The sequence below is a fragment of the Bicyclus anynana genome, chromosome 14 (genome assembly GCF_947172395.1).
Source record: "Bicyclus anynana chromosome 14, ilBicAnyn1.1, whole genome shotgun sequence".
In the NCBI taxonomy this organism is placed as follows: domain Eukaryota; kingdom Metazoa; phylum Arthropoda; class Insecta; order Lepidoptera; family Nymphalidae; genus Bicyclus; species Bicyclus anynana.
Genome location: NC_069096.1, coordinates 2964651 through 3108829, shown reverse-complemented (window position 1 = coordinate 3108829; position 144179 = coordinate 2964651). Strand labels below are relative to the sequence as shown.

Genomic DNA, 144179 nt, shown 5'->3' with positions numbered 1-144179 from the left:
TATATCTATCAATACTAATATGTAAGTTTCAATCAAAAATATGAGAATATATTAAAATAAATACACAGGTACTTACTTCAATAACTGCCTTTTTTCATTATTGATCTGATTACGATAAACAAAATTATGTTGTCTTTTTAAATCACTGAAAATATTTATTTATACCTAGTTATTTAACTGTAAAACACATAAATACCGAAATTTTTCTTATATACTCGTATGTTCTTTAATTAATTGTAAAATGATGATTATTTTAATTTTATTTATACGGACGCCGAAACGCAAAATCCGTCGAAGGTTCGTGGAACGACTGCGGAGTGCCGCGTCCCCAGAAAGCTGCACTAGCTCAAAGGGGCGTGCTCTAGCCGGGAAAATGCCAACTTTCTGCCAATAATGACACAGTGTGCGACTGTGCGCGCGTTTATTGTGGAAACGCTTTGTGACCAATTCTAATTCATTTATTTGTTTACAAATAAAAGGCGGTCGCGCGTCCAGTAAAGTTCTAGCTGTAAACTGCAAAACGATTATGTAAAGCTATAGTGCTGTAACGTGGGTTCGTATTCACGGCAATTAGAGTTTGTTCAACGTTTGATGCCACCGCCCTTTCATCATAATTCTTGCCAGCACAGCGGTAGTTGCTAGAGGATTATTTGATTATAAAGGTATGAAAATAATGTTTAATTTATTTTAACGTATTTGTATACTATATATTTACTAGGTAATATTATAAAGCTGAAGAGTTTGTTTGTTTGTTTGAACTCTCAAATCTCAGGTCCGATTTGAAAAATTATTTCAGTGTTAGATAGCCCATTTATCGAAGAAGGCTGTATATAGGGTATATTATATTTTCAAAAAAAATAGCGATCCTTTCTGAAACTCTAAAAATGTAACCCAAGGTGTACGAAAATTACCTAAAATATTGTTTACATCGCGTGCGATGCAAAAACTATTGATGTTAGAATAAAATAATGTAGGTACAACTTTTCACAACAAGTTATTTTCTACAATAAATGTTGCAACAGCATATGCCTAACTATTATAGTCACGAAACAATAAGTGTTCTTTTATTTTTTTTAAATAATAGAAATTAGAAATGGCTCTTTTTTGTATCTTGGTATTATTTCTTATCAAAATAAACTACTTTTTCATTCAATTCAATACTTTTTCATTCGATTCAAGACTGCTTCAATACCTTTATTTAACTTTCAAATTATTCAATTCGGTCATTTCATTCAAAAGATATCAAAAGTTTAAAAATGTAAACATTAGAAAAAGTTGTATAGTCACCGCTCAACTCAAGAACGGCTGTACCGATATGGCTGAAAATTGGTAGGGAGGTAGCTTAAAACCTGGAGACGGAAATAGGATACTCAGGGTAGGACCATTGTCCTTCCCTAGCCCTACCTTACCATACCCCTATCCTACCCCAACCATACGCCTGCCCTACGCCTACCCCACCCCCACTATACCCCTACCCTACCCTACCCATTTAAACATTGACTCTTAAACGTTTGTATGGGAAATGGAAAAGGGTTGTTTTTATTGTATTCCCGGCATTTATTCTACCTTTTCTCACCTTTTAAACCTTCCCTATACCTCCACGAACATTTCAAGACCACAATAAAATAAATCCGTTCAGCCACTCTCAAGTTTTAATGAAACTAACGAACAGCAATTCATTTATATATTTATACTAGCTAATGCCGCGCGGTTTCACTCGCGTGGTTCCCGTTTCCGTAGGAATGCGGGGATAATATATAGCCTGTAGCCTTCCTCGATAAATAGGCTATCAAACACTGAAAGAATTTTGCAAATCGGACTAGTAGTTCCTGAGATTAGCGCTTTCAATCAAACAAACAAACTCTTTAGCTTTATAATATTAGTATAGATATCTAGATAACTGGACTAAAAGAAGTAGGTAGGTACTACTTTTAAAATGAACTTAGTTTCTTACGTACGAAAAAAATTACCACTAACCATGTGGAAGTTTCGGTTTCGGCCGTAACTGCGACTGAAGCAGGAATTCGGTTTCAGTTTCGGTTTCTGCAGTGCAATCGTGATAACTGTGACTTCACGCTACTTATAGTAGGGGAGCCCGGGATGCTAAATTTGCAGTTACTCGAGCGTCATTGAGACCGATTACATTTGGTAGATTAAATTATAGGAAGAATAAATGGCTATTTACTTTTTCCGCTTTTAGCGGTGGAAAAAAAAACTACAGACTTTAAAAACAATTTTTATTACTTTGGCTTACTGAAATTGTAAGTAAATTTTAGCGATTAATTAGGAGATTATTTCTTTAAAAATAAGTAAAAAATTAATCGCACTCGTACCTCGAGCATTAAAATATAAGGGTTTAATTTTGTAACTTTGAAACCCTCCCATTCCATTACGTTACGCTCAAATCGTCAGATTTTCGAAATGTGCAGTTTTTAGTTTTATAACTCACCTACCTTATCTTAATCTGACGTGCTGGTTGAGTATTTATGAAGTTAGTTTTTTTTTGGTTGCCCTAAACGTACCCACCAATATTAAGGGCTCATACTCGGTGGAGGTACTCGACAAAGTGTAAGGTATAGTCCCTTATGTTTATCTGCCGCGCTCGAGTAACTGCAAAAATCCGCTCTTCGGCTCCTCTATTATTCGCTATATCTATTAGCGCCCTCGCGAGGGGGAAACGGGATGAGTGTCGAATTTCGAGCGAAGAGTCAGCTTTACGCTCACGCCAATTATTATTATCGGAGGCTTTACGCATCCGACTAATAGATACATTATGCATGTGTATCTGTCCATTTACTCATTCCGTAGAATTCTGACATTTCTATTTCCGTTTCCGGTGTTTCTATATGTAAAACAGTTCCAATAAAAAAAGATGACAAGTTCAACTAAAACGAAACTTATTCTTTCGATTCTAAAACTGAAATTTATACAGACTTAAGTTTCAATTTAATTATAAATCAATATAATATTATCTTAATTTTAAGTAATACAATTTGTAAAATATCAAATTCGATAGAAATGACGTAGGGAAAAAATATCATCAACTAACCAGACCAGGGAAGACAGCAGATTTCAGAAACCTTTTTAACAAAATGAAGCATTATTTGCATTCGACTATTTATAATTTCATATTAATTGAATTTAAGTCAAAATGCTATGGAAATTCCATAGCTTTATAAACACCATTAACAGTTGTCTGAGTGGCTATTTGTTGACTGATTTCCTATAGCTATTTATTATTTTAAAAAAATACAACTGACTTCCAAACATTAACGTACCTATAAAATTAAAAAGGGAAAAATAACGTTGTAATATTTTCTACTTAATAATATAATTATTAATATTTCTTTTAAGTTTGGGTTAGCAGAGTTAAAAGAAATATTAATATAATTATTAATATTTCTTTTAAGTTTGGGTAAAATAAATTATGAACCACTAATATACTCATAATATTTCTTTTAAGTTTGGGTAAAATAAATTATTCAAATACCTCTCCATTAATTTCAGTATCCTCGTTTTTTCTTTGCTTTCAAACAACAACAAACTCCCTTTGAGAAATCTTTTTGGACATTGGAAATTAAATTGAATTAAAATTGAAATAATTCAATTGAAATGAAATTATATATATAGTCGAAATGACACCGCAATTAATGCTCCATTTTATAATAAAGGTTTGTGAATCAGAATCTGCTGTCTTCCCAGGTCTGGGTAATTGATGATATTTTTTCCTTTCGTCATTTTCACAGAATTTGATATTTTGTAAATTGTATTACTTAAATTTAATTAAATTGAAACGTACCTAAGCCTGTAACTGAATCGAAAGAATAAGTTTCGTTTTAGTTGAATTTGTCATCTTTATCATATTTTATAAAGGTTGAATAAAAATAAAGAACTGTTTTTCTCATAGAAACACCGCAAGCGGAAATAGAAATGTCAGTATTCCACCGAATTAGTAAATGGACTATATATAATCACTTGATGCTTATTTCTTTTCCTTACTATAAGCAAAATAAATTTATTAATTTATTTTGCTTTAAAGTGTGCATTAATTGGATTTTGCTTATTTAAATTACTTTTCCGTAATAAATTTAGGTAAAATAAATTTTCATACTATGAATGATTTTCAGCTTGGTTTGATGAAAAAAAACACGCAGAAAATAGGTTTGTGACAACTGAAAATTCAAAAGTGACTGACAAATGGAACCGGGAATAGGACTGTCAGAATTCTACGGAATTAAAAGACAGACTATACTTATTATTATCTATAAAAGAACGCAAAATGACATTTACAGACAGTTTATTAAAATGGAACTGCGATTTGGATTTTATTTCTGTTCATAATATTCAGTACATTCATAATATTCAGTCTAGACTCTAGGGGTTTAAATGAATGGTAAAGAATTCTCACTTAATTCTCAATAATAAAACAATAAAAATACATGCTTAAAATAAAAATTTAACAGTGATCTAACTTAGGTATGCAGGATGTTTCCAATTTTTGGGAGCACGCTGAACCCGGGAAAAAGAGTAGTTTTTTTTTTACTTTTTGTCATTTCTGAAGTGAAAATCATAGACATCTTTTTTAGTTTGTTTTTTTTGTGGATTAGGTACATTTTTACTTTCACACGTAAGGGGGCCCAGTACCTACCTATATCTATAGGTACTAATATTATAAAGCTGAAGAGCTTGTTTGTTTGTTTGTTTGATTGAACGCGCTAATCTCAGGAACTACTGGGCCGATTTGAAAAATTCTTTCAGTGTTAGATAGCCCATTTATCGAGGAAGGCTATAGGCTATATTTCATCCCCGTATTCCTACGGGAACAGGAACCACGCGGGTGAAACCGCGCCGCGTCTACTAGTAATATTATAAAGCTTAAGAGTTTGTTTGTTTGAACGTGCTAATCTCAGGAACTAAAGATCCGATTTAAAAAATTTTTCAGTGTTAGATAACCCATTTATCGAGGAAGGTTATAGGCTATATTTTTGTTATCCCCGTACTCTTACGGGAACGGGAACCACGCGGTTGAAACCGCGCGGCGTCAGCTAGTCATTGATACGACTGATACGGCGGTAGCTACGCCCCTAATAATTACAATATTATGTAAACTATAATAGGACTGTTTTGCATTCCAACAAAACAGGTATTATGTGTTATATATAAAACACACAGCGTTAGATGAAGAAAGCTGATGTAAATTTGCTTTAATTTAGGTTGTCTATGGTTAAAAACTTACCGAATTGTTTGCCATTGTATACCTTTCTCTTTCTTTCACCAGCAGGCATCCTCTTCTAACATATAAGGATGCTTGAAACCTTTAGTGTCAATGTCATAGTATTTAAATCTCCAGCAAGAGGATTGCTGCAACGCTGTGTGTTTTATTCAACACATAATACCTGTTTTGTTGGAATGCAAAACAGTCCTATTATGTGTTTTCTAAAACACACAGCGTTAGATGAAGACCTGTTTGTTATCTGCTGGTGATAGATATCAAATGCTATGATGAAAAATAAAAAATAAAATAATTTGTTTCTTATTATTACATATTATAACCCAAAACTAAAATCAAACAAAAACAAAATATCAAAACACAATTAACTATATGTATGTATAACATTCTAACTATTATAAGAAAAAATCATGAGTAACAAATTAACTTTAGAATAGTTAAGTTTGCTTACTGGCTTACAGTAAAATTTCTAGAAAGTTTTAATACTCCTCCAGTTTCCCCTATTCTAGAGGCTATTGCCAAGCAAATGCTACCTGGTGGAGCATCAATATTAGCTTATTTAAAAATGCTTCTTAACCATCATTGTTATGGAAACAGGTATCAATTTCTCTGTTAAAGAGATAAATAGACTTGTGACAGTTGTATCAGTGTCACATCTATGTTCAGATCTTGTAGTAAAGTGAATAATGTGATGAACAGGGCAGACCCGTCGGTCTGGATGTCTCCGCAACATCTAATCTGACTTCCTGTGGGACTCTAAATTAGTCCTTGAACCAAACCTTGGCCGGAGAATAATCCCTTCCTCAGAAAGACTGAGTTACTCCAGACTGTTGTCCATTAAAGTGATCATGGATTCTATGACTTAAGGCTAGGAAGAGTATTAAAATTGTTCTCCAAGCTATTTCAGATGGAGAATCAGAGTTATTTGAAACCTTTAAACACTCAAATAAAATTGCAGTATCCCCTATTGGTAGTGTTTTAACACTGGACTAGTAAGTGAAATGGTTTTTAGAACTTGATGAATAAGAAAAAATGAAAAAGAAAATAATAATAATGATATTAAAAATGTTTAGAGATACCTGCCTCTGGATGCAATTTTTACATAAAAGTAGATTATAAACTGGAATAACATATACCTACCTCGCTTACTTTTATCTCGAATAAGAATAGTAACTGCGCGGGATATATAAGAAATCTTCATCATGTAGTGACTAGTGTAAATAAAACTACAGTTGTATTAAAAACAAAATATATTTTTCATTTTATAAATATAATATCACATACCTATAAATCACCAATTTACATTAGAAATTAATTGTCCACCCAATCCCAAACTCCCAGAAACCTATCTGTATCGGTCACAACCATTATAGCTTACACTCGTGCCTCGTACATCGTCTCGTACTCGACGCGTCCTCGCCTCGCATGCCTAGTAGCAACCGCTTAAACGCGAGCGCCGCGAGTGACGAGACGAGGAACGAGACGAACTACGAGCGCACTGTTTACACACTCGCCCCGAACCGCCTCGCAGCTCGTCTCGCCGCTCGCGCGAGAGTGTAAATGAGGTATTACCATTTGACATGACAGTGATCACAGTGATCGTTACCGCGTCAATACATATTATTAGCCTAATAGCTTAGTTACACTCGCGCCTCGTACATCGTCTCGTACCTCGACGCGTCGATCGCGAGCGCCGCGAGTGACGAGACGAACTACGAGCGCGCTGTTTACACATTGGCCTCGTACTTCGCCTCACGGCTCGTCTCGCCGCTCGCGCGAGAATGTAACTGAGATATTACCATATGACATGACAGTGATCACAGTGGTCGTTACCGCGTCAAAACATTTTATTAGCCTAATAGCTCAGTTACACTCGCGCCTCGTACCTCGACGTGTCGATCGCAAGCGCCGCGAGTGGGGAGACGAACTACGAGCGCGCTGTTTAAACATTGGCCTCGCGTAGGTACTTCGCCTCGCGGCTCGTCTCGCCGCTCGCGTGTGAGTGTAAATGAGGTATAAGCTCACTAACCCACATTGGTGTAGCGTGGTCTAAGCTCTGTTCATAAAGGAGAGCGGAAGCCTGTACCCTGTAGCCATTAATAGAGTCATGATGATGATGATTTATGAAGATTAATATTATTACAACTTGGCAGCTAATTTATTCTTTTCAGCAACTTTTTTAATAATAACATGTGCTTCGTTGTAGTAAGGACTGAAATACTCTTGAACCGCCTTCCACCAGGATGACATGCCTTCGAAACTATCCGCTGGGTCATAGCCTGCCGCCCCTGGATGAATAATTGTAATTATTATTATTTTATTATATACATACGTGCACATAAATACCTATATTTAAAACCATTTTTATTAGGAAATAAACGAAAAAAAATCTCTATACATCACACAACAAAAATAAATAAATTAAACTAAATAAACATGACATTTGGTTTAATTAAGTTTAAATAAATATACGGTAAAATTGCAAGAGGCATTCCAGCAGAATGTTTCTCTAACCTGCTTATACCTAGTTTTGGCTAGAAATGCAGCAAGTATTAACTGCATCGTGTGATACCTACATCAAAATATATTATTTATCATTATTCATATTTATTAATAAATTATGCTTGGATAAGAAGATCACAAATATATTTTTCTGTATTTTTTTAAATTCATGGTTTTTATAACATTGTTTGGACGGCCTCCGTGGCGCAGTGGTATGCGCGGTGGATTTACAAGACTGAGGTCCTGGGTTCGATCCCCGGCTGGGCAGATTGAGATTTTCTTAATTTGTCCAGGTCTGGCTGGCGGCCGTGGCTAGTTACCACCCTACCGGCAAAGACGTACCGCCAAGCGATTTAGCGTTCCGGTACGATGCCGTGTAGAAACCGAAAGGGGTGTGGATTTTCATCCTCCTCCTAACAAGTTAGTCCGCTTCCATCTTAGACTGCATCATCACTTACCATCAGGTGAGATTGTAGTCAAGGGCTAACTTGTAAAGAATATAAAAAAAAAACCCTCTTCACGCGAGTTCAACTCGTACTTGTCTGGTTTTTCTTTTATATTATTAAAATTGATATATATTTCGGGATCCTTCTTTCAAGTCCTGGGTATACGAAATTAATATTGTTTATATTAATTAGGATGAGTTTAATTCCTAACCACTTTATTGTTTCTTACGCTTCGTTACAATATTTTATGTAACCATTTTAGGATAAAATGGGTATAGCAAGTTGTCTTTGATTAATTTGATATGTATACCAAGGCATCTTTTCTGCACATTGATAAGAGCGGAACATCCCACCATGCATGTTTTTGTTATTCTCATAGACTATCAAGGGATTACTTAATCAGTGTTTACGAGATTGAAGCTCTCAGGCGGCTACACTTTTTCCGATACTTCTTCTAACAATTATTTTTATCGTTCCAACGATTACTATTGTAATAACTATTATTACAATTATATCTATTTAAATAAAGGAGATAGTCCATTTCAGATCCACTCTTGTACCCCGTATCATTAAAATTTAAAAAATTCAAGGATTTATTAAAATTTATTAAAGTGAATAAATCTAACTAAATAAAAAGAAAAAAATAAAATAAAAAACACAAGATTTTGAGTTATATCAAGATGGCGCCCATAGAGCCACTATGACAAGACAATTGACAGCAAACGTCAAATCGATTACTGCATTGAAAACGTCATCTATCCGCCATTATTACCCTTATTAATGTTGCAATTCTTGGGAGATAATAAATATTATTTCGAAAGAATTAAAGTAAATTCGTAGATTTGTATAATCAAAAATAGTTAAAAAAAAACTTTTCTTTATTTCTGCTAGGGTACAAGGGCTGATCCTGGACTCCATACAGTTTTGGACCATCGCCTTTACACAAAATCTTATATTTTTTATTAAATATAAATATCCTCCTCATGATTCACTACATTATATATACATATATCATCACACATCTTTTAACATAAAAATGGAACCGACTTTTGGTTTTCACACAAAATTACTAAACCGATTTTCATAAAAAATAAAAAGCCGGGTATCGAACCCAGGATCTCCGTCTTTGTAAATCCAACGCGCTCACCTCTGCGCCACGGAGGCCGTCAAAACATTAAATAATTATTCGTTATAAACATTACATTAATTAATAGGGCTGAGACCTTCTTTGTACATACCTGTCAGAAGGTCTCGTAATTAGTGTGATAATACTAACTTGGTTGTTCCAATTCACAAGCTGCCAGCAGATCGGCCACAGTAATGTTGTCCCCAGCAATGAACTTGGTACCCTTTTGAAGCCAATGATTTTCAAATGTTTCCAAGGCAGATATCATCCTGTTCTCATAACCGGATAGGGTTTTTGCATTTGGTGCAACGCCAGTGATGGTTGGATCCAGTACCTTAATATGTACAGAAAAAAAATTATTACTTTTAGAACTTTTTTATTATCTCCTAATTCTTCCATAGCTCCTAATTCAATACAGAAAATATATTAATATGTCAAGCAAAATCTTTTTACACCTTTTCAAGGTTCCCTAGTCCACAAGGAACCTCCGTTTTGTCTGTCTGTGGAGTATTGTTGTATAGGTCTTTAAAAGACATTGTGGGTCTGAAACACTATTTTTAGATTTAGTGGTAAATGTAAAATGTTAACGTTTTAAGTGCTAATTTTTCTTCTCAAGTGTTCCCTAGGGGTACCAGCTAAATGGTTCTTTGTGGATATGTAAAAAATTTCAGGGAGGTAGGATATAGAGTATGTCCCATAATTAATGGATAAAACGCAAATGGTAGATTCACCTCCTAATTATCTAAAATCATTTTGAATAGTTTTGATAAAATCCTTTGATACACCAGCATACTTTTGGATAAAGAAAAAATATTGTTTTCTTCACGAAACATACTTTTATTAAACCAATTATTTAACCAGATCTTTATGTATACATCTCATATCCATATACCTGGCTTCCTGGGGCTTATGTTATATATGTATAGTCCGGTTAAATTTTATATGGAGAAGAAATGCTAAAAAGCTTTATATCCTAAAAATAAACATAATATGAATAATGTCTTACATTAGTCATATTATGTTTATTTTACCTTGACACAATTTAATCTTTGACAATAGAACCTTCATAAAAGTATAAAATTTAGGTCCAAAAGTATAAAATTTTAATCCCTTGTGGACCACCAGGATGTAGTTAGTTATGTATAATTTACATACCAGTACCTCAAGTTATAACAGTATTGCAGTAATGAGTTTACCTTTACTCTGAAGAACATAGCGCAGTGTAATCTCAATCCAATATGTTGCCATTCCAAAAACTCATCAACCCTTGCCTGCAGCTTACTATCTCTTGGGTACAAGCTTTCTGGTATTAAATTCTCACGTGAAAGATACTTTATTATTGCAACACTGAAAATAATCTGTATTTTTATAATAAAGCTGGAGATTTGGTAATCTTTTGTTTGTATCTTGTATTTGCATTTGACAGTTCAATTGTTACATGTTCTGAGGCAAATTCTCTATATTCATAAGCTCTCTGGCACCTGTACATTGTACATGTTGAGAAAAGGTCTTAGGTTCCCAGTTCTGATCATTTGATAAAATTATATTTTTGTCCCAAGTGATTTAGTGTTTTGGTATGATGACACACAGACATTATGTAGAAGTTAAACTACATTGTCACTAATCTTCAGGTGTAATAATGGTATTTTATTTTTTCTTTGCCTTCTAAAATGTTTTAGAAGGTTCAAAAGGCTAATATGATGCTGGAAAGCAAGTTGGACCAAAGAGGCCATATATTGGCACCCCAGATTTGGGGAAGAGATAAAGAAGACATCTGTAAAATAAATAGAAGGATGCGAGACACTGTGCATAGTGGCATCCTTTTCTTGTCTATATCCAGTTGACTCGTACAAAATGTTACACATCTATGTTTCTAATAAGAACAGCGAAGATGTGGAATGCCCTTCCAGCTTCTGTGTTTCCTAACATTTATGATTTGTGCACATTCAAAACAAGAGTGATTATGCATTATTATAGACCTCATCATTGCTACCATGCATGATTGTAGTCAAGCCCAAGTCTATTATGAATAAAAAAAAATGAAAAAATTGACCTGTTAAGCGAATGGAGCACTAAAGACTACTAAACACTAGCACTAGCACTAAGGACTAGCTAAAGACAAATCACAATGAAGAATTCTAGAGGATGTCTATGTGCAGGGACAATTATTCTTTATGTTGTTTTATTGTCTTATGTGCAACAAAGCATTCTTCTCTAGTTCTACACAACAGAAAGATACTGAAATGTATTTGCAATACAAATACCTACCTTTCAGTTAAAATAAATCCATCATGGTCTATGACTGGCACTTTCTGAAATCTATTTATAGCTGCAAACTCATCTGAATAATGTGCACCTACAAGGATCAAATATTAATAACTTTATTATATACAAGCAAACGCCGCAACGTTTCACCTGTGTGGTTTCTGTTCCCGGAATACAGTGATAAAATATAGCCTATTGCACTTGGAGATAGTGGGGCTTCTCAACCAACAATATTTTATACTAGAGATAGGGCACTAGCAAATCAAAACTGAGGCAGACAAATGTGTATAATTGTTTTAATTTCATTTAGTTGCTTATTAAACAACAAAAGTTATTTGCATACCTAAATATTTATATTGTCTACAATGTCGAGTTGTGTGTTTAGGAAGTGTAAAAACTATAAATCACTATCAACCCATATTCGGCTCACTGCTGAGCTCAAGTCTCCTCTCAGAATGAGAGGGGTTAGGCCAATAGTCCACCACACTGGCCCTATGCGGATTGGCAGACTTCACACACATAAAGAATTGAGAAAATCTTCTATGCAGGTTTCCTATGATGTTTTCCTTCACCGTTTGAGGAGACACGTAATATTTAATTTCTTAAATGCACATAACTGAAAAGTTGGAGGTGCATGCATGAATATGATTTTGTAGGCATGTAACTTATCTGTAGTATAAAATAATCATTGCTTCTCAATAGTGAAATATTTTTTCAAATTGGTTTACTTTCAAAGCCTATTCAATACAAACAAACAAACAATTTCCTCTCAATAATATTAATATAGATGTTCTTGTCTACTTCTTTTTTTCTATTCCGCTACCTACGCCTAGCATGCGACCAACGACATACTTATCTCATTAAAATAAATAGACAAAGTTTATTAAGTACCTAGGTAAGTTACTTAATTCTGTGATTATAAGCCTATTATCATATAAATAATATGATAAATAATGATATTTTCAATAAATACTACAAGTTTTAAACTGTACCTTGTCTCAAATCGACCAACTTTTTCTCAAAATCGCACTTAGCATATTTCAACAAAATGTACAAAGCTCTTGATGGCTGTGACATCAAATCTATATACAACTTTATGACCATTTTAAGTTGTCAATATTCTTTTTAAGTACCTAGATTTTATTTTAAATTAAGTATAAATTTCAACTTTGATCTTACGATTACGATTTACGAATTTTCGTTTCGATCTCTCAATGACATTAATGACATTGTCTTGACTGTCTTGTCAGTTGTCATGTCATGTTTGACGTTTGCGAAATAGATAGTTATAAAAGTAATAGACGAATAGACAGCATCCTTTGCATTCCCTCAATAAATAAAACTTATTAGTATAATATTTTAATGTATTAGGTATTATTATTATAGCCCGGTCAATTTAAACTTTATAATTAATCTCCATACAGCTAAAATTTGTAGTATAATTTTTCAAGATGCTAATTGCCTGCTGTACAAAACTGAGAAGATTTTTTGCATATTAATGCAATTTAGGCACATTTTTATTTGTGAAAATAATCTCGTAATTGTAATATTTTTATAAAACAAAATTGTATTTTTATCACGTCACCGCAAACGCCAATCATAAACTGAGACGTCATTCGCTACAAAGCATCGGTTTGTGATTGGCCCTAGCGGTGACGTAATATATCACGTCACTGCAAACGCCTATCACACTGTTATCTATCTGCGTTCCACTTGGTTCCTAATGATATCGCTCACTTTCATTTTTAGTTATTCTTAATAAAAAAAATAAAGATTTACAATTAAAGGAATCGGTATTTTTAAATTCTACAAAAGAACCAGTTAAATTACAACTGGTTCTTTTTTAGAATTTAAGATTTCTTTCAACAACCAAGCGTTCTTGATACAGACATCCAAGAACTGAGAGAATATGTGCCGTCTTTGAGAGTTGTATCCTGTAGGTACAGTTTAGTTGTATCTTAGCATTTCTGCTAAATTACAGTTCGTGCGCTGTAGCACGGTGCGGGTGACAGTTGTCTGTTTGACGTTAATAATACGTGTCATTCTCGTATATCGCGGCAAACTTTCAAGAGTTAAATAAACTATAACCCGTACCATGCTACAGTAACACAAGTACGGCTATTATAACCAATGATAATTTTATACTATAGATCGCTTACGTCTCTACAAAATCACCGCAAAAAGTGATCCGAATAATAGGTTACAACACTGAGCGCACATATGCACAATTTTGTCTTTAATTTCATTATATATTTATGTATATTATATAGATTTTACACTTCCTGAACACACAACTCGACATTGTAGACGATATTTAAGTATTATTTGTTTAAATGACGTGCATTGTTGACCACAACTAACAAGGAGCTTACTATAAATTTCCTCTTTTGAGCGCCTCATTTTTCATGCGCTAGTAACACATCTAATAATATTTAATATCATTGATTATAACGTCTTACAATCAAACTTTTTATTTAGAGCGAAAAGTGTAAAACCATCTTCATACTGTTGATATAAACATTTCGCATTTTGAACAAAATTATTATGCATAGGTATCTACATAAGAAATACAATTTTCTGTGGCAAAAAGCCCTAAGTGAAACGTAGCCTTTATGAATGACGTCTCATGCTAATGTGTTGTGTTTCGGCGGCAAAAAATTTACGTAGATATTTTTTCATTAATTTTACAATTTTTACTGGTTTATTGACGGAACAAAAAAAAATACAACCGACTTCAAAACCTAAAAACGTACCCACTAGTACTAGTAACGTACCAAAGTGAAAAATAACATCATAATATGTTCTACCTGCTGATCAGTATGAAGGCGGTGCTAAGCCGGTGATGTATTAATTCAGATAAATATTTTTGATCTGGAAACTATTTTTTGATTCATGGATCCGTTTGTTAAATATTAACGTTAAAGTGCTAATTTTTGTTAGAGTCTAGAGAGTCCCTCTACCAGCTAAATGGTTGTTTAAGGATAGGTACGTGAATAAATGCACAGAAGTAGGATACATAATGAAATTACAAGCAATAGCTAGCATTTCCTACTCGTATTAGTTATAGATAATCGTCCGACTTGAAAAACGTATGTACGATTTTTTTACGAATGAAAAATCTTTAGGGTTCCCTTATACGTCAAAAAGAAAAAACGGTGTACCAGCCCTCATGCCAACTTAGCATTATTTCCGACGCACGTCAGCTATTGCATTCTAACGATATTATTACTACGTTACGTTAGTCAATAGTCATTCGCTGGTTTTTTAACAGAACGGTTCGGTTCCGAAGTCCGCCTAGCACGTAATTAACTTACTAATCTAATATAAAAGAAAGTGTTAAACTATTAATAACTTATGAACGGCTGGACCGATTTGGCTGAAAATTGGTGGAGAGGTAGCTTAGAACCAGGAAACAATCATAAGATAAGTACTTAGGGTATTGGTATTATTTCCATGACGAAGTTGCTCGCGTCCGCTAGTAATAAATAAAGAGGGACTTGACTTCAAGACTTTATTTCATCAAATCCTTGGCAATGGCATATGATATCGTTCTTAACTTTTGAATTTGAAACACTGTAAGTAGTCAACCTTTATTAACTAAACAGTACGTACTATATATGTATTTATAAAATAGTAGTTTTATTCTCAGCAGGAAAATTGAAGATTCTGAGATACAGGATTTCAAACTTAATTCGGGGTCCTCACCGGACACCATTGTAAAGAGACTAGTTTAGCAATAAATACCATTTCATTACATTTTTAGGTAAATTAGGTATGTATAGCTTCTCTCTAAAATAATATACAAATATATATAAAATAATATATAGTAAGCTAAAGTTCATTATTTGCTATAATTGGTGACCCTCGACTGCCAAGAGCTATTTCATTATTTCGCAATTAATTAAGTCGCGTAACATCTAAAAGCGGTGGACTAGCGCTTACACCAGTCCATTCTGTTGCGTTGAACAATCACGGATGACTCACGGTCTTACTTCTTAGTTAAGCTGGTATTTTTTATAGTGTGCCTTTGTTTTACTCTTTATTACAATAACTTCCTTTAAAGACTCAGTGTTCAACTTCAAGTGACATGTTGACACAGCTGCAGGGCCAACGCCAGCAGACAAAAACATAGCTAGAAAAAGATCACAGGAGCTTGCTGAAGGCAGGTCAAATTAAGTATAATATAATAAAGTCAAGCTCCTTGCATCGATGACTAACTTAGCCGTAACAAATATGAGACACACGACTTTAAGGTTCAGCGTTTCATTAAGGATCCGCGCATTAAAGTCGTGGAGAGAGCACATCAGCAGTTAACCCTAGGACAGGAGGCACTGAATACTTCTTCGAAGCTTTAACTAATAACACTCAGGCAATGTAACGCAAGTCACGGCAGTGTTTTTTCAAGTTACAATTGGGCAAACTTTCGATCATGCCACGAGATGCAAAGCGTGGGCACCACTGCATCAACGCAGAGATGAAGACTCGATTACCAATATTGAGTCGAACACACTGTACAGCGACAACCTTCCTGGGAGAAGATACAACCTTACCTACGGGCGAGAGCCATTCTTCTCAGAGGAAAAGGTGTATACTCGTATGATGCCATCATTCACTTATCGGAACGCAGTGACAAAAATTGTATTACAATTTACAATAAAGGTAAAGAACACAGGCCAGCAAGAAACGCATAATCGGCAATTAAAACAATTGCATGCCCGTCACTGAAAAAAGTAGCACAAGCAAGCACAACATAGTCAAAAAGTCAACGTCGATAATGACGCTATCAGGTACAATATTGTAAAATAAATCTGGTCCATCAAATTTATTTTTTCTCTTACGCAGTAATATTTATTGTCTAGTACATTTGAAGATATTTTGAAAATTTTTGTTGGAGGGCATTATATAATCGATACTAAGCCTAAAATTTTAATTTTTGTATCTGTCTGTACGTGTTTTTGTTGATCGGGTATCACGCTGAAACTACTGATGAATTCAAATGAAACTTGGCATGATTTGAAACCATACTACGAAACCATTTATAGGATACTATTTAAATTGCGTAAAAAAACAGAAGGGGTAGAAAGTTTGTATAGAAAGTCCTTCACTTGTACACAGTCACAGTTATAAAAATTTGCTCATAAAAAATATGAAATGTTATGTGATCCAATAGATATTTAAGGCAGAAAGAGGTTAAAATTGGTTTGAAAATAAAAATCATATATTTTTCAAGTTATAGTTGTAAAAAGCGGTCTACAAACGATTGATTTAACATAAAAAAAAAGAATGGTGTTTTGAAGTATTTTATGAAAGTCTGTCATTTTACAAGTTATGCTCACAGTAATAAGTAAGTTAATTTTATTTATACATATAGACCTTTTGTCGTAGGGGTTGAAAGTTTATATGGAAAGTCTTTTATTATTCAAGTTACATTTGTAAAGGTTGGTAGGTGTACCACTACCAGAAAAATACAAAAAAAAATAAAGTGATTCGAGATTTTTTCAAAATTCTATCCCAAAACCGTTAAACGCGGGTTGAAGTTTTTTAAATACAAATCGTTCACGTTTTGAGTTATATTTTTGTAAAATGATTAGTGCACTATTTATTACATATTATAAAACATGCGAAAATATTAATAGATGGGGTGAAATTAGGGTGAATTAGGGTAGGGGTAGTTGAAAGTTTACATCGAGTTTCACGCGGACGAAGTAAGTACACTAGTAAGTAATAATCGCAGCGCGTTGTTTTTATTACGCAATGTGACCAGGGTCATTCACCCAATTGTTCATTCATTTTTGTCTCGCATTTAAAAATTGTAGTTCAAGTAATATAGGAAACAACCGTCGACAATAAATAGCACCCCGCTCTTGTACTATATGGTTTATTCAAATTGTAAACAAGTGTCAAGTTTCAGCAGCCACTAGTCGACGGCGAACTTTCCTACGTCAGCATTTTGCCGATACGATAAGCTCGACGTTAGCTAACTCAACAAGTAGCGGATTGCCGTTAGGCTTAAAAATAGTAAAACCTCGGAATCCACGACAAAATATTTAAAAAAAATTGGCCGATCTCGTTTACAATTTTTTTTAATAATTTATATACAAAAAAGCAACTTTGTAAATGTATGAATACGTAATAAATTCTAACTGAGCAGGCGGATTTTGATAATTCTTTTTTTATTGGAGAGGGTAATATTTTTTAATTGGTCTTATATAATCTTCGAAAAACAATTTTAACCTTAAGGGTAGTAAAACAGGGGATGATTGATTGACCCATTAATTGTAATGTAAAATCCAAGCATAACTTTTTACTGAGTGGTCCGATTTAATTTTTTTTTATTAGAAAAGTTTAAGTTCAATAATGGTCCCATATAAATTTAGAAAAACAATTCCAACCCTAAGAGTAGGAAAAAAGGGGACGTTGATTGTTTACCCGTACAAAGCTCACGGCACTCCACTAAAGAGAGATTTTGGCTTTGGCGGTGTACATACCTAATGTTTGTATTGTACCTAAATTGTAATGTTGTATTAATTTTTATTAATATTTTGCGGTGGCGTGATGTAGGCGTAGCAGCCGTTACATCATGTCAATTAGGCGTTATTTCCGACGCGCGTCGGCCATCATCATCAATAAAACATATGGATATTTATACAGTAATATATTATTAAAAAGTATCAAAATACGTTCAACTATTATTGTTCTGATAGTCGTTTCAATCACATAAATTTAATAGTATTATATTTTGTATTGTATTAACGTTGTTTAAATGTATAAAAAGAAAAGGGCAAATTAATAAATGAGAAAAAAGGAAGTTTAATTTTTGATTTTCAGAATGTATGTACCTAGATTGCTACCTAAAAGTATAGAAAAGGCAAAACAGTTTGAATAAACTTAATTAAATTCATAAAATAAATAAACATCAATGTACTTACATACATACTCATACATAACTTACATACATAATCATATGTATCTGCCGGCGGAGGATTCACCCAGCGGGTAACCAAAGGGCGACAGGACAGTAAGACCGCTTTTTTGCATCTTGATCTGCCAAGAAATTGGAATGGAATAATTTCTATCTATTATTTATGAAAATTTCATCATTATAAAGATTGATTTTTCATGTTTCGACTTAGATAAAATAGGAATACAAATAAAAGCAATAAATTAGACTTCGCGCACATCCCACTCTCTCATTGGTGGAAGTATTATTTCAGTAAAACTGAAGCACCGCCCTCAAATAGCAGAATCAAAATCAGGTACGGCAGTCGTATAGCAGTCCTTTGACGGATAGTGCGTCTCTTAATGCGCAGTTGAAAAAAAATAAGATTCTCATTTCAAGATTTTCTTGGACATAAATTTATACTAACACTGAAAGTTGTTTATTTTACAAAGTATTTCAAATTAAAAAAAACAACTAAATAGACTATTTCATCTTCTACTTACATTAGAAAATAATTCGTTCGAGTTTCAAAGTTGGGAGCCGTGGAAAAAGTTGCGATGTAAGTATTCTTTTTAAATGTTAGCCATGTTTTTAACTATTTGTCATTGCGATGAGGCCGGTCAATATTTTCCAAACCGTGTTAAATATAAACTCGAATCGAATACATTTGATAGCTTATTTGACTCGTTGTGACGTAAGCAATTTTAAAAGTCATAAACAACTTTAGACTAAGTTCATGTAAAATTTTTGTTTTAAGAAATCCCTCGGGAACCATAATTATCTCGACACAAAATCCAGGGTATTTTCTATCTCTATTCGAAATTTCAGCCAAATCGATTCAGTAATTGCGAAGCGATAAAGTAACAAACATACACATTTACACTTGAACGTTCGCCTTTAAAAGCGTAATAAAAGATTTTTTTTAATCCAAGTGCGTGTCAGGGCACACGCAGTAAAGAGCTTTTTCAAGTCAATTAGCTTTTAACCTTAATAATGCACAAATGGATTCCTGCATTAAAAAAATCAGTCAGACACATAATAACTTTGATGACATCAAGGACACTCCACTCTATGTACACGGAAAATAATTATTCCTCATCCGCAATAATTTTTTTTACTAATTTGTAGGCTTCATTAATATTTATTAGCCACGCCAAATTGCAGTTTTCTAGTTATAAGAAACTCTGAGTTAAGCCCGTCACAGACTTACATATAATATATATTTATATGCCGTAATTTAATATATATTACAGCAAGCTATCACACACTGAGAAATATTATAATTATTTTGCCTTCAGTTTTATGACGATCGTCCTAGTGTTTGCACGCATTTTGTAATAAAGGGTGTTCTTATTTCAAAATACCAACTGTAATTATGAATACAACAAGTAGGTACATTGTTAATGGACTTAATAGACAGTTCCTTATGAAGGATCCAAGACGATTCCGACGCTGCTTTCGAAGTTAGTTGCCCTGCCAGCTTTACACAACTATTGTATATACAATACCATTGGTTATTTCAACATTCAAAATCATAGTGTCCGAATTAACTGCGAGCATCAGTTGCTCACCTTACTTGACAATATATATAACGTTACACGCAATCTTTATAATACTCGTATAGTCTTTATAACCTCGGTGGTTGATATACGCAAATATCCAAAAACTACGGAACTACCCTCTGTGGGCGATCTGTGGTCTGAAAATGCCATACGAAAAATATTTTTGAAGATATATTTTTTTTATATTGATAATTAACAAAATACATGATGATGTATTCCCACCTTAATAGAAATGTACATATAAGTTAACTGTCTTAAAAATGTAGAGCACATTTTGTATTTATGCTTTAAAAGATCGTGTCAAAACATGAATACCTATTTGTTTATTATTTCGTGACTTATTTTTAATGTTAAATAAAATCGAATAATCAAGTCTTTAAAATATGTTCTATACCCTATCCCTGGTTGCATCTTTATTCAAAGCATAAACTATCATCATTAATTAACCTTTTGTTAAAATATTGTTTACATCAAAAATAAGGTAGATGTGATATTTTTGAAAAATATTTGTTTATTAGTTATAATTTTTTTAAGTACCTTCTTAAATCTTTAAATTTGTTTTGTTTGAAATTGATTTTTTTATTATTATTGCAACAAAAATTTTGCATAACTCCAAAAAAGGAAAGTTTTTTTAATATGTTTGTGTTACTTTAATTTTTTAAACGTTAGATAAAAATATGACATAATTTGTATATAATTTACTACAATAAAATTATATAAATTTATAAATATACTCAGTAATATAAAAAGTTATTTTAGGTACATTTCATTTTTAGCTGGCTAATAATACTAATTAAAACAAAAGAAAAATTGCTTAAGTTATCAAAGCAAAAAAGGAGTAATTGAGACCGGGCAAAACTCAACCTAATAACTTAAAACCTCGTCAAAACTCAAAACGATGGATCAAAAAAGTCACTTCGATTTACTTACCGACGAATCAGAACAAATGCCTCCATCTGCACAACTATCTCAAGATACGGGGGGCAAATGTACTCATGGAAAACCAACGACCAATAATGTGAATAGTTACACCGCATTACCAATAATTAACACCTTGAGAAACAAGCAGGCGGATTCTGTAACACGTGCGACGTGCACAAAATGTTTCGTTCAAAATAAAAATGACACAACTGAGCAATCTGAAAATAAAGGAGATAATCCGCTTTCTACTAATGAAAATTTTGAAATAAAGCCAGAAATTTACGATAGAACTGCAGAGTCTATCACGTATTCAATTCCAGAACAATATTTTAAAAACGAAAATGAACTATGTCAAGATACCAGTACAGATTCTAACAACATTGCAAAACAAGATTATAAACTATGGCCTAATTGTCCACAAACTGAAGTTTCTCCAGTCGAAGGGTTTTGCTTATCTCGTCCATATGAGGACACTGCCATTAATACAGTTCCGCTGCATAATATTGCGCAAAACTATCCTCAGAATTATGAAATGAATCAACAGCAACATGAAATGTGTTCACATCCTAAATCAGAAACTTATCAGCAGAATTATTCGTATAGTTCGGAGTTGAACCCATCTGTTCAGTATAAACAAGGAGTTGCCACGCCTGGATATGCACAGTTCAAGTCATCTGGCCAACAGAGATTTGTTCCATTTGTGCAGATAAATCAACAAAATCAAGGGAATCCGCATCCTCATGCAAGTCGTCAACAGACTCCATCTTATGCTGATGCAAGGATCAACTACGCACGACCCATCCAGGGATGTAGGTGAGTGTCTGTAGGTTCTGAGCTCCAGAACAGGTTTGAAATTGGAGAGGGACCTCGTACAAAATCTATCCCTTCTAAACAACAAACAATCATGGGTTGCAGTCTAAATTAACTACCAGAAGGCAAGAACTTAATTATCTATTATAATTAACTAAAAATGCTGAAACGCACGTTGTCAACAAATACATAAAGTAAACAAAACAGGATACAAATATATATAAAGAATAATAAAATTTAAAATTAAGGTTTTGAAGCAATAAAAAGTTAAAAACAGTTTATTGCTGATAATAAGAAATTTGCCATTTTGAAGTTCCATTATATCCGTTTAATTTTTAATTAAAGTTTATTACATTTTAACGCAAGAGAAAAAGTAAAAAACATATTATTCTTTACTTTTATTTTTAACTTTTTATTTTTCCCAAGCACCACTTGTTATCATTGCTTTTATCCTGTCGCGTTAATTTCTTCTTTTATAAAACGTCATTTTCTTTGTGTAGTAGTTTCTTATTAATGTTGTTGATACTACACCCACCCACTAGTACAGGACATAAATCGCTGAACCCCCTAGAGGTCCTAGGCCGATAAAGGCTTCAGTATAACAGGGAGCGCTCTGATACCCTGAGGCGCAACGTTAAATCATTAGTTATATCATTCAGCCTTCAGCACGAACTCACCTAGCATTGGGTCATCCATCAAATGAAATGGAATTTACAATCATTTTCCATGGAACGAACAAATTTTATTATAGTTTTGTTTTTCAAGTTATATTTATTACTAGCGGACGCCCGCGACTTCGTCCGCGTGAAAGTCGTTGTAAACTTTCAACTACCCCTATCCTACCCTATCCCAACCCTACCCCTATCCTACCACTACCCTACCATACCCTACCCCTACCCCACTCATTAAGGCTGCACTTCTTTATTTATTCCCCCCCCCCCCCCCCCGCGAGTCGCGTCGAGCATGAATTAGTATTCACGCGCGATGGCTTAGCGTATTTCTTATATAACTTTGGTGTTTCTTTACCCTTTGGTGATTTTTATGATTCTTTTTTTATTGAATAGGTAATAATGTTAACTTTTTTAGTTAGGGATGAGTGATGAGTGTTATAAACATAAGAGTTGACAAATATAATTAGAAAGCTCCGAACTGCTAAGCTATCGGGAGTTACACGTGTTATTGTGAGTCAACCATAAAAGATAGACATATATATGCTGTTGTGTTTTTATAGATAATTTTAAGGAGAACATTTCCATCATACATGATTTCTATGTAGCTTTAACCATTAAGGCTGTACACGCGACGGAAGCTTAAAAAATTGAGTAACTTCTCCCGTTTTCTCAACATTTCTCTTCACTGCTCTGCTCCTATTGATCGTAGCGTAATGAAAAGTATACTATAACCTGCCCAGGAGTATGTAGAATAATTGTACCAAGTTTCGTTAAAATCCATCCAGTAGTTTTTGTTTCTATAAAGAACATACAGACAGACAGACAGACAGACAGACAGACAGACAGACAAAAATTTTACTAATTGCATTTTTGGCATCAGTATCGATCACTAATCACCCCCTGATAGTTATTTTGGAAATATATTTCATGTACAGAATTGACCTCTCTACAGATTTATTATAAGTATAGATTTCATTATTGATACATTTAAACGGTTAAACGCTATTTATTACTATTTGTTCCTACTCTAGGTACTTCCATAATGCCGGTTACACAGAAACAAACTAACATTCGCATTAGTAATTATTATTATTTTTGCAGGTCTCGAAGACAATTGCCGCCATCGCTACGCAATAATGTGGCACCATCAACTTTCCGGGGACCCCTACCGCATCATTCCCACTTCGCTCAACGTCATCCGCCATACCAACCACGTCAACCACTTCATACTGGCTCTCAATATCCGCAAGGCCATGGTCTACCGCTATATCAATTATTGCCTGTATCTGGCAACCAAGTACAACAACAATATGTTCACTATTATTTTCACGTTAACTACTACAGTTATTATAACACTGCGTTAGCTATCTATACAAATAATCGGAATCAGCGACAACTTTTATACAACCAAATAACTGCGCAACAACAATTTTATCAGAATTATGACCAACAAAACGTAAACAGCAATGCGATGCTATGGTACAGGACATACCATAATCTTACCCCAGAACAGCATCTGCGTCTGATGCAACAAATAGACACGTACGATCAGATCGTTCTAAATCAGTTATTTAATTTGACATTAACGGATTTTTAAAATAAACATTTACTTACAACACTTACAAATATGTTTCCTACATACCAAGTTGCAGGCTTAACTAAGTTCATAACTGTTTCTGTTACTGTAGATTTCATGTTAATGTAATTTTTTTTTTAAATATTTAGTTTTGAAACATAAAAATGGTCTCATTATTTACGAGTAGCTTGAGATAGTCAACCTGATGTTGACTTTGCCATGAACCCTTTCAACGTCTCCGTGGCGCAATGGTATGCGCGGTGGATTTTCAAGACGGAGGTCCTGGGTTTTATCCTCTAAAAAATATGTAAACATCGATCTTAAAAAATCTTATGACGTAATTGATGTACTTGAGTTATTTTGTTCAGATATTATATTCCTATTTATGACGTTATGATAAAATTATTGTTGTGTTTTAATTTTTTATTATTTTTATTTGACGGCCTCCGTGGCGCAGTGGTATGCGCGGTGGATTTACAAGACGGAGGTCCTGGGTTTGATCCCCGGCTGGGCCGATTTAGGTTTTCTTAATTGGTCCAGGTCTGGCTGGTGGGAGGCTTCAGCCGTAGCTAGTTACCACCCTACCGACAAGACGTACCGCCAAGCGATTTAGTGTTCCGGTACGATGTCGTGTAGAAACCGAAAGGAGTGTGCATTTTCATCGTCCTCCTAACAATTTAGCCCACTTCCATCTTAGACTGCATCATCACTTACCATCAGGTGAGATTGTAGTCAAGGGCTAACTTGTAAAAAATAAAAAAAAAAAAAAAATTAAATGTGTTGGTGTATTCTATTGTAAACTTTTATTATGAGTAAAATTAGAGTTGACAACTCTCCCCCATTCGCACGAGAGTTTTTTTAACGAACGTTAAAATAGTGTTCATATATATGAATTGAATTTCATATATATAATATGAATAAAAATAGTATGAAAATAGTATGAAGTTAAATGAACTTGAGAATGCATTTGTTGTATTTGAACGCTTTTTTTAATGCCCGTTAAAAAACTCTCGTGCGTATGGGGGCTTAGAGTCTAGAGTAGTAGAGTAACATACTCTTAAATTTATAAATTAAATGTTGCTATCATAGCGAGTAAGACTTGCTTATTTACTTAGCCCTCATTCGCTCGAAAGTTCATTTAACGGACGTTAAAATGTAGTATGAAGTTAAAGGAAGGTCTATTTTCCAACGCCCAAAATTGAAAATGCAACACTGCTCCAAAAAAAAACGTCATGTTTTAAAAACGCTGTCGTGTGAACATGTACTTGGGAATGTTGTATTTGAACGCTTTTTTGACATCCGTTAAAAAAACTCCCGTGCTAATGGCAAAAGCCCTCATTCGCACGGGACCTTCATTTAACTTCATACTATAATTGAACGCTTTTTAACGTCCGTTAAAAAAACTTTTGTGCGAATGAGGGCTTGTGTTAACTTAATTGTCGTCGTTCGTCGTGTGTCAATATAGCTGTCGTGTCGATGTCGTTAATATAGTCGTGATCAAGAAGATCTTATTTTAAGATAAATCTATGTAAACTAATATAATGAAAAATAGACGAGAGTGACGAGTGACGAAAATATATCTTCGATCTCTCTCTCTTGTCTCTGTAAGCGCCTGCACACGCAGTGTAGCTCTCATAAAGTGCGACACCCTGTAGATGAGTGACTACCCGGTCTAGGGTGGCCAATATTAATATACTAGCGGACGCCCGCGACTTCGTCCGCCGTTGGTCCTCTTTAATCCAGTTCTATCGCTAAATCCGTTATTAGCGGATATCTTCTAACTATAGACTACCTCCCTGCCAAATTTCATCTTTGTACGTCAAGCGGTTTTCGAGTTTTCGTGATGAATGATGATAAGACCTTTCGTATTTATATAATAAGACTAGCGGACCCGCTCAAGCTTCACTTTGACTTATGATGCACTTCTATCCTATCCCTGCCCTACCCTGCTTCTACCCTACTCCTACCCTACCCCTACATTACCTCTACCGTACCTCAACCCTACCCCTACCCTAGTCATACCCTACTTTTACCCTACCCCTAGGATTTAGGGGTTTGAAAAATACATGTTGGCCTATTCTCATAGATACCGGATAAGCACAAAAAATTTCATCAAAATCGGTCGAGCCGTTTCGGAGGAGTATGGCAACGAAAACTGTGACACGAAAATTTTATATATTATATAATATTGTACTACATTTTGGGTATGTGTTGTCTGTATTGTACTTAACTGTTCAAAATACTCGTAGGTAGTAGTTTGTATGTATATTTTAAATACCAAAATTTAACAAACAAGAAATCATCTTTTTTTTTGAAATTTGGCGCATTGTTTAATAGACTGATGCGTAGCGTAAATAGCGTGTAGCGTATCTGACGTATTGTGGTCCACCTTCGAACTTTAAACTTTAGTAATAAAAATATAGCCCAGAATTCCATTAATTTGAAAATTATATCCAAAAATAATTCCATTAATTTTGGCAAAAATATAGTTAAAAATTAAAATGGAGCTGGAAATGGAGGCCAGCTGATTTGATAAATGAACCGTTACAATTATATATTCCTCGTCATTTATAATAATATGATAATCTAATGTTTCTTTTAGTCATAAAGGTATATGTGTAATTGTTTGTCTGTCAATAAATGTAATAAAAAAAATGTTTTTTATTATTTTAATAATATTACCGCCGTTACTGTATATTCATTTGAACAAAATAAAAGAGAACTAACATCAAAAATAAAAAAGCGAAACGCCAACGAAGGTTGCCAAGAAGAGATGAAGCATTGTTATTCATGGAGTTATAAGTAAGTTATTTGAAAAAATATAGTTCTCCAGGATAAAGATCGTGTAAGGCGATCCAGAGTATATTTAGAACATGTAAAAGTTCTTGATTAAATCCAAGGACGGAATCGACCCTAAGACCTTTTGGTTGTACCAGATAGATCGTTAAATGGCACCACTATCAAAATCCTCCGCTATATACAGACGCAATCAGTCGCGATGAACAAAAAAATACTGAACAGAATTTATGCAGTTTTCACCAAATATGCAATTTATAAGAAAAGTGTAAATATATAATGTTATCGTTTTCTGTTAACTGTTTGAAATATAACGGTAATTGTAGAAAGTGTCTGAAAGAGACACCTCCCTGGGAGCTTTCATCAAAAACGCCTCTGAGAAATAACAAGAACAAAATAATAGGACCGAAATTCCTCAGTGCATGAAGACGAAAGTCTTCGAACAGTGCGTGTTGCCAGTGATGACCTACGGATCCGAGACTTGGTGGCATACTATGGGCCGTATTAGAAGGCTCAAGGTCACTGGAGTGGGCGATGGAGCGAGCTATGCTTGGGTTTTTACTACACACTAAGTGGGCCGAAGATATTAAGCGGGTTGCAGGGAGCCGCTGGATGCTGGCTGTTCGAGACCGTTGTGCTTGGAGGTTTATGCAAGAGGCCAATGTCCAGCAGTGGACGTCTATCGGCTGATAAGGTAAGGTAAGGTAATCGAAGTTAAGGAGGTAAGCAGCATTTTGCACCCAATAATCAGATAGATCAAAACAACAATACTTTCCGAGTATGAGAAACGAAAAGAGTTTATATTGTATTCGTCTATATAGTATTTACAATTACCGCATTGTACGTGACCTTTAGAAAATAGAACAGCAAAAGCGGGCTATTCACAAAAGAAATAAGTTATCAACTTATCTTCTATGTTAGTTAGTTATGAGATATTACTTACGAGAGTCACTGCTCTTAAATTCCATGTGAAACTGTATCCCAACATTCATATTCATAAAAATTTATAAAACTAACGTACGTTTTTAAGACGATCACTTTCTACTGCGGCTCTTATTTAAAATTAGCAGCATTCACAAATCTCGCGGGAAACATGACTTTTTTGGCATAAAAAGTAATATATACTCGTATTAAGTTGCTTCATAACCACCAGTAACTTAATACGTAATCCCGCTAAAATCGGTTCAGCCGTTCCAATGACTAAATCGGATAAACTGAAAGACAGACAAATAAACAAATTTATAGACAAAAAATTTTAAAAAAGCTTGTTTGTAGTTTGGTTTCGTGTAAATAAACTATAAATACTTGAACACAGAACAAACGGAAAGACAAATTGACAAAAATTTTAAAAAGCCATGTTTTTTTAAGTGCAAAAACACAGTATTTAGAAATCACAATCGGACACTTCAATTTAATTTATAGATTTATATTGGTTAATTCGTTGCACAACCCAGTCAAGAATCATGATTGCGAAACGTCGCACGTTGCCTTTTCCCCCTTGTCGTTACACGAGGAAACAGAAGACTTACAAAAAAAAATTAAAAACCAAAATTAACAACGTACTTTCAAATTGAAAGGGCCTTTTGTAAATTTGTTTCAAAAGAAGTTTCGTACCAGCATTGCACGGTTTTCTTCAGGTTCAATAACAATAGCTGAAAATCGTAACGTGACGATGAGAAGGCGATGTAGAGCTGCGTAGCATTGACGTAGAGGGTCTACGAATATAGACGTAAATCGCTATGTATCATAAAAAAAAAAAATCTATTAATTTATTATGAAACACGGCCAAAACTACAGCTAATACAACGTCGGAATACTCCGACCTTATATCGAGCCCATAGAAGGCCCTTAGTCATGAGCTGGTTCTTGCAACGCGGCACGATCCGCGATCACGCGATATTAAAATTAATTTTTCGTTTGTAGATATTTTAATTATTATAAAAGTTTTAGAAATCTTTTTAATTAATATTCACAGGCGGACACTTCAATTTTATTTATAGATTTGTATTGATTAATTCGTCGCAAAACCCAGTCACGAGTCATGATTGCGAAACGTCGCACTTCGCCTTTTCCCCCTTTCTGTTCCCTCGTTACACGAGGAAACAGAAGTCTTACATAAAAACCAAAATTAGTAACATATTTTCAAATTGAAAGAGCCTTTTGTAAATTTGTTTCAAAAGAAGTTTCGTACCAGCATTGCACGTGTTTTCTTCAGGTTCAATAACAATAGCTGAAAATCGTAACGTGACGATGAGAAGGCGATGTAGAGCTGCGTAGCATTGACGTAGAGGGTCTACGAATATAGACGTAAATCGCTATGTATCATAAAAATAATAAATTTTTCTATTAATTTATTATGAAACACGGCCAAAACTACAACTAATACAACGTCGGAATACTCCGACCTTATATCGAACCCGTACAAGGCTCTTAGTCATGAGCTGGTTCTTGCAACGCGGCACGAACCGCGATCATGCGATATTAAAAATTATTGTTTATAAATATTTTAATTATTATAACATTTCAGAAATCTGAATCTCCATTTCAGAAAATGGAGCTTAGACCCAACACGCAGCTCGAATGCGGGTTGGCGGGTGATAATCTGTGATTCTTTGACTCTATCGTTATCAGATATTGATGACGCGCTCTTCCACGCACGGTGGTGTTACCACAAGAGCCTCAATAGCTCAACGGTAAAGCGGTCGTACTCTTCACCGAGGGGTGGTGGTTCGATCCCCGCCCCGATGGACTATTGTTGTACCCACTCATTATACAATACAGTCTTTCTCGACTACTTGGAGGGGCATGGGAATATTGGTCAAATTAAAAAAAAGATATGGCAAATATTATTTTAAAATAAACTGACATTTTTTTTGGAAGAAATTAAGGCTCAATATTTCAGAGTGTATTAGATGTTTATTTTCTTTCCCTTTTCATTTTCTCTTGCTATTTTGTGATAAATATTTTCGACGAATATATTTCTCCACCAATTTTCTGGCGTCTTGTGATGTTGAAAAGGGATTATAGCAATTAGGGTAGTTTCTATGACAACAAAATATATTTATATATTTCTTCTGGTACTTATTCGTATAACAATCTTTCGATTGTGATCGTGGGATGTAAAGCACATTGTTATGAAACATAATAACTGTTTGTATGCGGCACCCAACGACATTTTATTGTACTCACGAGCGGCATCCCACTGAAGACCTTTTCACGAACCCGTAGGCTTTAGTAGTTAGAAATGTCTCACTTTAGAGCAAATACACATTAAGCGTCTGGTGTTCCGATCAGCGAGCGTTGATAGCGTATATACACCGCGCTCAGCACGGCGTTTTAGGAGGTGTATCTACAAAGTATTATTCTAAAAACGCGCGTTATTAAAGCGCGCGCTTCGAAACGCCTAATATGTACTCGCTCTTACCATGACATCTAATATCGGCTCACACAAGCGTATATCACTGACGATCAGTGGTGTGATTCCGCTACTTTATAACCGTCGAAGTACATAACATTCGCCTGTGATAAGTTTTATTAGAATTAGAACTTTAATTCTTTGGGATGCCAAAAATAAAATGTCACTAACAACGAAGTTACCATGGAAACCAACGAATTCACAGGGCTGTAACTTTATAGAATGCGGGGCTCCTCGATTGCATTAATGCTAGCGGAGTATTAGTAAGCCACCTTAAATTCGCAACTGACCTAACAATATGCGAAGATCCTAGGGCCGTACAGATATGCCCGCACTTCTTTTGAATCCTTTACTGAAGCACACTGCACAGGTCGAAACAATTTAATTTTAACGTTATCTAGTATTATTTCCTAGGGTGGGCCTGGCCCTCGACATCAAATGTATTATTGGTATCATAATAGAATTCCATATCGGTAGCCCAGAATCCTAGGGTGGGTACGGACCACCTGCCCCCCTATACGTCTATGCACTGAAATATTATATGGTACAAAGTTCACCGGATCAGCGCATAAGTATGATATATAAAAGTTCGTGTAAAGCAACCTTACAATGTGAATTTCAATAATCTTCTCTCAATATTATTATCATAGCATCTATCTTTCTCAAGCTTATTAGTACGAGATCCGGCGTAAAGATTATCTATATACTCTCATCAGTTATTTATTTGGGATAAGAAATTATCTCAGACCAATTATTGTATAGGACCTGCCTCGCTAGACGTTACTTTTCTGTCAAAGTATATGATCAACGATCTAATGCGATTATAAAAATTATTCCTATAGAATCGATGTTAAAAAGTTGTAATCGTGTTCGTCGGTTAAAGAGCTCCGTAAAAATGCCTTTTTGTGTAATTGAATTGTGTAAAAAACGGGCAAACTTCTAGTTTAGTATAAGATATATACCAAATCTAAGCTTGTTTTCCTCAGAAAATGACAGACAATTTTGTTCGTGATAATGAGTGCGATACAGGTCCTTCTATAATTGGTCTGAGGAAATTATACATATTCACATTGACACATTGCAAATAGGTTGCCTAGTAAAGTTGCGCCCGGTGGATATTAAATAATTATTTTTTTAAATAAATTTGTTAAATCAACTTCCTTCTTTGCTTAATTAATAAAAATCGTACACTAGATAAAATACTATACCAGACAAAATTGGAACGGTATATCTGGCAACCGTGGGGTTGCCAGATATAAACAGTTTATTAATGTTATATAAATACTCTCATAGTTATTTAGTGGTCCAATATGTCAAATAAAAGATAATTTATGCTTAACTTAGCTGTATTAAGTTGCCTTTGATCTAGCTCATGGTTTTCTAGATTTTGTATAAAAAATGTGTTTGGTTGCAATTTGACTAGACAACCTATTTGTAATGTGTCATTGTGAATATTATCTATCATTTATTTCTTATTCAAAAAAAATAACAGATGAGGGTATATATTTCTAATACCGGATCTTAAACCATATAAACCAACGTAATATAATATGTAACGAATGTATGCGGCGTGGCTCATTTCATTTTGCATCTTGAAAAGTCCACTACGACTGATACGAGAATGGTTTATAATAATTTATATCAGGATTTTCTACGAATAATATTATACTCGTCAGAGATCCATTCACGAATGAATGATACGAGGTAATATTACTTTTTAACTTTAATCTCTGGGTTTCCCGTGGACATTTTTATAAGAGACGTTCACCAAAAGACCTGAATGAGTTCAGTACAATATATTTGTATCGGACCGAATATTGGAAAATATCTCCAAGGCTGTAAACGCGAATACTGACCAAAATTTTCATTTATTGTAAATAGAATGGGCAACCTAGAAACAAAAATAAATCAACAGCAAAAAAATATTTATTATAAAGACAAGATAGAAAGAAAAATCTAACATTCTATGGAGTCGAAGAAACTGAGCAAGGGTATGAGGATTTTCAAAACATATTATTGCGTTACGTTAAAAAAAATATGAATTTCCATCGAACAATTTGAAATAAATTCTATGAGGAGACGAGACTAAAAAGAGAACAAGGCAAGACCTTTATTAATAACATTTACCACATTACGACGAAAAATTGAAATATTAAAGAAGAAGAAGAAGACAAATAGTATTACTTCCTACATATACAATGAAACACGGGAAAAAGGGTCGAAGTCAAGCCCAGCTGAGAAACACTTACCACAAAAAAAGGAGATGTAAGCAACACGATTGTTTTAGAACTAAATACTGCCAAAACTAAGGTCATGACAAATCACGATACCATACCAATAACGGTCAATTACAACCCATTAGAATAATTATGTTCTAAATATCATTCTCGAAAACCAGACGTAGACGTAGACGTAGACAATTTTAACGTAGACAATTTTAATTTTAATTTTAATTTTGACGGCCTCCGTGGCGCAGTGGTATGCGCGGTGGATTTACAAGACGGAGGTCCTGGGTTCGATCCCCGGCTGGGCAGATTGAGATTTTCTTAATTTGTCCAGGTCTGGCTGGTGGGAGGCTTCGGCCGTGGCTAGTTACCACCCTACCGGCAAAGACGTACCGCCAAGCGATTTAGCGTTCCGGTACGATGCCGTGTAGAAACCGAAAGGGGTGTGGATTTTCATCCTCCTCCTAACAAGTTAGCCCGATTCCATCTTAGACTGCATCATCACTTACCATCAGGTAGGAGATTGTAGTCAAGGGCTAACTTGTAAAGAATAAAAAAAAAAAAAAAGACAAGGTAAAAAGGCGCGTTAACATAACCTGGAATAAATTCTGGAGTAATAAAGAAACTCTTAAATCAAAACTCCCTATAAATCTCTAAAAATATAATAGACTCCTGCCTGCTGCCCTGTCTTACCTATGACTGCCAAACATGGATATGCAATAATAAAACCAAAAAAATAATAAAAATATGCCAAACAGCGATGGAAAGAAGTATATTAAACATACGCAGAATACGGGTACACATATCAATTCTAGTGACCCAGAGATGTATAATAACCATGAAAATGGGTCCTGCAGATCTCGAGTTATAAGTGTTGTAACAAACCCGACTTTCTTTTATATATATAGATTATGGTAAGATGAAATTCTAAAATGATATGTACGTACCAATCGAATACACAAATGCAATAAAAAGATCAAACCAAAATTAGAAACGTCAAATTAATTAAATGACGAACGATGACGAGCTTCGTTAGAAGAAGGAAAAATAAAAAAGTTTTTATTGAGAAAGCTCTGGAATCCTTACAAGAACCAATTCAGTTCCTTCAAAAAGTATAATTAAAAGGCTGAATGAAACATTTTAGTAAAAGTAATATTTCAAGGTGAATATTGATTATGGTACGCATTAATCAGATCTGGGCCTGGCCATAACTGGGCCTGTAGCCATGGTACGTCGAGTACGTACGAGTGGGAGAGTTATATTGCTGTTTTAGTGGTGTTCTTCTTGATTCATGCTTTGCTTATACAATAACGTTGTTTATTAAGAATTAATGGCATAATAAAGCTAATATTATAACGAACATTTTATGAGATTATTTATCAGAAATTATATAAGACAGCAAAAATAAGGAGCCATCGAAAGGAAATACAATTTCCTTTCGATGATACGATTATCGCTAATTAGAAATTACCAACGGCGAATTTCCCGTAAACATCCGGCAAGGATTTTCTTTCCAATTATGAAGCAAAAAGACTAACGAGAGATCAGGAGCCAATTATGCCGTCAATAGCTCTACAGTTAAGAGCTCAGACTTATAAATATATAAACAACGCTGCTTTATCTATTTATTTAATGTTATCGGTAAAACGGTATTTTAGAAACTGAAAGGATTTTTATTTTTAACCGACTTCCAAAAAGGAGGAGGTTCTACGTTCAGCTGTATGTATGTTTTTTTTTTTTTAATTTTTATTTATTTTTTAATATCACATTAATATTATAAAAGCGAAAGTTTGTATGTGTATGTGTGTGTGTGTGTTTTTTTTTTCTTTCCTCAGAGGTTTCATGTGTGTTTGTGTGTGTGTGTGTGTGTGTGTGTGTGTAAGTGTGTATATATGTTCCTCCTTTGCGCTGCTGCTACTGATGCGATTTGGCTGAAATTAGGAATGGAAATAGATTTTACTTTGGATTAACACATTGGCTACTTTTCATCCTGGAAAAATCCATGATTCCCTCGTGATTTGTGAAAAACTGAAATCTGACTAAGTCACGGGCGTCCGCTAATAAATTATTTGACATAATCTTTTTGAATTGTTTTCGTCATAGTCAGAATATTCCTGTTACCCTCTCTATGGAAAACACTGTTAGGAATGATAACGACATTAATACAGTGGGCGGGATCGAATCACGACCTTCCGGTGATCAGGTCGGTGTCGGGCAGTTTTTTAAGGTTTTTAGTTTGTTCTGCATCTGCAATATATTTTGTCATGGGGAATTTTCAATTCTCATGGATACTATCACACCATGGAGAAAAACGGAGGTCTCCTAATGACTAAAATCCCATAAAGTACCATTTCACCACTTGAGTTACGTTCACGTACTACATAAAACTAATACATGACCTATCCCAGAACTCTGATGACTGGATATGTAAAAAAGCTGGCTCTGCTCGTACCTCTTATTTTCGTGGTCATGCCGCTCTGAAGTAACCATTACCGATACTATATAGATCTAGTGGTCACCTGCGTGTAACTGCGTTTGACAGCCTTCATGGCGCAGTGGTATGCGCGGTGGATTTACAAGACGAAGGTCCTGGGTTCGATCCCCGGCTGGACCGATTGAGGTTTTCTTAATTGGTTCAGGTCTGGCTGGTGGGAAGCTTCGGCTGTGGCTAGTTACCACCCTAACGACAAAGACGTACGTCTACGGAACGCTGAACGGCCTCCGTGGCGCGGTGGAATTACAAGACGGACGACCTAGGTTCGATCCTCGCCTGGGTCGATTTCTTAATTAGTACAGGTCTGGCTGGTGGGAGGCTTTTGACCGTGGTTAGTAGTACCACCCTACCACGTCTTAATCGTTACTAAAACGCACCGCCAAGCGATTTAGCGTTCCGGTACGATGTCGTGTAGAATCCGAAAGGGATGTGGATTTTCTTCCTCCTCCAATAAGTTGCTCCGCTTCCAACTTAGATTGCATCATCACTTACCATCAGGTGAGATTGTAGTCAAGGGCTAACAAACTTGTAAAAAAAAAAGATTTTTTTTTAAATCCTGCGATAACCATGGTCTTTTACGTACCTAACATACAAGCAGCATGTTCTCCCAAGAGCTAATTTATTTCTATACCAAATTGCACCTAAATCTCCAGTGGTTTAACCGTGAAAAGGTCAGTAACAGACAGTCTTACTTTCGTTTATAATATTAGTATGGATATGGATGGATATTTAACTGTTGAAATTTCAATGTTTCATATTTAACTGTATTTTTCGAAGTTGCCACGAAGTTAAGTGAAAAGCAACTGTGATATCAGGGCTCCCACGAGCTATTAGTTCTATTATAATTTATTATATTCTCCATAGTTATCTACCGTACTTACCTTCCTACTTATGATTTTTTTTTTGATTTTATAAAAGTACGAAGGTTAAGAATAGGTACCGTTAGATTTTTAGCAAACGGTAAAATGTGAATTAGTTACAAATGGTTAAAATAATCTATTTTAACTTGGGTAAAACAAAACAAGGGTTGCTATTAACGATTATTTTGCTCCTTCTATACTTTGATGGAATAGATGTAGGCGTTGAATTATAAGGTAACTTCATTTTCACAAAATATACCCACGCTCCCACCCAAACAGTTTCTTTAATAAAGTAGCTTAATAAACAGAATCATCTTCATTCTATATACAAAATGAAAGGATATTTATCTCAAGTATAATTATTTACACTAACTAAAACAATAATATTTAACTAAATTAACTAAGTACCTAAACTTATTATAAAAAAAAGGAAATATAAAATTATATCTACGACACCTTTATTAAAGTAAAGTAAAGTAAAGTTCGGTAAATTGCCCAGAAAGCTGGCAATATTGCCACGTTGTTTGGCAATACTGATTCTCTAACCTTAATATAATGGACTACGGTACCCTAAAAAGGTAAGTCCATTTACTGTAACTGGATTCCGATGAACCAGAATTTATGAAAATGTTATTTGGTACATAGTATGATAGGGTGATTGCACTTCAACAGATTTGCTTTCTATTTTATTTTAGCGTTTTGCATCTAATCACTGATTAAGTAGTCATGAAAGTTGTAACTTGAACCAACCTTTTCACACCATAGTGGACACAACGATTATTTTATACTAGTATAAAAACTAAAATATAAAAGTATAAAATCTAATACTTACGAACGCCCGCGTGGAATTAAATTTTTCGCAAATCCCGCGGGAACTATGGATTTTTCCGGGATAAATAGTAGCCTATGTTTTAATCCAGAGTAAAATCTAAGTATTTCCATTCCAACTTTCAGCTAAAGCGCTTCAGTAGTAGCGGCGTTAAAGAGTAACAAACATCCAAACAAACATACGAGTAGGTACATCTATAGTATAGATGATTAAAAACGCGAAAGTTTGTATAGATTCTGTACAAACTTTCGCATTTTTAATATTAGTAGGATAATGTAAACAAAATTAATACACCTTGAACTTTTTTATTGCCTTAGTCTAATTTTCTTTTTGTTATATTAATATTAAAATAAAATTATAAATTATCGACGAAGTACTTAACACTTATCAAAATATTAGTGAAAGACGGCCTCCGTGGCGCGGTGGAATTACAAGACGGAGGTCCTAGGTTCGATCACCGCCTGGGTCGATTTCTTAATTGGTACAGGTCTGGCTGGTGGGAGGCTTTTGACCGTGGCTAGTAGTACCACCCTACCACGTCTTAATCGGTACTAAATCGTACCGCCAAGCAATTTAGCGTTCCGGTACGATGTCGTGTAGAAACCGAAAGGGGGTGCGGATTTTCATCCTCCTCCTAACAAGTTAGCCCGCTTCCATCTTAGATTGCATTGCATCATCACTCACCTGTAGTCAAGGGCTTACTTGTAAAAATAAAAAAAAAAATGACCAGAAGGCTGGCCTATATTTAGGCCAAAGAATTAGTATTGCCATACAACGTGCCAATACTGCCAGCCTTCTGGGCACTTTACCAATGATCGTCGATTCGGACGAAATCTACGACGCCTGAGTCTTTAGATATAATTTAAATTTAGTATATTTCCTTTTTAATTTTTATATGTAGCTATAGATAGGTACGTAGTTTTAATATTATTTTAAATTTTATAAAATTTAAATACACCAATAAAGTTATTCGAAGTCCAAAAAAAATTATTAAAAAAATGTATTATTTTTTTCAAAATATACGTGAATGTGTTCCATTACATGCTTGTAAGTTTTCAGTATAGCTATTGAATTATCCATAATTATATTTATTTATGAATGTGGCAAAAAAAACACGGACATTGACTACATACAAGCAAAGATTACAATGTATTATTGGAAACATACAAGTTAAATGAATCAGCCAACAAAATACGAGTAATGCCCTCTATTATCACATAGTGATAATAGAGGGCATCAACAAATCAACTGGCAGGCGGGTAAAAATAGAGTTTAGTCAGTTACTATCACCGTTTAACGCCATCTATTGCGCGGTGTACAACCTACATCCACATAAAAATGTGCCTTTTTAGAAGTTGGTTTGAAATACACTCTTTCATCTGTATGCGTCGTCAGTGGTTGTAAAAACTAATCGTAATTAAAGATTATTAAATTAATTTATAACACATTTGCTCATAAAGTATTTGTTATTTCAACAATTTTAATATTGTAATCTTAGACCATTAATAAGAACTCCACTCGAGGAGTAGATACTCTTTGAGGACATCGCATTCGTGAACGTAATTCAAGTGGTGAAATGGTGCATTATGGGATTTTAGTCATTAGGAAACCTCCGTTCTTCTCCATGGTGCGATAGTATCCATGAGAATTAAAATTTCCCCATGACAAAAAACAGCAGCAAGATAGATTGCGGATGCAGAACATACTAAAAACCTTAAGAAATTGCCCGACACTGACCTGATCACTGGGAGGTCGTGATTCGATCCCACCCACTATATTATAGTCGTAACCATTCCTAACAGTGTTTTCCATAGAGTTGGAGGGTAACAGGAATATTATGACTGTGACGAAAATAATTGGTCACATTCAAAAAGATTATGTCAAATAATTTACTAGCGGACGCCCGCGACTTAGTCAGAATTCAGTTTTTCACAAATCCCGAGGGAATCATGGATTTTTTCGGGATGAATTTTTTATCGTCTATCCCATGGTGTGGGGTATCGTGATATTTTTGTGCATCACATTAAGGATCAAAGTGCAAAACAATCTACGGAACCCTACACTGCGCGTGGCCCGACACGCACTAAGCCGATATTTTATTTTTATATGTATAAGTAAGGGTGTATCAAAGAAAGATTTAATTTGATAAGTATCGCGCTAATTCTCTTAAATTTCCCGCCATAAAACGCCTCAGACAATAGTTATAAAGGAACCAACACTTATTCACACCAAGTGATATACAAGTCCAAATGTAATTAGTCTAAGAATGCCTTTGCCCATAGCGCAGAGTAAAGTAGTTTATTGCCTTTGCCTTTTCTCTACCGGAGAAAACAAAGTTAAAATTAAAAAGAATTAAAAGGACAAGAAGAAGAACTAACTAATTAGTCCAGGGTTCCCAACTTAGGGGTTTTCCCCCCAGATTTAGGGGGCAAATAAGTGAAATGGGATTTTTTTAGGGGTCTGAAATTTTTAGGGGTATTTTCAGGGATTTTTTGACTCTTTAATATTTTTAAATTGATGATAATTTTAATTTCTTTCTTCACCTAGCGACTTATAACGACATATAATACGTCATTCTACAACCACTCTGAGGCAACTGGCGACAATTTTTATCAAATAAAAAAAATTGTTAAATTTATTCATTGTCAACATGTATGATTTCAAAAAATCTGAATCTTCAGATAGAGACGTAATATTTTGTCTGTATTAAATATAGACTTTTGAAACATATTACAGCATATTATTTCTAAATTATTATGAATTTATATTTTTTAGGGGGACAACTCAATAATTAAGGCGATTTTAGGGGTTTTTGACACAAACTTTAGGGATAAATATTTTGGAGAGTTGGTAACACTGAATTAGTCTATGGTTTTGCCTAATGAATTGAAGTTTTTAAATTTTAGACAGAAATATTATTTAAATAAAAATAATACAATCATCACAGAAATGGCATCGTTAGATATTATGACACCGCATTTGTCTAAAATTAAAATACCAGCGCCCCAGCAGCTGATTTACAAGGATGAGTGTGTTTATTCCTTTGACAATCCGGTGAGTTGCATTTTGGTAATAACCTAATTTTATTTTTTCAATCTCTTCGTTAGAGAACAGGCTTATGTTGTACTGACTTGCAGATTTAATTATGCTTGTTGAAATATAGGCTTTTAATACCTATGTCTTTTTATGAACTTAGATTGAGTACATACTTCAAAGTACATCTTACTTTCATACTCATCATACTTTTTTTTAAATCAAACTTTAATAAAGTGACAAATATCTTGGTATTTCATGAATTCATCATGTGAGTGCCGGGTTCATCGTGTGCCAGAGAGAAGACCAAGTAGATGCCGGGTCTTGTAACACTGATAGGTTTGATAGGCTCCTATTAAGATGAACATAAACACTTACCTTCACTGCTCAAGTTGTTCTCCCTGCCCTCCTAAGTTTGATAGCTTAGGATACCCATTCTAATATACAACTTGCTGCAGATTAGTTACTCCAAGGTCTTACAGCTAGATAAATCTAGCATACCTCTCGCACATACTTCTAACTGGTCTGGTTATAATGTAACATACACCATTTTTAGTTAAGTTAATTTGTTAGGTCATAATATTTATTGAGTGTTTTGTGGTCTTTTGAGATGTTTGTTTCCCACACGACAATAAGCTCTACAAGTACTTTGTAATTTTTTTTTATTATTTACAAGTCATCCCTTGACTACAATCTCACCTGATGGTAAGTGGTGATGCAATCTAAGATGGAAGAGGGCTTGTTAGGAGGAGGGTGAAAATCCACGCCCCTTTTGTTTCCTACGCTACGGCTGAAGCCTCCCAAGGATATCTCAATTGGCCCAACTGGGGACTAAATCCAGACTCTCTATCTTGTAAATCCACTGCACATTCCACTGAGCCTTTGAGGCCATGAAGAAACTTTTAATTTCATTTATTGTATAAGCAAATATTTTACAATAATACTAGTCAAACAGTTATTAAATTATGCAAAACATGGATGCCTAATTTGGACATAGCCTTATTTCTCAGGTGAGTGGTAGGAAGGCTGATTGAAATTTTTATTATCCTTATCATGCGTATATAGTGATAATTTGTTTGGAAAGAGAAATATGTCCAGTCTAGATCTCAAAATATTCTCTGGGATCTTAAAGACTTTTCATAAATGTGTCATGTCAGACACTTTATGTATTTACTAACACATTAATTTGATTGAAATATGGCTTTATTGTGTCTATCAGAGATCCATCTCTGATAGAAAAAGAAAAGAAAAATAAATAATGATAACAAAAACAATTAGTTGAGGTTGTGGTGCTTTAGTTTGAAGCTAACTAATTTACTTAAAACTGTCACCTTACAATAATCTATCTATACTAATATTATAAAGAGGTAAAGTTTGTAAGTTTGTAACAATTTTTTGAAATGGGGTAATCTTCGGAACTACTGGACCGATTTTAAAAATTCTTTCACCAGTAGAATGCTACGTTATCGGGGAGTGCTATAGGCTATATTTTATATTTCTATCATATATAACTACTGAGATATCGCGGGTTTTCTCTTACAGGTCAGACCGAAAAACTTACTTATTCGCATGCGCTGCCTCAACCATTGCGTATAACTGAAATAAATGTATGGAGGCTTTTTGAACCTTTAAAAGTTCTACAAAAAAGTCCGCGACACCATACATCTATCTTTTATATTTTAGCAGATATAGTACCTTTAGTACTTTAATTAATTATTTAAATTTTACAACACAACTAAACTTAAATCCTTATCAAAATAAATTATTTAATAATCACAAGGATATTATAGAGATAAGATTTGCCCTTTACAGTATGTTAATTAGTTATATAGTTTCGGAGATAATACAAAATTTCTAAAAGTCGCAGAAATGCCGCTATATGACGCCCCGCGGTTTCAATTACGTGGTTCCCGTTCTCGTGTGAATATGAGGACCAAACATAGCCTATGACACTCGCAAATAATGTAGCTTTCTATTGGTAAAAGAATTTTCCAAATCGGTCCAGTAGATCCAGAGATTACCCCCGACAACCACACAAACTTTACCTCTTTATAGTATTAGCATAGAAGTCGCTTGGGAAATTATAGACCAATTTTGCTGAGGGTAGGGATAGGATAGGGGTAGGGAAGGGGTAGGATAGAGGTAGGATAGGGGTAATTTAGGGAAAGTGTAGGGTAGGGTACGGATAAGGTAGGGGTAGTGTAAGGTAGGGGCAAGGTAGAGGTAGCGGAAGGATAGCGGAGGGCGTATAGGGTAGGGGAGGAGTAGGATAGGGGTAGGGTAAGGGTAGGGTACGGGTAGGGTAGGGTTAGGGTAGGGGTAAGGTAGGGGTAGGGTAGGGGTAGATTAGGGGTAGGGTAGGATAGGGTATGGATAGGTTACGGGTAGGGTTAGGGTAGGGGTAAGGTGGGGGGAGGGTAGGGTTAGCGTTAGCGGTAGGGTAGGAGTAAGGTAGGGATAGGGTAGGGTAGGGTTGGGTAGGTTTACGAGCAGGGTAAGGTAGAGGTAGAGAAGTTTACATCAATTTTTACGCGGACGAAGTCGCGGGCGTCCGCTAGTACTTATAATAAATCTTTAGAGAGGTCAATTCTGTACATGAAATATATTTCCAAAATAACTATCAGGGGATGATTAGTGGTCGATACTGATGCCAAAAATGCAATCAGTAAAATTTTTGTCTGTCTGTCTGTCTGTCTGTATGTTCTTTATAGAAACAAAAACTACTCGACGGATTTTAACGAAACTTGGCACAATTATTCTTCATACTCCTGGGCAGGTTAAAGTGTACTTTACATTACACTACCGTCAATAGGAGCAGAGCAGTGAAGGGAAATGTTGAGAAAACGGGAGAAGTTACTTCATTTTTTAAGCTTCCGTCGCCGTCGCATGGCCCCTATCATAGGGGTAGTAGGATAGGGGTAGGCGTAGTAGTTGGGTTTCACGCAGACGAAGTCGCGGGCGTCCGCTAGTATTAAAAAAAATAAGTGATATTTATTTTATACAAGCAGAAGTCTTCATTCTTCATTCTACCTTGCCTAACCTACGCCTGCCAAACATGGGTCTACAACACAAGTTCGAGGCATAAACTCATCACCACACAACGTGCAATGGAAAGGAGCATCTTGAAACTAAAAAAAGCTGACAAAATAAACAGTATGATTATTAGGAAAAAAACTAATCTCACAGATGCTCTGGACCATGCACAAAGACTTAAGTGGAGATGGGCAGGCCACCTTGGCAGGCTAAAGGACAAACGGTGGACTAAGAAAATTACCTACTGGAAAGGTCCACTTGGTAAAAGGAAGGTAGGAAGGCCTATAGGAAGGTGGGTAGATGACATTACCGCAGTGGCTGGCCAAGGTTGGATGGAACTCACAAAAGAAAGGGACAATTGGAAAAAGATGGAGGAGGCTTATACCCGAAGGGGCCCATTATTAACTAGTACATAAATTAACTATTTAGATAAATATATAGATTAGTTAGAATAGTTTTAAGATATTGTTAAGTATTGTTAAGTTAAATGGGAAAATAAAGCTTATTATTATTATTATTATTATTATAGAAGTCTTCATCCCTGTAACATAAATTTTTGTACAAATCCCACAGAAACCATGGATTTCTTTTCTAAATAAAAGGCAGCCTATATGTTGTTCAATAAACTTCCTCGATGTACCAGTCAAAGAAAGTGTTTAGCTGTTCCAGAGATTAGTCCAGACCAATAAATATTTTAAATTTTAAAAACCTTGTTTGTGTTTCACCGTTTGAGACACATAAGATTTAATTTCTTAAAAGCACACAACTGAAAAGTTGGAGGTGCATGCCCCAGACCAGATTCGAAGAAAAGAAAAGAAATTCGCACCCTCCGGAATCGAAGGCAGAAGTCATATCCACTGGGCTATCATGGCTATAATAGTATGTAGTAAATACAAATTACAATTATTGCCTAAATACAAATTGTAGAAAATGAAAAAAAAACAAATGTTAATTTAATATCATAATGTATTTGATTTCATATGTCTAAAATAAAAGTACTATAATATGAAAAAATATTGGAACAACTATACAGGGATAACTGCATTTTCTTTGTAATACCTTGTTTGCATGAAATTCCTAATAGCTTGATATACATTGGCAACAACATTTAATAAAGAAGTCCTCATACCATGCATTGTGAAAGAACACATAATTAATGATAAAAATGTATCAAACATGACAGGAGTCCAAAACAGTACATTGTAGAGCAACTCTCTTGTGACATATGTTTTAGCACTAGGTTTTTTGATATCCATGACATGTATTTTGGTCAGAACTACAGTAGAAATTGTTATGGGGACAAAATAACTGACAATAGCTAACACAAACATATAAACTAACATGTTTTTGTTGTCAGTGAAACACATTTTCATACATTCATCGTAAATTTTAGGTTGACGCAGAGATTTAGTCAAATTTGTATAATGAAAATCAGTTTGATTGTTGAAATTTTTTACAATATTAAAAATGTTGCTCAAAACTGAATCTATTTCTGTTGACGCATTATCTTGGTGCTGTGTGTTTCCAATGGCTTCTAAATAATTTGCTGGGGACAATAAATTTTTACGTAGTTCAACTGTAATATTATCAAGATAGGTAAAATTGTTATAATAGATATCACAACTTCCCCTCAAATTTAAGGCAGCCATACAAGAATCGTCTATGTTTCTCACTTCATGCACTGACATCTCTTTAATTTCCATCGGATACATGAATAGGGCAACCATTATTGGAACAATCCATTGAATTATAATAGTTAAATATGAGAAGTATCTCTTCCAAAACACGCTAAGCTTATCCAACTTAATGTCCTTCAAGCTTCTGGAACTTTCTCCAAATTCGTGCACAGTGTCTTCTGTTTCTTTTCTCTTAATATCCTGTAGCATTCGATAATGTATGTAATTATCTATTACGAGTCCCAGAAAACTGTTAACCAGTGTAACAACAAATGGTCCGAAGCTCAAGAATAGAGTTGAGAATCCACAATGTAAAGCATCCTCGTCGGACTTGAATCCAGCCATCTTTAGTTCCATGTCAGCCATGTTAATATTAACGGTATCTAGGAAGTAAATCGCGCGACATATAAAAGTGATTCCAATACACGCGAGAAGCAAATTCTCCGATAGCAAGATGTACGATGTTTTACTGCCTTTCACGATGTTATTCAAATTCAGCAAACTAATACCAAACCCACATAATATTAGGAACACGCCTAAATAAAAATCGACGTTATTAAACATTGTTGAAACGCGCGCGGGCGTACCAAACTTTGTCACAACTGTGGTGGTGAGCCCCCATGATTTCGCAGACTTCCGCACAAGTAGATACCTTTATCGGTATGCAAATTATAGGGGCTTGTAAAGTTTCCAATTACATTTAAACTTTTCACGTGTATGTTTAAAAAAAATCACGCCTATGAATAACAAAACAGGCCGTAATGACCAAATTGATCTACAATATCTATTTTCTCATCATCATCATTTACAACCCATATTTGGCTCACTGTTGCGCACGAGTCTCCTCTCAGAATGCGTGGGGTTAGGCCTTAGTCCACCATGCTAGCCATATGCAGATTGGCAAACATCAGACACATAGAAAATTAAAATTTCTCAAGTATGCTGGTTCCCGCACGATGTTTTTCCTTCACCGCCCGACACACGTGATATTTAATTTCTTAAAATGCATATAATCGAAAAGTTGGAGGTGCATGCCCCTCCGAATCGAAGGCAAAGGTTATATCCACTAGGCTATCTCGTCTCTTATTATATTATATTAATAGGTATTATTATATAAATGTTTATAATTACAGGAATCTGCGACCGGTTTGTACGTGTCACTGACATCGTTCCTCGGCTTCGGTCGGAATTACGTCGAACAGTATTTTCAAAAGACTGGCAACGCGGTTTTTCTACACATACACAGAGAGAAGAAACCTGTAAGTTGGACATCTCTCATGGTCTAAGAGTAAGAACCTGAAGTGGCCCGACCTTCGTTATTTTATAAAAACTGATAGTTTTTTCGATTTAGGGCCTGAATACATTGACTCTACTAAATTCACCATTGTACACACTCCATAGATTCTATACCATAGGTAGCAGCGGCGAAGAGTGCATGCAAGCTAATTTCCGCCGGGTTACCTTTAAAAATCCATGCATATTCATTGTTGTACTGTATCTAGAGAAACCGGAGTTTGTATCACGCTGTATGAATTTCGTTTTCTTTGGGACGGCTTACCTTCATCTAAATTACATCCTTCGCTACTGGCACTAGTACAACAAACAAATAATCAAATCTTTCCTCTTTATAGTACATGACGCCGCCCGGTTTTACCCGCGTGGTTACCGTTCCCGTTCGAAAACGGGGATAACAGTGAAAGAATTTTTCAAATCGAACCAGTAGTTCCTGAAATTAGCGCGTTCAAGCAAACAAACAAACAAACTCTTAAGCTTTATATAATAGTATAGATATAGATGTGTAAATGAGTACATAAAGTGCAAGCGCTATAGAAACGTCAAGTTTGTCTGTGTGCAGTAAAATTTTACCTCTAAAGGGGTTGAAGTTTTTTTTATACAAATTGTTCATGTTTTAAGTTATATTTTTGGCAAATGAGTAGTGAATATTTATTATATATAAAATCTTTTTATCAAAACAATTAAAATAACTTTGATCAAAGACGTATTTTACTTATTTTCATTTTAAAACAAAATTACTTAACCTATTTTCATAAAAATCAATTGGGACCAATCCGGAAGTTTGATTGATCAATTGGGATCAATTCAAACGAAAAAAGAATTTTCTCAATTAGTTAATAAATGACGAAGTCATGAGGAAACAAACATACGCGTTGAATTATTGAGAACCCCCTCCTTTTTTTGAAGTCGGTTAAAAACATGCGAAAATGTAAATAAAATAGGTGTTGAAAGTTGCGTCCATAATCTATATCTATACTTATAATAAATCTGTAGAGAGGTCAATTCTGTACATGAAATATATTTCCAAAATAACTATCAGGGGGTGATTAGTGATCGATACTGATGCCAAAAATGCAATCAGTAAAATTTTTGTCTGTCTGTCTGTCTGTCTGTCTGTCTGTCTGTATGTTCTTTATAGAAACAAAAACTACTGGACGGATTTTAACGAAACTTGGTACAATTATTTAACATACTCCTGGGCAGGTTATAGTATACTTTTCATTACGCTAACATCAATAGGAGCAGAGCAGTGAAGAGAAATGTTGAGAAAACGGGAGAAGTTACTCAATTTTTTAAGATTCCGTCGCGTGTACAGCCTTAATCGTTAAAGCTACATAGAAATCATGTATGAAGAAAATGTTCTCCTTAAAATTATCTATAAAAACACAACAGCATATATATGTCTATCTTTTATGGTTGCCTCACAATAACACGTGTAACTCCCGATAGCTTAGCAGTTCGGAGCTTTCTAATTATATTTGTCTACTATTATGTTTATAACACTCATCAGTCATCCCTAATAACATCATTATTACCTATTCAATAAAAAAAGAATCATAAAAATCGGTAAAGAAACACCAAAGTTATAAATGAAATACGCTAAGCCATCGCGCGTAAATACTAATTCATGCTGTAAGGATTATTTTTGTGTAACGGTTGCCGCGCTCGACGCGACTCGCGGTGGGAGGAATAAATAAAGAAGTGCAGCCTTAATGAGTAGGGTTGGGGTAGGGTAGGGTAGGGTAGGGGTAGGGGTAGGGTAGGGGTAGGGCAGGGGTAGAGTAGGGTAGGGGTAAGGTAGGGGTGGGGTAGGGACAGGGTTGGGATAGGGTAGGGGTAAGGTTAGAGGTAGGTTAGGGTAGAGGTAGTTGAAAGTTTACAACGACTTTCAAGCGGACGAAGTCGCGGGCGTCCGCTAGTTAATTAATATAACTTTTACTCGTAGATACCGGAACCGGAGCAAACGGGCGACGGACCAGAGAAGAAGATCACGCGGCTCGCGATCGGTGTCGAGGGTGGGTTCGATCCCGACTGTGGCAAGCCAAAGTTCACATACACCGACCATTACAATGTGGTAGTGTTGCCAGGCTTTCATACCTTCCCATGGCCTAATGACACATTACCTGAAGTGGTAAGTTAAGAAATACCTATTATTTTCTTCTATTCGCATAAAAACGACGGGTTTGGAATACCCTTCGAAATCTCAATTAATTTACTATTCTTTCTTGTGTGGGGTATCGTTGGATAGGTCTTTGAAAGACATGAGGGGTCTTCTACCACTGTTTCTCGGGATTTAGGGATCCGTTTGTAAAATATTAGGCTCTCGTGAATTTTTCACGTATCCATAAACATCCATTAAGCCGGTAGAGGATGGGGACACTTGACTCTAACAAAAATTAGCTCGTAATTTTTGTAAAAGCAGGAGAAGGATATATAATAAAATTACAAGGAAAACTAAAACAGCTAAGCAGCAATTGCTATTTAAAGAACTCGAAAATTGCATACTAATTCTGTTGTTAATTAAAAAGATAAAGTTCATTACTCAGAGTCTGTTATAATTAGAAAGCTGAAATTTGATATATATTAATTAGGTCTATAAAGTGGTAAATAGAAAATAAAACAAAAAACACTTTTGGGTTCCTTCTCTACATGCAATGTGAGGATGAATTTTTTATCATCTTTCCCATGGTGTGGGGTATCGGTATCAGTATTTTTGTGCATTACACAAGGGATTAATGTGCTAACTTAAGCTACGGAACCCTACACTGCGCGTGGCCTGACACGAACTTGGCCAGTTTTTATGTTTTGCGTAATATCATGTATTTATTTATTGTACAAAAGTGTTAATAATATGTACCTTAAGCTAAATATTTACTATTAATAAAGAATGTTTACATGTACAAATTACATATACAAATTATATTTAACAGTCATCATCTCCTTACCCTTATCCCACTTAAGTGGGGTCGGAAAAATATGTCAATCTTTTCCATTCCTCTCTATTACTCGTCAACTCAGCATCCACTCCTTTTACACACATGTCCTCTTTCACACAATCCAACCATCTCTTCTTTGGCCTTCCTCTCCTCTTCTGACCTTCCACTTGCACATTCAACATTTTTCTAGTAATATGACTTTCCTCTCTACGCATTACAAGTCCATACCAAGCTAACCTTCTACTCCTCAGTTTTTCTATCACTGGCGCCACCTTCAGACTTCCTTTTATATACGTAGCTAAATAGGTAGTAAGTACATTTTTTATTGCAATATAAAGATGTGTGAAGGTACAAATTACAACATCTCCTGTACTAGTATAAAACTGTATTACAGTGAGTCATTATTCGTCGTGCCCAAGTTTTACAATCTACATATATTCATCTTGAAACATAAATTAATATTAAAACAAACAATCACATTGAAGTAAAAATTTTCAGTTGCGCCACATACAAGTGTCGCTTCTTATAATTTAACAGTATGTGAATATGTGAACGAAAAGAAAACAGAGTTATTCAAACACATCAAGCCATTCATGATTTTTTTACCTTTATAAACTAACAGATAATTAATTTTATGTACATAAGTTATTTACGATTTAATTTTAGTAATTAATATTATTCGTCTCTTTCAGGTTAAGAAGTCTGTGCAAGGAGTGTTAGACGCAGAATCGCCATTCAAAATAGCTGAACTGGAAGCATTACAAGGCACTTGGGATGGAGAGAAACGAGAAGTATCTGTGTAAATATAACAATGGCGAATTAATATACAGGGTGCTTGGGAGTATAACTAATTTAGTGTTAATTAAAAAAAAACTTTTTAATATTTTCATACAAAGTATAATAAATAGTTCCGGTTATCTAAGTAAAACATGCCTTTATCTATCCTTGCAATTTAAAATACGTGATCGTAGTGGTAAGACTGTCGATTTCGACAAGGAATTGCAACTGGCACTCCGCTCTTCACCAGTAAGCTACTTCATGATATTTATCAATGAATAAGTTTTGCTAGGTCATAATATAAGGATGCGATATAAAGGACACAATTTAAGATCTATTTATAAAATAAATGCTTTTTATTCCGAAACTATTCATTTTAGAACATTTCTTAGACATTTTTAATTAACATTCCTTAGAGAATGTAACCCTAGAGTTATGGGAAATACTCTCGAGCATCCTGTATAATGTAGCTAGTATAACTAATAAGGTTTTATATTGGCTTAAGAAAAACAAAATTGACCAAGGGATTTACAGAACCCAAGCGATGCGTTTCGCGTCAAATTGTCGTTTTCACAGAAATTCCGCTGGAACCATGTCCATGATAAAATTGTGTTTTGTGTTTTTTCGTATTTTATTAATTACTAGCGGACCCGGTCAAGCTTCGTTTTGACATAAGTGCACTTATTCTCTATCCCTACTCTACCCTTCTATACCTCTACCCCTACCCTACCCCTACCGCTTGACTCTTAAACGTTTGTATGGGAAATAGAAAAGGGTTGTTTTTATGGTTTTCCCGGCAATTATACTAATTTTTCTTACCTTTAAAACCTTCCCTTTACCTCCACGAACATTTCAAGACCAAGATAAGATAAATCCGTTCAGCAGTTCTCGAGTTTTAGCGAGACTAACGAACAGCAATTCATTTTTATATATATAGATATTTAACAATGTTAAAAATTAAATACTACAGGCACGCGGTAGAGCTGAAACAACTGGACAACGGCGTGCGCATCCCGCCGTCGGGCTGGAAGTGCGCGCACTGCGACCTCACGACCAACCTGTGGCTCAACCTCACGGACGGCGCCGTGCTGTGCGGCAGGAAGTTCTTCGACGGCTCCGGGGGGAACGACCACGCTGTGAGTATGGAGACCGTCCACAGCTTTAGTGGATACTACAGGCACGCGGTAGAGCTGAAGCAGCTGGACAACGGCGTGCGGATCCGTGCAGAGTAAGCGTACAACGCTGATACTATCACATGTAAACCAAGGAGTCAGCCACCAGCGGATCTCGGACTTGCAACCGATTGCAGTAGGGTTGAGAGGCCGCTTTACAACATGTTAACGCTCCCCTTCTCCGCTTATGTTGGCTCTTCCAACAATGGAATACTAACCGGACCGGATGATAACTCACTCACTACATTCACTGACCCACTACTTAACTTCTACATCTCTATCACTATTTCACTATTCTTAACAAATGGAAGACGACTATCTATTTCAAAGAAGCGATTACAACTGAACTGCTAAACTAGAGTGCTAGACTAGAGTGTGGGGGCAGGGTGCCCCCACCCTGTTAAGCGTGTCGGCTACGCGCCATTTTGACGTGATGTGACGACGTGGACGAGAGTCCCGTTATCAATATTTCACAGTCTTATTTATTTAAACAGTAAATAATTAAATCCTAATTACATGAAAACCTGATTTTAATATTATCGCAATAATTTATGTAGATTTTGCTAACCGATCAAATAACTCACTCGACGAAAAATACATGATTTTTAAAATGAGTTTTCTATGAAATTTTTAACTTTTATTGGTTTAATATCGTTATATTTTGGACTCCTACCTCATATAATATACAAAATTCATTTTGTTTATATTAAATTTGATATGAGTCAACTATCCTATTTTATTGGGATGACGATTAATTTGCTGTTGCTTCGCCCTCAGGTGGAACATTACCGCAACACTGGCTACCCGCTGGCGGTCAAGTTGGGTACCATCACGGCGGAAGGCAAGGGCGACGTGTACTCGTACGCCGAGGACGACATGGTGGAGGACCCCTACCTCGCAGACCATCTCCAGCACTTTGGCATCAATGTGAAGCAGTTGGAGAAGGTAGATATGTGGACAGTTTGTTATCAACTCCTTATCAACCGACAACAACCCGCTTGATATCCTCGGTCCACCTAGTGGGGGGTCGACCAACACTGCGCTTTCCGTTGCGGGTTCGCCATTCCAGCACCTTGGGACCCCAACGTCCATCGGCTCTTCGAACTATGTGGCCCGCCCATTGCCACTTCAGCTTCGCGACTCGCTGAGCTATGTCAGTGACTTTGCTTCGTCTGCGGATCTCCTCATACCTGATTCGATCACGCAGATAAACTCCAAGCATAGCTCGCTCCATCGCCCGTTGAGTGACTTTGAGCCTTCTAATAAGGCCCATAGTCAGCCATTATCAACTCAGGTCATAATATTATACATGACGAAAACGCTATCAAGGTGAGAAGGAACGTATAGGTATTTCAATGTTATTTAAATGATACGCTCAGGCCAAAAGTCCCATCCTGAAAAGCCCCTTTAAGAGGGTCCGAGTCTCACAAGAAACGCCCATAAAGACTCGGAAGAGTTGTTTCGCCCATCTCTTCTGCATCTGCCTACGGGCCCCACCTAGCGACGCTTATGCGCTCGCCAAAAACCCCCGGTGGCGTCGCTGAAATCCCATTGAAGTCTGCCAATCCGCATTGGGCCAGCGCGGTGGACTATTGGCCTAACCCCTCTCATTCTGAGAGGAGATATGAATCGTACTTCCAGACGGACAAGTCAATGGTGGAGCTGGAGCTGGAGCTGAACCGGCGCACGGGGGAGTGGAACACCCTGCAGGAGTCCGGCACCGAGCTGAGGCCGCTGCACGGGCCCGCCTTGACCGGGATGAATAACCTCGGCAACTCCTGCTACATCAACAGTGTTATACAGGTACAATAGGCTATAGGATATCTGGCAAGTTCGTTGATGACACTCCCATTATATGCGGGTGACGAAGGGAAAGACTGCGCGGGTGTGAAAACTTGCGTGCGTGCGTGGGAAAGTGAGGTGCGTCAGTCGTGGGTTTTTCATTCATCGCTACACGCCTCCCGGCAGGCCCGCTCGGACCATCAGGAGTGTTAGGGAGAGGCCACACGGTGCGATGCGGCGCCGCGCCGGAGACGTTTTGCCGCATCGCTGTACACACGCGGAGTGCGGCGCCGCATCGGCACCTTGTGGAATATCATTGATATTTGTATGCCGCCGCGTTTCGAAGACTTTTGTCTTCAGGCACTGAGGAATTTCGGACGAAATGATTATACAGTAAATCTATACTAATGTTATAAAGAGGTAAATTTTGTAAAGTTTTAGGGGGTAAAGTCTAAAGATATACTGAATTGATTTTAAATCATTTTACCTATAGAAAGCCACGATTTTTTGTGCGTTTCAAATGCTATATTTTATCCCCGTATGCCCAAGGAAAAGGGAACTATGCTGGTAAAACAAGCGTCTGCTGATAGTAAATATTTTCAGGTTTTGTTCCGAATGCCGGACTTCGTGCGCCGCTACGTGGAGGGCGCGCCGGAAATATTCTCCACCTTCCCCGACGACCCCGCCAACGACTTTGACGTGCAAACGTAAGATCACTGCTTTATACTCTGCTTAATCTATATACAGGGTGTCGCATATTTAATGGATAAAACTCAAATGGTAGATACACCGCCTAACTATCTAAAACTAATTTGAATAGTTTTCCAGAAATCCCTGGGGCGACCAAGTTATTTTTTTTTCGTATTTTTTTTTTTCTAATTTTCCTATCTTGAATCAGTTTTTACTGTAATTAAGATTTTAAAGATTTGATTTTTCTTAAACATTACGGATTAATTTACCAATGTACTATAATTCTAATTTTATAAATAATGTTTTATTTGTTATGAAGTCAGTCCTATTTTTATTCTAAATAATGGTCTGAGTTAAAAATTGTAAACAGTTATGTACACTCAATACCTCACAGCGCCTGGCCTATCTAGTGAACCGTAGAATGGGCTGATAATGATGAGTGTTTATGTCCCAGGGCCAAACTGGGCGTGGGTTTGGTGTCCGGGCGGTATTCGTTTCCGTCGAGCGAGGGCGCGCAGCAGGGCGTGTCGGCGCACATGTACCGGCGAGTGGTCGCGCGCGGACACGCCGAGTTCAGCACCAAGCGGCAGCAGGACGCGCACGAGTTCTATCTGCATCTGCTCACTCTCATTGAGGTGTAGTGGTCACGTTACCTGCTTTGCAGAATCTGTTTTTATTTATGCAATGCCTAGATATCGATTTTGAACGAAATCAGTGCAATAATTTTAAAATAGTGACTGATCCCTTAAATTTTTATGCGACTACAATTCATTGTCGAACTATTTAAAAAGATGTAAATTACGATGTACATTATCAGACGACTTGTATTATTATTTCAATATTTTGTGGTATTTTATTTGTTTTGAGTAAATTACGAAATGGGAGTAGAAAACGCATTTTCCGTAATCGATTTTAATCATTCACTGTCGAGTGACATTTGTGAAAAAAATCTTTTACGGCCGATGACAGCTTAGTGGTAAAGTTCCGTTAAACAATGCATGTGTCCGCTGTATGCGCAGCGCCACAGCCGGCACCGCGCGAACCCGGCGGACTGCCTGAAGTTTGCGGTGGAGGACCGCATCCAGTGCGGCGAGTCGCGCGGCGTGCGCTACACGCACCGCGCCGAGCACCACCTGCCGCTGCCCGTGCCCGTGGGCGCGGCCACCAACGCGCCGCAGGTGCGCGACTACGAGGCGCGCCGCGCGCACGCCGAGGCCATCGGACAGCGGCTGTGAGTAGCACCACCCCCGCTCACTATCCGCAGCCTGCCTCCAGTCGCGGTGGAGGACCGCATCCAGTGCGGCGAGTCGCGCGGCGTGCGCTACACGCACCGCGCCGAGCACCACCTGCCGCTGCCCGTGCCCGTGGGCGCAGCCACCAACGCGCCGCAGGTGCGCGACTACGAGGCGCGCCGCGCGCACGCCGAGGCCATCGGACAGCGGCTGTGAGTAGCACCACCCCCGCTCACTATCCGCAGCCTGCCTCCAGTCGCGGTGGAGGACCGCATCCAGTGCGGCGAGTCGCGCGCCGTGCGCTAAAGTCCGGCCGCTCAGAGATTGCGTTTCTGACGGATCGTAATCGAATGGGCGATGTAACTTGTTGAACTGCACTGTTTCAAGGTTATTTCAACTGTTTGTCTTTGTAGCGATAAGACAAAATAACGAGACAATTGTAATTGAATATGTTTGCCCCATTTTTCACGACCAGAAACGCAATCTCTGAGCGTACCGCCGCAAGTATGTAAAGATGTGTGCCATATCCTTTGGAGAGAAAAAATTAAGTTTATTTATGTAATAACCAGTATATTATAAAAAAAAATCAACATTGTCAATAGCCGATGGATGTGCACTGCTGGACATAGATCCATCCAGTTGCTCCCTGCAAACCATTTGATGTTTTTGTTGTTGAGGGGTCGACCACCTCTGCACTTTCCAGTGCGGAGTTCGCCAATCAAAACAGAGGCAGAGGTCATATTCACTGGGCTATCACGGCTCATAATATCCACTGGGCTATTACGGCTATAATCCATGGTTCCCACGGGATTTGTGAAAAACTAAATTCCACGCGGACGAAGTCGCGGGCGTCCGCTAGTAGTAAATCAAAACTGAAGGAAAACTCAGTTGTGACCAATAATAACCATATCGAAGTGGTTGAGCAGAGACGCGTCGCATACGGTCCGGCCGCACATCCCGTTCCAGGCGTGCCTCGACAGCTTCATGAAGGAGGACCTCGTCGAGCAGTTCTTCAGCTCGGCGCTCAACAAGAAAGTCACCGCGCACAAGTTAGTAGATCAACATCAGCCTCAGACTAATTGCATAAAGACCAGTATAACACCCAAATTCACGAACCAATTGTCTGTCGTTATTTGAATAAAACGAACTTAGATTAGGTATATATCTTATACTAAACTACAAGGTGTTTTACGTAGCTCTCTAAGCGACAAACACGATAACGATTCTATAGACACAGTTTTTGTAATCGCATTAGATCGTTGATCATGTACGTTGACAGAATAGTAACCTCTAGTGAGGCAGGTCCTTATGTAATTAGTCTGAGTTATCAGCCTATATTTAACAATCTATTACATGCAGAGGGTATAGTAACTTGCCTCATTGGCCCTGTGGTTAGCTGGTTCAGCAACTAACTACAATGAGGTCCAGGGTACACAGGTCAGGGCAACAAAAAAAAAATAACTTAGCCTGGAGTTGAGAAGTTGGCAGTGTTAGTAATAAGAAGAGTTGAAATCCTATCTCCTATATACTGATCGATTTGAAGGTGGTGTAAAAAAAACTTATATTTGAGCCTTTAAACAGATCAATAGAGAGTACGTTGTACATATATAAATATAGTATATAGCTTTTTACTATAATAAAAATGAAAAAGATTAAAAATTATTTACTATATTTATATATTTTACAAGTACTTTTGATTTGTATGTTTGTTTGACTTGCGAATATCACAATAATACGTCATTTCATAAGGCGGCTGATTTTTTTTTTTAATATATATTTTTTATGTCAGAACAACACGTTTGGCCACGTTTCCGGACTACTTGTTGATTCAGCTAAAGAAATTCACAATCAAAGAAGACTGGACCCCTGCCAAGCTCGACGTGGCCGTTGAAATGCCTTGGGAGGTAAGGTTTTATTCTACACGTTATAATAGTCTATCATCATTAACAATACTTAAAAAACCTCAACAGCTCAAAGGTTACAACGGTTGGACTCATCACGGAAGGGTGGTGATTCGATCCCCCTTCCTGTTGGTCTATTGTGAAATGAAATGAAAATTTGTTGTTTTACCAAGTTCACCCTACTGATTGGGCTGGGAACTATTAAAAGTATAATCATTAATTATAAAACAATAACAATAATTTTAACTTAATTCTGACATGCAAAATATGAAATAAGGATAACAATAAAGTTGTGTGCGTGTGTTCGCGTGTGTGTGTGTGAGTATTCGTGTGTAAGTGCAACTGAAATGCATCCAGTAATATTCCTGTTTATTATGTTGTCTTAACTAAATCAGAATTTATTTAATAACATTCTACAGATTTTCGGTTTCATCATAGGTAAGCCGTTGTAACCATGGAGAGAGCTTCCCCTTACAGTCAATTTAAAAAACTTAACAGTTTTTTAAATTGTATATAAATTAATAGTATGCTAATAGTAAAGCAATTTTGTAAAAGTAACAGGGTATCTGCGATCATTACTTTCGGAGCGACAGGGAATTAAAGGGTCAGATTTGTGGCACTGCCACGGATCCCTGAAAAACGTCCCATACAAAATGGTACGATTTAATGACGTCGTAGGTACATAATGATCGTTAGATTTGTATGGGCGGTCAAACAAAATTACTAATATCTTTGTTATTTGTGAGTTTATGTTTATAGTTCATGTATTGAAAAATGTCACATTTAATGAAGGAAACTAAAACTGTATGAATTTTCATCTAATTACGATAAAAGATTTTTAATAGATTTTGACATTTTATAATATTATTTATTTTGCAAATACCCAGGCAATCTTTGCTTTTTACGTATAAATAAGTTAACATTGACTTTATTTACCCGGATGTATCATAAAAATCAATATATTCAGACCTAGTCATCATCCTCATTGTCATAGCAACTAGCCTATTGTCTAGCAATAAGGTTCATTGTAAAAATTTTGTTTTTTTGTTATTTCAAGGTAGATTTAAGTTGTCTGCGCGGTCGAGGACTGCAGCCCGACGAGACCCTTCTGCCCGAGGCGACGCCGGAGACTCCACCGCCTGTCTATAACGAGGCGCTTCTGTCACAACTAGTAAGTTGTGTCATTGTATCATTACTGGATAGACTACATAGACTCTGAATCTTTGACGGCCTCCGTGGCGCAGTGGTATGCGCGGTGGATTTACAAAACGGAGGTCCTGGGTTCAATCCCCGGCTGGGCAGATTGAGATTTTCTTAATTTGTCCAGGTCTGGCTGGTGGGAGGCTTCGGCCGTGGCTAGTTACCACCCTACCGGCAAAGACGTACCGCCAAGAGATTTAGCGTTCCGGTACGATGCCGTGTAGAAACCGAAAGGGGTGTGGATTTTCATCCTCCTCCTAACAAGTTAGCCCGCTTCCATCTTAGACTGCATCATCACTTACCATCAGGTGAGATTGTAGTCAAGGGATAACTTGTAAAGAATAAAAACAAAAAAAAAAAAAATCAATATACAGGGTGGGAGTATTTCCCATAACTATAAGTGGTATATTTAATACCTTGAGGATTAACGAGACCACTTGTAGGAACCGAACTGCATACTTAACTAATATGTTATTAATTACATAAAAATATTTATTCAAATAATGAGCCGTGATAGCCCAGTGGATATAACCTCTACCTTCGGTTCCGTAGGGTGTGAGTTCATCCTCCACCTCCAACTTTTCCGTAGTGTGCATTTTAAGTAATTAAATATCACGTGTCTCAAACGGTGAAGGAAAAACGTCATGAGGAAACCTGCATACCAGAGAAATTTCTAAATCTCTGCGTGTGTGAAATCTGCCAATCCGTATTGGGCCAGCGTTGGTGAACTATTTGCCCTAACCACTCGTTCTGAGAGGAGACTCGAGCTCAGCAGTGAGCCGAATAATAGTCGGGTTGATAAATGATATTAATGATATATATATGATATATGAAAGATATGATAACGATGATGATGAAATAGGGTAGTTAACTCATATCAAATTTAATATCTATATATATAAAAATGAATTGATGTTCGTTAGTCTCGCTAAAACTCGAGAACGGATTTATCTTATCTTGGTCTTGAAATGTTCGTGGAGGTATAGGGAAGGTTTAAAAGGTGAGAAAAAATCAAATAATTTCCGGGAAAACACTAAAAACTGCCCTTTTCTATTTCCCATACAAACGTTTAAGAGTCAAGCGGTAGGGGTAGGGTAGGGTAAGGGTAGGGTAGCGGTAGGGTAGGGTAGGGGTAGAGGTATAGAAGGGTAGAGTAGGGATAGAGAATAAGTGCACTTATGTCAAAACGAAGCTTGACCGGGTCCGCTAGTAAACAATATTAATTTCGTATAGTACATGGAATAAGGGTCCAAAATATGTTGATATCAATTAATAAAACGTAAGGATTTCTTATAAAACTTAACTTAAATACGTATTTTTTCAAATTTTCCAAACGTCTAAAACGCTGTCCATTTTGTGACGTCACTAACACACTTGATGTACTAAACGTCGAACTAATTGTTAACTAATATTTTTAATAACTAAAATTTTAATCAAGTCTTAAAAAAAATTTTTTCAGTGTAGTAGAACGATAATGAACTATTTAAGACCATTTAAAAAAGTGTCAACTAGCCTATTGAAAAATGTCACTTTCCATACAAACTTTCAACCCCTATTTCACCCCCGTTTATCAAAATACATTTATCTCCGCAGTTGGACATGGGATTCCCGGTGGAAGCGTGCAAGAAGTCTTTATACTACACCAACAACTCGGGCATGGAGGCGGCGTCCAACTGGCTAATGGAACACATGGCGGACTGGGATTTTGCCAACAAATTCGAGCCCCCAGGCGCGCAGCCAGCAGGTTTGTTTACTCATTTTACTCCTTAAGAATCGATTTTTCATATATAGCCCCCCCTAAAATATGGACAGTAAAGTTCGATGAACGAATGACAGCGTTACGTTTTTGTGCCCAACTTATTCTGCGCACCTTTATTATTAAATGTCTTAAATGCGCGCAGTATTAAATGTCTACCCACTAAATAAAAGGAATTGCAAAAAAACTTTAATACCGTATTTATTAAACCTGTCATATGAAGATACTGAAAAGTTACTTACCGTTGAAAAATAAACATACACTACTCATATATCTAAATATATATTTAACTCGGAACTCTCCACTTACTGAAATAAATTACACTTGAATACCCTTGAATACACTTGAATATAGCACAGTAAATCTTTACTCTGCCCATAGCACCGGCCTAAACCAAACACACATTAATCACACATTCGTAAACACGAATACACACACACACACACACACACACGAACACACACTACACACGCTACACCCACACACATCAACCCACATACACTTTCTCACTTAAGGCACACTCAACTAACATGTATTTTATTGTATTTTATTTTATTTTATTTTATTTCCTTCGCTCGTCGTTGTTATTATTATTTGTTTATTTAGTTTTTTCCTTTTACTAATATTTAGCTAGTTTTTTATTATTAAGATTTTTATTTTCTCTAATTTTAGATTGTTAATTTTGAATGTTGTAATCATCTATAATGAGGGAAGAGCGATGGAAGTTGCGACACGGTTTATACTAGTGCAACTTCCATCACATTAATTATTTGGATTTACGCATTTAATTTTTTGGATTAAGTATATTAAATAAGCATGTAACTTTTAGTAATAAAGCTATTGTCTATTGTCTACCTTTCACTGTGCGCGGCCCACTGCTACTCGGTTTACTGCTGCTTACTATCTAGACAGTCGATTTGAAAGTGTAAACTCCATTCGTGAATCGGAGCTGACACACACTTTTTTATTTATGCACAAATAGATTATGTAATTAAATAGCTCACATTCACTTATACGTTTATCTATGACAAATGCAACACTCACTCCTTCGCCCGCTAAGCGACTTTGAGCCTTCTAATAAGGCCCATAGTTAACGACCAAATCTCGGATCCGTAGGTAGTCGTCGGATTTTTGACTATTCTGAGTTAGTCTTTGCTGCACCGTTTCTTAACATCAGGTAAAATATTATAAATATTTTTCGGTAAATAAAAATAAACATACCTAAAGGTCCCAAGCGATAGTTGAATGTCACGACGACCATATCTCTGTCCATCAAATGGTCAGGACCGTATTGAGCTCCACCTCCGAACATGAATGATCCGCTGTGTATAAAGATGACCACTGGCAATGAAACATAAACACTTGGATTCGGAGTATGGATGTTTATGAAGAGACAATCTTCACTACCTGCAACGATAAACAGAAATTGCATATTATTTTAAATCACAGAACATCGTTATCATCATTAACAACCCATATGCGGCTCACTGCTGAGCACGAGTCTCCTCTCAGAATGAGAGGGGTTAGGCCTTAGTCCACCAGGCTAGCCAAATGCGGATTGGCAAACATCATACACTTGGAAAATTGAGAAACTTTTCAAGTATGCAGGTTTCCTCACAATGTTTTTCCTTCACCATTTGAGACACGTGATATTTAATTTCTTGAAATGCACACAACTGAAAATTTGGAGGTGCATACTCCGGACCGGATTCGAAACCTACACCGTCCGAATCGAAGTACTATTTTCGAGCAAATGAATAAATAAATAAATAAATAAATGATGACACAGCAGGCGCGGCGGCGAGTGTGCCAGTGGACGAGGCGAGCGTGGAGCAGATAGCGGGCATGGGCTTCACGCGCGCGCAGGCGGAGCGAGCGCTGCGCAGCACGGCGGGTGACGTGGGGCGCGCGCTCGACTGGATCTTCAGCCACGCCGACCAGCTGGAGGAGCAGCCCGCCGCGCCGACGCAGGACAGGACGCTGGGCTGCAGGGACGGACCCGAAAGTAATATTGTTTTCACTACTCTTTCTCAAAAACACTGTCATATTACCACACCACTGTGGGGCTAAACAAGCATATCAGCCTCTAGGGGCTAAAGTGATTTTGTTTTTTTTTATTTTTTGTCTGTTACAAGTAGTTAGTAGTTTAATTCGTAAATAGTTTAATCTAACTAAAATAATGACCTCTAAAGACCTCGAAGGTGTTTTTTTCGTATACCTGATTGTTTGATAAGAAATTTAAATTGGAACTAAATGCAGCGTTCTTGTCTGTGGAATACGTATTTTTTTTATTTGATTTTTATTGAGTTGCGAGTTGCGTCTGCAAAAATAATTTTAATATTGAATACTATACTGAATCATTTTATTTTCTCGCAATCGTAGTGAAAAGTATAGTGTATGTAACACGCGGGGCTAAACCCATTATAAACTCGGTTTCTATTTAGCGTCGCTGGCCTTACGGCTCGTGCCCTAAAAATTACTTTTTTTTTTTCAATTTTTAAACGGTTCTATGTCATTCAGGTTTCCTCATAAGAGATAAATCTAGACGGCCACGCCAATACAAAAATGGAGGAGGTCATTCCTAACGCTAATTATATATTATTTACCAAGTTTTCTTTACTCTTTTATACGATATTTGTGCTCTTCTTCCATACCCTTACCTACCCCACTCCAACCCTACACATACCCTACGTCTACCCTATCCCCACCCTACCCCAACCCTATACATATTAAAATTCAAATTATTACGAATCCTTTGTATGGGATTATAAATTATTTTTTAGTCTTTTTAAATTTTTCTCGAACATTTCACTTCAACGAACATTTTAAAAAAGAATTGGCCGAATTGGTCCAGTCGTTGTTGAGTTATGCGCTTACCAACGCATTTTGCGATTTATTTTATATTATAGATTCTTCACAAGAAATCTAAACTAATCCTCATCCAAAAAGTACAATATTCGTCAAAAATTGCCCTTGATATTGCTTTCAATGAATATCTTAGGAGACATTATCAGTTTATAAATAAGTATGGAACAAAAGGACGCATACTGAATAGATGATAAAAGTTTAGAACAAAAACCAGTTTGTTTATTATTGCCTGGTTGATGACACTCCCACGATATGTGGCGACGGCAGGGGGGGGGGGGGAAGACTTCGCGGGTGTGAAATCGTGCGTTAGGGGAAGTGAGGTGGTTCATTCATCGCTACACGCCCCCGGCCCGCGCGGACCATCGGGAGTGTTACGAACGAAGTTGCCACGCTATAATGAAGTGCACGTGTTTCAGAGTACAAGCTGGTGGCGTTCATCTCTCACATGGGCACGTCCACCATGGTGGGCCACTACGTGTGCCACATACTGCACGAAGGCCGGTGGGTCATATTCAATGACAATAAGGTGGGTTTATACACTTATCTATTTAAAAAAAAACTTATCTTTCTAGTTTCTATACTTTTGACGGCCTCCGTGGCGCAGTGGTATGCGCGGTGGATTTACAAGAAGGTCCTGGGTTCGATCCCCGGCTGGGCAAATTGAGATTTTCTTAATTGGTCCAAGTCTGTCTGGCTGGTGGGAGATTTTGGCCGTGGCTAGTTACCACCCTGCCGGCAAAGACGTACCGCCAAGCGATTTAGTGTTCCGGTACGATGCTGTGGAGAAACCGAAAGGGGTGTGGATTTTCATCCTCCTCCTAACAAATTAGCCCGCTTCCATCTTAGACTGCATCATCACTTACCATCTGGTGAGATTGTAGTCAAGGGCTAACTTGTAAAGAATAATTTAAAAAAATATATATGATAGTAGGGGAGCCCGGAATGCTAAATTTGCAGTTACTAAAGCGTCATGGGAATCGATTACATTTGCTTGATTAAATGATAGAAAGAGTAAAAGGTTATATATATATGCTTTTTTATAACTCTTCTAGGGCAAAAAGTTCGCAAGGAAACGAACAAACAAACCAATCATAAGACTTCAAAATATCGTAAAAATGAAATAATTTTCGTAAAATATCGTAAAAATGTCTAAATAAAATAATTTTCTTTCTTTCTTTCTTTAAAAATCAGGCTCAGACTCAACGACCAATCAACTCAATAGCTTGTCCCTGTTGTGGTCAAATTAAAGATGTATTAGAAATGTCGTAAAACGTTGTAGCAAACTTTTTTTTAATAAAGTAATGATGTCATTATTTAAGTGGAATTATCAAGATATTTTAGATACGAGTAAATTGCCGGTTGGCGGAATGAAAATCTCGATGAGTATTTTCCCTTTTGAAAAAGAGCCGTGATAGCCCAGTGGATATAACCTCTGCCTCCGTTTCCGGAGGGTGTGGGTTCAAATCCGGTCCAGGCAATGCACCTCCAACATTTCAGTTGTGTGCATTTTAAGAAATTAAATATCACGTGTCTCAAACGGTAAAGGAAAACATCGTGAGGAAACCTGAATTTTCTCAATTCTCTGTGTGGTGAAGTCTGCCAATCCGCATTGAGCCAGCGTGGTGGACTATTTGGCCTAACCCCTATCCTATTATACTACTGTTTCCAGGTGGCCCTCCTGGCCTAACCCCTCTCATTCTGAGAGGAGACTCGAGCTCAGCAGTGAGCCGAATATGAGTTGATAACGACGAGTGATCTATACTATTGTTTCCAGGTGGCCCTCTCAGAAAACCCTCCCAAAGACCTCGGCTACCTGTATCTGTACGAGAGGCTGTGATGTGGCTCGATCGGCTGTCTCAGACTGCGCTAGCTGACACTTTATGTTCCCACTGACCGACGATATTATACAGTCCTGTCTAAAGCGGGCTACATACCTTCAGTTTTAACTGAAACGGTCACAGTCGAACTGTTGAAAAAAAACAAAAATCTTCCGCGTGTAGGCAAAACTGAGTAAAATCTGGTCTTTTGAAGTGATAACTTCTTATAGGAGGGTAACGCTTCGTAACGTAACGCGTTACGGGCTTCCCTTTCTCTCATGCTGCCGTCACCGTCGATCGTCCCCAAAATAAGCTGTGCGTTTTTTTATTATTGATCCCTAGATCCCTAGATTGATAGATCCCTATTAGATAAAACTTATACAGTTAAAACTGAATGTCTGTAGCCCACGAATACGAAAGTATAGAACTTCAAACAAACTTTGCCTCGCCTCGCTTAACTTCCAATTGTTGTTTTTTGCCCGAGTCAAAGGTCTCGTAATGCCAGCCACAAACGGTCAATCATTCTCACGTTTCTGTAGCACCCACGACTATAATTGATCGTGTGTTGGTCACTGCGTACATGACTTGTATGGTATGCCGCGTGGATACTGCCGTTTGCTTTTCAGAAACGTGAGAATAATTGACCGTCAATGGTGACATTTAGGGTTTATTAACACGAGCGACAACTCTACCGACGACCGCAGTCGGCAACGTCTCGGCGGCAGTCGACGGTGGTCGCCGACTGCAGTCAACGACGTCTCGGCGGCAGTCGATTGCAGTCGTCGGTAGCAGCTGCCACTCATGTAAATGAACAAGCGATTTGAGGTTCGAAGTCGAACACTCCCACTCGGCTAACTTCGAGACTGCGTTGAATCGAGTAGTTTATTCGAGACTTTAGGGTCATAACTCATTGGACACACTCAACGCCCGATCCGAACCGCCTCGCGAGTGATTAGTATTCGTTAGATAGAGTAGAACTAAGTCTGAATGCTTTGAAGCAGTCAGACAGTCTACAGTTAGAGGCCATCTATACTCAGAGGCACAATTATCCGCCCACTTTAATATACTCGCGTCATATTAAAGAGTACCCCTCTCATTCTGAGAGGAGACTCGAGCTCAGCAGTGAGCCGAATATGGGTTGATGACGATATTAAAGAGGGCGGATAATTGTGCATCTGAGTATATATATAGAGCAAGCGACATATATGCTCAAAAGCCCTGCGAAGGCTAAAGCCTAGTCCCGAATACCTCGGTAAAGTACTGGGAATCCTCTAAGGTAAATGGTTGTACAACTTCTTAATAAAACCACTAAAAAATTTGAAAATTATCACAATACTTCTTTCATATTGCTTTAATATAAGAAATTAAAAAATATAATAAAGTACAACATTTCATGTATTTTTTTACGAATGCTAAGAGATTTGCCACAAATGATTCGTGATGATTCGTTCATCAAAATTACTTGGAAGTATTTTGCATTGATATTTCAGATCGAAATATTTAATTTGAGATTTCATGAGTAGAAGTCAAGATTTTATTCAATTTGTATAATAGAAATTTATTCACTTTCATTGTTTAATTCAATATTCCGACACTCGAATCAAAAAACTATTTATTACATCGTGTGTAGTATGTCACAACAATCAATTTTATTGTAGCCCTTGGGCTACACTATAAAATTGGTACCAAAATGTAACTGTTGAGTTAGCGGTATAGCTTAAATTTTGGTTGTTAATCGCTTATATATCGAGAGTTATGTCGTGTTGCGTATTTTAGTGACGATCAAACTACTCATCTATTCGCTAATGTGACTTTCATTTTAGAATTTAAACTATCGTGAGTGATATTCATAATAATTGATTATGAAACACGGTTAAAACTCACGTGATATAAGGTCTGAGTATGTCTGACTATATACTACTACTAGTAGTTCCTGAGATTAGCGCGTTCAATCAAACAAACAAACAAACTCTTCAGCTTTATAATATTAGTATAGATATACTATATGCCGTCTTTCATAATCAATTAATATGACGTTCATGACACGCGGTATTCAACCGTGGACCACTGTACTATGAATAGATACCTCGCGTCGAGGTGGTCCTATCGAATGAGTCCAATGAGCATTGACCCTTATAGCTTGGCAAATTCGTTCCGATGGTCCGTGCGGAACGGGGGGCGTGTAGCGATGAATGAAAAAGCCGCGACTGATGCACTTCACTTTCCCGCACGCACGATTTCACACCCGCGCCCGTATTTCATTCCCCCTGTCGCCCGCATATCATAGAAGTGCCATCAATGAACTTACCAAGCTATAGGTGTCGTGGCTTTGCTACATATGCAAATTAAAAGTCTCCGCCATGCTTAGATTGTAAAAAAATACGTAGGAAACAGTGGGAACTTTTTTAACGTATGCTGAGTATTTAGTGTAAGTTATCAAGGCTTTAATTTGGCCCAACAACGGCAAATGAAGTTTTTAATTTAGAAAGCGGCCTACGATTTTGCTTAAAAATTTTCACACAGAACATTTAATTTTTCATCGATTTTCTATTATTTATTTCCAAACAATTGGAATAGTGCAATATAGAAAAATATAGCATTACGTATTTCGAAAAATAGAAGAAAACACTGAACGAACACAGTTTTGTATGCCAAGCAATAATTATATTATTATCCCATTTCTAAATGAGTTTTTATTTTATTTTTTAGTAAAATTTCTATGAAAAGTTGCAATCTTAACAAAAAAATTGTGTGTAAATCACAAAAAATTTTTTGTTAACGCGACGGTAGTAAAGCTTCTGTAGCTCTCCCTCTCAACGTCGTCCGTTCGTCTCGCCTGATTACAATTTCCGTAACGCAGGCACCAGCTTACCAAAAACACTAAATACGTAGGTAGCAATAATACGAAGTGATGTAACAGCCAATAATTTAGATGAAACGGAATTTAGATGAGCTGGATGAATTTATTTTATTAGCTTGAAAACTTACACTAGATCACCATAATAACATCGAGCTTTATAACAAGAAGGGCTGAAAAGTCAAAATTCAAAAGTGACTCTTTATTTTGTAGCCCTTTAAAGTCCAAAATGGCTATATCATTCACTTTTTTAAGATCCGTTATTATTAAGTTAGGGCAGCTATAGATAATCTAGCAGGACAAAAATTTACGATAATAATTCGATAAAGACTGTCCTCCACAGGCCTTGACAATTAGTTATTATTTACTCATACATAATATCTATATTGATTTTTATGATAATTTCAAGAAAATTAAGTCAATGTTAAAATAATAATTAGGTAATGGATATTTAACAACAAAGATTATCAAGAGGAGATTATTTGTTTGTAAAAAAAATAAATTTTAAAAACAATAAAAATCTGTTTCATCCATTGACCCCTTAATAAAAGGACGCACAATCATGTAGAAAATTTTATTAAAGAACTGGCCAATTTTGCTTTGACAGTTTTAGAATTATTGGTAAAGAAAATTATACCTAAAGTCCTTTAGATATAGTCCAATATTCAATAAAATCCCAAATTCAGACCAAAATCAACCGTATGGATTGAGTTTAAGGTTGAATTTGCAAATGCGACTACTTGAATTGAGTGCCAAGAAGTTGTGTTTGGCACTCATTGAGTGGAGACGATTTTTGGTCGCTGATCGCATCCACTTTTATTAGGAGATTGATGGTTTCATCATTAAAAAATCATCCTACTGTCAACCCTATTGTATGAATACAAAGAAATTAGAAGTATTTTATATGTGAATTTAATTGTTAAATGCCATCTAAATACAACTTACTCTTATAAATGTAATTTCATCACATACCTGCTCCCATGATGCCGTTTTTGAAGCGCTTGTTGGGTATCTATTACAAACGTATACATCAATGACTTTAGTTCTCAAACGTGTATTTAAGAAATTCACTGTGATAAAAAAGAAAAATGGGCAATCGTCATGGCGAATTAAATAATACATGGTGTAATTTGTTTAAAATGTTATTGATCTAAGTGGAAGACCTAATTTTGGTTTTTAATGTATCGTTACTGTCTTGTCCCCTTTTTTGCAACTGAGACATAATTGGTGACCAGGAAAAATTAACATAAAATGGACTCTCTGTCAAATTAATCTGTTTACTGCTTAGATATTGAGAACCCGTACTGCTTAGATATTGAGAATTTACGGTTATTTTCATTAATAAAATAATATTAATAAACAACGAAAATAATGAACTAGTATGTGTCAATGTTGTTTTATTTATAAATACATAGATATCTATTTTATTGTGAAACCTTTAATTAACTATGAACTAAATTGCACTCCTCGCAAGTAAAGCGTTGAGGTAGTTTCTACTCTCAATAGAAATACAAAATACTATAACGAAATAACAAAAATCGAGAACTGCCGTAGTGGGATTGGAGTTTCCAAGGAATCGGTATTTCGGGTTTCAGAGTGAGGGAACTGCCTCACAATACTTGCAGTACTTAAGTATGTTTTAAGTTTTTTAAATCGGTTAAAATTTTTTTATTGAATTTTTTAAATAATTATTAATTATACTTTACTATACCTAGTCTATTGTTTGTATAATGTGACCTAGTGGACGTCCTCGACTTTTTCGTGAGTGTTGTATACATTGCTATAACATTTAAAAAAATGAAAATGTACAAATAGACCTTTAACAGCGCCATCTATTTGCTGTGTTTGATACTACCACGACACTGTACTAGTGGCACCATCTACTAGTAATATTGTAAATCACAATAGAGGAAAGAAGAGAAACCAAGAATAGAATCATCACTGCGACGTCGTGTATGCATGCACCGCTAGGTGGCAGTAATAAATTTATTTTTTATTATTATTATTTTTCATTTAATCTATCGACAATATTTACTAGTATCAACACAATAATTTGAGTCTTAACGCTCTTATTAATTGATTAGTTTTAAAATCACTAAAATATAATTTCTTCTTTATTTCTAACAGTTTAATTTGCGCCATCTGTCAGTATTTTGCTGAACTTTGATACAAGGATATGCGAGTAAGGAATCCAGCGAGGTATTTATAGAAACGCAGTATAAGCACTGATCGCTAGATGGCAGTGACGAAACACTGAATGAATAGTTATTAATATGAATAATTGAATAGTTAGAATATTAGAGTTACAGTAGTAATTAATTATACTTTACTATGCCTAGTGGACGTCCGGACGTATTGGTAAAAATAATATAAACATAAATTAAAATGTCAAAATAGACCTTTATTTTAATTTTAGTAGCGCCATCTATTTGCTGTGTTTGATACTACAACGGAACTGTCCATCTATTAGTAATATTGTAAACTACAATAAAGAAAAGAAGAGAAACCAAGAAAAGAATCTTCATTGCGACGTAGTGTACGCTTGCACCGCTAGGTGGCAGTAACAAAAATAAACGAAATTAATATTTTATTATTATTGTTATTATTTTAATCTATTAATAATATTTACAAGTACCAACACAATAATTATAGTCATAACGCCCATAATAATGAATTACGTTTAAAATCATTATTTTCCTCTTTATTCCATTTAACAGTTTAACTTCCACTTAACATTAACAGTTTAATTTGCGCCATCTGTCAATATTTTGTTGAACCATGATACAAGGATAAGCTAGGAAGGACTCCAGCGAGTTATTTATAGTAACGTAGTGTAAGCACTGACCGTTAGATGGCAGTGACAAAATACTGAATGAAGTCAAAAATGTTTCAACTTTCAACAAAAAAAGCGAAAAACAACATCGTCAGGGTTCCCAACTTAGGGGTTTTCCCCCCAGATTTAGGGGGCAAATAAGTGAAATGGGATTTTTTTAGGGGTCTGAAATTTTTAGGGGTATTTTCAGGGATTTTTGATTCTTTATTATTTTTAAATTGATGATAATTTTAATATTTCTTTCTTGGCCTAGCGACTTATAACGACATATATAATAAGTTACCACTCTGAGGCAATTGGAGGCAATTTTCATCGAATAAAAAAAATTAGTAAATTTATTCATTGTCAACAAGTATGATTTCAAAAAATCTGAATCTTCAGATAAAGACGTAGTATTTTGTCTGTATTAAATATAGACTTTTGAAACATATGACAGTATATTATTTCTAAATTATTATGAATTTTGTATTTTTTAGGGGGACGACTCAATAATTAAGGCGATTTTAGGGGTTTTTGACACCAACTTTAGGGATAAATATTTTGGAGAGTTGGTAACACTGAACATCGTAATCATCGTATGTGCTACCTTATGATCAATTTGAAGGCGTACCAAGTTAGTGCTGAGTTAATTAATTATTTGCCGTTTCTGAAAGAACTGTCTGAAAATCCTAAACCTCTATGATTTAAACGGCTTGAATCATAACATCACTAACTTGGTCAGAATTATTTGAATTACTATGTGAAAACATAAAACCTTTTTTTTTTAGTTAAAAAATGTTAGTTATTTGTAGTTTCTATACTTATGTGGTCTCGTCAACACATTGAAGTTATGGAAAATACTCCCCATACATTACCACCACAGAGTAAAGATCATACAGAGTAGGCCATTACAAGCAGCGTGATGAAGGCGGTGAAACCCAAAAAAAACAAATGTTTTTTTCTTCGCCATGTGATAAACCCGGCACCTGCAGAGTGTAGTGAATCCATGGATTGCTAAGATATTTGTCTCAATAAACAAGGAAAATAATGAAAATTGTGTCATTTTATTTATAAATACTTCGTCGTCATCAACCCATATTCGGCTCACTGCTGAGCTCGAGTCTCCTCTCAGAATGAGAGGGGTTAGGCCAATAGTCCACCACGCTGGCCCAATGCGGATTGGCAGACTTCACACACGCAGAGAATGAAGATAATTCTCTGGTATGCAGGTTTCCTCACGATGTTTTCCTTCACCGATTGAGACACGTGATATTTAATTTCTTAAAATGCACAAAACTGAAAAGTTGGAGGTGTATGCCCCGAACCGGATTCGAACCCACACCCTCCGGAATCGGAGGCAGAGGTCATATCCACTGGGCTATCACTGCTCTATCTACTGGGCTATCATCTATAAATACTTACCCATTTTTATTATAACCATGGTTTGTGTGCTAAATATCGAAAATGTGTAAGGAGCCTTAGGAGTGAGTGGAACAAGTCCTTGGGATTCAAACCAATGACGTAACTATTAATGAATGAATGTTGAATGAATGTTAATAAAATTAATAATACATTCTAGCAAAGTTTATTAAATCTCACAATATTTATAGATAAATTTATTATACATTATTAATGTACTAATTAATTCATCGCTTAAATTTATCAACAGGCTTGGGTATTTTCTTCATGAATATAGTGTTTTCATCAAAGTATGTATTGAACTTTTTGTATGCATATCTCTGCCTTGGATCCTTTTTACAGTATGATGGTGTCAAGTTGATCATTAGACCTGCAAAATTAAGTTTACATAATTACATAGACTTAGAATCTTTGATTATTAAAGGGCATACAAATAGGCAATCATCCAGACCCCCCCCCCCCCCCCCGCGGCTTTACCCATGTAGATCCTGTTCCTGTAGGAATACAGGATTAGAATTAGTATGTTACTCACTAACAAAGTCGCTTTTGATTAATGAAAGAATTTTTCAAGTTGGTCCAGTAGTTTCAGAACCTCTTCAATGCAAACAAACATGCAAACTTTAGTCTTTATAATATTATACAGGTATGAGTTCATGACTAATCTGATGTCTACAACTTTTAAAATAAAGCTACACAATGGTGTATTTTAGCATTGCTGAAATTTATATGAAAACATGCATTTTTAGTAATTTATATAAAAATGTGTGTGCTATATCAATAAAAAAGTAATAATATACATTTATTGTTTAAAAACAGAAATCACCAATAGACAGTTTATACACAATCTATTACTAAAAAGTAGACAAACCCGCTTTCTGAGCCATTGAAACCATTTTTCCAACTTTCTTCTGTTGCCGACGGCAGAGCCCTGTGATACGCCGCGGCAACATACAACCGTCTGTTCTTACAAACTGGCTTAAGATCAAGACGTCTGTATGCTTAACATCTAGGTCCAAAGCACACATATAGCAAGTATGCTCTGTCTTTTCGACAGGAGCTAAATCTTTGATTTTCTCCGCTCGTATTAACAGCTCTGTATGCGGAGAAGGCACTGTCACTCCTTCCACAATTAATGTAGATCCTTCTTTACGTTCATGCACTGAAAATAAATTAGTAAAATTGAAAAAAGTTGCAGGTTATGTTAGTGATTGATATAATAAACTTATTACGTACATTCTTTAAGTTGTAAATGTTTTGTTGTTGATATAGATCGTACGAATGTTGACAATATTACATTTTTGGCTAAACAGTTCGCTCGAGTTAAAAAAGACATGTTAATGAATTATTAGCAAAACCTACTTTTGCAATATTTACAAAATGAAAAATTGACGTTTGTACTTTGAGGTGAAAAATTTAAACAACTTCACAGATAAATATGGTACTACCACAGATTAATAATAATTGTATAACAGAGTAACGTATTAACCACAGACTACAAATGAAGGTATTTACACCGTTATCTTTTTAGCCGTTTGTGATTTAAAGGGTTTCCTCCTTGGGGTAATAATTATATTCTTTGCACAGACCACTTTGTAGTAGAAGACAGAAGTATGGCTAGTGAAAATAAAGACTGAAATTACCCGGCAAATTCAAAAAAATATATAGATATTTTTTTGTCGTTTTTCCTGTTGGTGAATTTGGATGCGATGCATCTCCTTATCCAGTTCCTCTATGAAAAAGGTATAGCAACACGAAACGACGCCGGGTTTGGACTGTGACGCCGGGGGTTGCAGCTAGGTATACACTTACAGTTTTTTTTACCCCAAAAAGTAGCTCGATGTAGACACGTAGTGACTTTAAACTCTTTGGATGCAGATAGGGAAAATACCGGCCAAGTGCGTGTCGGGGTGTCGGGCCAGGCGCAGTGTATCTTATCTCTTTATTTTTTGTAAACAGTTATTAAAATATTTAAAACTTTTTTCTTTTACAATTTATTTCTCTTGAATATATAGTATTGAAAATTACTGACGCTTCTTATCTTATTGAAATTTTATTTTATTTTATTGCATTTTAGAAATTAGTAAACGGCTACGACATAGTCGTGTTCCGTGCGCTCTATCTGCTATCTAATATTCTTTAATCTGTGGTATTTGCTAAGATTTAAAAATGTACCGTTCGGACACTGTATGAGCAAATGTGTTATAGTTACATTAAGGAGTATGAATGTATGGATTTTTAACAGGTAACCCGATAGGAATCGTGTTCTTAGGACTCATCGTCCCTAGTATGGTTACATAATATGAATTAATCTAATATATAAATTTCTCGTGTCACAGTTTTCGTTGCCATACTCCTCCGAAACGACTTGACCGATTTTGATGAAATTTTTTGTGCTTATCCGGTATCTATGAGAATAGTCCAACATCTATTTTTTAATCCCCTAAGAGTAGGGTAGGGGTAGGGTAGAGGAAGTTGAAAGTTTACATCGAGTTTCACGCGGACGAAGTCGCGGGCGTCCGCTAGTAAATTATAAATAGCAAAGAAATAAAACCAATAAACAGATAGACGAGAACGTCGTCATCAACCCATATTCGGCTCACTGCTGAGCTCGAGTCTCCTCTCAGAATGAGAGGGGTTAGGCCAATAGTCCACCACGCTGGCCCAATGCGGATTGGCAGACTTTCACACACGCAGAGAATGAAGATAATTCTCTGGTATGCAGGTTTCCTCACGATGTTTTCCTTCACCGATTGAGACACGTGATATTTAATTTCTTAAAATGCACACAACTGAAAAGTTGGAGGTGCATGCCCGGGACCGGATTCGAACCCACACCCTCCGGAATCGGAGGCAGAGGTCATATCCACTAGGCTATCACTGCTCTTTATTTCATTTTTATTGAATTAAATTACACACTAAAACATTACTAAAGGTAACATTTCATTCATTCTGAGATAAGAAATTACTAAAACGAATATAAATATGTGTGTCCCACTAGATAATGTATGATAAATACTCCCTTACTTACGTCTACCTATTCTCATCGAGTTTTCTAATAAAAAGAATAATTTTCTGCAACTTCTACTTCAGCATTAATTATTGCTAAAACGTTTACTAAGTTTCATATACTTAAATATGAAAGTTAACTCGTTTCTTACTTACTTATTTATTATTTAGCTACTCAATGTGTCATCATGAAACTATTTTGTATGTTGTCTACAAATTAGGCTACATTCACACGGCACTGTCCTGCACGTTTTTAACCGAAATCAACAAAAGGAGGAGGTTCGCAATTCGACGCGTATGTTTTTTTTTATTTTTCCCTCATAAACTTTTCATAAAAATCGGTTCAGTAATTCTGTATTAAAATTAAAATAACGAAAATTACCGTTCTGTGTCGCTATCGTTCACTATGCTAGGAAACACTAAAAACAGAGAAATAAAATATTTTTTAAACAAAAAAATTAAACCGACTACAAAATCACACTTCAGCCGATTAAATCTCAAAGTTTTAGGATTTAAGTCGTCACTGGCTTGGCGATGCGCGCGCATGCGCTGAGTAACGTCAATAGGTATTATACTTTATTTTACAAATAAAATAAAATCTGGCCGAGTTTGTTGTGGGCTCTTCTTGGAACAAGGCGCGATTGAAACCTTCGTAAATTAAGTTTTAACTTTTCGAACAATTACTATCACCATTATCTTATGATATTACATTATTACCTGACGTTTCGAAGTTTATGTGATCTAAGAACACTTGGGTTATTAAGACAAATCTAACATCTTAATTACGAAAATTCGTCCAGCGAGTTGGAAGATATGAGGTAATAAAGAATATTACAAACATACACACAAGATACGCGCGAAAAACATAACCCTTCTTGCAGTCGGGTAAAAACATTTTGATTGTTTGCATTAAATATGCTCTGAAACTACTAGACCGATTTTAAAGTTTTTTTTTCTTTGACCAATGGAAAGTTACATTATCGGCGTGTAACATTCGGTAGTATTTTATTCCCGTATTTTTAAGGTAATGGGTCAGTCAGCTAGTGCTATTATAAATAGAAATAGAGCTACACTACCTTTGAATAAGAGTCTTCTAGATTTTTCTTTGCCATTTGACATACGTTAGAAAGTGACAAAACCTACTGTTAGCTCTAATTCGCACGAGAGTTTTTTAACGGACGTTAAAAAAGCGTTCAAAAATAGTATGAATTTAAATTATAATCTAACGCCCAAAATTGAAAATACAAAACAGCTCGAGAAAAAGCGTCGAATTTAAAAAAAACGCTGTAGAGTGTACATATACTTGGGAATTCATTTGCCGTATTTGAACGCTTTTTTAACGCCCGTTAAAAAACTCGTGCGAATGAGGGACACTTATCAGAAAGTGATAAAAGTTTAAATAATACAGTTTTCACCTGCCACATTACTTGTGATAATTTGACCTATTTCCTTATAACATACACTTTTCTTATAATGTATAACTTTTTATAATGTACACTTATTTTTATGCCCCACTCATTTTATTGTTTATAAGACTGTTATTACACCAAAACATGATTGTGAGCACACAGTTGAAGTAAAATTTCTTTCATAAATAAAATAAAATACTCGATTAGAGAGAAACTTGAAAATATTAGCTGTTATTAGCGCCATCTCTCGTGTCGCACTTACTTCACATGCAGGAGTCGTAGTTTAGCAGTCTTACTGCAGATGGCGTTTTGTCAATTCGATTACATTTTTCGTAACACAATAACCAGTTTGCTCCCCAAGCCCAGACAGCGTTAAAAAATTTAAATTCAATAAATTATTGTTAAACTATTCATCATGCTCCTCATCTATCGGTTCTATTTTGACGCTGACAAAGTCAGTTGGCTCCAACTCCTCATCGCCGCTCTGAGCTTCCTGCTTTATCTGCGGCTCCTTCTCTTTATCATCGCTGCTGTCTTTTCCACTCTCGTTGCCTTCGGAATCGTTCTCTTCTTTCTCCTCATCGGAATCTTCCTCATCTGTGGCAGTGTTGTCAGCCATTTTCGGTTGGTTCGCGAAGTTTACGAAATCACTGATCAATATATCGGGGATTTTAATTTTGGCGGGTCCAAATATGTTGGTCATGGTCGCTTCGTCTAAATTGAGCTTGCAGTCTCTCGGCTCTATGCGGTCGAAGAAGTCCTTGAGGTCGACCTCGGTACCTCTGAGCCCGTGGCGTTTTCTTAGATGTTTTATCATAGTTCTTTTGACGGCGTAGGTTTTGGTACAGCATTTGCACTGGAAAAATTAAATAAATTAATGTACCTAATGTATGTCAAAATAACTTTTTATTAATTTTATTACAGCTCTGCAAATGCATGTTTCCAACATGCATTTGTAGAGCTTTCCTTTTTGGTGATTGTTAGTCTGCTTCAGTGTGTTTTGAATGACATCAGATAATTCTGTATTGTCACTTAAAGTAATCGTGCATACAAAAAGTGCATATAAATAAAAGTACTGCTATTAACTAGCGTCACAATTTCGAGAAAGAGGTGAACCGTCGAATCCAACTCGGCTGGGCTTTCGGGAAACTTCGCGACATCTTTTCGTCCGAAATTCCTCAGTGCCTGTAGACAAAACTCGAACAGTGCGTGTTGCCAGTGATGACATATGGTTCCGAGACTTGGTCGCTAATTATGGGCCTCATAAAAAAGCTCAGAGTCACACAGCGGGCGATGGAACGAGCTATGCTCGGAGTATCTTTGAGTGATCGAATCAGAAATGTGGAGATACGCAGAAGAACTATAGTTCAACGTGTCGCGAAGGTGAAGTGGCAATGGGTGGGGCCGATGGCCGTTGGGGACCTAAAGTGCTGGAATGGCGGCCTCGCGCCAGAAAGCGCAGTGTTGGTCGACCCCCCACCAGGTGGACTGACGACATCAAGCGAGTCGCAGGTATTCACGCAGGCGTCTCAGTATCATGATGTTTGGAAGTCCCTACAAAAGGCCTATTTCCTGCAGTGGACGTCCATCGGCTGATATGACGATGACCCGGGGTAACCTATTTTGGTGTCGGTATCAATACACACGCATCGTCTTCACCGCTTTCAGCAACAGCGATAATACTCTTTTTAACCTAAATTCACAAGAGGCATTCCGCATGGTGCGCAAGTGGCGCGGCATGTAGCGCGCAAGGTGTGGCGTGCATTACCAGGAATGTGTTGATGTTGCTGTGCGTGATGACGTGGTGGCGCAGGCCGGCGGCGCTGGTGAGCAGCTTGTGGCACAGCGGGCACGAGAACTGCGCGCGCGTGTGCATGGTGCGCAAGTGGCGTAGCATGTAGCGCTCGTCTTGATACGTTTTATCTGAAAAAAAAAGCATTACAATAACACTACTAACTAAAGGCTTCAGAGTAATATGCACGTCCTTTCTATTTTCTTTTCTCAGAATGGCCCAATGCGGATGAGCAGACTTCACTCACGTAAAAATTGAAGAAAATAGAATTGAGAAAATTCTCAGGTTACCGTTACCTCCCGATATTTTCCTTCACCGTGATATTTAATTCCTTAAATTGCACAACTGAAAAGTTGGAGTTGCATGCCCCGGACCGGATTGAAAGCTACGCCCTCATAATCGATGGCAGAGTTCATATCCACTGTGCTGTCACGGCTTACCGCAAGTTGGTGAATGCGTGAGGGAAACTTGTAATCGGACGATGCGTGCTGCCATCTACAGGCACAATGAAACAGTGTTTGTTATTTTTAAACTACAAATAGATGGCATCCTTAGAGAACTTTGAAACAATCCTTTTTTGTACACTTGTAAAAAAGGAGGAGAACCGACGAATTGAGAAATTCGTCGGATATTCTTATTTTTTTGAAAGATGTTTTACTTCTGGAATGTGGTACAAACACTCGTTTTTTTTATCTGTCTGTTTATCCAAATATTCATTCCGGAAAAATGTGTGTGTTATTCCCCGGTGTCCGCGGGATTTGTAAAAACTGTATTTCAGTAGAAATACAGTTTTTACAAATCCCGCGAAGTAGCGGTCACGAGTTAATAAATTAACAACAACTGATTTATGATTAACTAATTTGTGGTTAACGGTGCAGGTTGATGATCTAGTTTATGAGCTACTAGCAGCGATGTCCACGTTACCTAACGAGGAACTGAACAAGTCATCAAATACCCTCTAATTTATACCATCTTTGTTGCAACAACTTCGTACAAATACCTCGTTTTTATAATAATACTAGCGGACGCCCGCGACTTCGTCCCGGTGAAATCAGTTTTTCACAAATCACTCGGGTACCATGGATTTTTCCGGAATGAAAAGTAGCCTATGAGTTAATCCAGAGTAAAACCCACTTATACACACACACACAAACAAACTTTCGAATTCGTAATATTAGTGTGATTGATATCCTTAAACTCAATCCTTAAGGTTGAATTTGCTCTGTATTTGGGATTTTATTGAATACTGGACTATATTTAAAGGCCTTTAAGTATAATTTTCTTTACCAATAACTCTAAAACTGTCAAAGCAAAATTGGCCAGTTTTTAAGTGAAATTTTCTACATGATTTTAAACTTATTTCGTGGTTGTTCATTATGAATGTTATTTAAACGAGTACATACCACGATAAAACGACGAGATTTTTATTGTCGATATTTCGACCCAGTTGCATGGATCGAATCGAGATGAGAAGTTAAGTCAGCTGTTAGGGGCAGAATCGAGAAAGAGGGTAGATCGATTCTGCCTCTAACAGCTGACTTCACTTCTCATCTCGCAACTTCAGTTCCGTCGTGACCACGATCTATGCAACTGGGTCGAAAAATCGACAATAAAAATCTCGTCGTTTTATCGTGGTATGTACCCGTTTAAATAACATTCATAATGAACAACCACGAAATAAGTTTAAAATCATGTCAAAACGTAAAGTTGTCTCTTACCACACAAGGGGCACTTGACCACCTGCCGCTTCTTCACATGCGTCTTCATATGCTCGCGCAGCGCGCAGCCGCTCGTGAACACCTTGGCGCACACCGTGCACGACTCCAGGTCTGAAACGGGCCCTCCACTTCTTTAATACATTATGGCTTTACTACTACAGTACAACTAATAGTAGTTAGGTAGTACAAGAGACACATATAACTGTAATACTCTAACGATCATTTATAACATGGATTATGTTTGTAACCTCAATTTCCTTCAAATAAAGTGGACCTAATCTCGAATAAGAGGTACTGCTTTATAGTTTATACATAAAGTTAATAATTAAAGTAAAGGAATCAGCGTATGACGTGACTTGAAGCAGCAACAGTGATTGCACCATTGGTTTGTGATAGAGGAAACACCTCGAGCAGGTCCCAGGACTTGTGATCTTGGATGAAGGTTTAAGGCATCCCTTTTAAATGGATCAACACTCCTCTGCCTGAAATGTTCTCTGTGCCTACACTTTATGATCAAAATCGAGTTTCAAAAAACCATTATAATCATTATATAGTTTACAGTATTAAAATCAACAATTTATTTTACTTTTACTTCCTATGTGAAGAAGACATACATACATTCTAATAAGAGGTAACTGATGGGCATTATTATAAGGCCTAGACTGCTGACATACTCACTTTCTCCTGTGTGTTTCCGTATATGATATGTGAGCTTGGACTTCTGGACAAACGTTTGTCCGCAGTAGAGACAAGCGAAGGAACTGTCTCTTGAATGTGTTCTGGAAACAACATTTTTTTTTTAAATAGCAAATATTATGTATGCGACACAAAATAAATGAAGGCAATAGTATCATTTTATATTATATTATTTACGTTATAAAATTTTGACGATTATAAATTGGCACACCAAGCATACGCTAGGATCAATAACACACCTGGTATGTGCAGTGCAAGCGCCCTTGTCGGCGAAGGCGCGCGGGCAGTGCGTGCAGCGGTAGGGCCGCTCGCCCGTGTGGCGGCGCTCGTGGCGCAGCATGTTGGAGCGCTGCACGAAGCGCATGGGGCAGTAGGGGCACACCAAGCATACGCTAGGATCAATAACACACCTGGTGTGTGCAGTGCAAGCGCCCTTGTCGGCGAAGGCGCGCGGGCAGTGCGTGCAGCGGTAGGGCCGCTCGCCCGTGTGGCGGCGCTCGTGGCGCAGCATGTTGGAGCGCTGCACGAAGCGCATGGGGCAGTAGGAGCACGCGTGCCGGGGGCCCTCATGGATTTGAACGTGCTCGCGGTACGAATCCTTCTTCTGTGGAATTGGGGAAAAATAAAATTACCAATAAATCGGTTATAATTAGAAGGGCGTGAAATAAAAGTTGAACGGTGACAGTTGCCTTATGACGTTCATAATACGTGCTAATATCGTAAAACGCGGCAAACTTTCAATAGCGAAACGAACTGCCACCGTACCCATCCTATCTGAAAAATACTATAGTTATAGTTAAAGTGGATGCAGTCTTCCTTAATAGCTTATTCATTATCTGTTGTCTCATCCAAGCCTGTATAAGAGACATCTGAAATGTCAACCCTCTCTTATTCTGTCAAGTCGTCACGCAGTCAGCGTATCCAAAACTGCTTCATTTGTGTATTAATTATTTTAAATAAAAATAAAATATCAAACTTCATAGATAGTAAAGTATTTCATGGATGGCCCAAGCAGGTGGCAGTGGCAGTAATCACTCACCGCGAACACTTTCCCGCAGTAGCTGCAGGTGTAGCTCTGCTTGTTGGGCAGGTGGTCCTGCTTGTGCATGTACAGCGAGGACTTGTACTGGAACGACTTGCCGCACTCGGAGCACTCGAACGGGTGGCGGCCGGGGTGGCACAACAGGTAGTGTAGTTTCCTATAACAAATTTATATTGTAATAAATCAACTACGAAATATAATAAAGTTCATGGTTCCATAATGTAGACACAAGCTACAGAGGTTCCGCTAGCGATAGGTCCCCGATTTTTAACGTCATTCTTGGTTACCATCCACGGTCACGGAGGCGTCAAAAATTATAACAAAAACACCTTTTCCCGACGGCTCTCTAAAGCGATGAATGTGCGCTCGCCCAAAACTCAACATTTGAGTTCTACAACATTTTCTATTAAGGAGCGTACGGCACTTCCAAAATCATACAGTGAACGAGTGTGCTTTAGACTCCACTGAAGTAAAACTTCTTTCAAATTAAGTAAAAGAGAAACTAAAAAAAATTTTAGCGGTTAGTAGCGCCATCTACCGAATCAGACTTGCTTTACTTCCCAAGCTCCTACTATAGTATGCGCGTTATCATCTGAGTCGTCCGGTCATAAAAGTCAAAAAAGATAGGAATGTGCAGCGCGCCTACCTGCGCACCCTAATTATCGATAAACGGCTACCTGCGCACGTGCTAATGATGAGTCAATAATGATTTGGACGATTCTGATTGGTCGGTTTCTAATGTAATTGCATTGCGTATTTTTTTTGCTATAAATGTGTTTACTGCAATTAAATAAATACATTCATGTGTTACTCGTTGCGCACTATGGATACTTTATTTTCTAACGTTGATCTGAAGAAATTACATGGCGATATTAGCCCTCAAGCTCGAACACTGATTCACAACGTATTCCTGTTTCTCAATGAATTGAAAAGTGATCCGAATAAAGTGGCTTCTCTAAATTTCAACAAACCACGTGAAATGGCCGCATTTGTTTGTGGTGTGAGCAGAGCGACAGTGGACCGAATCAAGACGGAAGTATCACAATCAGGCAGTACCTGTATACCAAGAACAAATTTTAAGAAACCACAAACCGTCACTAATATTGACGATTTTGATAAAAGTGTGTTGAAGCGAACTGTAGCTTCATTTTATGAGAATGGAGAGTATCCATCCGTGGCGAAAATTTTAGAAAAATTCCGTGAACAATTACCCGATTTTAAATGCGGCAACACTTCAATGAGAATACTACTGAAGGAGGTTGGGTTCCAGTATAAGAAAAATAGCGAAGGACGTAAATATTTAATGGAAAGAACTGATATTGTTTGTGCTAGAATGGACTTTTTAAGGAAATTGGATTTACTTAGAAGAACTAACGATCAGCGACCACGTTTCTATCTAGACGAAACATGGATTAATCAAAACCATGCAAGAAAGAGGATGTGGCTTGGAAGCAACGATGAAGGAGGTTTCAAGAATCAGCCTGTGGGAAAAGGCCAAAGATTAATAGTTTGCCATGCGGGTTCTGCAAGGACTGGCTTCGTTCCAGATGCGAAGCTAATATTTAAAGCGGTGAAATCAAAGGATGCTGATTACCACACAGAAATGGATGGCGAAACATATATGGCATGGTTTTCCGAATTCCTGAATCTACTTGAAGAGCCCTCAGTTATAATTGTCGATAACGCAAGCTATCATTCGATACAGTTGGAAAAGATACCCACAAGAAACACGAGGAAAGCTGAAATTCAAGAATGGTTGACAAAGAAAAAGATTCCATATTCCAGCAACGAAATTATTGAAGAATTAATAAGAAAAGTAAAAGCCAGTAACCCGCAGAAGGTCTACGCTTTAGACCATCTGGCAAATGAACGAGGTCATGAAGTAATAAGGCTCCCTCCATATCACTGTCAATATAACCCAATAGAATTAATTTGGGCACAAGTAAAGGGAGAAGTTGCGAAGAATAATAATACCTTCAAGATAGCAGATGTCGAAAATCACCTCCACCGAGCCATAGAAAATGTCACACGAGAAGACTGGGCCAAATGTGTTAGGCATGCCGAAGAACTTCAAAACAAAGATTTACAAAAAGCTCTAATTAGAGATCACGCGCCGCTTATAATAAATTTGGCAGAAGACGAAGATTCTGATGATGAAGACTCAGATGAAGATTAATTTTATTTAGTTAATAATTATATAATATGAAATATGTATTATATTAAATCAAATATTGTTAATTTTTTTAATTTTGTGAACAAGATACGATAATAAACTTTACTTATCGATAATATGTCTTTCATTGTTACACCCTTCACTAGACGGCTCCATAAGACCCATAAGTGCAAGCGAGATAGATATAGAGAAATGATTTATGGCCCTAAGACTCAGTTGTTAACGCGCGTACTATAATTAGTTCGCAATGGGGATGATGACTAGGTTTGAATATATTGATTTTTATGATACATTCGGGTAAATAGGGTCAATGTTAACTAATTTATACATAAAAAGCAAAGATTGTATGGATATTTGCAAAATAAATGAGATTATAAAATTTCAAAAACTACTAAATTTTTTTTATCGTAATTAGATGAAAATTCATACAGTTTTAGCTTCCTTACATTAAATGTGACATTTTTTAATATATGAACTATAAAGATAAACACACAAATAACAAAGATATTAGTAATTTTGTTTGAACGCGCATACAAATCTAACGATCATTACATTGCCTATGACGTCATTTTTCGAGCCATTTTGTATGGGGCGTTTTTCAGGGATCCGCGGCAGCGCCGCAAATCTGACTCTTTAAATACCTGTAGCTCCGAAAGTAATGATCGCAGATACACTGTTCCTTTTACAAAATTGCTTTACTATTAGTATACTCTTAATTTATATACAATTTAAAAAACTGTCATCATCCCTATTATGCCGTTAGAGAACTTAACGGATTCGGCGCTTGGCTAACGTGTTTTGTATCGTAGTTTAGCAGTGTTACTACAGATGGCGCTTTTCTCGGCGCTAAAACCCAAAGGTATGTCATTTCAATTACACTTCTCGTAATGCATTCACCAGCTCACAACACAAGTCAGGCGTCCGTAAAGAAGTTTTATTTCAAAAAGGCTGCATGTTGTACTCACCTCTCGTCGATGGTCTGCAGCACCTCCTTGCACAGCTTGCACTTGAACTTGCCGGGGCCATGCACCTGCGCCATGTGCGTGCTGCACGAGCGCGCGCTGACGAACTCGCGCTGCATGTTGTACTCACCTCTCGTCAATGGTCTGCAGCACCTCCTTGCACAGCTTGCACTTGAACTTGCCGGGGCCATGCACCTGCGCCATGTGCGTGCTGCACGAGCGCGCGCTGACGAACTCGCGCTGCATGTTGTACTCACCTCTCGTCGATGGTCTGCAGCACCTCCTTGCACAGCTTGCACTTGAACTTGCCGGGGCCATGCACCTGCGCCATGTGCGTGCTGCACGAGCGCGCGCTGACGAACTCGCGCTGCATGTTGTACTCACCTCTCGTCGATGGTCTGCAGCACCTCCTTGCACAGCTTGCACTTGAACTTGCCGGGGCCATGCACCTGCGCCATGTGCGTGCTGCACGAGCGCGCGCTGACGAACTCGCGCTGCATGTTGTACTCACCTCTCGTCGATGGTCTGCAGCACCTCCTTGCACAGCTTGCACTTGAACTTGCCGGGGCCATGCACCTGCGCCATGTGCGTGCTGCACGAGCGCGCGCTGACGAACTCGCGGCTGCATATGTTGCAGTTCACTGGCTTTTCCGACTTTGCTGATGGGCCATGAATCATCTGCATAAATAGTTAGACTTATATTTGACAAATAATATAACCCTACTTGATAATTCCAGTTATTGTAACAACTTTATACAAACTAACACGTTTGTTAGTTGTTCTTACAATAATTAAGATTACAATAATTAAGAGATAATGTTTCACATCAAATTCAAATTGATGTCTCTATTATGGTAAGTTTCATGTATAGGATAATGTCAGAATTATTTATGGAAATTAAAAACCTGATTACAGACATTGATTAGTTACAATTAAAGTAAAATCATAATTTAAGTCCTCATATCTTGCTACTGTGGTTGGAGTGCACACACACATATGCTAGTTATAATATTTTTATAATAAATTGAATAACAGAATTGTTCTACAGCATTTTCTAGAGTTATAATATCCTTATCATATTGAATTACAGAATTGTTCTCTATGTGCTGTCACGTTAATTTTATTTGAATAATTAATAAAAATACAGCATAATATTGAAGTTGTCTTTCCTACCTCATACATAAACATACCTTGACATGTAGTTTGAACGACTTGCGGTGACTCAGAGGTTTGAACATACAAGCATCTAAGGAACAATAAAGTTTCCTAATTTCCGGATGATGGTCATCAAAATGGAGTCTCATTTTGTCATAACTTGGCTCTACAACGTAGCACAGGGAACACTTTATTAGATAGATTGGTTGTTCTTCATCATTTGAATGGCTTTCTATGTGGTGATGGATGTACCATACCTGGAAACAAGAGAGTTTCATTATTATCAACTTATTTTACCAACCCACTACAGGGACAGGCCTCCCTACTTACAGAGTTTCGGCCCACCACACTACTCCAATGTGGGCTGTGATTATTTATGGTTAATTAATGTCCACTATCAGACGTAAATGACAATGACACCGAAGGCTTAACATGCTCTTCAAGGCACGAGGATGTAATACCACTAACTTCCAAATTCTGCACTGAGAATTTAGCGAGAAAATCTCAGTATGTCAAAGCTCAACCCAGGACCTCATGATTAGAAAACACAGAGATATTGATATTAAGGATTGTACCGCTATTGGTCAACATTTGTCTTTGTCTCGTGTCAAAATGTTGTGAACTTTGTATCAAAATCTTAGAACTTCTTGGTTGCTAATAAAGGACTTTTCCCAATTTTATATGGAGGCTGGGCCCTTATTCCGAGTGTCAACTAAGCAGAACAAATTATTTTTATCTTAAAAGAACATAAAACCTAAGCTAAAAAAAATTTTTGGAACATTTTTTTTATTTAATTATTTTAATCCTTTTTTTTTCATTATCTGACAACATTAATTAAGAGTTTCTATCATGGCAACATGCTCGTAACTCACACCCTGACAGATTTTTGTACCGTTCGTTTAGGGCGTTTTTAAAGCAATTTAAGGATTTTTTTTGTTTAATGCTTCTCTGTCTACGATTTAATGTTTCTTTTTAACTTGAGTCTTATGGACATTTGACAATATTGTATGACATGACAGCTTACACCGGATATGAATTCAATTCCAGGTGTTTTTATTGGCTGTTTTGAACACTTTTACTGTATTGTCTATGTTTAATTTGTAGACAAGGGAGTGAATCAAAAAATATTTATCTAATTAATGCAGATTCCAAAAATTCAGAAAATTATTATCTCAACAGCAATTTGTATCTTCTATCTGTAAAAAAATATCGACCTGCTTATATATTATCAATAACAAAGGCCCATTTTTGGACATGTCCTTTAAAAGTACCTTTTCAAGTAGTTTTATCCTACTAGTTAGTAGTTACATCTATTACATGATAAAAGTATGTGTTATGCACCCACCTTATCACTAAAGGTTTTAGAACAACTCTCACATTTGTAAAATTCATCCTTATATTTAGTGAAGTGCACTCTAGTCTGATGGGATTCTCTTTCAGTTTCATTCCAAAATAATGTTGGGCAATATTTACATTTGAATCCCAAATGAGGACTAAAACAGTTATCATAATCTAAAGAAGCCCAGTGCTCTGTTAAATGTAGTCTAGTTTGTTCTCTATTATCAAATTCCTTATCACAAAACTGACATATCCACAAGTCTTCAAAATCACCCAACTCCTCAGATATATGTTTAGACAAATCCAAGTAAGTGTCAAATGTTGTAGCACATACTCTACACGAAAACAATGGCAATGTCTTAACACTATGCATTTTATTTAAATGTGTGGTAAAAGAATGAGCACTTTCAAATTTACTTTTGCACAATGCACATTCAACATCCATATCTATATCTCCTTTTATCCTTTCGTAGTCTATATGAGAGACTTCTGGTACTGTTTTTTCATTTATATAACTGAGAGATTTGTCAATATACTCGTAATAACATTTCTCAAGTAAAATAACCTCTGTATGTGTAATATCAAAGTCTTCCTCTCCTTTGTAGTCTATGGTTTCATCATTTTGGCTGTTTTCGTCTTTTTCACTCATCTCATTGTCATTGTCATTTTCTTCCTTTTCCTTTTGTACTTTTTCATCTGTATCACTGTGGCTTTCTTCTTTAACCTCTGGCATTATAAGTTGTGAGTTGTCCTCTGTGTTTGGTGTCAAATTTGGTTCAGGTTCCTGATATGGTACAAAAGTCTTTGGTACTAAATCTACATACCCAAGCCTGCCATAATCTTTCAGCTGTTGCTGGAGGAAACGATCGCTTACTTCTGCACCATTGACCAAAAATGGGGTATCTCTCCCAGCTATAATGTTAGCCATACATTTGAGTGTAAAATGATGGATGCCCATGAAATGGCCAAAAAATGCAGTCACATTAAAAGGGGTAGCATTTTCAGTTTTAATACACAACAAGCAAAGAAACTTTTCAGGGCAATCAGAGTCTATTAACCAGAGTAATTCCTCATCTTTCGATGCTACGTTTGTCACACCGTGTTTCTGGAATAGATGTGAATTATAGTCCAAATCAGCAGATACTCTGAAATGGCACAGTCGGCAATGAACAAGGTTGTGCACAGACTCCAGGTGGGTACGCAGTAACCTTTCTGTTGGGAATGTCTCAACACATTGGGAACAAGGCCATGGTGAATGAAACTTTTCATGGGCATACCACGCCTCTCTGTCTGGTACGAAATATCTGTAATCAAATAAACCACATGTCACATATCATTGTAATAATTAATGGTCACTTATATGGTAATTTAATATAAACTAATTTTTCATATTCAAAATGTAGTCATCTATTTTAGTACACATTATAGTATTGCAAACTGTTGTTTTTGTTAACTGTAAACTATTTTTTTTTTTTTGTGTGACTGTAAAAATATGAGTCAACTACCCTATTATGTAAATACTGTTACAGTCACTAGTGGCCTAAATAAATTAATAAATGGTGTTGAAACTCAATGTATAAACAGAAAACCTAATACAGACATGCATTATTTTGTGGAATCTCCGGATATAAAATGAGTAGTAGATTTAAGGTTTTGCTTTTCAATATGATACTGAAACATCTTATTCATATAATAATGGTAACTCCAGTTTCACCCACATAGTTCTTATTCCTATTGGAATAGGGAAATGAAATATAGCCTATATTTCTCCCTAATAATGTAGCTTTCCATTGGTGAAAGTATGCTTCTAGGTCCAGTAGTTTCAGAACTTATTTAATGTAAACAAACAATCAAATCTATCCTCCTTGTTAGTATAGTCCCATAATCATCATCCTTGTCTTAAACCGAACGAAACAAAAAGGAATGCAACTTAATTGATGCATTATCATTTTACAGGAGCACTGACAGAATAAATAATAATGAATAATAAATTTATTTAAACAGTACATTAAACATACAGAGTAGCTTGTGTTATGGGTACTAAGAAATTTGATATTATAATATTCATACACATTTATGTACTACATATACTTAATAATGTATAAATACACACAACCACTGGAAAAAGCCAGTGTTCAACACACAAATGTTTTACAGATGTGGGAATCAAACCCAGAGCCGTGGATGCAGAAAGCAGGGTCACTTCCCACTGCACCACATGGCCGCCAATAGAATATCATCAAATTATTACTGGTACATATACATAAATTATAATGATAGCTGAAACTATTATATTTAATCATTCTTTTTCCATTTTATTTTTAATGGAAAATGGTATTTGAAATTTGAATTCAAAGATTGCATAGAACATTTAGAGATTGAATTGCACTTACCTGCAAATGCCACAAAAATCTTTTTTGTGGTTCAATGCATAATGAAGTATCATTTTAGACCTATTTATGAACCAGTCCGGACACAGTAAGCAGCTGTAAGGGCCGGTTGGATTCAGATCTTTCAAATAAAGCCATACATCAGTGGGCCTTGCTATCACGGGTGGGACGATGATAGTGTTTAATTTCCGATTGATCTTAATCGTTACACCTAGCTTTCTAACTGGCGGAGGCTTTTTCTTCGTCTTCTTCTTCTTCTTTTTTTGTGGTACTTCGTAGTCGCTGTCAGAGTCTTCGCTCTGGGTTATTGATGCGTCGGGATCGTCCGGATCCTGGAATTGTTCAGGATTTTCCTTTTTGGCTGCCGCCAAAGTTGATAGTGGTTCATCGTCGGACTCATCGGATGTCATATTTAAATTGATCTTTAAAGCTAACTTAGGAAAAATTTTATATCCAGTTAATAATTTATTGATAATATTGTACAACTGATTATAACCAGACAGTTATATTTAAGACGAATATGATATGAAGTATTATAATTATTATTTGAAATAAAATTTCAGTACACATACAATTTTCACACACCCACTGAAAAAACTTAAGTGTAATAACCACAGATTAATAACCATAGATGATACATTATATATTGAGATAGATACGCAACTCTCATTTCGGTTAAAAAAAGTTATGTACCTTGATCACTAGATGGCGCATTCTAATTAGATTTATTGGCTACCCATAGATGGCGTTCTCTCTACGAGTACAATCTATATTTTAGTTGTATGACTATTGCTGTTTGTTTTCCTTAATTCTTATATAAGAATTATTAATGAAAAAAATTTAACATAAACATAATATTTACAAAATCACCTATTTCACTATATAATACTAATGTACCCAAATATTTAAAATAGCCAAATTTTATAAATATATAGAAGTAAGGAAAACAAATTTCAATAATCCTTTAAATATTCAAGGATTTTTAATCAAAGAAAGAAAAGAAGATTCTTATTATTCAACGATTTATTTTTTCTTTTGTGATTATGAAAATATCTTAATGCACTTCAGCAGCCTGATAACATTAGTGCACCAACTATGAATATTGACGTTTATGATTATAAATAACCACTGATCACCTTTAAGAATTCGTAAAATTGCTGGCGACATTTTCGCCACGCCGTTTCGCGACACACCGGGCCGCCTTCTGAGCATAATTCCGATGGTGGTCGAGCATGTTCCATGGTTAATTATTCACTATGCACACCAAATCCACAAGTAATACCCATTATAAACACTTATTTCTACCAATTACATCTTATTTTAATATTTTTCGTTCACCACTGTCACCATGTTTTAAATTAAACTCTGATCCCGATTGTGTGCTGACTTTTTATTGACATAACATAAACATCACTATAGCAACAACAGAAAAAATTCAAAGACAGCTAAACTGTCATATTTTAAAACTCAAATAATGTGCTTCATGCGTGCCATCTATATTGTGCCTGAGAAAACTTCGCTTAAGTTTTTGTACCGTGAGCGCTGGAAGACAGCACTTCATACAAAATATTTTACGTAAGCGAACTGTGCGGAAGTTTCACCCCCATGTTAATAACTAACAGTATATATACCTATGGAAAAAACACAGGCACAAAACCTTTGACACCAAAACTGTCAGCTAGGGATGGGGTTGGCGAGATGAGATCGATTAAATAAAGAATCGATTTTTGGAGCCAAAAAAGTCGATATTTTGAATCGATATATATTATGGAATCGATATACAATATTGAATCGATACTTTAGCCCTGTAAATCAATATTCGATAAATTCTGTTTTTCTCGCCTTATATCAAGCATGCAAAAGTTCTTTGTGAATTGATTCATCAGGCTTTGGTATGGTTATCTATCTTGTTTTTCAGAAAATTAACATGATTTTTTTAAAAATCAATCTTGTAAATCTCGATTTTTTGAGAATTGATTTATCAAGTTACGTTATGGTTATGTATGATTATTTAACTTGTTTTTCATGGAATATAATTATATTTTCATTGTATAGGTAAACTTGAAAAACTATCCTTTTCAAAGAAATCGGCCTTTTAACTGTCTTTTTTTTAGTGAATAGAATTATCAGGTTCCGATTTGAACCGATTCGAATCGATTAAAAAGTCGATCTTTTTTCGAAAGATCGCCATCCCTACTGTCAATGTCAGTCTAATACTTTTTAAACTGGTTTTACTTACGGATAGGAGTTCTAAATTTTTTGTGACTAAAAAAAATCAGATGAACAATAATATCATTATTGTAAATAAATATTTTTTAATGTGAATAAATAATTTCCTAATTCAGTAAATTCAATTTGACTTAATTTAGTAGTAAATTATTAGTAAAATGTGAAAAATAATTAATTGTGTCACTCTATACCATAGATAAGTTTATAGACTCTGTATTTAAACGTTTCATTTTACGTTTAAGAAATGGATAATTTTCGGAGTTTCTAACACAAAATGTATAATATTTTGTTTTATCATTAATTATATTTTAACATTTAATTTATGTTATTTATTTAATAATCAATATTAATTCTTGGGAATTTCAGGAGGTTGCTTTGGTATTTTTAATGCTATGTGTAAAATGGATTTTTTTTATAAATGTCCCACCGTGGCAGCCATTTTATAGATACAATATTGTCTATGGCAAGAGCCAAAGAAAGGTGAAGCTAAACAAAAGGGTAGCATGTAGATAGCATTTATTTAAATAACAGTGAAATATATGATTTTAATGGAATATTACAATTAATTATGTGTTACGACAAAGTGAAATCAATTGTCGAGACAAAAGTGCATCGTATTAGTCAATAAAATGAAGCACAATGCATCGTGTAATGGTGGCCATTAGACAGTAATAATTATGTATATTGGCATACTTACAGTTTTACGAACCATCAATGATACGTCTTGAATCGGACTGCAGTGTGTAAAATCATATGTGAACATTATGTATACGAGACTGTTTATGTTATGTGAGTGATGAATAATATCCCAGTGTAAATAGTGAACACCATTACCATGGCCCAGAACCAAGGGGAGGTTCAAGTGACACCGAACCAACCTGTGAAAGACAAAGATATTTATGCTTGCTTGCCAGACATACGAACACATGGTTCGCTCGTGCTAGATGAACCTTACCCTGGCGGTGAGGAATTGCGATGGTTGCCTGCTCAGGCCACAGACAGAGATTTGGTAATGTACTTGAGAGCCGCTCGCTCTATGGCGGCGTTCGCTGGTATGTGTGACGGAGGATCCCCAGACGATGGCTGTGTAGCGGCCAGTCGTGACGATACTACTATCAATGCTTTAGATGTGCTACACGATTCTGGTTACGACCCTGGAAGGGCTCTTCAGGCTCTAGTGAAATGTCCTGTCCCTAAAGGAATTGAGAAAAAGTGGTCTGAAGAGGAAACAAAAAGGTTTGTGAAGGGCATCAGGCAATTTGGTAAGAATTTCTTTAAAATTAAAAAGGACTTATTGCCTCATAAAGATACTTCTGAGTTAGTTGAGTTTTATTATTTGTGGAAAAAGACTCCAGGTGCTAGTAGCAATAGACCTCACAGGCGTCGCCGGCAAACCTCTTTGAGAAGAGTAAGGAACACACGCAACTCTCGTGCAGGCACTCCCAAAGAGCAGACACCAGAAATTACGCCAACTGTGCCAGATACTAATGGTTCTAGACCATCACCAAACCCAAAAGAGGCAGGTGAAATGAGTTCTGTCACTGAAGATGAAAATTCAGAAGACGACAGTGATTCTAGGGATGCAGGGGATTTGGCTAAAGCAGATAATGGCAGAGTTGAGAATCCTGAAGATTCACCGAGCAGAATGAGAACAAGGAATAAATCTAAAGAACAGACCACTCCTAATGGAAAGAAGGGTCAAGATGAAAGTGATAATGATACTAAATCTAAGAAACCTATTAAACCAACCACACAAAGTACAAATAATAATATACCTACAGAGAAAGTTTTGTCATCACCTGTCAGTAAAGAAACTAAAAAGAAAGTTACTAATGGAAAAGTTGATGTTTCAAAAGTCAAAAAGCGTCTTCCAGATGATACTAAACTTGAAGGTATCATGGATGGTGATGTCCAAATGAAGAAAAAGAAAGCAGAAGAAAATGAACCACCAGAAAGTCCATCAGAAAGCTTAACCAATGACAGCTTTCCAGCAATGGATGACACTGAAAGTCATGAACCAGAACCTGAGGCATGTGACTTCAGTTTTAATAAAACAGATAAAGAACATCGGGATCAAAATAAAGAACCTGAACAACCACTAAAACCATTGGAAACTCATATCAAGGCAGAAATTAACGAGACTACTATTAAAACAGAAAAAGATACAATGCCTCCATTATTTAAAGTGGTGGCTGAAATAGATGAAAGAAATGCTCTAGACTTAAAAACTGATTCAAATCAGTCTGCTTCTAAAAATATGGAAACCATGGATACTAGACCTCTGTCATTATATTCTAAAACTGAACTTATTATACCAAAAGTTACACCCATGTCAACAGACATTATAGAAAAAATTAAAATAAAAGAAGAAATTGATACAGAGGATCATACAATAAACTTACAAAAAGAAGACTATCCAAAAGATCCACTTGCACACAATTTTTCTGGACATGTATTAAGTCAATCCAGCAAACCTTTAAATTTAGAAAATACAAATTTTTTTGTCAAGGATAGCCATATTTATAATCCCAAACTTAATCATAACATAAAAATTGAAGGTGTATCTAATAATATTTTCAATCCAGCCACTATGCCAAAAGACAATTCAATTATAAGAAATACTAAAGATTTTACAGGTGGGATGCCATTTTCATATCCTTCAAATATGAATTTTGCCAATGATCCTAATAAACATAATCCTCATTTAAATCCTTTAAAAACTGTTATAAAACTAGAACCTCGAGATGAATCAAGTGAGATGAAAAATCAAAACACACCAGAAATATTCACAGCTACGATATCAGCCAACAATAAAGTAGATTCGCCTAGTACTCCACGATTGGACTCTATGCAGAGAATTAGCCCGTCTCCAACGAATCCTCGATCATCGTCACCACCACACATGGAACACCCTGTTGCTACAAATACAGAACCTATTTCTCCAGCAAATGTTCAAGAAATGAAGTCTCAAGAATCTGACATTGAGGACAAGCAACCTACTGATTTAAAAACCCAACACACACCTAAAGTTGACAGTCAAATCACACATTTACGACCACCAATGTTTCAACCTCCTATTAGACCAGAAAATCTTGGAGTTAGGACTAATGAGGCACCAAACATTCCTGTATCCGGTCAAAATATGCCTCCTCCACCACTTAGTCAGTCAGCATCAATTACAGGCCTTTTACCCCCAGGTCCACTTATATCAGTAGGAAGTGGAGCCAATGTTGGACCTTATGGATTTATGCCGGCATCATTGTATGGACACCCTGGTCATCCAGGTTTAGATAAGCATGGTTCTATGCCACCCTTGATACATCAAGTACCTCCATCACACAGTCTTACTGGAACAAGCTTGATTTCTCAGCAAACTAATCAAAATGATTCATCTATGCCACAAGATCTCAAAATAAAACAAGAAGTACCAGATAACATGCCTGCAAACTTATCAACTCAAAGTGTATCTGATCCCTTGCAATCACTTAAGGAAGTGAAAGTGCCAGGATATCCAATTGGAAGTGCTATAGCCCAACATTTGAGCTCAGAGAGAGATAGAGAGTCAATATCAAGTGTAGAAAATAATAGCAGACCACCAAGTCAACCTCAAAATGAAAATCCTAATATGCCCAGTGCATTCTTAGGACCACGAATAGAAAGTATTAAGAAAGAACCAGATTTCTTGCACCAACCACATATAACACCAGTTTCACAAAGTCAAGGTAGTGATTCTGCTAGCACTGCTCCACCTGTGAAAAGTCCACATACACCTACACCAATAAAAAGCCAGTCAAGTCACAATGGAACCCCAGGACATCCTCGTCCATCCTCTACCACATCCCCATTTTCGAGACATTTGACAAGTCCATCTCAGCCCAGACAAATATCTGCCTCACCGATTCAACATACTCCGGTATCTCATTCAGCTCTCAATTTAATGAATCCAACACCACTCTCAATACCAGCTACAATGGCCGGTCCAATGATTCATTCTGGACAACAGCCTGGTCCACATCCTCATCCATTTGCTTCCCCGCTACATCATCCTCACCACCCTTTACTCCATCCGTCATCAATATTCCAGCTATCAGCTGCAGCAGCTGCACATGCCATGCACCCTTATTATCCTCACCCACATCCAGGGTATTCTATGCCATATCCATATCCATATGGACCTTTACCGCAGCCTCACCCCATACCACCCATGCATCCAGCGGCAAGTACGCCAGGAAGACATGACCCAGTGAAACCATCTACGATTGAATCAACAACAATGCTTAGTGCTCATCATAGTACCAGTTCATCTGTAACAACAAGATCTCTAAGAGAAATTTCTGAAAGCTCAGAGGATCCGAGAAATCCAAACGCAACAACAGAACGGCACCAGCTGCACGAAACTACAATGACCCACCATCACTCAACCAGCCATCACAGCGCAGTACATACCAGTACGGAAAAACAACCAAGTCATGTCGGCGGAGGGACTAATCACACCCTGTCTATATCGCATTCCACTTCAAGCAGTTCATCACAGTCTATTCAACATAAAATCCAGCAACAGAAAAGTAGTTCACATTCAAATTCACCTCTCCACTTGTCTGCAAGTTTATCTCAGACTACTAGTACTTCTTCGAGTGTCAATGTAACTAATAATCACACTCATCATCACTCGCATCACCTCGCTCACCACCCAGAGAGATTGTCGCCGGCAGATTCTATGGTACTTCGTCATCACCCAAAAATGCTTCCGGGAAATCCAAACCACCTCATGATTCAGCCACCTTCCATGGGACACCCGGGCTTGAGCCTAGGACTACCTCCTGGCCCAGGCCCGAGCTCCATTGAAAGCTTACGACTGCACGCTCAAGCTGCAGCTGGATTGCAAGCATCGCATCAGCGATCTGGCTCTCCCCATCAGTTACCACATGGACACCCACATCTACGGGGTCCTCCTCGACCCATACCTGATGAAAACCCTGAATTGAAACTGGAAACTCAGTCACAACCAGAAGAAGAGGAGATACCCAGCCCTGCTCACATACCGCATGGCCCCAGTCCGGAACCCAAAATCGAAGATACAGAGTGTCATAGATCACAATCCGCAATATTTTTAAGACACTGGAATCGTGGAGATTATAATTCATGCACGCGTACCGATTTGATATTTAAACCAGTGCCAGAATCTAAGCTAGCCCGTAAACGAGAGGAAAGACTTAGAAAGCAAGCTGAGAGAGATAGAGAGGAAAGAGAGAAAATAGCCCAACAGGCACACAGAAAGATAGCGACGCCAGAGAAACCTGAAACCAAACCACCTTCTAGAGGTGCTATTGAGACGATAAGTTCTCCTTACGATAGATTTCCTAGACCTCCTGGATACCCTGACACGCCGGCGTTACGGCAATTATCTGAATACGCTCGACCTCACGCGGGCTTCAGTCCCGGAAACATACCGCGCCATTGCATGGATCCGATGCTGCAGTACCAGTTGAGTTCCATGTACGGTGCCGCCGGTGCGCGGGAGCGGCTCGAACTCGAACATCTCGAGAGAGAAAAGAGAGACAGAGAAATCAGGGAGCTGCGAGAACGTGAGCTGAACGATCGATTGAAGGAGGAGTTACTCAAAAATAACGTCGGACCGCGGGCGCTCGATCCGCACTGGTTGGAAATGCATAGGAGATACGGAATGCCGCATCCGCCACCCCAGGGCGCCATTCCCGTGCAGTTCGGGCTGTACCCGCCGGGACACGGGCCCGCCGGCATGACGCAGTTGGATCGGGATCGGCTCGAGCGCCTGGGCATCCCGCCGACGGGCGCGGGCGGGCCGCCGGTGTCCGTGCCGGTGACGGGCGCGCCGCCGCACCACGCGCACCACCCGCACCCCGGCGTGGCGGCCGCGCAGATGGAGGCGGCGGAGCGGCTCGCGCTGGCCGCCGACCCCATGGTGCGGCTGCAGATGGCCGGCATCAGCCCCGAGTACCACGCGCACACACACGCGCACACGCACGCGCACTCGCACACGCACCTGCACCTCCACCCGGGCCAGCAGGCGGCGCAGGCGCAGCAGGACGCGCTGGGGCTGGGCCCGTACCGGCCTCTGCCGCACCCCGACCTGCTGGGCCGGCCGTACGCCGAGCAGCTGGCGCAGCAGGCGGCGGCGCACGAGCAGCTGCAGCGCCAGCTGCTGCTGGAGCGCGAGCGCGGCTTCCTGCACCCCGCGCACCACGAGGAGTTCGTGCGCCAGCAGCGCGAGCGCGAGCTCAAGGTGCGCGCGCTGGAGGAGGCGGCGCGCGCCTCGCGCCCGTAGGGGCCCGCGCGCCTCCCGCCCGGCGCCGTCGTGGTGATCGAGTGAAGTGAGGTGACACACACATACACACATACACAACCGGACGGTTTACATATTTACGTGTGACGATACCTGTAATTTATATATTTAAACATAAGTATTTAAGTTTTTATAATATTTTTATAGTCGCATGGTCGTGTAATAGGCTTGTTTCCATGCTCAAATTTATTTTGTAACGACTAGTCATAATTAAATTTTATTTGTAGAGAACATTGACTTACACGTTATTACGCAGAGTGCTGTTAGACTAAATTATTGTTTTATATTTTAATTATTTAATAATAATAATAATAATAAATAAATAGAGATCGAGGGTGCCGGTCTGCATTCTCGGGAATGGACCTCACTGCTTTATTTACGAAATAAATCGTGCTATGTACATGACATAATAAATAATAGGGTTATTCATTGTACTTTAAGATTCAAAGTTAAGACGAAAGTAGAGACAGTTCTTTCGAGACATGCCTTTTAATGGACTTGCCTTTTCCTGCCATAGTACCTGGACAGAGGCAGATTTTTTTCAAATTTAAAAGAGTTTCAATATTTAAACTTCACAATAATATCTACATGATAAATTAAAATATGAAGTTTCTAACTATAAATTGTTTCAAAAATAGTAACATATCAATGTTAAACGCAAAGTATTGTTATTAGCAAATCACAATAATAATTTTTCAATAGTCTGATAGATTGGAAAGGTGTAAATATTGACCTTGCAGATTACGAACACAGTGGACTATAATAAATTGATAGTAGTAATATATTCATTTTTAATTGCTACGTAGAACTTGATTATTGTAATTAGCTGTGTTATGACTGACAATTATTATGTACCTTGTAACTTTATAATGGTGTTGTAGATGTCGTGTCAAAGGAGCGCTGTCTTATTGGAAATGTGAATTCAAATTCAATTCATGTGTTGCGAGCCATAAACATTTATAGTAAAACTGAGCATTTTAAAAATTGCAAGTTTTAACTTTATTGCGCGGAGCCTGTATTCGATTTCTGAAATGAGCTATATGCCAGTGAAAGTCACGCCCAAATGGATTTAGTCCTTTTTTTAGTATTTATTCATTAAAATAATTTTACAAAAGACAACAATTTTAGATTTGGTTTTCTATAGAGATTTGTATGCATTTCGTAAAAAAATAGTTTTCTTTTTCAATGCAATCATTACTTAAATCAAGTCTCATATTAATTTCAAAAAATAAAAAATAACTATTTATTTATTACAGTATTATTTCGTTCCCGTGTTTATAATAATATTGTTGTACACCTGTTTGTCCCGGGCTCTGCATGGGTTATTCTCTCTGCCACACGATGGACCCGACACCCACCCGGTAAATCCATGGAATGTTAAGTCACTAGTCTTAGAGAGTGCTCTTTTTATTTGACGTCAGCAATAGTCAAATTACTAAACTACATTTGTAAGTTAAATTAGACTTAATTAATTAATACTTGTCTTTATCACGAAAGCGCCATTTATGAGGTTTAAAACTACCTAATTACTTAAACAGTTTATTGTATAAATAAGAACTTATAAAAATACTGATGGTGGTAGATTCAGTGGCGGATTTACAAATATTCCGCCAGTAGGCTATTAAATTTTAGCCGCAAATTAATGTCCTCTGAAATTCGATACCAATCATAATATTTATTACATATTTTCAAAAACTTTGCTTATTTAATATTTTACGTACGTACGTATAGTAGGACTAAAATATTAAAATTATCAAAAGTAGAATTTTCACTTTATTTCAGAAATACAATACTAATTTGGGTAAAATTTGCCGCCCTCTGAAATATGCCGCCCTAGGCTGTAGCCTACTTAGGCTACTGGTAAATCCGCCACTGGGTAGATTTGTGGTATGATTATCACTTAGTAACAGGTGATTATTTCTGTTTCTTGTTTTTTAAATATTCTCACTATGTCGAAAAAACCGAGGGAACTTATTTCTTCTATCATACTAAGGTTGCAAAGATGGCGCCTTCATATAAGGTGTTTTTTTTTATGTTTCTGCTCAGGCTAGTAACTGTTTATTACATGGAACTCAATTTAATTTACAATATTATGCAAGCAATTCTAGATTAGCAAAGAGTTTTTATGTCAGAAAAGTACTCAACACTTTATGAATAAAATGAAATTTGTGAGATATAATATAATACAAAGGCATTTAATTCTTTAATTTTAATAATTTTGACAATTTAATATTTTAAAATTTAATAATAATGCTGGCTGTTTTTGGTGCATTTGTCTAAAAAAAAAACAAGCACTGGTGTGCGTACTTCGTTATCTGTGCAAAAATGACAGCGTATCAAAATGTCATCATATGGAAAACAGGCAAAGATGCAAATTCGTTTTCAGAAAGTGTGTTCAATGTGTGTTTCCTCGCAAATGTGTTATAAAACGTCGTATGACATATGTGCGCTTTGATAATTGAAGCCTCTGCTTCCTTACTATGGCTCTCGCCTTTGGCTTGAGCTGCAATATCGCCTCGGCTGTAGTGTTCAACTTACCGCATTTATATCATAATGTAATATAATAATACTGTGTAGTAATAAAGCTTGACATACTTTTGTTAGCAGTCATAACACAGCGTTGGTTACTTTACTGGCTACGCACATTATTTTTACTGCACAGTTATTACCAAGTAGTAAATTAATGTTTAAGTACAAAGTATATAATGCATACTACATTGATTATAAATACTAACCGTTCAATCCAAGACGACCATCAAAAAACGATAAACACAAGCACAAGCACAAGTGTTTTTAAGTATACATTAAAAAAAAATTAAAACTTTTAATTGTGTAAGTTAAAAACTGTTTGTGATATATGCAAGGATGTAGTACCTCCTCCTCCCTCAGACCATTCCCTTCTATTTATCGCACTCAAATGCACCAACGTAATTATCTGTCGTTTTTTAATGGAGATGAGGTAAACTCACACATCGAAAATATTTAACACCAATAAATATAGCCTGTGCCCTTACACTACACACAATATTAAATATTAAATTCTAATACACACACGTGTAATTATAACACAATGAAACATTGATTCTATAGACGCAGTTGGTAACGGTCAACGGCTAGTAAATGGTACAGTCAAACATAAAAGGCATCCATATTTTGTTAATTTTATCATATATGCATTCTGTGGACCAAACTACACATGGAAATTGAGAAACTAGGTGCTGCATCCTTTGCCATCCATATATAAATAAAATATTGTTGGTCCATTCGATTTTATTGCAATTGAGCGTTTTCATTCTTATTAAGTGAATCTAAACGCAATAAAATCTTTTTAACATAAAAAATTAATCGATTTAAAAGACGTATTTCACTTATTTAGATTTCAACACAAATTTACTGAGCCAATTTTCATGAAAATTAAATGGGACCGATCTGGAATTATACTCTTACAAGCAAAAAAAAGAATAAATGACAAAGTTATGAGGTAACAAACATAAATGATAAAAACATACGCGTCGAATTAAAAACCTCCACTTTTTTTGAAGTCGGTTATTATAAACCACACCAATGCGTCCACGGTTTTTTCAAGTTTGTGATGTGGTATCCGTTCTATCAATCAGGACGCAAACTTGAACGAAATTTGAAGTGAACATAAGGTTTCTCGTTAGTTGACCCTCTTATAAAAACTAGACCTATTTTTAACAAGAAGGCACTCGAAAATATTTTAATGCACAATTTTATCGTTTCGTTCCAAAACCGTTCACCTAAACTAGTAGTTGATCTACTATCTTATGCTGCTTATTAAGCATAAGTAATATGTATGTCATTCTATACTATGTATTTTAGGAAAGAAGATTTATGTTTTATTTTTATCAATATAGTTTTAGAAGTTCTATTATGGCTTATAAAATACATCATAATAATTTCTACTTAATATTCTGCTTTAATATTGTGAAACTGACCGTTGCTAAACTAATCATCTCCACAAGACGTCTTCTCCATACAAACGCGAGTGGACCACTGTCGCTGTGCTTGTATGGAACAAAACTTTTAGCAATCCTATCAGATAATTCACATAGTATACCAGCTGATCTGTATAAAACAATTAGGTTTAAAACCAAAATTTTTTTTATGCAATTTGTAAAATTAACCAACCGAGCGCGAAAATTTTGTAAATTAAAAATATACATAAAGGTAGTGACTTTTTCACCCAAATGTACCTACACACATGAATAACTTCTATTGCACTATATTTGTAACATAAAATCTTTTGTAATAAAATAAAATAGATCATGTTAGTGAAAACTAAAAATTTAATTGTAGAATAACTAATCTAGTGTACCTACTAAAAAGTTTCACATTGTCGCTTTGTAGACTGGCGTTGTATTTATATATGACGCCATAGTTACATACTTTTCGATAAACGAAAGAGAAAATGAGTATTATTTTTAGAGAGAAAAATTATATCTTTTTATTAATTAAGAGGTTGCGTGTCGGATTAAAATCTTCATTTATTTAGACAATAAGGTTAAATGGATGTCTTAGTGCTTTTGTGTACATTTTTTTGGATAATATATGTGAAAAAATTCATTACTGTGTTTTATCTGAATCCTAATCTAACATTTTCATGGTGCCTGGAATCTACATCCGCGGATGGCATTGGACTAGAACCGTTTTATTAAAATCGATTCACCATTTGTTACAAAGCCGGTTTTTGTAATTGTAATACAGGATATGAGGTTTGTTAGATCCATTTTTAAAAACCATTTTTGAATCGAACTCTTTGTTTAAAAAATAATTTCAAGGCCTTATTTAAACGGTGGATTTACAAGACGGAGGTCCTGGGTTCGGTTGGCTGGGCCGATAGAGGTTTTTTTAACTGGTTCAAGTCTGGCTGATTACCATCCTACCGGCAAAGACGATTTAGCGATCCGGTACGATGTCGTGAAGAACACGGCTTTTCATTCACCTAACAAGTTAGCCCGCTTCCATCTTATTGTATCATCACTTACCATCAAGTAAGATTGTAGTCAAGGGGTAACTTGTAAAGAATAAAAAAACATCCACCAACTTTGAAGAAGAGAAATACAGTATTTCATATGCCGACCCAGTTTTTAACGGACGTTAAATAGCGTTTAAATATAGTATGAAGTTAATGAAGGAAGAAGGACGCCCAAAATTGAAAATGCCAACATTGCTTGAAAAAAAAGCCTCGTGTTTTACAATCTTTGTCGTGTGAACATATACTTGGGAATGCATTTGTTGTATTTGAACGCTTTTTCCGTTTAAAAAAAAACTCTCGTGCGAATACGCATCAAGTCACGTCTGGTCTGCGTTCCGCGTCTGCGTCTGCGTTCCGCAGTAAGGAGTTTCATACAATAAATACTGGACAGCTAGAGTTGATGCGATGCCGATCCCTTTCAGAGTTATTGAGTGTGCTATGACTTTACGCGGAGGCTTTTTTTAATTTTTTTATTCCATGGCCAGCCGTTGACCGCGCATGTTAAATGATGATGCAGTCTAAGAAGGCTGGAGCAAGTTTTGAGATTAAAGTGTTTTTCAGATAGCATGGGTACGGTGACAGTCGCCTGTATGAAGTTCATGAATCGCGACAAACATTCAAGAGTGAAAAGAACTGTCATCCGCAGCGTCCTACATGAAACAAACTGTAGTTGAACGCAGTATACCTACCCACCAACTAACAGTCAACGCCTAACTTTATTATCGACTTCTCTATTGGTACCCTATTTTGTATTCATGATTTCTTTAGTTCATAACAATGCTTGTAACCAGGCGATAGATTGATCGATGTGTTTTTATTAAGTAGTCATACGCTATAGCCGTTAGACGTAAACAAAACGAAGAAATGGGCCTCACCAGTAACACGGGTTTATTGGCCAGTGTGCAAGAAAAATATGTATTACCAAGACAGAAGGTAGGTAAACATTTCTTTTTAGTTTCTAGAGTATGCAGTAATTTTCTGAACGCACCTAGTTTGAGTTTGAAGTGTGGACGCTAACATATCATGTCTATGTACAAAAACAGGTTTATGGGCCTTTATAATACCTATTACCTCAGTGGACATGACCTCTGTCTGCGATTCCGGGGTTCGAATCCGGTTCGAGGCATGTGCACCTCCAACTTTTCAGTTGTGTGCATTTTAAGAAATTATTATCCTAAATAAGGTGAAGCAGTACTTCACACCACACCAATTGCTAACTTTATATCAAGCTCAGGTTCGATCGTGCATGGAGTACTGCAGTCACCTTTTTGATGGCTCTGCTAAGTATCAGTTGGCTGCTTTGGACGCTGTAGATCGCCGAGCCAGGAGACTTATAGGCGAAGACTCATCCCTTCTGAAAAAACTTCAAACCCTTGGTCATCGTAGGAAGGTTGCTAGTCTCTCGGTTTTTTACAGAATATATTTCGGAGAGTGTGCACAGGAGCTATTTGAGCTTGTACCACCGTCACCTTTTTACCACCGCACTGCAAAACACCGGGTAGGTTTCCATCCCTACGTCATTGACATTCCCAGGACTCGTACGAAGCGATTTGCTTCTTCGTTTCTTATACGTATGGCTAGGGTATGGAACTCTCTCCCGAAGTCAGTATTTCCTAATTCTTACAAATTGGGCATCTTTAAGATGAGAGTGAATAGGCATCTTCTAGGCAAGCGCGTATCACCTTAGGCCACATCTACACTTACCATCAGGTGAGATCGTGGTCAAGCGCGAGCTTATTTTGCATAAAAAAAAAAAAAAAATTAAATATAATAATAAAAATATCGTGAGGAAACCTGCATACCAGAGAATTTTCTTATTTCTCTGCGTGTGGAAAGTCTGCCAATCGTGCATTGGGCCAGCGTGGTGGACTATTGGCCTAACCCCTATCATTCTGAGAGGAGACTCGAGCTCAGCAATGAGCCGAATATGGGTTGATCTGATAGCACGTCTGGGACGTTTGGTATAATACGAAAAGCCATAGACTATAACAGAGCAACCCTTCGCAACCCTTGTACATATGTTTTCTGTGTCTACACCTACACTGCCCTGCAGGTTAACCCATTAACCTGCGTTTCTCAGAGGTCGTGATCGAATGGGGCAAACATATTCAATTACAAATGCCTCGTTATTTTGTCTTATCACTACAAAGAAAAACAGTTGGCATAACCTTGAAACACCTACCTCGTAACACGTAGGTACCTCTTCTTCTTCCTAGCGCGGTCCCATTAAGTGGGATCCGCTTTCCGACATAATCTCACCCACTTTGCCCGATCTTGGGCATCCGACTTCTTGTCGGAGAGAGAGTGAATTGAGTTTGTTGGCTCTCAAGTCCGCGTGTACGATGTCGAGGCAGCGCTTTTTGGGGCGACCTCGGGATTTAGCTCCAGGGACTACGATGTTCAGGTATCTGTTACCGACGTAGCTCTGCGGACGTGCAACGCGACCGTACAATCTAATACGGGCTTCCTGCAGCTTATCTCCGATGTCACGGACACTGAGCCTACATTGTCGGTCACAACGTGTGACTTTACACATCCATCGTAGCATTTTCATCTCCGTGACTCGGAGTTCCTGTACATGCCTCATCAAGGCTGGCCAAGTTTCACAACCGTACAGCAGTACCTACTGTTTAATGAGAAGGTACCTACTTAGCTCTATACGTAATATTCTGCAGCCAGCCTCCTCGCGTTGCCGCGATTTTTCTCTGTCTGTCCACATACTCCTCTATTCGCGGAATTATTCACGACTGCCTGCGTAGGTACCTACTAGTTAAGTACTTTCACTTGCAAGACGCGCCGACAAAATTGGAAGCAGTGGGCAGGACAAGTGGCATGAAACGCTACATTCTCTGATTTTCCACGCCACTTGTGTGGCGAGTGTGCCCAGGTATACATAGATAGATGACAACTACAAATCAATCTCTTTCTCGATACAGAGCACCCAAGAAACAGAGCTGCGATGCGAAGTGGCGCCGGCGCCGTTCATGCTGCGACCGTACGCCGGTCTCTACAACCCTTTCTCGCATGCCTGCTCTGTGCTCTGCAACCATCCAGCTGACAATGCGGCCAGGGAGTTTGTAAAAAAGGCAAAGGATGCTTGGGTACGTATGTAACCCTAGTCACTACGGGCAGAAACACTATAAGTATACCTACCACAAAAAAAGTTATTTTCTGTTTTACATATTAACCGACTTCGGCCTCCGTGGCGCAGAGGTTTGCGCAGTGGTTTACAAGACGGAAGTCCTGTAAACCACTGAGGTAATTGGTCATTACTGGTGGGAGTCTTCGGCCGTGGCTAGTTACCACCCTACCGGCAAAGACGTACCACCAAGCGATTTAGCGATATGATGTCGTGCAAAAATCGAAAGGGGTTTGGATTTTCATCTTCCCCCTAACAAGTTAGCCCGCTTCCATCTCAGATTGCATCATCATTTACCATCAGGTGAGATTGTAGTCAAGGGCTAACTTGTAAAGAATTAAAAAAAGTAGTTTGATTAGCTAATAAACATTACCAAAATTCTGCGTTTTCAGTTTCTCGAAGGCAAAGGTCATTTATTCCAAGAGGACTTGTCAAAGTTCCAAGACCAGGAAAAGGAAAAGAACAGAACGCCGCATGACATCGTAACAGAAGATATGTTTAGAAGGTAAGTAAAATTCAAGTCTTTTAGATATAGGTACGAAGTAGGTAACCAATAGGTAATAACTAGTCATAGAGTGCCCTTAGAAAATTCTCCGACAAGGTTACCTCTTCATTTTAGATAAAGATAGCTTTCTTTAAATTGGGACCCCAAAGCAACGTCCATCGCTCTCTTAAAACTGTGTGCCCCGCCCTACAACTTCAGCTAGGCTACTCATTGAGCAATATGTCGGTGAGTTATGACTTTGATTCTTCTGCGGATCTGATTCGATCACGCAAAGATACTCCGAGATCGTCCACTGTGTGACTCTGAGCCTTAATTATGCAGCCCATAGGCAACACGCACTGTTGAAGTCAAACAAAAATTAACTTAATGTTTGTATGTCTGGCAGATATTCGGCTGTCAACCCCGATCACTAGACCTGGCAACATACAACAAGTCTTCTAAAAGTGCGTGTTTCTTTAATTGTTCTGCAAAAATAGTCTTTAAGGTTGTAATATTTTTTTTTTACTTTATAAGGTTGATAAATGTTTATGAAATAAAAATGAGACCTATTTTTACTGTGACCTATGTAGGTACTAAGCGTACCTACATACGGTGGGAAGCCACTTTGTTTTAATGAATTTATTGATGTTGTACAGTAATAAAGTATCGATATGTATTATTTAGAGCCGTGATAACCCAGTGGATATGACCTCTGCCTTCGAATCGAAGGGCTTAGGTTCGAATCCTGTCTGGGTCATGCACCTCCAATTTTTCATTTACGTGCATTTTAAGACATTAAAGATCATGTCTCAAACGGCGAAGGAAAAACATCGTGAGGAAACCTGCATACCTGAGAATTTTCTTAATTCTCTACGTGTGTGAAATCTGCCAAGCCAATCTGCCAGCGTGGTGGACTAAGGCCTAACCTCTCTTATTCTGAGAGGAGATTCGTGCTCAACATTGAGCCGAATATAGCTTGTTAATGATGTTGATGCATTATTTCAGATATGCAGAAACAGACTCCCGCCCTTTGACACCCGCGCCAACGCTCGCCAGTGGAAAGTCCAGAGGATCACGGAGATGCTTAACTCCTGACCAGCCCCATCAGAGAACTACCATTGTATTGGATTTGAGGAGAAGTCATAGCCAGGTATTGCAGCCTTGATAACTTTGCGCATAACATAATGCGTAATGTACCTACCTAATGTCTTTTCTTTTTTTTTTAAGTTTTAAAAAAGACTTCGAACACGTCCAGTCCATGTTAAATTGTTGTTCTTAGGAAACCCTATATTACCACGGCTACGGTACTTCGGAGATAACAGCAGCCCAATCTCCAAGCGTCAATGAGAGATCTACTCTACCGTCACTGAATCTCTCCGGCGGCGCTCATCGCCTGGTGAACCAGTGTGAACAGTTACCGCCACTGGCCTCCCCACTAGTGCTGGCCAAGAGGACGCCTAAAGAACCTGTCAGTGTTAGAAGTGTTAAAAAGGTAAGCAAATGAAATATCTTCAAGCTTCAACGAGAGATCTATTCTACCGTCTCTCAATCTCTCTGGTGGCGTTTATTGTCTGTTGAACCAGTGTGAGCAGTTACCACCAGTGCTGGCCAAGAGAATGCCTAAAGAACCTGTCAGTGTTAGAAGTGTTACAAGTCTCAGGTGTTCTACTCGTATGTGACCCTCGAATGACTCTTAGACTTGAGGATAAAATATACAAAACGGTTGTAAGACCTATCGTGCTGCATGGATTAGAATGTTTGGCGGTATAAGGGGCGGATAGTAAAAAAATGCATGTGAACGAAATGCGTATATTGAGGTGGTTGTGTGGTGTGACAAGAATGGATAATAAAAGGAATGAGTATATAAGAGGAAGTCTGAAAGTGGTACCAGTTACAGAAAAAATGAGGAGTACAAGGTAAGCTTCGTATGGGCATGTATTGCGCAGGGAGGAAAGTTATATTAGGTACTAGAAGAAAAATGTTGAATGTGCAAGTGGAAGGACATAAGAGGAGAGGAAGGCCAAAGAAGAGATGGCTGGAGTGTGCGAAAGAGGACATGTGTGTAAAAGGAGTGGATGAGTTGACGAGTAATAGAGACGAATGGAAAAAGATTGACATAATATTTTTCCGACCTCACATAAGTGGGATAAAGGAAAGGAGATGATGATGATTATTATATTAATAGTAGGTAGGCTACCTATTTAGTAATAGAATAACAAAGCCTTTTACTTCAGGCAGAGTAGGTATTTTGATGGCCCAATTTATATTAATGAGTGTCTAAAATTAAGGTCTACAGCATTAAGCTAACTTAGATTAAACTACCTGCCTTTAAGTATGTTGTTACGTCAGGATACAGCTAATACATAAACACTTATGCATTATCTAACCAAGAAATAAATTCATATCTCAATGACCAATAACTTTAACAACCTTATCAGATTTACTAGAGCGTAAACTAAAGCTTAATATGCTAATTATTTTACAACTGATATGTAAGTTCTAATCTCAATGACGTAAACACTGATACCACAACTTTCATTTAGAATCCATCACATCCACTGCGTTTTTGAGTATTTTTATATAAACATGCTTCCGTTTTTAATATCAAAAACCAAATTGTTACAAATAAAAAGTAGGAAACCAAAAGACAAAATCCAGAAAGAGAAAAACATTTTTGGTACAGTAGACAATTCAGACAACCACAAAAACAAACGTACAAAACGGAAACAGTTGGGTTTGCCGCAAATAATTGTGGCAACAAATAATTGCGAGTGCAGTGTGACTCATGTGAACAAAATTATAATAAACTATGTACCGAAAAACAAGAAAAGAGAAGCATCGAATATAGTCCTGTCATTGACATCCTGGGAGTCGGGGAAGGAGAAAGGCATGAGGTTGTCAAACGTGAAAATAACCAAAAAGTTGACTAGGAAGGAACAAATATCGACTTACGAGAGCGAGGAGTTTTTTAAAAAACTTGAGGTGACGTGTATTTATGTCCATACTATTCGTTAAACTGAACGTTTGAACATTACGACTATTGTGGACTAAAATCTTATCCATGCTAGTTTACCATTCGCCTTTGTTAGTAATTTGTTCATATACCTACCTACCTACATAAAGGAAACATCAAACGTCTAGCGGCGGCTATAAACCACTAACCAGTGGAAAGATATGAAAAATTCTTTCACCAATAGTAATAGCTACATCATCAGAGAGTAACATAAGCTATATTTTATCCTCGTATTCCCACGGGAATGGGATCTATGCAGGCGAAACTGCGAGGTTCTGCTAATATAATATTATAAATGCGAAAATAAGTCTGTCTGTCTGTTATCTTTTCACGGCTAAACGGCTGAACCGATCAAGGTGAACTTTGGTATAATGGAAATGGAACCTTGGAGCAAAACATAGGGTACTTTTTGACCCTAAAATATAAATAGAAGGGGGTGAAGTAGGGGTTGAATAATGCTATCTTTACAATAGTCAACTGACGTATCAACAGTTCTTGTAAACTACTAGCCTACTTGAAATAAACGAATTTTGAAAATTTTTTGAAACGAAATATTTCAGTTTATATATTTCTATCTCAGTTCAATCCTAAATTATTTCAATATAGGAATAATTTCCGAAGAATGAATATAAATTGATCATTTTCAGAACCAACTGAAAGCTTTGAACCTGGGTAAAGTTTTAAAAAATAAAAAAGCTGACGCTCCGGCCTCTCAACGATCAAAAGACAAAGAAGATAACGATGGCAGTGAACAAAATGTGGATGAAGGAGGTATTTCATTTTTAATTAACATGCAGAATGGAGTTTGTTTACTTACGTACCTACATAGTTTACCATTTTTATTTAAATAACTAGCGGACGCCCGCGACTTCGTCCGCGTGTAAGTCGTTGTAAACTTTCAACTACCCCTATCCTACCCTACCCTACCTCTACCCTACCCTATCCCAACCCTACCCCTACCCTACCACTACCCTACTCCTGCCCTACTCCTACCCTACCCCTACCCTACACTACCCCTACCCTACCCCTACCGTAATCATTAATTTATTTATTCCCCCCCCCGCGAGTCGCGTCGAGCATGAATTAGTATTCACTCGCGATGGCTTAGCGTATTTCTTGTATAACTTTGGTGTTTCTTTACCGATTTTTATGATTCTTTTCTTATTGAATAGGTAATAATATTAACTTTTTTAGTTAGGGATGAGTGACGAGTGTTATAAACATAAGAGTTGACAAATATAATTAGAAAGCTCCGGACTGCTAAGCTATCAGGAGTTACACGTGTTATTGTGAGTCAACCATAAAAGATAGACATATATATGCTGTTGTGTTTTTATAGATAATTTTAAGGAAAGCATTTCCGTCATACATTATTTCTTTGTAGCTTTAACCATTAAGGCTGTACACGCGACGGAAGCTTAAAAAATTGAGTAACTTCTCCCGTTTTCTCAACATTTCTCTTCACTGCTCTGCTCCTATTGATCGTAGCGTAATGAAAAGTATACTATAACCTGCCCAGGAGTATGTAGAATAATTGTACCAAGTTTCGTTAAAATCCGTCCAGTAGTTTTTGTTTCTATAAAGAACATACAGACAGACAGACAGACAGACAGACAGACAGACAGACAGACAGACAGACAGACAGACAGACAGACAAAAATTTTACTAATTGCATTTTTGGCATCAGTATCGATCACTAATCACCCCCTGATAGTTATTTTGGAAATATATTTCATGTACAGAATTGACCTCTCTACAGATTTATTATAAGTATAGATAATAGTTGTCTAGGTAATAAAATGTATGGATCAAACAAATCGGAGAATCAAGTTTTCACAATTTTTAAACCTTAAAATATGACTACTTCGCTGACAAGTAATCTCCGCTGTTAAGATAGGTGAAGTGAAGGTTACTTTGCTTTCTAGAAAGATTTAGAAATATAGGTATGGTATGGGGTAGGTTATCTTAAAACACATAAAAAAACATATCTGACGAAAATCTATTAATTCATTCCTTTACAATCTCCCCAATTTTGATCTGTATTATTTAAGTATCTATTGAACGACATGTACAATGAATGTTGTTGTTTTGTTGTTGCAGGTGGTGAAATACGTCGACGCGGCAAGCGGCGTCGCAAGGGAAGGACTGGAGGCAGCGACCGGTTGACTTCTGCAGGTCTGGCAGCGCAGGCGCAGCAAGATCCTGAAACACAAGTACATAAAAATCTATAAATAAAATCTGAAAAAGTGTGTCTGTATGTGAATTTAAAATATGTTTTCTCAAGTGCTTTTATACACGATACCAAAACACAAACAAGCCTTTTTGCCCCTGCGTCAGAAGAAGGGTCTGTCTGTCTGTTTATCTGGGCTAATCTATGGAACGGCTGGACCGATTTAAATGAGACTATCATAGTTTACTGGAAGATAGAAGAGGTTATTTGGATATTAGGTTATTAAAAGTTACATATAAGTAAGGCTACTTTTTATGTCGCAAATATCTGTGATACCCTCGGGATTTAACTGATCCTGACAATAACTGAATTTCACGCGCACAGTAAATCTATGGAATGCATACATATTCGTCCTACTTACGTGGACAAATAAAATTATATTCTATAATGTTTCAATTTCATATATTGACCAGTTAACATTTAACTTTCAGATTTCTGGAATAGTAACAGACTCACAGAACCCCAGTTCCCGAGGGTCCGTGGCTAAGGCAGATGATGATATTTTACTGCCGGTCGTCAAATCTGTACCGGCGAGGAAGACGGATTCGTTCCTGGATGATGATATACTGAAGTACTTGCATAGGGAGGTCGATGAAGATGCTATTGAAACTGAATTTGATACAAAGGTTTGTCCCTCAAAGGTCCAAATGGAATTACAAATGTATAAATACAATATCCTTAATAATAAAATAGATTTAGGTACTGTACCTATTTACCACTGTACGTACTGTCAGAAAATTTATGAAAGATATAATCGTATGTATGAGTAGGTGCGAGTTTTCAAGTAAAATAGAAGATAAGTTTAAAAACTACAGAAAGGAATCATGTTCTCTTGGACCTTGGATTGTCATGAGACGAATATCTTAGCTTTCCATGGATTCTCCATGCGGGTACGTACCATGTCCGTACCTAGTGTGTGTGGCAGAAAGAAGAACTCCGAGCAGAGTCAGGGACTTGTGACCAAAGAGTGTAGGATTAAGGAATTCCTTTAGTATACTAGTCAACACTTCCCATCTCACATCTCATTTTAGGCAGGGATTACATCATCACGTCATGATGTAATCCCTGCCCAGTCAAATTTGGTATGACCCTACTAGAGCAGCTTTGAATACCCTTTCTAATATAGAATGCTGCAGTAGGTCTACGAGGCGAATGTCTTTTTTATCTTTGAACAATGAACGAAGCATCGATGCGAAGTATAAGTTTCGTTGGAAACGTAGGTATTTTCTTACTCACGGCCGTGTCTACAACTCAACAACCATTTGTTATGGTTCTAGAGACGTTATGTGCTAGAGGAGGCGTTGCGCACTCGGCCCGAGCGTCAGTACGGGCAGGAGATGCAGACTCTACTCCGCGAATACCGCGTCCCGGCTGTCAGTTTGGGGGACTGGCTCCATATACCGCGCGTGTTCTCGCGCCAGAACGCTCAGTTCAGCCTGCCGTTGGACTCTAATGCTTTAGAAAGTAAGTTGCTTCTCTAGCAGCCATTACTTATCAGTGCCGTTTTAAGGTAACTTGATGCTTTATGCTCTTTTGAAATTGCTTTGACATTCTTGCACTGGTTTTTTTTCTGTTGTCTCTGGTACCCCCTACGGATGCCCTAAGCAATTGCTTAAATAGCTTGTAGGCTAATGTTATTGTTATCGATTTTAGCTGTATTACAATAAGCTCATTTCATAACTTCCAAAATACTTCAGATTATTTCTGCGGTTTATTATCATGACAATTAGATGAGCATAGGTAATCTTGACATAATTAAATAATTCAAGATTATGTATCAATGTTTAACGAGTGATTAACATAATCGCTAACTATGAGCCTCATAAGAAAGCTCAGTGTCACTATGCTCAGAATAAGTACCTATCTCTGTGTGATGGAATCAAAAATGAATAGATCTGCAATCCACAGAGGAAGAAAGAATGTGTTTTAGACTGATAAAGGAAGTAAAACTACTTAGAAATAATAATTCCGATTAATTGAGAATCTCCTTTCTTTGAAATAGATAAGCGCCATCTATGAGCCTTATGCATAACTGAATTGCAACAGGTCATTGAAGTATTCAAAAAGGGATTGTTTCTAAGTTCTCTACGAACGCCATCTACCGGTAGTTTAATATGACAAACATTATTTAACTATGCCTGTAGATGGCAGCACGCATCGGATCATCACAGGGTTACACTTACAGGGAGCCCCTTTACTGTAATGTCCACTGCTGGACATGAAAATGATATAGAGATCAATTCAACCTCAATGTCAATTTATTTTCAGGTATAAGTCCAATGAATTACGCAGCCAGATTTGTTACTGTGAAGAAATCGAAGCAGTTGCTCTATGTAACAGTATTAAGAAAATTTCGCTCCAGAGGCTACAGGATGCCAATAAAGGTGAATCCCTTATTAATTCATTTAACGAAGAGGACAAAATAACATCCATTTATATAATTTAATTAGCGGACGCCCGCGACTTCGTCCGCGTGACCTCGTGAAACTCGATGTAAACTTTTTAAAACCCCTTTTTTACACTCTTCTCCCTTCGCCTACCCTACCCCTACCCTATCTAACCCCTACCTTACCCCTACCCCGTACCCTACCCCTACCCGTACCCTAACCGTACCCGACCCTTACCCGTACCCCACCTCTACCCGTACCCTACTCCTACTCGTACCCTATCCCTACCCTAATATCACTCTATTGTTTTGCCTTCACGAAACCTCTTCAGTAACTTTATGTTTTTGGTACTCAAAAGTTCAAATTGACTTTTAAGTATTATTACGAATCGTTTGTATGGGAGTATAGAAAAAGTGTTGTATTTTTTAGGATTATTATAAATAATTAAGAATATTTTAAGAAAAAGAATATGCGAAATCGCTTTAGCTGTCCTCGAGGTTTAGCGATTAGGTATCAACAGAATTCATTTACTCGCTATAGAAGACTATATAGAGGCGGAGGATCTACTGAATTGATTTTGAAAATTCTTTTACCAATAGAAAGCCACGTTATTTGTGAGTGTCATACTATGGTAGGCTATGTTTTTAACCCGTATTCCCACCGAAACCGCGGGGTGGCTTTTAGCGGCATTTTTGAGACTTTAGTTTTGTATTATCTCCGAAACTATATAACTAATTAAAATACTGTAAAGAGCAAATATTATCCCTATAATATCCTTGTGATTACTAAGTAATCCATTTTGATAAGGATTAAAGTTTAATTGTATAAATAATCGCGGACTTTTTTGTATAACATTTAAAGATACACAAAGCCTTTATACATTGCATTAAATTATATGCTATAGTTTAGGCAGTGTTTCTAATAATGCTGTTTTAAGGAGAATTTTAACCCGGCAGCACTCGCTAGGATTTTACAAACATTAATACTCGCTACTGGGTAAAAAATACCACAGATTTTATGGTACATTATTCAAGACAAATAGGTAGTTAATTGTTTTATGCGCATTATATAATTTTAATAATATTATTTTAAGTAAATAAAAAGATATATTACAGTCTAATCATTTATTTATCAAAAATGTGAGCCTTTTGAAAAAAAATCATAAAATTCGAACAAAAATTGTTAAACTCTTATACAAACTATCAAAAATGCTTTTTCTTCTTGGGAACCATACAAAATTGAGATATTTATGAAAAGATGACTTAAACACTAGAAAATCAAAACAAGCATATATTTTTTTATACCTCGGGAACTTTTAGATATTTGGCATAGAACTTGCTGTTCCTCGCCCGTTAGTAAAAATGGCTTTATTTTATGTTATCAAAGCAGTCCTCACATATTGCGGTTGTATGTTCCCGGCATATTCTCTTAGAGCATAACTTACAAACTGTCTTTGTCTTTCGATCTTTTTCCAGTCACATACGGCGCAGCGAGAGGCAGAAGTAAACCCAAAAGAGCCCGAAGCTCAACAATGTCGCTAGGCTTACAGTCGCGTTCCCTCGTGAACTTAGATTTCGGATCTTGGATGTAAATATTCGTGTAATCTTTTGAAGACATCTTTCAGTAAATATTAGATCCCAAGCGTCTAGTATAGATGAGCAAGATCTACCTTCACCGATTGGTCTAGGCAGGTGACAAATAATATTATGGGATCTGGTTCTTACCCCTTGCGGTGGCACACGAAGTTTCCAAACAGTTGGTTTGTCGTTTCCAATAAACTTTCCTTTCCTAAATTAATTTCAATGTCACATCTTCTAAATATTCTGCATTTGAGGGTTACGGTTCTTTATTTGAGGGTAGATCGCAAGGAACTTCGTCAAGGTCTGAGTCTGCGTCTGATTTACCAACATTTTGCTCTGAGTCACTTACATGTTCACTATATTGCTCACATTGCAACTTTTTCTTCCTCGCTATCTTCTTGCTCAAGTAATTCTGCTATAGTGCTATCTTTCAGCCCGAAATCTATTTTAAATAGGCTCTAAAACAAGATAAACAACCTTAAGTAAACATAAAAAACAATAACGAGAACTGTCGCTACTGGGTATTTTTTACCCATACTCACTTTAAACGTCCGTTGTGGCCGAACGCCGCGCGCGTTTTGGCCGCAACACAGTGTGGGTGTGCGTTAGTTAGCAACTAGAAGGTACCTAGAAGCGCGTGCCGCCAAAGTGCTCCGAAAAAGAAAGACATCCTTTTTTAGTTACTCTGTGGTAATATTTACCCAGTGGCGAGTGCTGCCGGGTTAAGATATATTTCGGGGAGTGCGCTCAGGAACTGTTCGATCTTGTGCCACCTTCGCCGTTTTACCATAGGACTGCTAGGCATCGCAGAGATCTGCACCGCTACGTTGTCGAAATCCCTCGGGCGCGTACTAAGCGGTTTAGTTCCTCTTTCCTTATACGCACTGCAAAGATGTGGAATGCTCTCCCAGCTTCAGTTTTCCCCACCTACAATATGTGTAGGTACTTTAAGTTAAGAGTGAATAGGCATCTTCTAGTCAAGCGCGTTCCACCATAGGCTGCATTATCGCTTACCATCAGGCATGATTGCAGCTAAGCGCTTGCTTATTCAAAATAAAAAATAAAAAAAAATTTGATCCGACCTGTAGGATAAAAACTGATAACTCGGCTAATATACATGATACCAATATATAGCCTATGGCATTCCTCGATAATGTATCATTCTACTGGTGAAAGAATTTTTGAAATTGGACCAGTAGTTCCGAAGATTTACCCTTACAAATAATGTTACAAACAACTTTACTTCTTTATAATATTAGTACCTAACACAAGCATTTTTTGGGGTGTAAGTGTGTGTCCTTTCCCTTCTATAGTAAGAGTGATTTTTTCTTGTTTATTCCATAGTGTGGATTACCATTGGTCTTCAAAAATATTGTGTGACAGCCAATGATAATTTTATACTATAAAACGGTTACGTCCCTACAAAATCACCGCAAAAAGTGATCCGAATACTGAGCGCACACATGCATAATTTTGTCTTTAATTCCATTGTTTATTATGTACACCATTATAGTTTTTACACTTCCTGAACACACAACTCCATTGTAGACGATATTTAGGTATTATTTGTTTAAGTAACATTCCTTGTTGACCACAACTAACATTGAGATGTGGAAATTTCCTCTTTTGAGCGTCTCATTTTTCATGACCTAGTAACACATCTAACAGCATTTAACATCATTGGACAGCACCATTTTTTAATTCATAGATCCCTTTGCGCATCATGGAAAAATCTACGAAACCATACAAAGCGCGTGACCCGACAAGCACTTGGCCGATTTTTTATTTGTTTGTTCCCTAATTCACCAGGACATACACGAAGGCCTCATCCTCATGATGGGTGGCATCCTTTCCGCGGAGCAAGTGAACCAATTCCAGACAATAATGGAGTGGGACCATTATGAGGAAGATGAAAATATTCCCGATGAGATAAAACTCACTTTACTTGATACTGGTTTCAGGAAACCAGTGGTTATTGAAGGAGGGGACAGTGCTGAGGTAATGAACCTATCTATTTACCTGATGACCAGCAGGGTTATGAGTTACACAGAGGCCAGAGTACCATTTTATTAATGGTGTGTTTTCAGCGTAATTATATGTTAGATTTTTAATTATTTAAATAATTATAAATACATAAGACAACATATAAAAACTCCTTCTTCCAGATAAATGTTTTAATCTGTACTGTTTATTAATGATTATGGTTTTATTCTGAGGTTGGTAGGGTATTGTGGGATATACTCTAGGGAAAAGAGGTGGACATGTGATTAAGTGGCGTTAAGTAAATTTAATTAATGTATTATCCATCTACCAAAGTAACGATTTGTTTAAGAATGAGTAATAAGTTATTTGAAATACAGTTTAATCATTCCAGTTTGTGTTTGTTTATTTCTATGCTTTTATCAGAAGTGAGAGTACCTACGAACACGATGTCATTACCTACATAAAAGTCGATCTGCAGAAAGAAAATGTAACGGCATTTAAATGAAGTGTGAATTTGGGAAAACAGTGGTTTACATTACGAGAAATGCGATAAAAATCATACGTGCGCACAACCATTAAGTAGGTATGTATACCACTGACGGCTATGGGACGCACGCCGCACTGGTCCCGGTAAAAGTATTTATGCGATGTCGGTTGTCGATGCTTACAATATCTAACAAGAATGAAGAAACGTAAACGTAACACACATAAACCATGTTGACGATATTTATGAGCAAAACAGTCAAACAGTCCAACAGCACTCATAAGAGGATATTATTTGAAAAACTGCGAGAGAACAGAGAAGAACGTGTAAATTAATAACAAAATACAAAGATGCATGTGTGGTGTTAGCTGCAGAGTTATATGAGATGGAATCCTGTTGGTTTGACGGATGAGAAATACCAATGATGTCTAAATATATTAAACTAGGTGTCTGGTGAGTTTTATTATTTTGATTAAACAGCCTCATAAATTATTCAGTTGTGACTAATATGAAATAAAATTACAAAGAATAAATAATCACTAGGTGAAACTAAGTATGGTTGATAGGTTGTCAGTTTGTCTGGCTTATTGTCAAAACATTTTTGTTAGATGACTATATCTAGGAAACCAAAATCATTTAAGTGAAAAGTACACACACACACACACATACACACTGCTCAAGAAATTAACGTTTGAAGACAGACCACTCTAGGGTTGTTAGGATGTAGGACACTGGCATAATGTAATATTGAGAAATCTTAATTATAGAACTACATTACATCCGTTGCTGACATGGGACTAAAATGAATTAACTAAAATATTGTTTTTTTCTGTGCCTGTAACTTCAAACTATACATTTGTTATATGTGAGTTTTTATGACTGAATAACATAAAAATTAAAAATATATGAAGTTTTATGTAATGGTTCAAGTATTATTTTAGGCCTTGATGTAGGTACCTGATAACAAGTTTTGAGACAGCTATTACAATATTTTCAGATAGGATTTGCTTAGATATATCATTATGTAGATTACTGTATGTACTTAATATAAATTTTTTTAAATCTTTTAAGAAATTGGATTGATAGATTTCTTGAAAAATAAATTTGTAGTTATGTTTGAAAACCTATTTAACTATTCAAGCGTTGACAACATGCCTTCAGCCTATTTAGTATAGAACAGTTATTAACAATCTGCAGCAACACAGTAAATGATTCTTATCCATGAATATTATTATATTCGGCTTATCTACAAGAGTACTAAGAGATATTATGATATTCATCTTAATGAAATCTTATAATTAATTAAATTGGAGATTTTTTTTAGGGTGATATTAAAAAGTTACTTGTGTGACAATTGAGTAATAAATAATTAATTATAATAATATCATTGATCACAAATTGTCTTAGAGCCCAGTCTGTATGGACTTCAAGTAAAGAGACACAGATTGCCATAAATAGGTTGTAAAATATTTGTCTAAGACATATTTTGACAGTTTTGTGGGTGGGTGACGTTGGGCTCTCTTTTCATTAATGGTCATGTGCAGATGTATAGATTCTACATACAAGTAAATTAACCATACTATTGCTGTTGTTTTAGATTCAATCAATCAGTTTATTATTTGCAGATACACTAGTGTATTTAATCCATGTCTCATTTGTTTATTTCTAGCATTTTATTAGATTGCAACATTTTGTATAATTATGAAAATTAGTAATTATTATGGGGTTGTGGTTAGAATTATATATTCGGATGGTTACAATGATATGTGCATAAGGTTTTAACTAGGGTATACTAGTACACTAAAGGTAAAAAAAAAAAATTAGAAAATTCCTTGGCCAACATATTAAGTGGTATAGGTTTTGAATATAGATTTGTATTGGGTCCTTAGGTAGTCAGTACATTTGTGCATCTACAAAGTGCACGCCACCGAGTTGTTGGTACCTGCATGCAACTGATGGGTGGTCTGCATCAAGTATGAATCAATATAGAGACTTAAATCATTACATCAGTAAAATAATTAATGGATATAGCCAAAAAAAAAAAAAAAAAAAAGAAATTTAACAGAATTAAAAAAAAAAAGAATATACTAAAATTAATGAATAGGTAAAACCTCTGATAGCAAACTAGAGGTATATAACAAAGGGGGTGGTCTGGTCTAAGACAGGTTTATGCTACTATTATTACAAAAAAGGGGGTAGTCTGAAGATAATTATACAATACATAGTCAAATATCATCTTTTCTTATCTAGTGATAACTACTAGGATTGGATTACATACTAAAATTATTACAATCATAAATCGCAATATTTTCAAGAAGTCTTTATTATCATTAAAAAAAAAAAGCATTTCTTTAAGAGAAAGAGTCTTTTGTCTGAATTAAAGTAAATTGATAGATTAACACATGTTTAACATTTTATTTCATTTTATGTACCGGGTCTAAGGTTCATTCAATTATAGACTGATTTTCTCTTGGATGCTAGGTATGCTAGTTATGTTAAATTAAATTATTTGTCAAACAAGTATGATATTTATCTGAACGATTAAGTGACTGAGCTATGTGATACTGTGTGAAAATATTTGATTACAGATCCGAGATGCATGGATATTGATTGATGAATATGGGATATATGAGATTCTCATGATAATCATTGGGTTGAACACAGCCCTATTCGACAGTTGACCCAAATCACAAAGATGAGAGAAGTTACACTATGTATTGATAACACACGATTTAAATTTAGTATTTTTATTTATGATATGATGATATTATAATTATGTATTATATTGAGAGTTATTAGTTTTGATATCATATATACATATATTTTAAATATTTGCTCACATCCATGATGTTATTCATTAATTATGACTTACTGATGACGATTTGTGTTTTGGTAAAATTTTAATATAAGGATAGATGTATTACACAGGCCGACACGATTTTCGTTGTCCAAGATATAATTATTTTTTTTCTACTGATTTTGTAGTGCTGATTACGAAATCAGACCTAATTTTATCATATCACATCAGATTTTTAGTAAAATTAATATATTCGCTAGTTTTGATTTTTCAGTGAAATTTTCGAGTTTTGGCACTCTTTCTTTGAATTAAGCAACCTCTCATGAGAAATTACTTCAGTTATAACAACGACACACCTATTTGTAACGCGTTTCGTGGAAATAAGCTGTTATAGTGCCTTTGTTAAAAAAAAATATATATATATTTTAGTTAATGGTTTTTTTTGTTGTTGGAAAACGTCTGATAAACATAACGTCTTCTATAAAGTGTCACAATAGTCCAGATATATTTTGTTACATTTGTTGAAACTTTATGATTCTAAGCAAAAACTGAAAAATTTGTGGAAAATATGTATAATAAATATGTAGCTTATTTTGACTTCAAAATACAAATAAAATCGTGAACTCTGCAGTTTGTACTAATCGTGTTGAACAATTAAGGCAGTGGACACTGGACATACAGCAAAAGACAATCTCTACCTTTTGGTACTACCTATGATATAGTGAAAGCAAGACAATCATACAGATATTGTTATTTTTGCTGTATGTTAGAAGCTTTTAAAGTAAAATTTGTTTTCCTTTTTGTAAAAAAAAATTGATGTGATAGAGTAATTGTGCAGGTATTTTTGTGTTCAAAATACTATAAATTACTGATAATTTTTACTGAAATCAAAACAACGTTCAAAAAGTATTCATTTGTCGGCCGGTGTTATCGATAATATTTTAGATAGTATTATAGTATAGTAGTGTTATGACGACTAATATACCGTTATTTGTTTTGTGAATGACTATGGATATATTTGTTGTATAATAATTTCTCTATTGATTATTACACAGCAAAATAAAATAAATAAATAAATATAAAAAGATTCCAACGAATTGATAAACTCCTTTTTTTTGAAGTCGTTTAAAAATGTATATATATGTATTTATATCTGATTTTATATTTTGATTATCTTCTATCACATGTCATCTGGAAGTCTAACACGATCATGAAGTCCTGTAACTATATTAGTTCTGAACTTGATGGTGAGGGGTTCGGTGCAGATGCAACACATCATCTGGAAGTCTAACACGATCACAAAGTCCTGTAACTTTACTAGTTCTTGACTTGGTGGTGAGGGGTTCGGTGCAGATGTCACACATCATCTGGAAGTCTAACACGATCACAAAGTCCTGTAACTTTACTAGTTCTTGACTTGGTGGTGAGGGGTTCGGTGCAGATGTCACACATCATCTGGAAGTCTAACACGATCACAAAGTCCTGTAATTTTACTAGTTCTGGACTTGGTGGTGAGGGGTTCGGTGCAGATGTCACACATCATCTGGAAGTCTAACACGATCACAAAGTCCTGTAACTTTACTAGTTCTGGACTGGGTGGTGAGGGGTTCGGTGCAGATGCCATTAATTGATGATGACGAATTTGACAAATATAAATAATGTTTTGAAATGATGAAAATAGATAAGTTGATTGACAAAAGCTTCACATGAACATTATGTTTATTTATAATATGTATCACTCTTATTCTTATTTAACATTTTTATGATAAAAGTATATAGAAGAAATCAAGAATTTCATTATAGTTTCATTGGATTCTTTTAAATAACTTATGGGATGCTGTGTGATAATTAATTATAAAATTTTATTGTTAACATTGTTCTATTTATAGTTGATATTATAGTAATGTCATAATTTCATGATATTCTTGTGTTGTTTGGGGACAAACTTTTAGTAAGGATGGCCGAATATTAGAAGATAAAGACATTACATTTGTAAATATTACATATCGTCTATGTACTTAATGCTTTAAATTAATCTACTACTCTGTCTAAGTTAATTACAATATTTAATAAGTCTCTGTCTAGAGTAAAGCTCCCTCTTGTCATCTGGAAGCTCAGACAAATATTAGAAGATAAAGACATTACATTTGTAAATATTACATATCGTCTATGTACTTAATGCTTTAAATTAATCTACTACTCTGTCTAAGTTAATTACAATATTTAATAAGTCTCTGTCTAGAGTAAAGCTCCCTCTTGTCATCTGGAAGCTCAGACAAATATTAGAAGATAAAGACATTACATTTGTAAATATTACATATCGTCTATGTACTTAATGCTTTAAATTAATCTACTACTCTGTCTAAGTTAATTACAATATTTAATAAGTCTCTGTCTAGAGTAAAGCTCCCTCTTGTCATCTGGAAGCTCAGACAAATATTAGAAGATAAAGACATTACATTTGTAAATATTACATATCGTCTATGTACTTAATGCTTTAAATTAATCTACTACTCTGTCTAAGTTAATTACAATATTTAATAAGTCTCTGTCTAGAGTAAAGCTCCCTCTTGTCATCTGAAAGCTCAGACAAATATTAGAAGATAAAGACATTACATTTGTAAATATTACATATCGTCTATGTACTTAATGCTTTAAATTAATCTACTACTCTGTCTAAGTTAATTACAATATTTAATAAGTCTCTGTCTAGAGTAAAGCTCCCTCTTGTCATCTGGAAGCTCAGACATACATAAGACCTACCTCGCTAGATGTTGTTTTTCGTCAAAGTACATGATTTACTTGTATGATCTAATGCGATTATAAGAACTGTCTCTGTAGAATCGAGGTTTCATAGTTATAACTTTATATTAACATAACTTTTAGTTTAGTTTAGGAATGACAAAATGACAGACAATTTTGTCATGAATTTGGGTAATTGGACTGAATCTGGAAGTGATTAAAGATTGAATTTATTTCAAATTTGTAAAAACAAGAATTAACATACCAGTTTAACTGAATTTAAGTGTTTGGATTTTTATCAATAGAATCACTATCAAAATCTGTATAGGTCTGTATTCACAATTTGTAAATATTGAATGAGAAATCTGTTAAACTATAATTATATAATTCTTAAAGAATAATTAAATGTATTGTAGGGTGTTTCAACATATTGTTAAATCAAGGTTTAAAATTAGAAAATATCTGTAATGACAAAATTGAATTTTACTACTTGCAAATCAGTGAATTTAGCAAGTAGTAATAATAATAGATTAATTGGGACTCACTTTTGTTATAATTAGAAATTATTGGAGAATTAATGAGTTGTGGTAATAAACATAAATTAAAATTTTAAATACTATGAGACATAGTTCAGTGAATCTTTATAATAATGTAATGTTAGAATTTATTTGTGTTTACAAAGTTTGAGGACAAACTTGTAGTCAGTATGGCCGAATGTTAGATTTTTAATTATTTAAATAATTATAAATACATAAGACAACATATAAAAACTCCTTCTTCCAGATAAATGTTTTAATCTGTACTGTTTATTAATGATTATGGTTTTATTCTGAGGTTGGTAGGGTATTGTGGGATATACTCTAGGGAAAAGAGGTGGACATGTGATTAAGTGGCGTTAAGTAAATTTAATTAATGTATTATCCATCTACCAAAGTAACGATTTGTTTAAGAATGAGTAATAAGTTATTTGAAATACAGTTTAATCATTCCAGTTTGTGTTTGTTTATTTCTATGCTTTTATATAGAACTGTCATTTTACCTACATTGCCACTAGTATAGTAGTGGTAGTAGCAAATAGTAACGTAATTTTGTTGAAGTAATCATATTAGACAATTGTAAAAACGAAATAGTAGATTGTTAACCGAGGGTGGAAAGAATCAATTCCCGAGGTATTTAGACGCACGAGCGTAGCGAGGGCGGCTATAGTCCGAGTAGGAATTGATTCTTTTACCCGTGTTAAACACTTATTATTATTATTATTTATTAGCTTTATTCGGAATAACTCATACAAATTACTTCTCAGTTCTCACGTATTCTTCCCTCCATAGAGAGAATAACTTATTCCCTACCTATGGATGGAAGCAGCATTTTTCACCCAATACTTAGATCAAAACAACACTTCTTTCCGGGTATGAGAAATGAAAAATCACTGCCACTTTAAGTAAAATTGGATAGGCAAGGTAATTTTGTTGTAATATCTATGGTAGATGCGATGATTCTCTATAATTTGCAAAAGTATTGCGAATTTTGTGCTGACTTTCGATCCGATATATCTCCGACTTGAATAAGCTTTATTTTTATTTGTTTGTATTGAAATATTGTTGCAGGCGGACGCACCTACCATAAAATTCAGGACTTGGTGTGGACTTTGCGCAATATGCGAACGAATGTACGGAAGGCTTCCACCGAGGGAAAAAGATCCACCTGATGGAGTAAGTCAACGTACAGCTCGTGCAGATTATCTTGTCACCTGATCGAAAGATGTTTTTACTGTGTTTGTTTTGAAAGCCAGGTGTCAAGTTAATGCACACGAGTTATAGCTGGTGGTCACATGGTTCAGAATATTGACAATTTTTTTTAACTTTTTGACAGATGGAGCTAAGCGACTTCACCATGATCGAAACAAGACTTGTCGTGCTCAAAGTACACAGTGGATTAATAGATGTTCTCAATACTGTTAGGTCGCGATAAATGTTTTACTTTATCAATTTTTTTCTATAAAATAAAATTGACCCGAAGTATGTGTTTGTGTGTTTAATTTTTTATAAGTTTAAATTATTGTCTGTTAGACATATTTTGTATTTTCATGTTAGTGTTTTTTATTTCTGATTTTTGTTTTATTTCATTGATACCACAGATTAAAGAATGATAGGCAGATAGAACGCACGGAACACGACGCACGGTGCCGTAGTAGTTCCAAATACACAATTCAAAAACGAATATATTCTCGAGTCAGTTCGACACGAAGCGTCGCATCAACAATTTTTGGATTTACCGCCCAAAAATTGTTCATACTCGACTAAAGTAGTCCGAACTAGAACACAGCCTGTGCTTCTCACACATCCAATCATAGATACCTTTTATAACAGTGTCAAAGTATCCAATAAAAACGTTTTTTGCCATTGGCTACCGAACCCTAAAAAGATTATCTATGGTGATTTCGAATAATTTTTATCGATCAAATATTTAAACCTCAGACGAATTTATGAATTTGGTCTGAGACGCATGACTATAAACGTCAAATATAAATATTAATCTGTGGTGTGGTAGTATCTGTGGTTAATCTGAATTTTAACCGTTTTGTATTAAAAAAACTGCCAAAGCCCAAAATAAAATTATTTTTGTGCCATGCCTTGACATGCTGTTTAATTGTACATGTACATAAATTTAGAGAAAAAATAAACAAATATTAAGTGACAAGATAACAAAAAACACGTGCGAGCGGATTAAATTAAACACCACGTTATTTGATAATATTAACTTGGCCAAAAAACACAAGAAAGGAAACAGAAAGTAAAGTGACAATAATTCTTCAGAATGAGTTTAGACGAAGTGGACACTGACGGTGAGTTTAATTTTAAATGTTTATAATTGAAACTACGCGTTGGTATGTTTCCTCGTTACAGTGTTTATTGGCCTATGTTTACATTTTTAGAATACACCGTCACGGCCCTTCAGATATTTCAGTACTGTGGTGCGGACGCCGGCAGTACTTTGCGCGTTGATTCTTTGATGGACCAGTTCGCGCCTTTCGTGAGAACCAACAAGTAAGCTATATTTACCGGTGATACAGAACTTTTGTGCGTATTTTATCAGAATCAATTAGATTTCCAGTACAAGCAGTTTGTTTATAAATAGCTAGGCAAATGTCATTAAACATGTAATATAAACTGTCCTAGATTCCTGGAGCGATAACTTATTATTAGAACAGAATTGTTTGTTTGGTGATTTGGTCCTTACTTCCTCTATGAACAATATGAAGTTATACATACTAATACTTTATACACCTTTTCTAATTAGGGCTATTACTGAGACCACAATGAGACAATAACTTTGGTTCTTATAATATCTGTTTGTATTCATCTTAACAAGCCTTTTTAATGGCACACTACAGTGTCAGGTCTTTCTCCTTATAGGTGAATGAAATATGAAGCTAAAACCCATCACACTGCTCCAATGTGGGTTGATGGGCTGTTTGTATTAATTGATTATACAGCAAAATTGCTTTCAGGGCAGAGTACAGCTATCTTAAATCTCTTCTGGACCCCGAGCAGACCAATCCAGAGATCACTGTGTCCATGTTAGCGGCCAGTCTCAACAAGTACAGTGAGAGTCAGAAGATCAAATTTGACTTAGAGGAGAGGTGAGGTTTATATAAAATTAGCGGACCCCTTAACTTTGTCCACATGGAAATCAGTTTTTCACAAATTCCACAGGAACCATGGACTTTTCCAGGATGAAAAGTAGCCTATGTGTACAGAGTAAATCTGTTTTCATTCCAAATTTCAGCCAAATCACTTCAGTAGCCGCAGAGCAAAGTAGGACGAACATACACACTAACACACACACACACACACACACACATCATTATCAACCCTTCACTGATAAGCCGAATATGGGTTCATCATTATCAACCCATATACGGCTTATCACTGAGGGGTGGTGGTTCCATCCCTGCCCCATTGGTCTCTTGTCGTGCCCACTTCTAATACAGTCTTTCCCGACTAATTAAAGGGGAATGGGAATATCGGTCATATTTAGAAGATATATTCTTTTAAAAAAATAAATGACTAGCAAATGCTCCACGGTTTTGTATCATATTTCCCATTCTTGTGGGAATATGGGAATGAAATAGCCAATGACACTAATAATGTGATTTTCTATTAGTAAAATAATTTTTAAACCAATTCAGTAAATCCAGAGATTACACCTATCATAATCTACTTAATCTCTGTAAGATTGATTAATTAATTTTTTTTAACTTTGGTGGGCTTTTCTCAGCCAAAGGTGTTTGGAACCCAAATTTGTAACTTTCAAGTTTGTGACTTGAATGTTGCGCAATTCACGCAACTTTTAAGTCACAAACTTGAAAGTTGCGTTGTTTATTACTATTTCTTTGTTTTATAAAAGGGTAATTTAAGTAAAAATATGAATTTGAATTATATTATTGTGTGGTCCATGAACTTTATTTTCTCGTTACAGTTTCAATAACAAAAGTGGACTGGTACCACATGACTCGGATTCTGGCATTTCTACTGATGGTATGTATTAATATTAGCTACTAGCGGACGCCCGCGACTTTGTCCGCGGGGAATTCAGTTTTTCACAAATCCCATGGGAACTATGGATTTTTAGGGTTAAAAAGTAGCCTATATGTTAATCCAGAGTAAAATCTATTTCCATTCCAACTTTCAGCCAAATTGCTTCATTAATGCATATGCACAAAGGAGAAACAAACATACACTATTACACACACACACACAACTTACCTTCAACCTTTTGCCTTTATAATATTAGTGTGATTAAATATTCCAGTAAATTAACACTAAACTGCAGCATCCAGTTGGCATTCTCTGATACATTCTCTTCTTGATCCTAACAGGTTTGCTGCGGCACTGATTTTTCTTTAGAAGAACTTTATGTGGCATATTGCCTTTTATCCATTTTCTTTTTTATAAAAAAATAATGATAGACTATGGTATGTAGTCTCTAACACGACTCACTTAAAGTGAATAGCACATCCAGTAGTATTTGACTTACTACAAGTACATACAGATATCGCATTGTGTGCAGAACATAGTAAAATTGTATTTATTTATGTATAGATTAGTAGAAAACACGTACAAAACACGAGTTGCTTGCCAGTAGTCTGATGGCCTATGTTACACTTAGAGAGATACTCCAATACTCAAGTATAATATTATTGAATAAGAACAAGCATTATTTAGCAGAAGAACATATGATTAGTAATTAATTTGATTTTTCATCAAACAAATATTACAAATCATCAATCTTGTAATATTTGTTTATACGACCAAATCTTATAAAGAAATATTACAATATTGATGATTTAAAAAACACTATGCCTCAGTAGGCATCAATATCAACAGAATTTTAGTTTTTGAATTCATGTTATTTGTTCTTATCATATTGAGAGTATGTAGTCAAGCTGAAGTGGTTTCTACTTACCATTATCTGTGAGTTTATAAATAAGGAAGCAATATAAATTGCACCACAGTTACATTGTACCTACCTGAAGTGTTATTTATTTTCAGTAATAATATGTACCTAAAGTGTTATTATTTAGTTTCAGTTTCAGTAATAATAATTTAAAAAACATTCTAAGCATCTAACAATGCCTCCATTGAAGTACTTAGACAATGGTATGATCTTTTAACATCTAAAATTGTTTATTTCAATTAAGTAGTGCTTTGATTCTGAGGGCGTAGGTTCGAATCCTGTCTTGGGCATGCACCTCCAACTTTTCAGTTACGTGTATTTTAAGAAATTAAATATCACATGTCACATTGTAAGGAAACCTGCATACTTGAGAATTTTCCTAATTCTCAAGTGTGTAAAGTCTGCCAATCCGCATTGGGCCATTGTGGAAGAATATATTCTCATTCTGAGAGGAGACTCGTGCTCTACAGTGAGCCGTATATGGGTTGTTAATGATGATGATGATGAGTGTAGTTGATTCTGGATGAGATGAGAGAATGTAAGAAACTCTAAGTTGCTCTTTAGCAAAATTTAACATTGTTACCAGTAACTACACTTAAATCGGTCTTGTGTGAAGATGAATACCTCCATTTATTTAGATAATCGTCATCTTAATTAACCGCAAAGTAAAGTATATATAACATCTTACAACCGTAAATACCAACTTCCAACTTGTTAACAATGCTTCACTAATAGGTATATACTGATAATTATGTATTCCATAAACTATTACCAAGTAAATAGAGCCATCTGTACAAGTGCATATTTATTATTTGCACTGTGGCTTCTTGATCTAGATATGGTTTTGATGCAATATAATTGGTTTGACTCTGTCATTATTGACCTAAATACATTTTTTTTAAAGAATATTTACCATATTAGAGAGACTATTTTTATTTAATTTTATTTAACTATAAGACTGTAATAGGAGTGCTTATGACAATAGTTTAGTGGTCTTGAAATTATATTATAGCAAAAGTTTTAAATGTTTATAAATTGAGTCACCATTTTGCTGTCAGGTTTTCAACTGCTGGAAGAGTTGCAATGTGAGCTGCGCGAAAAGTCCCGTTTGGCGCAGCAGCTGCGGACTCAGCTGGACTACACCGACCGTCACCACGAGGAAGCTCTGGCCACGGTCACCGCCGAGAGGGACTCGTTACGAGCTCATCTCAACATGTGAGTACTACAACCTCGGACCAATTATTGTATAGGACCTGCCTCGCTAAACGTTACTTTTCTGTCAAAGTATATGATCATCGATCTAATGCAATTATAAAAACTGTCTCTATAGAATCGATGTTAAATAGTTGTAATCGTGTTCGTTGGTTAAAGAGCTCCGTAACAATACCTTTTTGTGTAATTGAATTGTATAAAAAACGGGCAAAAACTTCTAGTTTAGTAGAAGATATATACCAAATCTAAGCTCGTTTTCTTCAGAAAATGACAGACAATTTTGTTTGTGACTATGAGTGCGATACAGGTCCTTCTATACTTGGTCTGAGACTACAACATTCAACTAGGAGCTGAGTACTATCTGCGAAGGATTAAAGTCTCACTTGACGCACCAGCTGCGGACTCAGCTGGACTACACTGACCACCACCACGAGGAAGCTCTGGCCACGGTCACCGCCGAGAGGGACTTGTTACGAGCTCATCTCATCATGTGAGTACTACAACATTCAACTAGGAGCTGACTACTATCTGCGAAGGACTAAAGTCTCGTTTGGCGCAGCAGCTGCGGACTCAGCTGGACTACACCGACCGCCACCACGAGGAAGCCCTGGCCACGGTCATCGCCGAGAGGGACTCGTTACGAGCTCATCTCAACATGTGAGTCCTACAACATTCAACTAGGAGCTGAGTACTATCTGCGAAGGACTAAAGTCTCGTTTGACGCACCAGCTGCAGACTCAGCTGGACTACACCGACCGCCACCACGAGGAAGCTCTGGCCACGGACACCGCCGAGAGGGACTCGTTACGAGCTCATCTCAACATGTGAGTACTACAACATTCAACTAGGAGCTGACTACTATCTGCGAAGGACTATAGTCTCGTTTGACACTGACTACACCGACCGCCACCAAGAAGAAGCTCTGGCCACGGTCACGGTCAAATTATCTAGATGCGCCACAAGCTCAACTCTTAGGCCCATCGCGCTCTTGCTTGCACACTCGGTTCAGGTGGAATGTGACAGTTTTATTGCGTGCAGCTGGTGGTCATCGATTTATAAGACGTTATATTAAAAAAACTAGCGGACGCCCGCGGCTTTGTCCGCGTGGAATTCAGTTTTTCACAAATCCCGCGGTAACCATGAATGTTTCTGTGATGAAAAGTAGCCTTTATGTTAATCCATCCATTTCCATTCCAAATTTGAGCCAAATCGCTTCAGTAGCCACAGCGTAAAAAAGGAACAAACATACTTACACACTTTCACATTTACACACAAACTTTCGCCTTTATATTATTAGTGTGATGACTATTTCAGGTTGCGAGACGAGAACATGACTCTGGCGCACGTGCGGCGCGACTACGAGGACGTGTGCGAGAGGCTCGGCGGCAGCGAGCAGGCGCTGGTCGAGGCGCGCCGCGAGCTGGAGCACACGCGCCGCCGCGCCAGGGTGCTGACGGAGCAGGTCACGCTGTTGGAGACTGAGGTATGTAGCACTGGCGCCTGTAGACCACAGGGCTAGTATACTGAGCTGGCATTGGGCTGGTCATGTCTGACGGACGATGGTGTCGAACTAACTACTAAAGACTAACGAAGTGTAGGGCTCCTCCCACTAGATGGAGCGACGACCTCGGGAACTGGCATCGATTGGATGCAAAAAGTCAAAAATAGGACTGACGCTGTTTAAAAAAGACCCATGTCTAACAGTGGACGCATAATGGCTGACAATGACTTAAGTGTCTGCGTAAAATCCTTGCCATAGTCAACTTTAAAAGAAAGAAGAAATATACATTTATTATAATGATAATAGCATAAAACATAACAATGATTTTGCAAAAACATGAGCTTTAACTAAATTCTAGCTTAAACTGGATTGGACAACTGGACAGAAGGTTGTAATCGGATGCTCCAACAGTAAAACTTTTTACATGACGCTATTCGCATCTGTCCGACAGTCAAATGTACCTGAAAAATTCCATTCACTTACCTGTACGCTCAGAAGTGTTCGCTCAGAAGTGACGGCATAGTGTTCAGAGTTATTTTCTGATATAGTAACAGCCTTCTAAGCTTCTTCTTCTATTCAGGTTGGTTCATTTCACAGATAAATTTTTTTCAAGGTCTTGTAGTCTATAGATGAATAGACAATTCCTTGTAATTAATGTTTTTAAAAGATTTAAAAAAATATATATTAATTATATGCATGAAATATAGATAGACAATGACAGTAACATTGACTCAAATTATCAGAAATTGAACCTGCAAGAGCTGCTGTCGAAGTCCAAGGACGAGTGCCACCGCATCAACGACATGTACGCAAGCCGCCAGTCCTCGCTGCTGGAGGAGAACGAGACGCTGCGCACCGAGCACGCCGACCTCTCCTCGCGCATGCGGGACCAGGAGGAGTTCATGCAGCAGATCATCAAGGAGAAGGTAAACATTCTAGTGAGCCTCCATAGCTCAACGGTAAGAGAGGACGGTCTCATCACCGCCCCGTTGGTCTATTGCTCAGACTAATTAGATAAGGACCTCGCTAGACATTAGTTTTCTGTCAAGGTATATGATCAACGATCTAATGCGTTTATAAATACTGTCTCTATAGAATCGATGTTTCATAGTTGTAATCGTGTTCGTCGGTTAAAGAACTCCGTAAAAATACCTTTCTGCTTTGTTGTATCGATCGAACACAGAATAAGAACTTCTATTTTAGTATAAGATATATACCAAATCTAAGCTCATTTTCCTCTGAAAATGACAAACAGTTTTGTTTGTTAATTTGGGTGCGAGACTAGTCCTTATGTAATTAGTCTGAGGTCTATTGTCATACACAGTGTTTCCCGACTAACTGGAGTGGAATGGGAATATTGGTCATATTAAAAAAAAAGATATGGCAAATATTCTTTTGAAAAAGAAACAGTGTTTGTTGTTTTTAACTACCAGTAGATGGCGTTCTTAGTGAACTTTGAAACGACCCCTGTAGGTTCACTTCAAGAATCTGTTGCGATGCGGTTATACTACTTGCTCATAGATGGCGGGTTGATAATGATGTACAAGTTTCACAATCTTCCCAATAGTAATAACTGACGGTACTTAGGTGATTCTGGAAATGGAGGTCAAGGACATGCTAAACAAGTCCAACCACACCCACCACCACATGGAGCAGTCCATCGACGTGAGCTACACCGAGGACCAAATGTTGACAGCACTCGATAGCCTCAACGCTGACAGCAGATTTCCACAAGGTATGCATCCAAAAACTTTTGAATACTAGCACATTTGTAAAATGTTGTTTCATTTCTACATTGACCTCTTATAATAAAAGGACGCACAATCATGTAGAAAATTTCATTTAAAAACTGGCCATTTCTGCTTTGACTGTGTCAGACTTATTGGTAAAGGAAATTATACCTAAAGCCCTTTAAATATAGTCCAATATTCAATAAAATCCCAAATTCAGAGCAAATTCAACCTTAAGCATTGAGTTTAAGGTTTAATTTGCAAATGTGACTACTTGAATTGAGTGCCAAGAAGTTGTGTTTGGCACTCATTGAGTGGGGACGTTTTTTGGTCGCTGATTGTGTATTCACTTTTTAATAGGAGATCAGTTTTAATAGCATAAATGTTAATTTTAATAGCCTAAATGTTTATTTTAATAGCCTGTTTTCTTATCTTTTTAAAATCTATTATTTTATTAACTATTTGAATCCTTCCATAATATCCTTTTAAGGGTTTCGAAGACAATGGCTGACCATTTTGAATTTTCATGATGTCGCCGTCTGCCGATAGAGCTGACATGAGTTTATCTATACAATCAAAAGATAGGTTATTTTGTCGTATAAACTGCTATTGAATTCGCGGTACCTTGACAATGCTGCAAAGCCATCTTACCTTACCTTACGAAATTTACATACATTTAGTACAAAAATATACATTTAGTACAAAAATCTGTGTACCTACCTGGGAGTTTAAGCACAAAATTACTTATTGTATATTTTAATGTGGGTATCGCTAAAAAATGGACTCAACATGTGATAGAAATTTCAAAATACGAGTATATAAAGATGGCGGCTGATTATGGCCACTATCCATATAAAATCTTCGAACTCGCTTCAAATTAAGTGTTAATTTCCTACTGAAATATATTCAAGTTATGGAAGTTAAACTAAACAGAACACTGCTTTTTCCTAATCTTAGTTGCTAAATTGTTGTACACCTACAAAGCATTTGCCCCGTTTCATTTTATTTTATCTGTTTTTGATATTTTAATGTACTTAACATTTCGGCGCTCATTAATTTTGCGTATTGTAATTTATAACTTAATAATTCCATTGATTTCATTTAACACATTAATTATTATGATGTTACGTTTTAAAGTTTTCGATATTCTGGAGAGATTCATAAAAAATAATTCTGTTCTGTTCTTGCCGCTTTACCTGTTTATAACTGCTTTTTTTCGCAAATTTTCGATATAGAGAGCCGCCTGCTAGATGAGGAATCGTTCGTAAAAGCTCTAAAAGAAGACCAAGGTCGACCTACTAACATGTCCCTGTTTGATGAAATACGTCTGAGCTTCTGTAACATGTCCAGAAATAATATGTCAGACTTCAATTGCACGCAACCCTTAGAAAACCATGTCCTTGATGATTTTGTAACAATTTCCACTCAAACCGACGATAAACTTTATTACGTAAATAAAAATGAAATGTTCAAAGAATGCAGTTGTCATACTGCTACAGATTCAAATACTGTGAACACTGCAACACAAACAATTGGAAATAATATTAGAGACACTGAAAGTTCAAGTACAGAAAATAATCTAAACAATATATTACCAGTACACAAAATCGATAATAATGCAAAAGACAGAGATATTCTTTTGAAAGAAAGTCATGTGAATGAAAACAATTTTAAAAATAAAGAAATAATAATGGCGATGAAGATTAACAAAGATATTAAATGCAACAATATATTACCGTTAGACACACAAATTAATGAATTCAATTCCATAAGCAATGGGAAGCGTAATGTAATTTTATTCGAATCGAAAATTAATAAAACTAAAACACACAGTCAGCAATATTTGAAAAAAGATACAAATGGAGACATATTCAGAGATACTCATAAAAAATATCATCTATTTCTCAAAAATCATAAACAGATTAGATCGTTTTCAGCTCCAAACGTAGGTATAATCAAAAGAGGACCTCCTTATTTGGAATTTAAAGATGATAATCGAAAAATAGATACAAAAGATCAGGCAACAAATACATCTACACAACTATTTGAAGTTTTTAAAGATATAGAAGTAATGAATGTCGGAACACAGACAGAAGTGTACGAACTTGTTGCAAATAATAATAACGTTGAAGTTTGCTTCGATTGCACCAAATGTATTGAATGCGAAAGATTGAAAATGAACGTTGTTAAATTGGAGAACGATATTAGCTACGGTAAATTGACTATCACAGATATGAATGCAAAATTAGATCAGTACGAAGATAATCTTGACAATTTATCGAAATTTGTAGACGAAGGCAATGAAAAGAATAATTACTTGAAGGCTGTGGCAGACAGTCTGCAAGCCAAACTTAGTTTACTGCAGGGTGCGTGCGTCAAACAAGGGAATAAGATTGAACGACTGCTTTGTGATACTTGCGCCGCTGAAGTTCAAACTGAAAGTGGTAATTCTGTTGGACACGTTGTATATTAGTAGTAACATCGTAGATTGTGTGTTTTGTGTTGTCCTTTAGTTTTTAAAATACTTTAATTTAAATGAATTTTTCAGAAATACCAGCAAAGTATCTAGGTGGTTAGGAATTCCTCTATTTACAACCCAATATAAAAAAAAATTACTCATGCCCAGTCCTAAAGACATGGCTTGTTAAAGTCCGGCCGCTCAGAGATTTTGTTTCTGACATCTGTCAATGTCAATGAAAGAGATAAAGTCAATGAGATATTTAAATATCTTTTATTAACCTTAATAACTTGTCAACTTTCACCGAACAATCTCATTCGTGTCTTCTCCATTTACTCGACATTGGCGAGACATTGCTCCGTTGGCACAAATGAAAGCCATGAAGAAGAATTGAATTGCATTTGCGTTTATAATATTAGTAGGATTGAATAATTATGCTAACTTACATTAAACGTATTAATTTTGGGCTAAAATTATTTATTAACAATTAATAAGTTAACAAATATAAAGGTGGTGACAGGCGTCAGAAACGCAATCTTTGAGCGGCCGGACTTTACCATGCTACTAGCAAAGACTGTTGTCAAAAGAATATACTCGTAACTGACATAATGGACATGCGACTTTTCCAAGTTAGCTTGCTACCAAATTAAAACTACATGGTCCTATAACATCAAGTGGAATTGCAATCAAGAGCTAAGATATCGATTAAAGGCAATTTTGGTAAAAAACCAAAACAATTTTGGTAAAAAAATATATGTCACTGTCTTAATGCTGCATAACAATGTCTTTTCTATTATTATTTTGAAACTATTACCTTAGTCGCAATTAATTAATAAAATTATAAATATGATAGCTGATTAGTAACAGGTCTCTAATTATTATTGTAGTTTAGTTAACTTATAATTTATGCTTTATTTCTGGTGATGGGTAACTATAACTGTAGTTAGTGGTATTGTAAGATCAATGTATTAACAGGGTATTAGAGGTGCATCCATTTGGAAGACAATTATTGTATTGTAAATGTCCATATTGCTAAAAATTGATAATCCCATATTTTCGATGATGGAATTGGATGGGCAGAAGAACAGAAAAGTAAATTAAAACTTCAGAGTAAAAGTAAATTAAAGTCTTTCGAAGTCCGAATCCGTTTGAGTCTGTAGTCGGACTCTGATATACTGAGCTAATCTTTTGATAAATTTTTAGCAGTCAGTTGTTGTTACAACATGTCAATGATTTTCACAGGTGAAACAAATCAAACATTATCAAAGCAGCGTAGTGGGGGGCGAGGGGGAGGGGTAGGTTACATACAAAAAATACAAATCCTTCCTTTTTACAATATTAGTAAAGAAAATAATAAATCAAATATGAATGTTTCAGAAGTAACTTCAGTATCAACTCAGGCCGAGGAGCCGTGTGCTGACTGCATAAAACGCAATGTTCCTCGCCGCGGCATCAGGAGATATTTATGGTGACTACTTTACCAGTTTTCAATAGATTTGCCTTGTTATGTTGTTTTTGATAATTAAAACAACTTCGTTAAAATAACTAGCATGACACTCTAGTAAAAATTCTTTAAGCATGCTTCAATATTAGCTGGTGAACGCGTTACGGGAAGTGTAATCGGGCGAGGCGAACGGATGTTGAGAGGGAGAGCTAAAAAAGTTTTACTTCAGTTGTGTTATTCAAAGAAAACTCTTTTATTTTTATCGACTTCAAAAAAAAAGAGGTTCTCAATGGTTGAATCCGATGCGTACATTTTTACCTCATAACTTCGTCATTCCTTAACCAATTTTGAAAATTCTTTTTTCAGATTGGTCCCATTTAAATTTCATTCGGTTCAGTAATTTTCTGTTATAATGAAAATAAATGAAATTTCGTACTTATGCTAGGACACAATAAAACTAGAAAAATAAAATCTTTTTAACAAAAAAAAATTCAAGCTATTGCAAAATCACAAAAATAAACTAAAAAGTGAAAAATAACATCTCATGATCGCTATCTTCTGATCCCCTTTCAAAGTGATCAGAAGGTAGAACATACAATGGTATTTTTCACTTATTAGTTTATTTTTGTGATTTTGAAGTCAGTTGAATTTTTCTGTTACAAAGAATTTACTTATCGAATTGTTATACTCCTATAATAACTGCGACACAGTGTTTCGCTAAATCAGTGCTATCGAATTTATGTTACTGATACACAATGTCATATAGATTTTTCTTTTGTTTTATAAATATACACTTCTTGTGTTATATTTATTTAATCAGATTTTCTTATTTCCTTATCGGAATGTCTAAGCAAGTCTCACCTCTCAGTTTGTTCACAGGGAGCCTCTAAAGAGTCTCTTCCAGCTGTTTGCAGTGCTCTGCTTCATGCTGGCTCTCTGGTTGCTGTATGGAGTGACCCGGCGCTGGCGCTCGTGCCGCGACCCGCTGCCCTGGGGCTGGCTGCAGCCCGCAGACCTGCTCGACCTGTTCCTCACCATCGAGTATGTCTCGGATGTGCCAATGTGACTCCAGTGAAGTGACCAGTTGTCTCTGACATTCCAATGTGAATCCAGTGAAGTGACCAGTTGTCATGGATATGCCAATGTGACTCCAGTGAAGTGACCAGTGACTTGTGATTGTGTGTGCGACTTAAGGAATGATTGCTTCATTCATAAACAATTTGTGTATTGATTATTTTACGACAAGAAATACAAGATGTAAAGAGGTTCGGAGATTTGTATCCTATGACCGGCCGCCATTTTATGAAACTCATCTAAAATTGATGGTAAAAAAGAAACGGTTGTCTTTACAACGGTAAAGTTGTTTTACTGATAATAGCTGAATGTGACAACGTCATAAGAAAATACTGATGGAATGGTCGCATTTTTCGAAAGAAAATGTTAATTTTACTAAAATACTGTTTAATAATCTTCATAAAACATAAAAGTTTGGAAAAGTTGGCAACCCTAGAGCGAGGGAACGACGCATGACGTAATTTTTTTGAGTCCGCAGCCAGCTCCATCGAATTATAAGACGTTGTCACATCAAAAATATAATATGTTATTTTGTGAGACACCAACAATTTATACTAAACTAACTCGTAAAGTGAACTTTATAGTAGTGGCTTTTATAGGGAAATGTGTCACCTTCATCTGTAACTATCTATCATAGTTAATCAAATATGATGGTCAAATAGTTCACATTATGTCATTCAAAATAATAATAACTATGATATTTATTAGAAATGTCTTTAGGGTTTTTTAGTTTTTTTTTAGAAAATGTCTTAGTTATATTTTATTTTTTTATAGTGTAAGCACAAACTTTGCTTCGCTTTGTGTAACGCCGCGCTCAACTTTTGATTGTTATTGGCTTTGCCTGAGTCACTGGACTCGAAGAAGGAAGAGATCCGTGGTTCCAACATGAAGTGACTCGCTATACGACTCAAATTACTTCAGGATTTCGTTGAAGTGTTGAAGGGAGTAGAAGCAATAGTTGTTTTTTTTTTTTTTATTATTTCCCAATACTTGTTTAAAAAACATGCAACTTTATGTTGGTAAAGATCAAAATGGCGGCTGTTGATTGGCCTGTACAAAACCCTTTGAACTGCTTTATTTATATTCTGAAAAAAAAAAATTAACTTATGATGTGGTGCTGTATCAGATAGTTTTAAAATTAATAATGAGTATTTACTCAATGCCTACATATAGCAGATAATGGCGAATATTATTTTAGCTTGTTTTTTTTTAATTCCGCGCTGGTTGTGTATCGTTTTTTATTTCTTTGTGTTATATTGTATGGTTTTATTTGATTTTTCACTACAACCTCCCTCACCTATTAATGTTGACTTCTGATATCTATTACACTAGTACACTGGAGTGGTTGTTACAATCCTCAGACTAATTAAATAAGGACTAGTATTGCACCCAGATTGACAAACAAAATAATTGTTTGTCATTTTCTGAGGAAAAGAAGCTTAAATTTGGTATGTCTTATGCTTAACTTTTTTTGGAGATTTTGCACGTTTTTCACACCATTCAACTCCACAAGGTATTTTATTACAGAACTTTTTAACCATAGGAACACAATTACAACTATGAAACATTGTTTCTACAGATACAGTTTTTTTAATTACAGTAGATCGTTGATCATAAGTATATATACTTTGACAGAAAAGTAAAGTCTAGTTAGGCAGGTACTTATATAATTAGTCTGAGTTAAAAACAGTCGCACAAGTGATTCAAATACCTTGCTGGCATAGAGGCCAGCTTTGTTTTTTCTTGCTAAGTAACTTAAGCATGAATATCATATCATAAATTAATAACAGGCCATATACCAACTTACTTCAGTCATTGTGGAATTGACTTGACTGTTTTTGGTAAATAATATAATTTTTTTTCTGTTTCTATAATCATATAGATATGATAGAAGTACAAGTACATAGTTTTCTTTTTATTTTATTTTATTTTTAATTAACCGACTTCCAAAAAGGAGGAGGTTCTACGTTCGGCTGTATGTATGTTTTTTTTTTTTTTTTTTTTTTTTTATGTATGTCCAGCGATAATTCCGTCAATTATGGACCGATTTTGAAAATTCTTTTTTTGTTTTGAAGGGTTTACTTTCAGGGTGGTCCCATTTTTTTCATGTCAGGATCTGATGATGGCATCCTGGAGAAATTGAGGGGAACTTTTGAAAGTTGTAGAGACGGCTAGTGCGTTTGTTAGTGTTTCCATAAGGTATTTTAAACCACTACAACTTTATGAAGGTTTGGAGTTGGTCTGATGATGGAGCCGAAACGCAGCCGATGGAACTCGTCAAGGATTTACAGCAGTCACCTTTTGTTTGGGCTTGATTAATTTGTATTGATGAGTACTTTGCACCTATATGTGTTGTGACTGTATTAAGGGTCTGGTGATGAAGACGAGGGACAGTGAAGAGAACTCCTCGACGGTTCACAGTAGCTACCTTGTGTTTGGACTTGATAAATTTGTATTGATGAGAACTTTCCACCTAGATGGATTGTGACTGTATGAAGGGTCTGGTGATGAAGACGAGGGACAGTGAAGAGAACTCCTCGACGGTTCACAGTAGCTACCTTGTGTTTGGACTTGATAAATTTGTATTGATGAGAACTTTCCACCTAGATGGATTGTAACTGTATTAAGGGTCTGGTGATGAAGACGAGGGACAGTGAAGAGAACTCCTCGACGGTTCACAGTAGCTACCTTGTGTTTGGACTTGATAAATTTGTATTGATGAGAACTTTCCACCTAGATGGATTGTTCCCTTCATACAGTCACAATCCATCTAGGTGGAAAGTTCTCATCAATACAAATTTCCCTCGTCTTCATCACCAGACCCTTCATACAGTCCTGGTGATGAAGACGAGGGACAGTGAAGAGAACTCCTCGACGGTTCACAGTAGCTACCTTGTGTTTGGACTCGATAAATTTGTATTGATGAGAACTTTCCACCTAGATAGATTGTGACTGTATTAAGGGTCTGGTGCTGAAGACGAAGCACAGTGAAGAGAACTCCTCGACGGCTCACAGTAGCTACCTTGTGTTTGGACTTGATAATTTTGTATTATTAAGAACTTTCCACTTAGATAGGTTGTGACTGTACACACGCAGTAGGTATGCTAACACTAAAAATAAAAAAATAAAAATTTTAATAAAAAAAATTCAACCGACTTCCAACTCTAAAAATAACTTTAACTAAAAAGCAAAAAATAACATCCTATGTGCTACCTTCTGATCAGTTTGAAGGCGGTGCCAAGCCAGTGTCGTGTTTTAATTAAAGCTGTTTCTGAAAGAACCACATAAATTTTGTAGTTTAAACGTGTTTAATTAAAACATCACTGGCTTGGCACCGCCTTCAAACTGATCAGAAGGTAGCACATAGGATGTTATTTTTTGCTTTTTAGTTAAAGTTATTTTTAGAGTTGGAAGTCGGTTGAATTTTTTTTATTAAAATTTTTATATCTTATCTATAATACAATTACTATAATAATAATAAGGTGATTCCAACAATAATGTTCTTGAAATTATTAATATATTACCCTTATTTTTATGAAAAATTAAAAATAAAGCTGTAATGATTTATTGTATTAATTTACAATAAACTAAATCACCATTATTTTACTTATTACTTTAAAATGAATCTTTTAATTTTTCTTATCTTAATGTTTTACTTTCAAAAATTTTATTTTCTACTAAATGTAGATCTGTCTTCCTAGTTTTTGTGATGTTTAATTAGTTTTAGTTGATATAAGTTAGTTTTTCATCAACATGCATGCCAATGAGTAAAATTTACCTACATGTACAATTAGTTTTTAAGAATGTATAGAATAGGCTAGTTGACATTTTTTTAAATGGTCTTAAATTTATCATTATTTTCCTACTAGATTGAATTAAAAAAAATATCATATTTTTTTCGAGACATGAATACATAAAAATTTCAATTTTTAAATATTTCTTTGACAACACGAGCCAAAATGCTGTCAGCCATGATGGTAATTTATATTTCATGACGTCACGTAAACACTAAACCTTAACCAAAAAAATATTAATTATTTTATTTAGTTTGACGTTTATTCCTTTAGTGACATCAAGTAACATTGTGACGTCACAAAATGGACGATAGCGTTTTTGACGTTTGGAAAATTAATATTGTGTATATTGAATTTGCTCTATGTGGTTGCCCCTCACGATTACGACTTCATACAAGTTAATTTGTCACGCGCACCATCTTACAATGAACAAACAATAATATAACATGAACAATGATCAATGGAAACAGTGGTTTTTTTGTTCAATTAATGTTAATTTGTTTGGACATGCCAGAGTGCTTAGTAGTAGGGCCTAGGTTTGTTACCCAGTTCATTGAAGTCAATTTAGAATTTTCAAAATTAGATAAGAGAAGTTAACTTCTTACCAACAAAGGTGTGTGGCCTAACAATTTATTGTTCGGATGCCACATCGAAATCAGTCAGATAGTAGAATAATAAATTTCAATTCATTTTTATTAAATTCTTGAATAAACTTGTACGTCTTCTAAGTTAAGTGCTACCATGCCATGCATATGTCACCTTAAAATTGTAAATACATACATTTAGATTCTATCTATCTCGCAAGATTGTGAACTGTCAAATTATTGTGAACCGCAAACATACTGCTTACAATTCAACATTATTATTCGGTAGATTGTAAGGAGGAACATACTAATATGTACAAAAAAAAAAAAAACCTAACCATGGATTTCTGAACCACTCAAGTTGCGGTTCACAATCTCGCGAGATAGATTTTGTCTAAGGGTTTTTACAATTCTATGTCACATACATCACAAGATGACTCAATAGATGAAAAAGTTTGGATGTTACAATTTTTAACTGAGTTGATAAAAGGAGATTGTGTGTTTGATTGTATAATGATTTCTCATTCATTTTTGGATCTATTCTATTATCTCTATATCTATTTTGTGTGTCGGTGTATAATCCTGAAGTGGTCCCAAATATAATTTGTAGTTATGATTGACAGACTGACTGATTGATTGATTTACAAAAAGCCCCAATTGTTACGTTTAGAAAACTGAAATTTGTATTAATAAAGTTTAATAATTAATAAATGTATAAACATAATATTAGGATCAAGTATTATTGCTACTTGAATGAATATTCTCTGATTTTTTTGCTATATTTATAGTGGTTAGCGAATCTAATATTATCAACCACATATACAAATATTACTGTTTATATTAGGTATGATGTAGGTTTTATAGAATTGTTGTTCAATTTTATCCCAATGTGGTTTTTCTATTCTAAAATTCATTACTTACAAGTACGCCTTAATTAGAAATTTATTCTGTGATATATTCCTCAGTGCCACTGTTTTAATTTTAGGATTATCAGTAAAAATTGCTTCTAGTTATACAGGGTGTTGCGGGAGTATTTCCCATAACTTCAAGGTGTTGACAAGTCTACTTATTATAGAAGCCGAACTGCATAACTAATTTTTCTAAAAAAAAAATTTTTATATTTTCATACAGTCTTTCAAATAATTCCGACTAGCCTTGTAACACACGCCTTTATCTATCCTTTCATTTTAAAATACGTAATCGTAGTGGTAAGACTGTCGATATAGACGAGATATTGCAACTGGCACTCTGCACTTCACTAGTAAGCGGCTTCATGATATTTATCAATGAATAAGATTGGCTAGGTCATAATATAAGGGACACAGTTTAAAAATATTCATTTTAGAATACATGTTCCATAAACATTTTTAATTAATTTTCCTTAAAGAATATACTTAACCCTAGAGTTATGGGAAATACTCCCGAGCATCCTGTATATCGTGCAGTAATGACAGGTGTACACTGATCCGCGTCGGACGCATCGTATCAAATGGGTTTTAGTATTATTTATATCGAAAGTGCGTCCACTGATCCGCATAGTACGGATTGCATTGAATGGATTTTACTTACTGTAAAATTAAAATTCCGTTTGATGCAATGCGTCCGATACGTACTCGTACGACGTGGATATGGACGCCTGCTATTAATCTGAAAGTTTTTAAAGGTGTCAATTTATGTAAATTGAGAACTTAAAAACTCAGAACAATTTTCATTACACTACTAGCGGACGCTTGCAACTTTGTCTGTGTGAAATTCAGCTTTTTAAAAATACTGCAGGAACCATTGAATTTTATCGGGATGAAAAGGTTGTATACAAGGAAATAAATGCTTATATATTACTCAACCATCTCCTCTATCTTCCACTGAAAGTTTCATTAGAATCGTTTCAGCCCTTTCAACGGATAAACAGACAGACAAAAATTTTTTT

General features: G+C 36.4%; 7 protein-coding genes across 13 annotated transcripts; 4 read left to right on the top strand and 3 right to left on the bottom strand.

Moving 5' to 3' along the window:
- Positions 1-6462: 6462 nt before the first annotated feature.
- Positions 6463-12777, bottom strand: LOC112048542 (glutathione S-transferase theta-1). Its single transcript, XM_052885416.1, has 5 exons — positions 12562-12777; positions 11573-11660; positions 10501-10651; positions 9455-9638; positions 6463-7518 (listed from the first exon to the last, which is right to left on the bottom strand). The coding sequence occupies exons 1-5, from the start codon at positions 12671-12673 to the stop codon at positions 7370-7372; spliced, it is 684 nt and encodes a 227-aa protein (XP_052741376.1). The 5' UTR covers positions 12674-12777; the 3' UTR covers positions 6463-7369.
- A 26755-nt stretch (positions 12778-39532) lies between these two features.
- Positions 39533-68084, top strand: LOC112048536 (ubiquitin carboxyl-terminal hydrolase 5). 2 transcript variants are annotated; one of them, XM_024086103.2, is made up of 17 exons: positions 39533-39722; positions 45544-45669; positions 47652-47837; positions 49335-49441; positions 50390-50555; positions 51369-51536; positions 52233-52394; positions 52977-53080; positions 53518-53698; positions 54083-54294; positions 55222-55344; positions 56085-56199; positions 57254-57367; positions 58990-59140; positions 60945-61157; positions 62437-62546; positions 63795-68084. In XM_024086103.2, exons 1-17 carry the CDS (start codon positions 39537-39539, stop codon positions 63855-63857), a joined length of 2487 nt encoding a protein of 828 aa, XP_023941871.2. In that variant the 5' UTR covers positions 39533-39536; the 3' UTR covers positions 63858-68084. The 2 variants fall into 2 exon arrangements, with proteins under 2 accessions (XP_023941871.2, XP_023941870.2); XM_024086102.2 differs by having other exon boundaries at positions 60942-61157.
- Positions 68085-71075: 2991 nt separating this feature from the next.
- On the bottom strand, positions 71076-72337 carry LOC112048543 (28S ribosomal protein S18a, mitochondrial). Its single transcript, XM_024086112.2, has 3 exons — positions 72159-72337; positions 71794-72084; positions 71076-71295 (listed from the first exon to the last, which is right to left on the bottom strand). Exons 1-3 carry the CDS (start codon positions 72256-72258, stop codon positions 71153-71155), a joined length of 534 nt encoding a protein of 177 aa, XP_023941880.1. The 5' UTR covers positions 72259-72337; the 3' UTR covers positions 71076-71152.
- Positions 72338-73620: 1283 nt separating this feature from the next.
- Positions 73621-89214, bottom strand: LOC112048544 (zinc finger protein 699). Its single transcript, XM_052885392.1, has 10 exons — positions 88610-89214; positions 86224-87520; positions 84914-85135; positions 84235-84401; positions 80586-80745; positions 79957-80150; positions 79529-79629; positions 78851-78961; positions 77109-77263; positions 73621-76196 (listed from the first exon to the last, which is right to left on the bottom strand). Exons 1-10 carry the CDS (start codon positions 89014-89016, stop codon positions 75747-75749), a joined length of 3264 nt encoding a protein of 1087 aa, XP_052741352.1. The 5' UTR covers positions 89017-89214; the 3' UTR covers positions 73621-75746.
- A 2070-nt stretch (positions 89215-91284) lies between these two features.
- On the top strand, positions 91285-101744 carry LOC112048529 (arginine-glutamic acid dipeptide repeats protein). The gene has a single exon (XM_024086082.2). The coding sequence runs from the start codon at positions 91671-91673 to the stop codon at positions 97137-97139; it is 5469 nt and encodes a 1822-aa protein (XP_023941850.1). The 5' UTR covers positions 91285-91670; the 3' UTR covers positions 97140-101744.
- Positions 101745-102694: 950 nt separating this feature from the next.
- On the top strand, positions 102695-125020 carry LOC112048545 (uncharacterized). 5 transcript variants are annotated; one of them, XR_008251465.1, is made up of 14 exons: positions 102695-103089; positions 105093-105257; positions 105688-105800; positions 106785-106929; positions 107059-107271; positions 109440-109563; positions 110893-111005; positions 111454-111648; positions 112300-112486; positions 113291-113406; positions 116799-117087; positions 124021-124455; positions 124603-124707; positions 124868-124902. XR_008251465.1 is itself a non-coding variant. In XM_024086115.2 (13 exons), exons 1-13 carry the CDS (start codon positions 103021-103023, stop codon positions 124964-124966), a joined length of 1833 nt encoding a protein of 610 aa, XP_023941883.1. In that variant the 5' UTR covers positions 102707-103020; the 3' UTR covers positions 124967-125020. The 5 variants fall into 5 exon arrangements, 3 of the variants coding, with proteins under 3 accessions (XP_052741580.1, XP_023941883.1, XP_052741582.1); XR_008251464.1 differs by having other exon boundaries at positions 124021-124707; positions 124868-124911; XM_024086115.2 differs by lacking the exon at positions 124021-124455 and having other exon boundaries at positions 102707-103089; positions 116799-116987; positions 124868-125020.
- A 510-nt stretch (positions 125021-125530) lies between these two features.
- On the top strand, positions 125531-143771 carry LOC112048537 (uncharacterized). 2 transcript variants are annotated; one of them, XM_024086105.2, is made up of 11 exons: positions 125531-125840; positions 125931-126042; positions 126507-126638; positions 127478-127536; positions 129514-129670; positions 130982-131150; positions 131912-132094; positions 132756-132903; positions 134134-135342; positions 136734-136824; positions 137669-137822. In XM_024086105.2, exons 1-11 carry the CDS (start codon positions 125813-125815, stop codon positions 137688-137690), a joined length of 2310 nt encoding a protein of 769 aa, XP_023941873.1. In that variant the 5' UTR covers positions 125531-125812; the 3' UTR covers positions 137691-137822. The 2 variants fall into 2 exon arrangements, with proteins under 2 accessions (XP_023941873.1, XP_023941872.1); XM_024086104.2 differs by having other exon boundaries at positions 125532-125840; positions 137680-143771.
- Positions 143772-144179: the final 408 nt, after the last annotated feature.

Coding starts and splice junctions, on each gene's coding strand:
- LOC112048545 (XM_024086115.2), top strand. CDS start 103,021: ATGGGCCTCACCAGTAACACGGGTTTATTGGCCAGTGTGCAAGAAAAA. Junction 111,649..112,299: donor AAACTGAATTTGATACAAAG/GTTTGTCCCTCA, acceptor TTATGGTTCTAG/AGACGTTATGTGCTAGAGGA. Junction 112,487..113,290: donor GGACTCTAATGCTTTAGAAA/GTAAGTTGCTTC, acceptor ATTTATTTTCAG/GTATAAGTCCAATGAATTAC.
- LOC112048542 (XM_052885416.1), bottom strand. CDS start 12,673: ATGGTCATAAAGTTGTATATAGATTTGATGTCACAGCCATCAAGAGCT. Junction 10,652..11,572: donor GGATTTATTTTAACTGAAAG/GTAGGTATTTGT, acceptor GATTATTTTCAG/TGTTGCAATAATAAAGTATC. Junction 7,519..9,454: donor TTGTGAATTGGAACAACCAA/GTTAGTATTATC, acceptor TTATTCATCCAG/GGGCGGCAGGCTATGACCCA.
- LOC112048536 (XM_024086102.2), top strand. CDS start 39,537: ATGGTTTTGCCTAATGAATTGAAGTTTTTAAATTTTAGACAGAAATAT. Junction 52,395..52,976: donor ACATCAACAGTGTTATACAG/GTACAATAGGCT, acceptor AAATATTTTCAG/GTTTTGTTCCGAATGCCGGA. Junction 53,081..53,517: donor AACGACTTTGACGTGCAAAC/GTAAGATCACTG, acceptor TTTATGTCCCAG/GGCCAAACTGGGCGTGGGTT.
- LOC112048537 (XM_024086104.2), top strand. CDS start 125,813: ATGAGTTTAGACGAAGTGGACACTGACG. Junction 126,043..126,506: donor CCTTTCGTGAGAACCAACAA/GTAAGCTATATT, acceptor AATTGCTTTCAG/GGCAGAGTACAGCTATCTTA. Junction 135,343..136,733: donor TGAAGTTCAAACTGAAAGTG/GTAATTCTGTTG, acceptor TGAATGTTTCAG/AAGTAACTTCAGTATCAACT.
- LOC112048529 (XM_024086082.2), top strand. CDS start 91,671: ATGGCCCAGAACCAAGGGGAGGTTCAAGTGACACCGAACCAACCTGTG.
- LOC112048544 (XM_052885392.1), bottom strand. CDS start 89,016: ATGACATCCGATGAGTCCGACGATGAACCACTATCAACTTTGGCGGCA. Junction 84,402..84,913: donor CGTTCAAACTACATGTCAAG/GTATGTTTATGT, acceptor CTATTTATGCAG/ATGATTCATGGCCCATCAGC. Junction 78,962..79,528: donor ACGGAAACACACAGGAGAAA/GTGAGTATGTCA, acceptor GGCCCGTTTCAG/ACCTGGAGTCGTGCACGGTG.
- LOC112048543 (XM_024086112.2), bottom strand. CDS start 72,258: ATGTCTTTTTTAACTCGAGCGAACTGTTTAGCCAAAAATGTAATATTG. Junction 72,085..72,158: donor ACATTTACAACTTAAAGAAT/GTACGTAATAAG, acceptor ATTTATTTTCAG/TGCATGAACGTAAAGAAGGA. Junction 71,296..71,793: donor TTCAATGGCTCAGAAAGCGG/GTTTGTCTACTT, acceptor TTAATTTTGCAG/GTCTAATGATCAACTTGACA.